This window comes from Anopheles coluzzii, chromosome 3 (genome assembly GCF_943734685.1).
Source record: "Anopheles coluzzii chromosome 3, AcolN3, whole genome shotgun sequence".
In the NCBI taxonomy this organism is placed as follows: Eukaryota; Metazoa; Arthropoda; class Insecta; order Diptera; family Culicidae; genus Anopheles; species Anopheles coluzzii.
Genome location: NC_064671.1, coordinates 82445710 through 82589888, shown reverse-complemented (window position 1 = coordinate 82589888; position 144179 = coordinate 82445710). Strand labels below are relative to the sequence as shown.

The 144179-nt window shown below is 42.4% G+C and overlaps 2 long non-coding RNA genes across 2 annotated transcripts; one reads left to right on the top strand and one right to left on the bottom strand.

Moving 5' to 3' along the window:
* Window positions 1-74304: 74304 nt before the first annotated feature.
* Window positions 74305-134406, bottom strand: LOC120958986 (uncharacterized). Its single transcript, XR_005752113.2, has 3 exons — window positions 133275-134406; window positions 83835-83980; window positions 74305-74651 (listed from the first exon to the last, which is right to left on the bottom strand). It is a non-coding gene; the product is annotated as an uncharacterized LOC120958986 (long non-coding RNA).
* Window positions 75332-78654, top strand: LOC125907374 (uncharacterized). The gene is made up of 3 exons (XR_007452594.1): window positions 75332-76819; window positions 77445-77554; window positions 77727-78654. It is a non-coding gene; the product is annotated as an uncharacterized LOC125907374 (long non-coding RNA).
* Window positions 134407-144179: the final 9773 nt, after the last annotated feature.

Here is a 144179-nt window from a genome sequence, read left to right as displayed (position 1 = left end):
TGGTTCTCTGTTTTTCAGACCCATCTACCAGCTCCATTGTTTAGAGTACCTTTACCGTACCCCCGTCCACAAAGTCAACGGGCATATGGAGTTGTTTTTGTTTTCCCGTTCCCTTTATTTATCTTACAATTTGGAAAGGTTTCGCCATCATCACCAGAAAAAAAAGAAAAGCAAAACGTAAGTCCGGCCGGCTCCAATGTTTCGATGTGCGCCCAACCCGCGCTCCGTTCAAATGTATGCACACAAAGCCGCGCCCGGGTACGATGGCTAAACATTTACCAAACGCTGGCAGTTAGTGCGTGTGTATTTGCATCGGCGCGGTCGATGTGTTTACTACCCTCCCCTCCTATCCACAAAGTAAGATCCTAGTAAGTTCCGAATGCACGCAATATTTGAAGAAGGTTTTTTGTAGGTTTTCGCTTTGTTGTGAAACGGGGAAATACTATTTGTGGTATGAAATATTTATTTTTTGGTTTCTTCGTCTTCATACATCGCTGCTTGCCAGAGAGACTCCGAATGTCTAAATGGGTTCTTATTTTGCCAACTACTGACACTCGTCCCCTTATCATAATTCGCCATGGCGTTGCTATGGCTCAACGAAAGCGAAGATGCAGCTATGCGCTATAATCAAACTGCCAGAACATGCAACCAAGCAGCAATAATTGCACAAAGACGACAGCCACTTCAAAGAAGAGAGAACAGCAATAACAACAAAAAACCCAAGAAAAGGATCACGCAACGAAGACTTCGATTGCCAAGCCTCTCCTGGAGCGTCATCGCGTTCACCGCGTTGATAGGGGTTTTGTACTTTTCTCTTCACACACGCGTTATGTGTTCGTGTTCCTATGGGCCGAGCCGAGAGAAAAACCCATCCAGCGCCTGTCATCTTTACGCTTCTTCGCTTGATGATGCTTGATTTTCGCATCTACATTTACTGCGAGGTACGCTTCTTTGCTTCATGCCTTCTTCTGCATGCGTTCCCCCGAATGTGTTTTGTTTTGTTTTTATGCTGGCTGTGTGTCCAATTGTCCAAAAATACGAAACGAATCTTCTTCTGGTTGCTTGCAGTTTGCCGGTGACATCCTCATGACATGTGACACGAAGATTTCGCATCACTTGCTTTCCTATTCTTGGGTCGCTTTTTTTTGCAGAAACAGCAAGAAAGCAATCCGTTTCATTTGAAGATGAAATCAAGATTCAAAGAGCGAAAGCGACCGGCAACCGGAGGGGAGAAAAGAAGATGACTCGCACACACTGAACTCGAAGTGGGAATTGTTTCTAAAAGGCGAAGAAAAAACACACCCTCCAATGCTGCTGGTATTAGAGCGCGCTGGCTGTGCTGGTGGGTCCTACTCCCCCTTCCCGTATTGCTCAACATTCTGGTCAGGGAGTGTGTGTGTGGATTGTAAATTTTATGCGCTTGCCATCGTCATGTCAACCAGAAGCTGCTGGTAGCTGGTAACGGATTGACGCCTGGTGTTGTGTGTTTCAGCTTGGTTGTTGTTTTTGTTTTTAGAATACTTTTTTTTATGTCCACAACGCTTTGATCGCAGCCATCGTAGATCGAATAGAAGAAGAAAAAAAATCATAAGACCAGCATGGGCTGCGTAATGGAAGTGCGTTTTGTTGTGAGCATGCAAGAAACTAAAACAAACAAACGCTTACGGCGAATCATACAAAACGCGTTGATGATGAGGTGATGGAAACAGAAGGATGGCGGAGAGGTTTCGTAAGAATTGTAAACATAAGGACGGCTCGTTTTACTTTACCACATAGCGCATAGCGTCGAACGTTCTCGATGGGTGCACGTAGCGATTGGATTTCTTCACAAAATATTCAATGATGGGTGGTGTAAGACATACAATTTGTACAATATAATATTTGAACAATTATTATTTTTGTTTTTATGATGTATGATCGAAATAAATATAAACATAAAGTAAAAACGTTACCCGCATTTGAAGTAAATAAAGCCAATATAAAACATAAAATAAGCTATGAAATCAGGAAGACATCAGACAATCAAAAACATAAAAATGGAAACAAAACACTGTTATACACCATGTAAAATTGAAAAAAGGCATTTGAAAAGGAAAAAAGGATATATCCCATAACAAAAGAAAACCCATCACGAGGTAGACAAATGGGTAGATAAAACAAATAAAAACTAAAAAATAATCATTCAGGATAAGAACGGCTTAACAAAGATGTCTCAAAATAAAAGATAAAAAAAACAAACACTGTTAAATTAACATTTAAAATATATAAATCATTTTAAAGCAATTTTAGTATAGATACTAGAGCACCTTAGTCGAATGTTGAGCAAAACAATTCCGAAACAGGAAAATCATAACGTGCAAACATTAAAAAGAGCGAAAGAAAGCAACCAGATAAAATCTGCTATATCTGCTTAAATAAAAGAAAGAACATAAAAAGGTAAAAAAGTAAAACAAAAACGATTCAAGACCTCCACCAGAACGTCCAAACGCACGGATATATGGATAAACACTGGAAAAATCGAAACAGAAAAGAAGCAAAAGACAAGGCAACACACTCTTTCTCGATGAGTCCTCGCTTTTGCCACCACTCTGCAGTGCACGAAGTGTTCTCCTACAACGAGCCTGGGCGCGATATCAGGTTGGTGCTGGGTAGTGGAAACCCTCCTCCACCCACCCTGCCCTCTCCAGCTCACCCGCTCCATTACATACACCCGCAGCAGCGCATACGAAACATAGAGGAGAGCATATAAACGCACACACAAACACGAGTGAAGATAAAAAACAGGTTTTTGCAGCATAAGGGCTCCCCCTTTTGCCTCCCGTTTTGCCGTGCGGCCGTGCTTTGGGAGCAGCCCGTTGTTGGACCCGTTGTGCTCAGCTGTGCTTCAACCTTTCCTTTCCTACCTCACCGGACCTCTTCCTAACCTAAACCGAAAACAGATCTCCTTTCGTCACACCTTCAAAGCCAAAACCTCCACCACCAAAAGCGGTGGTGGTGGTTTGAGGAAGCGTGCGGGTGCTTGGGTCACTCGTGCTTTGATTGCAACGTCTCGAGAATAATAATCAGATGTGCGAGAAGCGTGAGTGGATAAACATAAACGGAAAAATGATATATCCCTCACCCCGTCCGGACCCACCGGGGATGGCAACCGCCCCACCATCAACACGCAGCCTCAGATTTCTCGGCTTTGCTTTGCCCTGCGGCTACGGACTGGCAGGCAGCAGAGGGTGGAAACCCCGGCTGGTTGGGGCATTGAAAAGAAAGTGAGGACACGAGATCGTGGAATCGAAATCGCTTAACGATTCTTTTTTTTTTCTTGTGTGTGTTTGTGTGTAAAAGATGGGCTTGCTCGCTGCACCAAGCCTGAAGACACGGGGGGAAGAGTGTGTCTTTTGCACTGTGAAAAAGGGCCTACGGCCACGTACGGACCGACCGAGGGCGGATTCAATGGTGCTGGGGAGGCTGAAACTGAGGCTTTGGAACTGGTTCTGGTATACATCGTTTCGGAAAGAGCACCCAAACGCGACTGGTGTGTGCTGTGGCTTTGGTGGACTCGCTGTCGCCCCCTGCGCTCGGTTACATCTCGCCCTCACTTGACAGCTCGGCCCCATCTAAGGCACTCGGACCCGTGGACACGTACGGTCACGTAGGCACACGCTTCTTGAGGGGCAGCAAACGGCTGATCTTGCCGGTTTCGCCCCGGCAGCAAAACGGGGGCTCGACTTGCGCGAACACGCTTTCCTTCCTGCGCGCACTTATGATGAGGTGCTCGTGATTTCCCGGGAAGCTGTGCGGTAGCGGTTCGATTCGAGCCCAAACAGCCATCGCACAGGGAGTAGGTACACAACTTGATCCTCTGGTGCGGACACGTGTTCTAAAGATGTTTGCGAATTGATAATTTTACGTGCGCAGCCACGGTACGTGAGGATGCGATGGGAGGGCGCTCATTTGATTTTTATTGTATTATTGCAAGCAGAAAATGGGGGATACAATGCTAATGCTTTATGGAAGTTGCGGTTTACAAATATCGTATAAAAAATACTGGAACCGTCTACAGAAAACGTTAATACCAGCCCATACTGAATTGACGAAGCTTCTTGGAATTGACGGATACAGAGGCTGATACTGTAGCTGAAGCTACTGAATTGAAGAACTGAAACAAACATGAAATTTTATATTTTGATTCCACTTTTTGAACTATTATTTTTAGGAATTGGATTTACAAAAGTTCTTTGATAGTTATAATTTCACATTTATCAATAAAACCTTTTTTATCCATAGCTAAGCGTCATTTCTATTGTGTGCATGTATTTGCTTCTTTTATTTAGAAAAATAAATTTAACTTTTTTATGTGTGTTGTTTACTTTTCAAGTGCGTAGTAAAATCAAATGTTAGATTAGATTAAATTATATTAGGTATTGTTTTTTTTAATTAAATGATGTTTCAAAAGATATAAATGTCATAAATTGATTCATTATACTTTATCTTCATTTTCTTTTTGCTAATAAGTTACGACTATCTTTAATATGGTTTTACTGTTGTATTATCTTTGCTTGATTTTTGTTTTTCATATTTGTTTTCATTTATGTTTTTTCATTTATTTGTCTTCTGATGAATGTAATGCTTTTGTTATTATTTTTTGTTACTTTTTGAGGTTCTGTGATATTTATCAGCCCGTTATTCTTTCTTTTATTTTTATGTGAATTATGCTGCGCTTCTCAGTTGATGCTTTTGCAGTCATTTTTGGCTATGAATTATTTCATTCAATTGTTCCGAATTATTCTTAAAACCCCCTTCGGTACTTAGACCAAAAAGCAGACATTTTAAGCCTGTCAGTGGAACAGTATTCATCATCCGGGTTGTTTCCATGAGATAGTAAAGGTCCGCCATATTGAATTTCAGCAATTGTGTACCAACAATGATGCGTTTTAAACCTTTTTTCCTTTTTAATTTTAACCCTTTCTTAACACAACAATGAGCCTTATGCAAAAAAAACATTAGTGAGCTAACCTGATCGCGCCTACGAAGTACGAGTGGTTATTTTTTCATATCTTTCAGGCTAAAATAATGTAGACTGAAAATCTGACGCTAGCTTTGCATGTGGTTTTGTATGGAATGCTAACCAAGTTTCAAACTCCATATAAAACAGCTGACTTACATCATAAAAGCCTCCATTATTAGACAAATTTCTAATTGAAAAATTTTTGGTGTCCTTACACTCTTACTTCATTTTCCTTGTGCCTACACGTTACGATTCTCTTTAGTTTGTTTTAACTTTTGTTGATAAGAATTTGTTTTCGGAAATTTTTGAAATATTTCATTCAAGCAAAAAATCGAAACATCTCCAAAGAAATGGGTTTGGAAATAAGGCTTTAGTTTGTTTGGCAAAGCACATGAAATATTTTCCAAAATGCGATAGAAAACATGCATATTTTTAACGATGTTAACCATTGAATAAATTAAGCATCCAAATCGTTGATTATAGAGTTGCAAAAATTTAAACTATCTTAGTTTCATCGTTAGATATTGGCTTAACAAAAAAAGTTTTGTTTTTAATTCTATTACTGACTTGACACAAAGATTTTTTAAAATTATTTTTAAGGCTCTATCATAGAAAATACCTGCTGCTCACTATAAAGACTAAAAAACTATAATTATACAATTGAAAACAATAAATAAAGAAAAAGCGTCATCCAAAAATTATACATTTATAGTTTGAATCCATCCTTCTGAACCAATGGCGTAAATATAGATATTAAAGATATATTTACGCATATACCAAAATTATTAAAATATTTTAGATTGCATGATACAACATTATTATTACCAGGCTTCTTTTATTTGAGTTTCGTAACGTTTTTTTTAAATAATTCACACACTATCCCCCAAAAACCTATTGCCAATCATATGGACAAGATTTTCTGATCCTCATCTTTCAACCTCACCAGCACACAAATACACTCCCCAAGCACATCGCGCTATCGACTAGGTGAAAATGCTAAAAAGAAACCTTTCGCTTCGTAAATTAGCGCCCGCTACGAGTTCATTCAACAAAATTTCAGTTGACATGTTGACTGGGGCTAAAATTAATTCATCCCAGGATCGCCACCATACTCCCACTACGTTCACCCTGCCAAAACCCGCTTGATCGTACGCCAAACGTACCCAACCCGGGTTTGGCCGGTAGTGTCACTCACCTGTGTTGGTGAGAATGTGTTTGGTTTTTATATTCCCTCACACACCTCTCTCTCTCTCTTGCAGCCGATGAATTAGGTCGGTGATAAAATTAACCTCGGAGAAAGAGAGAAAAAGCAAAACACCCCAAAGATGCAGATTTGTGCATGCAGGAAGCCAGTTGCAACGTGTGTCAATTACATCCTGCCCCATATGTCAGTACTGTCGGTGAGAACATCAACTTTTTTTTGTTTTCGTTGTTGCTTGGTAATGTGAGTTAGAGAAATAAAGATCCCATTTCATAACAGGATGCAACGTGCCCGGTTGATTGCTTCACGGTGTAACATTTTACGGTTGATTTTATTTTTTTTTTTTCGTTGCCTTTCGAAAACTGTTTGCTACTGAGCGGATTTTATTGGAACACTTCCAAGTCACAGATTATCCACAGCCGCGCGTAGTGGCACGTAGACCATTGGCCATTGGTGTAGCATCGGGCACCACCGGCAAAGCCCTCGCACATCCCGGGGGAAGATCGCAATCGAACAAGACGGATCGTCGTCGTGCCGGATCACCGGATGGCGAGCTCTTCGCTGCGCGGATGTTTATTTTGATAATTCTCCTCTATTGAATCGGGCGCGCTGGAAACATCGCGCACTGATCCCCGATGGTCGGCGTTGGTGGAGTGGAGCTGAGCGAAGCATCATCTTACAGCACACACTTCAACGCGTTCGAGGATGTTTGGACGACGTCACCTTAGTAGAGCTCGTGGTCCCGGGGGTGTATCGGGTGTGCAGGGAAGGCCCAGTATACGGATATCAACAAACTGTGAACCGGTTTGCCAAGCAATACACTCTTTTTCTCCTTGTTTTTTTTCCACCGAGAGAAGAAGGCAACCGTCCTGCGTCTTCCCGCAGGAGAATTGGCTTGGTACCGAGCGTGCAGATGGAAGCGATCGTCGTTTAATTGCCATTTTATCGTCTACTTTGGATAAACAAGCAGCGCGCGAGGCAGCAGCAGCAGCAACGGCCGCGGGCTGTAAGATCGCGATCGCCGAGATCATAAAACGGGAGAACACATACATCCAACAACGACACGGGTGAAATTGTGAAAAGAAAGGCAGGGGAAAAAGACACACACACACACACACACACACACACACACACACACACACACACACACACACACACACACACACACAAAAATAACAAACAATTCCCCCGATGCCCGTCGTTCTGGACTGAACGGCAAACGGCAGCGGAAAACCACATCAGAAGGTCTCTCCTCAGAAGGGAGAAGCGGGCCAGAAATGGCCAAAGCAGATGATGAAAAAAAAAGACGATGGCAACGCTCTTCCTGTTTGCTATAAAACTGATCTTAAAACGCCTCTGGCTGCTAATAATTTATTCTACGCTCTTACAAAATAAACAATTGCCTTTTTTTTCTCTCGGTTGCGTTTTTGTTTTCTTGCTGCGCTTCTGCTGCGCAGTGCAAGAAGCAACGATGGGTGATGAAACTAATGATTGTAATGTACAACCAATCCAACAAACCGTTCAAATCGGTTGCAATCAACGAGAAATTAAAACAAAAACCGTACACATTCGCATGCATTCGCCCCCCCCCCCCCCCACACCCGAATGCGGGGTTATATTTTGTGTGCTCTTTCCTATTTTGCACGTGATCGGCCTTGACATCATACCAACATTATTGTCCACGATTTATTACAATCTCGCACGGTTTTGTGGCGCTCAGCACGTTGCCCGCGTTGCGGGGCATCGAGGGCGTGCTAAAATTGAGAAGTCGGCGGTACGGAGATGTGATTTTTTTTTTTCCTGTGCGTCATGATTGTAATGCACGAATCGCTTTCGTGCGTATGCGCGAAGTGATCGCAACACTGATCGTTTTGTTATACTTTTTTTTGCCAGGAGTTGATGAATTTTCACGGCCAACAAGCGAGCGAACGAATCTGGGGAAGATCGTGCGATTTTGCGTACGGAAGGTGTTTGTGTAAGTTTCGGTTATTTTTACTTACTTATTGTTACATTTGTTAACGACATCACAAGTTAAAATATGATTCGAGTAATAACCTTATTTTGAGGTGGTGTCAAGTTATTAAACTCTTCCGAAAATAATAAATAAAAACATTAATGTTTCGATGATTAAGGTTTTTCACAGTACGATAATTTACCAATTGATCCACTCTTCAGGGAACAGGCAACGGATTGCATGTATATGAGATGAATAAAACCTTAATAGGGTAAATGTACCAATAGTGGTGCAATTTGTAGTGGTACCGATGTGTTTTAATGGATATAAAGTGTGAGGAAGGATAATTTCTGAATATTTTAACACATAGCAATTGGAATATGTTTTATCTACGCAATCACAACCATTTTTACCATGAAATACATCAAATTTACGAAAAAATACATATTTTTGTGACTGCTTCGTTGTACCTATAATGGTGGTATGGTTCCTATAGTCGTTTTATTGTGTTCCTATAGTGGTGGTAAACAAAGATGCATCAAAAACGGTGTATAATATCAATGAAACTTAGTTTAGAAGCTGTTTTCGTATGAATAGCAAGAATTACTGCCATAATATTGGTTTCTTCCGTAATTTGATCATAAAAAAATGTATAAATTTGATCGATGTAACTATTGACTAAAGTACTGCATCACACCTGTCGTCAACCTACACCCGGAAGAGTGTGCTTGATTTGAAGTCAATTTTTCTTTCAACCATATAAGCGAATTTTGGCCTGTTTTTGGTAAATTAGCTAAATAAAACTCATTTCTGTTGCTTATTTTTAGTGAAAACAGTACGACATGTCAAAAATATCCTCGAAAAAATCTAAAACGACCTGTTTTCATTGATTTTATAACTATAACCACTATAGGAACATGCCTGTTTTGTGTACCTATAATGGCACTATGGTAAAAAACACTTAAAAATGCATAAATATAGTCAAAAGGCAAGTAATTTTAGTAAAACAATAACATTTCACAACAATCATGTTCAAAAACTAGTAATTGCGTGGGTATGTGATCAGTTAGAACGTTAACAGAAATATGAGTTTCGTTATGAAATCCTAAGGATTTTGGAAAAATGTTGACAAATTGCACAAAATAAAAGATTTTTCGGTCATTAAGTAACGGAATGGCCCCATTTAAGTTTTAAACTCTTTGTAAAAGGCTAAAGAACATTTCACACTAACGTAAATGGCTTAATTAATTTTAATTTGCCCTATGAACCGCATTTTAGTGCAATACCACCACTATTGGTACTACCACCACTATAGGTACATTTACCCTATGTGTGCAATGTGTGTCTAGTATGCATATTGATTTATTTAAAATTATTTTTTTTATTTTAGGAAGATGAGCTAACAATGGCGCAAAATACGTTTTTTTAAATTTATTCAAAAATCGAATTGTTGCAATCCAAGAACTCAAAATTCTATTATTGCATTATCTATTCTATTATTGATCCAATCGCAGTTGATACTCCTGTTTAATTCGTTTTCTATCTCATTTACGATCTGTGTTTGGTCTAGTGTTTCTTCCTGCCCTTTCTATTTCGTTTTACTAGGTTTTTCATGTTGATGCTTTATTTATTCTTTTTATATCTTTTTGATTATTCCTTCATTGTATTTCTTCCGATTATTCCTACTATTCTATTCAATAATTATTTTTATTATATATTCATGTTTTATATTCTGAATTTTGTTTGCTTATCTTTCTTCTCTATTCTATTTCTGTTTTACTATATTTGTGTTATGGAAAAATCAATCATTGTTTTGTTTCATAACATGCCAATCTACTTCTTTTTTTTTCAATTTCACAGTAAAAAGCGTAATTATTTTATTTCATATGTAAATATCAATAATAATGACAATATTTTTTAACTTTTTAAATAGCCATCATATTCTTTAAAACAACTTATACTTACATCATGCCTTATAAATGATAGATTGATCAATATTTATTTCCTGTAACGTTACACTTAAATGTATATCGATTTAGTTAATTGGTTATTGATTTTAGGAAAAGTTTTAATACAACAAGCTTAGCATTGTTTAAACACTTTTCCTTAGGAACATACATTTCGGAAGCGGAAAAGGACCGCCAAGCAACCATCCTGTTTGATAAATAGCCAATTTTGAACTCATCCCAACAAACAATAGCTAAACTTTTTGTCCAACCTTGCCGAGGTTCTGTTTTGCTCTTCTTGTTATTCATGCTGTTTGCAGTAAGCACGATCGAGAATGTGATCTTTGACCACGACGCCTCGGAAAACCGAACCACCCCACAGCCCACACCATCCCCGGCGACTCAAGCAGCAAAACAATTAATTGCATCTCACTTTGCGTACTCCTATGTTTCCTCCCATAGCCCCCCATTCTTAGCACAACCTTTAATGAGTTTATTTTCACCTCAAACAACAAGCGCAAATCGCACCACCGCACAAACACACACACACACCGTCACCCATTCGATCGTGAACCGTGCACGAAGAGGTGAGTGCAATTTTAAGGTATGAATAAAAAAAATAGGAAAATACACCCGCGACCCTTGCCACACAAGCTCCCATCCACACACAAATACACACACAATTAACGTGCTGTGCGCGAGCCCCCCCCCCTCCCGAAGCAAAGGAAAAACAAATCTCGGGCCAACGGCCAACAAATGGCCGGTTTTTTTTTGCGCCGAGCGGTGACAGGGAAGTCAAACCGAGCAGAGAGAGAGAGAGAGGGCGGAAATAAATAGAAGACATTTGTGAGCAGCAGAGCAAGAACAACAAAAAAAACAACAACAACAAGAAACAAACTTCACGATCGCGTCCGGCACGGGCGTCATTCGTGAAAATGTCAAAAACAAATGTGAAACGTGTCAACAACCGGCCACTCCTCTCCCCTCTCTCGGTCACTCTTACCATCAATCGCGGGGGTATTTTATTTTTCCTTTTTGCAAAAACCAAACACTGCCACACGCGGGCTGGCGGCTGTTGTTGTTTTCCACGGGGAAGAGTTTTTTTTTATATTTTCAGACCAGCGAGCGTCCCAAAATAAAAAAAAGAAAGACAAAAGTAACCCCCAAAAAAAACCGTACAAACACTCATACACTACCAGCCGGTCGGTAAAAGGTGAACGGCTCAAACAGGAAAACTGTTTGTGCCTCCGTCACCTTTGCCCCACACTTCGATAAGGTTCGCACGCTTTTAAATGCCGTTCGTGTTCGATTTCTGTACACAGAGTGTGTGCATTCTTCAATTTTTTGTTTTTTTTTTTTATTTTTGCAACACAGCTCACGGAAGAAAAATTGAAATTTTAACAACCAAACGAATGACGTCAATTGGGAGCTGGGTGAAAAACCTGGTGGGGAAAAACCCGGACAATCCCACCAGCGGAGTGCAAAATTATCACAAAACGGCGGTACAAGAAACCAACAAAACAAAAAAAACGGAGTGAATCCTCTTACGGCGGGCGGGTTTTCCCGGTGATTTTCCCCCAAACGTGAGCAAGGGAGCACAACTCACAGGCTCGTGCTTTGAGGTGGTCCACGCTGTGCGCTGAGTCGGCAATCGGCATCAGGTTACCACCACTCGGCTATAATTATGCACAGCTGAGGGGAAAAACCCTCCCTCCTCCGCCTGCAATTACGGATTGGACAGTGGGAGTCGTCTAGAGTGGGAGAGTGATTAAATATAAACGATTGAAGTTGGAAAATTCCCTTTCCCTTTTCTTTTGGGCTCAAAGTTTGTAACGCCACTCGGGGGCAAAGGAGCGACCGGACCGGTTACAGCTGAACGCTAGCGTAAGTACGGCCAGCGCAAGGACGAATTCCACCGGAAATGACCTTCAAAAGGGTGGTGCGTATTTCCCTTTTCTTTTGCATTTGCTGTACCTTCCCCTGCGATACAACCGCTCCTTCTTCTTCGCCCCCAAACCCATTAACCATTTCCGCCGGCCATACTTCACGGGGGCGCTCGCACGCACACACACACACACACAGCCATCCGGTACGGTGCTTCGCATTGATTTTCCCTCACTTTGGCGTTTTTTTTTTTTGTATTTGCCGCCCCATTTCACCCCGTGTTTTATTCCTATTCTTCATCCTGTGCTGTCCTTATTATTTATTCGAAACTATGAAATGACCGACACGTATTAATGCCGACCTCCCCACACTTCCCCCTCTTTTCGGCATCTCGGAATGATCGATCGATCGCTGCAGGAGCTCGAGAACAAACGGGGACACACACACACACACCACTCGTGGTTCTTAATTACTCGCAAACTACACGCCACACGGGGTTGCATTAGCATTAAAGAAGGGGCAGAGCGAAGGGAAAAAGAAACTATTGCCAACCCCAGACAGGAGGTTGGAGAAGTAGTTACACTCTTTCTTTTTTTTTTTGGGCATACTCGCTCCTTTTGTCCTTAAACCCTTGAAGGACTCTTGCGATTCCTTTGTGCCAGTAGTAGCGCACCTTAAGCTGTGACAAAAGGAATAAGGTTAAATCGCAATCGTATAAAAAAACACACACACATTCGCGTACGATGATGACGTTGAATAACTGTGGGGGGTTTGAGTATTGAGAATGAGCTGTTGAGAGGTGCGAGAGATCGTTACAAAAAGGTGAGCAAGAGCTTCAATGGGAACTGGTCACATGAAGAGTCAAATAAAAACAGTTTTTTTATTGGCTTGTTCCATTTACAATATTTCCCAGAAAAAAAACCATTATACTCCAGCTGTTTGCAAAAAAAATCATTATCAAATAAAACGGAGAATAACTCTCAACTGCATTAGTTTTTTTTTATTTTAACAAAGAAAGTATTGTTCTGTAAAAAATCATATCTACAAAGTAAAGAACAATGAAAGACTTTGAAATTAAGAATAAGAGAAAGAATAATAAAAGAAATGCATTGTTCTATAAGCAAAAAATGCATACATATTATTGAAAATATAACTTAAAGGATTTTCAAAAATCATCACAAAATATAACAAAAAAATAATAAAAACAACAACAAATTTGAAAAAAAAAAACACAATTGAGCAAAACTATATGTTTTTGAACATTCTGAATCGGTAGATGGGTTCTACGACAAGACTGAGGACTTTCTTTTTATCTCTATTTTCAATTGTGTTGAATGTTGCTTTTTGAATGTTCTTGACATATTTTATTAGTTTTGTTTATGTGTTTTGTTCCAAGATCTTATACGTTTAATCACATTTTTTTTCATTTTTTCTGTATTGTTTGTCTCATATTTGCGTTGAGTTATTGTGATAGCTATTTTACTGTATTTTGTATTATATTTTATTTATTTATTTTTCATACAATAACGACTTTTTTAGTCTGAGAGCATTTTACATAAAAATGACAAAACTAGTATCAGAAAAAACTGAGAGCATACTTAATCTAGGAGTAATAATGGACTCTAAACTAGATTTAACGCAACAATTTGAAGAAAAGATTGGACGCACAAATAGAGCCTAAGGATTACAATTTTAAAAGACTAGGGACTTTGACGATCCAATGTGCATTAACATCTTGTTCTGTAGCCTTGTGAGACCTGTGGTAGAATATTGTTGACACATGACATGACCCGTGGGTTATTAGAATTGAAGCAGTCCAGAGAAAAATTTCAAGGGACTCCATTCGACGACTACACTGCAGAGATTGAAATAATTTACGATCTTACTCGTCATTCGGTTTACTACTAGGCCTCGAGGAGTTGGAAGTCAAGCGTAGAAATGCTCAGTCTAGTTTCATTGCACCATGAACTATTGAAATTCTTAGTTTCTTCGTACCACGCCAATCATCAAGTCAAATCTTGTCGCAAATCTTATACCAACGCCGGCACAACACACTATATAGTACCAAGACACCTTTACCGTCATGGTCATGGTACGACAACTTAAAGCGTTTTCGAAGTTCTTTGATTTCAACGCTAGTCTCAACTCATACAAGCAAAGTCCAACAAGGGTCCAGCTAATCACGGAGGAAATAAAATAATTTGTGTTGTTGTGTTTATATTTTTTTGTAATTCTCTCTAACACTATTATTGAGGTTACTATAGTATCAGATGTGTATTAAGTTTTCAAAGCAGCCCGTTAAGCCCGCACGGTGGACGAGTGTAAATAATAAAATATAATGTTTCTTCTGAAAACCCCAGTACTGTGTCCTTGCTGTGGTATGGAAATTGCAGCACCATGTGCGTGTTACGTTCCTACGCTTCGTAACTCGCAGCTGTGTGTGCTTAAATTATGATTAATTCTTTACGATACTTGTCCCCTTCCTTTCACATCCGCATCGCGCTAGCAGCTAACGCTTAGTGTTACGTTGCTAACGTAATTGAAAGCACATTAAGTAGATTGGTTATTGCTGATGATGCTGCTTCCCGTTTTACCGCGTCGTGTTGCTGCTAGCGATACGGAGGACACTATACCTAGGACTTCTTTGTAAAGATGTGTAGCTAGATGTATGTGTGTGGAGAAGCGGGGTAATAATCATAATATCTACTCATAACATCCCCTGCCTTTAAAGGCCAGTGGAAAGGAAGAGCCTTGCACAGGACGAAAGCTCCCAAGTGGAACCCAAAACTCCCTTCCTAGCTAGTAGTAGCTAACACACCGTACCGATACTGTACGGACCGTTGGCACACCGAAAAGGATCCCCCTCCCGGCACACTAATTGCAGCACACACTACCGTAGGAGGTGATAATGAGCAGTTTTATGTCACTGCTGCGCATCACTATGGTCGGCGGACACCGAGCGTGCAATAAAAGTTGCAATTGTGTACCTCCACATGGACACTCCCTCGGTGTGCGCACTTCGATTAGCCGCGTCATATTTACTTTTATTACGCGTTGCACGTACGAAAGATGAACCATGTCATAAAACCCATAGTCATAAACGCCCCTGTGACGGTGGGCCCACACTGTGTGTGCATGTGTGTGTGGGAGATTTGAGGCAGGGAAGAGCTGGAAAGACACAGGACCTGGTGGTGGTGGTGAAGTTGTGAAACCAAGAAAGCCTGATCTCATTCTCCCGAGTGGTACGGGTGTACGGGGTGGTGCAATAAAACCAACGCGTCCATGAACTTTCGCCCATCCAGCCACGGATGGGCGATGGTCCATGGGAATGAATTGGCAAGAAGTGCAGCACGTACGGCTGCAGTGGCAATGACAGCAATGACCATCTAATTGAATCCTCTTGCCGCAACCCCCGTTTCCCCAGTTCGTTCTGCTCAGCAGCAAAACGGCTGCGTATTGCAAGCGATTCCTTTTCCAGCTGACTGCGTGACGCTTTTATGATGTGTGAAATATTGCAAATTTATCGTTCGCTGCCCGTTTGTCACCTCGTAATGTCTGACGAACGTACGTACGCGTACACACGTTCAGCGCTGTACGTTGTGGTCGTGGTTGTTTACTTTCCGCAAACAGAGTGCTGGCATTTTTCGCTCATATCAGCAGAAGAAAGAACAAGGGGAACACGAAACCTTTATCCCTCCCAGGGAGGGATAAGCAGTGAGCCACAAACCGGGGCCCGAATCGATATAATATTCGGGCTGTGTCACCTGGGATGCTTCCCGGAGCCCTGCCGGGCAAAAGCTGACACAGCTGACGGGCCAAAGGCAACAAAGGCGTATCGGTACCCATGAACATTGCGCAACTGCAACGGATACCGTTTTTTGTTTTGTTTTGTTCGGTGCATATTCCTTGGCTGCGAATTTTTATGACATTCAGATGGGTCCCCGGTCGGGTTCGGATAGGCTGAAATCGTTCCTCTGGAGCGTTAGTTGTTAACCACTGCAAGGGTGATGAAATGGACACTACCATAGCCATTCGCCGCAATATAGTGCCATTCGCCATAGGCCATTCGCGGTGATGTCTCATTTGGGCTACATTAACCAATGGCGTTTGAATGTGTTACGGTGGGAAAAATAAAACATGCAAGGTTTTGTTTACTTCTTAACTGACACAATAATGAAGAGTAAATATGAGTTTCATATAAACATCATATCAGAGCTGCTTGTACTCTTTGTATTGCACGCTTTCTCGAGAAAACTGCTAAAATCCAATTTTAGGCAATGTTCTATTGCCCTATTCTTACTGGAAGTACTTGGAGAAGATATGGTTTCTTGCTCTGACTTATATGAATTTCCACTGTTTGATTTATTATTTGCAACATTCTATCTTGCATCAACATTGCACATTTATGTCCAAAGCTTTGATTAAACTAATTATTTTTGCCAGGTTTCAAGAGTGCGTAACGGTATTTTACTGATTCCCTTCTCTCCGAAGGTTACGCCTAAATTAATGGTTCATGGGTTATTGATCAGTTCAAGGACCAATATGGGTTCTTGATAGACTCTAGGACCGCTATGGGTACATGATAGGTTCCAGGGCAGGTATAGGTCTATGATCATTTCCAGAACCGATATGGGTTCATGATCGCTACCGGATCCTATAATCCTATAAAGAAGCTATGAGGACCTCACCTAAGATGAGAGTATCGAACTTGACGTCAGAATTGTTCAAATCTCACAGGGGTCACAGGGGGAGCTAGACAACTACATCCGTGGCACGATCCTCTACCGGTCTCTCCAATTTCTTGACTTCGCGGATTACATCGACATCATCGGCAGGACAACAGCGAAGATGTGTGAGGCGTACAAACGACTCAAACGCTAAGCAGCAAGAATTGCATAGAGAATCAGTGCGACGAATATGAAGTACCTGTTTGCCGGAGACTCAGACCAGTATTAGTTGACGGTGCCAACCTCAAGGTAGTAAAGGAGTTCTGCTATCTTGGGACGGTCGTTACCGTTGGACAACGACATCAGCAGCGAAAGCTGGAGACGCATTATGCAGTGTAATCGTGCATACTATGGGTTTCAACGGCTGCTGATATCCAGAAGACTTCAAGCCCGCACGAAACGTCAGCTATATCGCATGTTGATTCGCCCGGTGGTCCTCTACGGATACTGTTCTGGAGTGAGTTCTGGATCATCCGAGCGGAGGATGCAAATGCTTTGGGCGTGTTTGAGCGACGCATCCTCCGGATCCTATTTGGTGGTGTGTTCGAAGATCCTGGAGAATTGTTGTTGACCGGGCCATGTCACATCGAAGTGCTCTATCGTGAGCAGGCCAACAAGAGAGAGAGAGAGAGAGAGAGAAAGAGAGAGAGAGAGAAAGAGAGAGAGAGAGAGAGAGAAAGAGAGAGAGAAAGAGAGATAAAGTGAGCGAGAAAGAGAGAGAGAGAGAAAAAAAAGAGAGATAAAGTGAGCGAGAGAGAGAGAGAGAGAGATAGAGAGAGAGAGAAAGAACCTATAACGGACCCATACCTGTACTGGAGCTGATCATGAGTCCATACAGGTCCTGTAGCCTATCATGAACCCATATCGGTCCTGGAGCTGATCATGCATAGCTCCAGAAATGAATAAGAAAAAATAATTTCCAAGAAAAGTACCTGGAACTGTGCCGGATTCGGAACTTAGTCCAGGCGAACCATATCCGGTATTAATTGTGTGGCGTGTGAATTATTCGTAGGAATTAGCGTAGAAAATAGCGTTAACATGCAGTAGACTTTGTATACTGGTTAATAATTATAATTCAAGAAGAACTAAACAATCTTTCTTTGATTTTATATTTTTCCTCCTTCACTCTTTGTTGATTTTTACATGATGCTATCCATACGACGGATTAGAGAAAGATTTGTTTATAAAATATTTGTTGATTTGAAGCTTTAATTTGTTTTGTTAAAAATCATGCTCTAATAAGCCTGCTAGCAAAAGCGATACAATCACTGACTTATAACTAAGCTATTCTAAGCTTTCGTAACGAACTGCAAACATTATATCGCCGACAACCGCCGAAACACCAACCAAGCCTCATAAAAAAATGTATCGTTTTAATTAGAGCTGTCAGTGAGCGAAACGCGCATTATATTCGGTAAAGAAAGGCACTCCATATCGCCAGCCAACGGCACCAAAACTCAGCCTGAACCTGACAAGCGTGTTGACAGTTGCGATAATTTTCCAGCAGTGTGAAGCAGCGTGTTTTTGTTTTATATTTTCCCGTCACCCACGGTGCATGGTGAAATGCTGTCAACGGGCCCGAGCGGGCGCTGTCTTAAAATGTAAATGTTTAGGAAACTAGAAACGAATGTTTCGGTGCTCACACAGGCAAGGAACAACACGAAATTATTGTATCCACCAGCTACCGATATAGGGTCATTTGGGTAGGTTAATGTTTTGCCTTTTATGCTTCTTTTTTGTCGTTTGTGAGGGTCGCTCGCTGTTGGTTTAATTATTCCCGCTGGAAAAAACCGTTTTTTCCCCGTTATAACTTTCTATTTTGTGTGTTTTGAAATCAACTGCCCTCAGAACAAATGAGGCAGTCGATAAAAATGCTAAAAAGCAGAAACAATGAAACTATCACTCATCGTATCGTAGCCGTGTGTATGTGTGTGTGTGTTTTTTTTTTTTTTTAGAGGGACCAAATTTTCCTTCTAAATGGTGTGTTGAAACATTCGATGCCATGTGGGAGTCATCAACGGGCATGAAGTACTCGCAAGAAGGAACTATTCTGTCATCTCCCAAAACACTCGATCATTTTATCAATGTCTCGAATCCCACATCGGAGGGTTTCGGGCGCCCTCATGTTTACCTTCCTCCTGCATCCGGGCGATGTTTCCTGTTTCTTTGCTCCGTTGCCACCGCACACCATGGTGCGGTGATAGGTAAAATGAAGGTAATTAAACGTTCCGAAAAATAAAACACCCCCAGCACTAACGACCAAGCCGATGGCGAATATAAACTACCAAATAGCTGCTGCTGGTGCTGGGTATGTGTGTGTGCCGACCTGTGCTAGTTTGTTTGCTTCAGTTGCACCGGGAAGTGTTTCGCTCGCGGACCCGGAATGTCCTCCGTAAACCGGGAGGAAATCAACAAAGTAATTAAACGTCGGCACCGTGGCACGGTAGATCACACACATTTGGGGCTACCTTTGCCAATGGAGAGTGGTGTTTTAATGTGCTTCGGTGGGAAAAATAAAACATCAAATTAGGTGCTGGAAGGAGGAGGCTACAGGCATGGGTATAAAGTATGCAATGAACACTCAATTTCGGCTTTGAAATGGAAGGAAGTTTGCTATTTCGGCACAGTATAAGCGGGGACTGGTGCTGTGTAAAGGTACGTTTTCAGTTAACATATACAAAAACCGAAGCAAATTAGAGATATTTTTGAAATTATTGAATTTCAAATATATTTTATTATGTTTGAAAATCTAAAACTACGTTAAGCTTGACTAAAAAAGCAGGTTAAAATAAAGAACCACTGTTATTAATATTTCTGTATGACGTCACAAACATTTATCCAATCGAAATTAAAAAGAAGGTTAAAGTTAAATTCTTATAAATATCCAGAACATAAAAGAAGAAGGAGAAGAGAGAAATGAATGAAAAAACCCACATGAATTAAATAATAATCAAAAACATAACACAACTATCATATTCATTGAATTAGATTGAAAATAATAATGGAAATTATTACAAAAAAAAATGTTATCAACATTAAACAAATGATCAATGCTACAATAAGTAAACAAGAAAAACTACAAAATAAAGCACAGAAAAGAGTACAATGATCAAACAAATGCGTAAAACAGAATAGTTCAAAGGATGAACAAAATAAAAAAAATGGTTAAAGAAAAAAAGAAAAAATAAATAAAATGCAATTGCTTTAGCAAAAAAACAACAAATTAAAAAGAGTTTTAACAATCTTTTCACGGCACTATTCATGCCAAATGCAGGCATAAAATACACGTTAACACCGGTCACCCTCTGTACGCGCTCACCTGGGAGTAGCACTCCATAAAATTTCCACATTTTTCACCTACCTTTCACGGGATCAAGCTTTGCACACTGAAAACCGGCCCAGTAACGCCACTTCAGCTCGTCCCGGCCCGACCGCCAATAAAACCTATCGAAAAATCAACCCACTAAACGCCACCATCCAACGGACCCACGCACACACAAAAAAGAGCCCATAACTCCCAACGGGCAAACCCATTAAACGAAGTGTTTTATGCCTTATTTTGCGCTCGGCCAAAAAGGGGGAAGAGGAATAACAGTGAGCCACCATAAAAAATGTGAGTATATTTCACCTAATAACATTTGCACCGCTCGCTTACACACTTTGCGCCGTTGATGGTACGCGTGATGAGGTATGCTTTGTGCGTGCGCGACCGATGTGTTTACGGAGAGGTAATTAAAGTATCCTGCCGAACGTATCAACTCCCTGGCCAGTGTCCTTCTGGTCGCCAGGCGGTAGCCTTGATAACGATGTAACAGAACGGACTGATTGCGAATAGAAAGCGGGGAAACAGATAGGAACAGGAATAATTTCTCCTCCCCAAAAAGGAAATTAACTTCTCCACACACGGAAGTAATTCCATTGCGGCTGAAGTACACCGTGCCCCGGGTTCCGGTAGCGCACAAAATCTGTCACACAAACCGGCGCTGGACACAAACGCTGGGCCGAGTGAGAGTTATGCGAGCGTGTGCTCCGGGGCTGCGCTCGCACGAGCTCATTAATTATTTGCCAGCGTTAAAAGGATTTCAATTGAGCATAAATCTTGCCACGGTTCATTGGTTCAAGCGAGAGCGCGAGCGTGTCAAGCACGTCTTAGAGCGTTTTGCAGAGAGTTCAGCAGAATCTATTTCCTTCCCGTAAAGTGCCCTTCCCGGCCTTGTTCCCTGGATTTGTGTGCAAGCAATACCCATTAACAAATGAGTTCTGTCAAAACATCATTTCGACAGCTCGGAAGGAGAAATAAGGGAAAAACCTTGATGGATCCTTTCGGTTTTCGTCCTGCCGGATCAAGACGGAACTCAGTTAGCATTCGTAGTGTTATTCTTAACGGCTGCCTTTATTTTGACAAAAATCACTATGTACTCCATCACAGTATATTTGGAGAACGTTGACGTTGATGAAATGAATGAATATCGATTGCTTGCTGCATAGTATTTCAGGATTCAGAAAGAGTTGTCCATTAGCAGCATTAATGACTTCTCCAGCACGCCCTTAAGTAAAAGCTTGGCTGAGAGTTCTAGAAATAACATTTACTTCTCCGTATTTCGATGACTTAGTGAGCTACTAGCACACTCTTTGCGATTCACCATTTCCTACAGAATACTGATCAAGATGTATCTGTTTCTAGCTCCAGCTAATACCAACCCAATACTCAACAATCTTCAATAATATCTGCTAATTTAGTCCCCAGAATCGAGCAAATGATTTTTATTGGGAATTGAATCGGAAAACAATTCCCGCGAAGTCATCACACAGCCAGAACACAATCGAAAGAAAACGCAGGCGAGAAACAGACACCACTCCTCAGGTGCCTGAACAAACAACTCCCACCGCATCTTGTTTACTGCGCATCGAAATTCTCGCAAATAGAAGGTGCAAAAATATGATTTTCTATAAACACCTCCGACCTTCCCTGCACGTAAAAAAAACCATACCGATGGCTTTCTTCATTTCAAGGGAAATTTGCTCGGCTTTTTTTTGTTATTTCAAGCTTTGCCCATTCTTTTCCCATCGGTGCTTCACAAGAAAGCTTCAAAAGCTGTGTGTTTTTCTTGCTCCCCCCCCGCGTACATTTCCACGAAAATGGCCCAACTGTGAGCAGCAGCAGCAGGGTCTGCAGCAAACAACCTGACCATCCTTGAACGGATGCATGTGGAATCGTTTCCTTCCCGAAGATGAGGGGCGGGATTTTCCTATTATTCCTTTGAATCTAGCTTTAGTGCAAGGGGGGGGGGGGGGCGTTTGTGCTGGAGAACGTTTTATAAGGGATGTATTTCGATGATTGAGTGAAAAGCAAACAAAATGTGTGTGCTACTTCGCACGAAGAAAGGTTCCTTGGTGGTGGTGGATGGTGGTGCAAAATCAATCACCTGCCAAGAATGTGTGTTTGTGTGTATGGCATCCATCTTTTGCTTACTTTTTCCTACGCTGCCGAGTTGACGTCCAAGACGACGTCGTACACCAATGGGGAAAGGTCTGGTTCTGATGGCAATTTTGGAACCTCGAGCGCCCGTGGCAAATTTCCATTTGCTAACTTGTTTAGGGGAAGTGTTTGTCTGTTGGTTGCTGTTGCTTGTGCTTCTGCATAGCTCGGTTGTATAGGCAAATATGGGGATTGGTTCACGTGCTTCGGCTGTCGGATCAATGTTTTGCACGTGCAGGAGTGTTTCCAGAGGGGGAAGGCCAACGGTAGGTTTTGCTGGTGCTGGATGTTGTGCTCTATCAATGGGTGTACTCTTTTTAGACCATTTCGGATGCAGATGTATTCGTTTTGGATTTGAGTGCTGGAAATTCTATGAGAGAACAGATCCTGAACCAGAACTGTTTCACAATCATTTCCTGACTTGGAACATGATTGCCGTCAGCTCCAAAACTGGTATTAGTTTGGGTTGCGTACCAGCATCGCGAAAGGATCGACATCTGTTTCCAGAACAGGTTAGGTTCCAGAACCTGAATAGGTTAAAAATCTGTGTCGGGACAGGGATAAGGTGCCTGATTAGTTCCTGGGTTGAAAAAACATCAAGAGCCAAGATCAAGGATCAATATAGGCTAGCACTCAGTACCAGTACTGGGAATGATTCGGTGCTAGTTTCAGATCCAGACTCATTCTTAGTCTCTATCATCAAAATCGATGACGATCGATGAGGATATAATTGATATAATACACATCAGAATAGTTTGAGGTACAAATGTGATTCTACAAAACTCCCGAATTAGTTCTTGAAATTAGTTTAATAAATACCTTGGACAAGGACAGTACCAGAAAGTGTAATAAGAGTTTCGATTCAATTATAACTTCCTTATCTTTTAATATAAAAGAAAATTAAAACGACGCAAACGTAAAACTGTACTAGTTTCGAAGAGATATTCGGTATATTTTTAAGCTGTAATCACATACACTTATAGGAAACTCACTGTCTTTTATGAACTTCTTTTACTTCCAATAGCCAACTTGTGCAAATCATGGAGCTTCTCTTCATCGCTCAATTTACCAACCGACCCTCAGTGCCTTAATGTGCACCCAGCTCCCTTCAGCACCCCCCCGTCACCACATTTTTGCACAAACTTGCACAACAAAAAATGACATTCGCAAATCGCGGTGACACATCATCAATAAAGATATGCTGAAGCAAGCTGCTCCAGCTTCACATCTGTAAGTGTGCTCTCTCACACACAAGCTTAAGTAATGCCGTGAGCCCACCTTCTGGGTTCCATCTGACGCTGCCGAAATTGTATCTAGCAGACAGTGGCGGGCAGGGCACCAAATTCAGTAAGCTGCCGGGCAATAAATATTCAAACGCGCGCGCTCGTTCCACCTTTGGAGCCCGGGCCATCGCACCATCGTTGCGTAATGCGAAGCGCGTCGATATTTTTCGGTCTGTCATCTGCAGCAACGGATCTCACGGCAGCTCTTGCTGCTTATCCGTTACAGCCAGCTTATGACGCTTATGTGACGCCTTAAGCGCAATGGGTGAAGAAAGTACCTACCGGGGTACTTTCCTCCATCGTCCTTTTTTAGGCTTTCACCAGGGCCAGGCGAGGCAACAGTCTTGTTGTGTGTACGTGTCCTTGCAAAGGACACGGACGGCTCTTTTTTTCCTCTTCTCTCGTCTTCGTTTCAACAGCAAGTTCCGTTTCCGTGGCATGATGAGAACACCATATGACTCCTGGGAGCACAGCGACATGAAAGCGACGGCGGAAACAACAGCCTATAACGGAGGAGTGTATGTGTGTATTGAAGCGAGCAAAAAGCGTACTCGGCGACAGGATCCAGAACAGCCGAGGAAAATACTCAAAGCGCGGGAAAAGAATAGAAAAAATACCGAAGCTTAATCGAACCAAAGTAGGCCATGTGCAAGCGGAAGGAAATATTGCGCAATAGATCACGTGGCACCGGGGACGACAGGGCGGCAAACAAGTAAACGAGAGGAGATGGAGGCACACACATCGAACTTCGCGGCATGTTTCAATTTCGACGGCACGGACGGCACACGTTTGTCTTCCTTCTTTTTTTGCACTAGGCGACAAGGGAATGAAAAACCGGACGGCCGGTTCCTTGTTCCAGGAACCGAGGAATCTATCGGTTCCGCCTTTCCGGTACGTCTTCCGGTAATTGAAACAGATGCCACTCATTTCGCTGATGCCCCGAACAAATGGTGCGCCCCCACAAGCCGTGTGCGTAAGAAGATGCACACCAGCAGTTCGCGAATGCGTTTAGAAAGTTCCTGGTTCCACAGCGTACAGTGCGAAGAAGATCCTGTTCATATGGCCCTGTTTTTTATGTTCTTTCTATTTTGTGTTTGTGTGTTTTTTCCCCCTGGTGCTCTCTTGCATAGGCCCGGTTTGCCAAAGGTTAAGAGAGCGCTCCGTCCGTTAGAAGTGCGTCCAAAAGTCGATAACGGCGCGTATTCCTATTCGGTCCTTCACTGAGTGATTGAGCCGTTGATTGATGAAACGGAGCCTTCGACAGGGGTACTGGCGCAGGACAGGAGAAACGCGTGGTAGTGAACGCTGTACGATTATATCGATCGTTCTCAGTCTCTACCGTTAGCTCACACCCTCTATCCAAGGGCTGCAGGACCCACAACTGCCAGCCAGGAACGTGCACACCGGGTGGTTGGTTGCATTCTATTTCAACTATTTCCCTCACATCCCGAAACGAACTGTTTGTGTTCGGTCTCTTTTTTTTTTTTGCTGGTCTGTTTTCTGGGTACCGTTTTTCAATTTGCCATTTTGTCGCTGCCCGAGCGCCGGTTCGATGGGAAGTTGTGTTTCCTTTCCCGTGTTTTGCTGTTTGCTAAACTGATGCTTTCGGCGTTGCTGTTTGTTCGTATTGTATCGTGAAGCGAAGAAAAAAAAGATACACAGATCGATTGCAAACCGGAAGTAGACAGCATGTTTAGATGGCTGACGGCTGTTTAGATGCCACCAAAAACGAGCCGTTCCGTTAATGATCCACTCTAATTCGTTTGACGGGTGTTGAGCGTATGTTGTTTGTTGAGTTTAGCTTCATTCTTTTATTTTTTTCGTTTTATTTACGTTTCGTGTTTTTTTCCTGCTTTTTACTACAGTATTATTAGCTTATTACATAATTGATACTGTTGGTGGTTCTTTTCTGTAGATTAAGTGTTTGTTAGTTTTCACACTTTTGCTTTTTACGTTTGAACTTGTTTTTTACTATTATATTATATTATCTTTTCATTTCTATCTATACAACTTTTTGTTTATAAATATAAAAGAATAATATTAGTTTTTAATAAAGGTTAGAGTAATGAGACAATTATATCTTTAATTTATTAATGTAATACGAATAATTTATAAAACCAATAGTTGAATAAATGTAATAAATTATCATTAAATTAATCATCAAATAAGAATCTATAATTAACTAAGAAAAGAACAACTATACTTATAGAAACAAGCTAGCAACTGTGTTCTAAAATGTAATTAAAGATTATTGGTGCCAATGCCCTAATGAAAAACCTTTACTCTTTTCTCCTGTTAATAATGCCTTGGCAGTGCCATGTGCAATAATTCCATATTTTACTTTACTTGCAAGTACCAAATTCGACCAAAACAGATGAACATATCGCACAAAATTGAAAAAGACTGATTCAGGCAAAGATGTAATATTGATAATTAACGTAATTCATTTAAACTTCTATGGCATTTGTTAACTTCATTCAAACTAAAGCGAGTGTAGACCAATAGTTGTGTTTGAACTGGTATATACTAAAAACAAGTGATCATAACACTTATCAACCAGAAATCAATGTTTTGATGCACTCTGTTGAACTCCTCATTTAATTGCCTTTCCCTTTTTTCCTTCTTACATCTGTTATCATTGTGTTGGATCACTTGAAATGCTTTCTGCTTGTTGAGCTCTTTTCTATTAATCAACTGCAAACTAACTGCAATGCCATTGATTGATTCACATCCAAGAAATATCCTCTCAGGCATTTTCTATAAATAGTAAGACATCTTATTTCTCTCCTCAAGTGTTTCTCTATCTCCATCAGCAATAATTTTCCTACCCTGCCAGCAGTTCTTTTATCTTCTGCTCAGGATTTTGCGAGGAACTACCGATACGATTGCTACATTTCCATAAAAACAAAGCACCTACCAAAAGGATAGGCTTTTTCCTGGGCACAGTACACCCGGCTGCCTAGCCACAGCTGATTTGTTGCTGACTTTGTTCTTCTCCATTGTACCACCCAACAATGGCAGTCTTACGATTGTGTGTGGTACAATCATAACCACAGGAATCGGCTTTGCACATTGTCACCAAGTGTGCCAATCGTTACAATTTATGGGCGGACAGGATTGCAAGTAGATTTTTTGCTTTCTTGCCTCTGTACCAAGCGGTTGCCTTATTTGCAGTTGCAGTGCTTATCGTATGGCATCGTCCCAAACCATCAAGTTAGTCACCGTGCGGATCTTTATCAGGTACTCGAGTCATCGAGCATTGGCCAAAAAAAGAGGTTCCCGTGAACCATTTGAGCAAGCAGCAGATTCCACATACAACAGCCGTTTCCATACAGTTCGTTGCGGTTGCGGATCGATTACACAGGGACTCGGCGCTAGCCTGCGGAAAAGGACATTATTGGCAATTTTGCTTCTCCCTCTCCATTTGTTCTCCAGTTTGTTTGCTGTGCATATCCTTTCTCCTGGTCATTCTTTACGGGGAAATCGTTTTAATCAGCAATTCGACAACCCCTCTTCGAACTGCTCCGTGCAGCGTGCAGGTTTGACATTTGACAGCGCAGCAGAACGAACTACTACTACTTGAACCGAGCCGAGCAGCAGCAGAAAGTGCTGAAATTACACCCGTAACGGAGCCAGATTGTAGCTTCGCATGCTCTACCATGCTGCCGTGATGTGTGCAAATGAACCGTAACGAAATTGACAACTATCGAGCTGCTCCGTCACTGCACGGAACGCTCCCTGCCGTTTGCAACCCAACCGTTCACCGACAAGGGAGAGCGAAAGGATTCTATTAAGTGGGGTGGGAAGGGAGTTTTGCAAACTTCGCAACAATATCGCTTGACGTACTACGTACGCGAGCAGGATGCATAAAAATGGAAATGTGTGTGTTGTCCCCTTTGTGTGCATTCCCGGGTTTCGCCGTGGGCAAGGGCAAACGAAGGGAACCCCTTAAACCGAAATCATTGAAACAAACAAAAGAAGCATAAATCCACCATCCCCGAAAACCACCCCGGGACGGGCAACAAAGGCGTACAAGAGAAAAGCAACAAGAGTAGCAACAAAAAAAGGGAAGCAAAAGAGTATGATTGTATCAAACTTTGGGTAATTGTTTTGTTTTGTCGTCAAAACTAACCAAAATATGCGTACATTTGCAGAAAAATAGTCAACCGGGATTTGTCGGGGAAACAAAGAGGGGGAAAGAATTCCCTTCGATCTTTTCGTGTTTTTTTTTTTTTTCGTTGGTTTGCTATTTTCCTCCGTATTCCTGTGGCGAGAAGGGTCGACAAGGTTGGCAAGGACACAGGCACGAATAAGGATGTCAACGGGCCGGCAAACGGGGCGATATTGTCCTTCAAAGGTTCGCTCTGTCGATGGGATATAATTTGGATTCGATACCATACAGTGAGGGACATAATTTAAGCAACACTGACGACTAGCAAAACGAGAAAATGAAGAAAAAAATTAAGAAATAATAAAAGTATGTTATTTATTGCATAATATAACACATGCTAGTCAGTAGTGTTGTCTAAATTGAAAGAAAGTAACAAATCTATTTATTTATTGTTCAGTAGCGACGGCCCGGCCACATAGCTAAAGTAAAACATCTAAAATGAAATCAAAAATTAAAGATGATAAAACAATTATACAACAGTAACTAAACAGTAAGTAACACGCTCAAGGTAGCATAATTTACCCATTAAAGAAATAAAATAAAACATTTTTGCAATGATAAGTAATGCTTTTGGACATCCGTTTTAGCAAAAAAGTAGTTCTATTTCTAAAAATGTCTCAATAAAACAATGACTACACGTAAAAGAGATAAAAAAAGAACCATTGAACCAAATTGTAAAAACTAAGAAATAATGTACAGATTTCTCAAACTAACTCGATTACTAAAAGTTACATTAAATGATTTTTTATTAATACTTCAAGAAAAGATTCCTTCTTGGTTGGCTTAACTCAATAAAACCTTTTGATTGTTTTTTTTTTGTTTGTAATTGACTGTGAATTTCGCTGACTGTAAATAATTAAAAGAAATGTTGTTATCCATAAAACTGAAATGCTAGCTTGTGTTAGTAGAAATTACTTTAAATTTTGTTTCAGATTTTTTTGACAAAACTCATCAGGTTCAGCAGAAACGTACTAGCTAGTTCCTGTACTAGCTTGATCGTGCATGTACTCAAGTGGCATTTAAATAAATTTTTTAACCTAAATACAGGATTGTCGTTTAGTTATTACATAAATTTAGGCAAATGTCAATCGCCCTTTTAAAACTATAATGGAACTTACAAATAACGAAAAACAAAAAAAGGCTATGCTATACTTTTTTCTGTCCATAACTGTAGATAACGCCCCGTACCCAAAATGCTCTTTCATCCTTGCAAATACCGTTTTTAGAGTTGCGTATCCTATTTTGCGAAAACGCCAGTACACACTCAACAAATGAGCGCATGCTGCGTTTCAAGCAATGGAGGAACCAAGCAAGCAAGCATGTAACAACAAAAAAATCTAATAAAGAAACATGCTACACAAAAGGATAAATCGAGCAAGGCAACGAAACGGGCGGAACGAAGCCAGCAGCAGCAGCAGTAATAATCCTGCATACCGATCGCACTCGTTATCTGATGGTGTTTCTGGCTCAACGCCGCGTGCTGTGTTCAATTTTCACCGCGCGACCATGCTTCAACGGCAGTCCGTTCCGAAAATACCAACAAAAAAAGAAACATGAAACTAGAAACACATTCCATTCGCCGTTACGGTGGTGCGGACAACAACAGCACCACCAGCACACCACCAGTTTGTCCTGTGTGTTGAATGCTGCCAAGGATAATAGGCGTCCCTATTGCCTGATGATAATCATTATCCTTTTGCCAAGGGCCCCGAAAGGCTGCTTGTAATTAAAAACTTAACTCAAAAACCCGTCGAAACGGTGCTACACGCGCGAGCACGTACGGTAATCGCACACCACACACTAACACTCGCGTGCGCTTTGTAGCAGAACTGCATCTGCAGCGGTTTTGCAGTTCCGTTTTCCTTTTTTTGTGGCTGTGTGTGTGTGTTGCTGCTGCTCTTGTTTTGTTGCCATTCGTTTCAAGGTTATACAAGGCGGCACATATCCTTTGCTACTGGCAGCCTTGCCAACCAGCGGAACAAAAGAGTGTAAAGGAAGCGCGCGTGCTGGTGCCGAACCGGTTCGCATTTTTTTCGCTTTTTGCTCTCGAAACATGCAGCTCAGTTACAGAGTTGTTTTGCGTGCTTTTCCTCGCTTCCTTGCCACCGATCGGCATTTTTCACCGTTTTCACCATTTGCTTTGCACCGCTTCGTAGGCCTGCGCAGGGATAAAAGGGTTGAAGCGATAGTGCAATTTGAATAAATTTCGGTGATAAATGTAGTTTTAGAAGCAGCCTGCCGTTTGTGCAGGATCCGCTTTCAGAGCGGTGGCCTCTGGTCTGCTGGCGGCAGGCAGCACAGTTGCAGCTGATCAGCTGGTTTGCCAAACGGTGCGAGGATGATGGTGATGATTCGCATTCTTCTTCCACCGAAGCAAGCTGAAAGGGGCAGCTGTTTGATGGAAGTCAGACCATCAGGTTTTAGGAGTGTGGTGCCGATTGCTATCGGCAAATAGAATGCGATCAAGATGGCTGCTCCGTTTTTTTTTGGGGCAAAATATAAAATAAAATACATTTGAAATAGAACGAGTTACTCCTCTATCTCATCCTTGTCTTACATGTTTGGCTTGTTCTAGTCTTAAGATTGCATTGAAAAAAAAATTACTGAAATTAGTAGGTGTCAGAGATTATACAAAATCTACTCTTTTAAGTTTGGAATAAAATGTTCGTGAAATACTTCAAATCTGCCAATTTACAAGGTTTTCCAAATCACTTTCTTATGTGTACATAATGATTCGCCGTATCCAAGATGTTTTTCAACAGCTGTCAAATAGTTCATTTGCTTCAAAATGAAATTTCAGTATTAACTCATGAATTTCAACACATCACAAGGAAATGTCATACTCAATCCAGCATGAGTCGTGTTGAAAATCATGCTAAAGGAATTAGAAATTATCGTGTTGGAAATGAAAAGTCAGTTTGATGTGGATTCACATCTTGCACAACATGTTCATTAAAACAACTGTTATCACGGCAATGAAAAAAATTACTATGAAAGAAGAAAAGAGCTTCAGAAATACTTATTAGCTAAAAAGTTATTCTTACAATCAAGATCTGATACGATACTTTACGTTACATGATTGTGGTTTATAATAAAAATGTATAAGGAATAACGAAACCTCGTATGAATCTAAAAGTTGGAATTTACCAATAAATCTCATGTTTTTGTTACCGCTGGAAAGGATTCCAAAACTGCAAATGTACTGGTTTTTAATCATAACTTCTGTATTGGAATCAATTTACTCGAATTTGATTTTGGATGTTGTACTGTATTTTGGACCGAATTTCTTGATTTTTGTTTTTTCTTGCTATACTGTTACTAAAGGAAAAGGACACAACCTTGTTCATATCGTGGTTAAAGTAAATAATAAGCAAAATCAGTGAATTTGGGAAAAAAACAGAATATTTTTTAATTTTTTTTTTTTACATAAATAAGTCATGAAAAAAAAAGGATTGATCAAACAAAGTCTGAGATTCGCACAAAGGCCCTGTTTAAGTGAAAATTGACTTCCAATCAAGAACATCCTTCGAGGACTAGGTTGACTACTCTCGTTATACAGTACTACATTCAATATTTTCATCATTGAAACAAATGCATATCTGACATTTGAATGACTCAAAATCTCAATATTATGACAGTTATCCAAATATTTGAAACGTTCTAGGGAAATCATAATACACGATGTAAAAAAAAAAAGATGTTTTTGACGAAAAATTCAACAGTAACGAATAAATGAAAAATCTTAAAGAAACATTATGCAAAAATATTAAAGAAAATTGATAGGATTGATTATGCACCAAACGAAGACATACCTGCTCGAACATAAAGCCTGGGCGAACCTGCAAAATTGACATTGAAAGAGTAATATCAATCGTCAGTTAAGTATGTTTATTCAAGAATATAACTAAACATAGCTGAAACATGATAAACCATCCAAGGATAAGTTAGTAAATCTACTGCTACTCGTATTTTAAGCTGTCAATGTAAAAACACGTTTAAAAACAACAAACTGTGCATCTTCACGGTAAGGGCACTAAAACTCAACTATACTCATTGACTTTAAAGCATGAACTTCAAGCAACAATTACCTACGACAAACTACCCAAGCACTTCCCGGAAAGCAGGCAAAATCACACCACTCGGGGGTGGAATCGATTCCACGGAATTAAAAATAGCACCCACCATCAAACGCTTGCGGCCCGAATCTGACCCGGAAAAAGCAAAACTCGTCCACAAATAACAAAGCTCATGAATATTTGTGGAATGTGAAATTTCCATTTTCGTGCGAAAGAGGTCCTTCCCCATTCGCCCCGATGGAATGCTCTCCCCGCTCCACATCATGAAACTACCGAGAATGGTTTGTGATTTAGCATGACGGGCACAACGGAAAACGAGCCCATGAAAGGAAAAAACGGAGCCTTTCGAAGCATGGTGGTGGGGTGTGGGTACTGGTTGGAATTTTCCAATTCCGTCACCGTTTGCTGCGTACGCAGCAAAAAAAAAAAAAACATGTAAAGGAGCATGGAAAAGCAAAAGCAAGAACAATCATCAATCAAAGTGCTCCAGATCCGTTTACTTTAGCCAAGTGCGGTGTATGCACATGTGTGTGTGTGTGGCTGTTTGCGTACGGCCCAATGGCACAAAGTAATCTCATTTGGTCAACCAACCTTTCCACATCAACAACTTTCCAGTGTGCTTGATGGAGAGAGAAAAAACGGGGGAAAAGAACGCCAAACTCTGGTGCTGCTATAAAAAAAAATCTCCCTCGAAACATATTCGGCACCATTTTCTCCCCTTTTTAACGCCATCAGTTTGATCATTATAAGATTAAAGGACCTTCCCGGAGGCACATACACATAGAAGCTCTATAGGAACGGGGAATGCAAATGAGTGTGTGCGCGCGATTTATGTAATCAACTTGTTGGACCGAACTGCCACCATACGAGAACATAGCGAATGCACAACTACAACGAACACACTGTCCATTACACGCAAGCAGAACCCTCGTCATTGATGCGTTACTATTACGTAAGACTGCCAGCGGGCTAAATGTGTATGTGTGTATGCATTTATGTAATAATTCGTATAGAATTATACTAACCCCTAAACAATAAGAGACGTTTCGCAGGGATGAGTTTCGCAACCCCTTTAATGCTTATTTTGGTCGACGTGTAGATTATTATCGTGTATTCATTTCTTTAAAAATACGCTAAAAAAGCAAGCAATAGAAACTATTGTACGTTAGCAGGATTTGGAGAAAATACAATTCAAACTGTATCTGGATTCGTTGCTGTGCAGTTTTCTCACGTTATCGTTCAATTTCAGCGTAATGTTTTTGTATCATATGCGAATAGTTTGATAGCATTGATGACCTTGACAAATGTAGCAAAAGTTACACAAGAAACATGACAAAGAATAACAATGAGAAAAAAAAAGATGAGAAAAACCGTAAAGTCAAACGATTAAAGTGACAGAAGAAAGTAATAATTTAATATTAAGAATGAGAAAAAAAGGAAAATATAATAAGTGTTAAAAAAAATACAATGAAAAACACTTTAAAAACACAATGATCTTTAAAATGGAAACCAATGCTGACAAAAGTATAAACTTTTTCAAAAGAAGTTCGTATCAAATGAAGAAACTGTGACAAATCTGTTTCTGATCTTTTCCTGTCTATTAGAGTCGTTGCCGCTAAATGTTCACTCTAACTAACCTGTTTTTGTCTCTAAGGCCCCAATTTTTCACAGCGTGCCACAATTTTTGTCGCTAATGCATCTTTTTTTACTTGCTTTCTTTACAAAATTTAACGTTATGTCTGAAAATGTGGGTTTCAAAATTATTGAATTAAAGTAAAGTAGTTAGTAATTTCATTGATATAATTTAAAATAAAACAATTGTTATGCAAATTTTGAAGGTTTTAATGGGATGACACTAGATGACATGTATTTTCAGGTGTAAACAACAGCTTTAGAATTTAAGATATTCCATTATTTTTTCCCCAAAGCAATGAAATAACTATTATTATTTAGGAGATGATAAAAAACATTTATCATAAATCTGCTCAAATACCTTGTAAAATCATCATAATTCCTACAAGAGTCAAAAATTTGTAACCTACAGACAAAAATAGGCATATTAGTGTCAAAAATGTATGACTCACAGAAAAACTGATGAGTATTATCAAAAATGGATGTCTTCGAGCCATAACTTGTAGGCCACTACTTCGTCTTAGTATGTTCTAAATAGTTTGGCAAACAATCTTATACGATCAGAAATTTAAAGGAAATACTACTTTCAATTGATGATGTACGCATTATTACGATATAATATATAATACATTTCCTGGAATATCATCAGTTTTGTGCGCTTGTTATTATGAAAAAGACATGCTTTCCATCCTGTTGCGCGCTAACTTCCTGACAGCTCATCATAGCAAAGATTCAGATTGTATCCACTATAAATCCTCTCACATGCGAGCCACATGAGTGGTGTATTGGATTGAAAGCGCTGAAACGCATTTTGAGCTAGCAAAAGATCTGCTCGAGACATCATAACACCTTTTCACTCTAATAATAATAATGCCCCATCTTCTCATCGTGGCAGAAAAATTGGCCTAATGCGTTGAGCTGGCAAACAAAATTACGCCCGAACAGAAAACTCCATCTTCTCATGATTATAGCCAAAGCCTTCTCGAAATGAACTCCAGCTTGCTTCCGCTACTGGTTTTACTTGCGTTTCTTAATAATAAATTCGCATCAACATATTTCATCTACCAAACACCAACTACACACACACACACACGTCAACGTCAGGCTTTCCGGCTTTAATAATATCTTTCTCCCTATCGTTCGGCCCGGTTTAATCAAACCAAACCCCGGTGGTCTCACCGGGCTTGACACATGCTTAAGGTTTAATGTGAATCCGCTTCCTCGTGTTTGCCACGCTGGCAGTATGAGCCCGGGTCGGCGCCAAAAATTCAATTGCTTGCACTTTCTCCTGCCCCCGCTCAACCGCTGGCCGGTCGGCACAGGTCGATCGATGACGATAATAAGACCTTTACCCGGTGCGACACAGCTGTTACTTAACGACCGAAAAGCCGGGCAGCAAGCAAGCAGCACGGGAGATATTTATCGAACGAATATTTCCGTCAGCGATTATTGCAAACGTACTAGGCAAAGGGACATTTTCGACGGGCGCGCTCAGGACACAACGGAACGGTGCGTGGAGGGCACAGGAAAATCCCAAAGTAGGAACGCATGAGCATAAACATACGATAAACGATAACGGTGCCAACATGACACTCTCCGGATGGGGTTTCTCTTTCATTTTCGGGTGTGTGCGTGTGTGTGTGCGTGTGTCAGTACTTTGGTTATTCGTTTTTCCCTACCAAATCTTAACATAGCATTCACATATATTCACACACTTACACACAACAGGATGGAGCGGATGTTGGTAGCAAGCACAGTATGGCACAGGCACAGACCATCAGGCCCGATCAGGGGAAAACAGGGCATTTTCCTCAAGCCAGCGCCATTCGGCAGCGAAGAAATGCTTGAGTAAGCATAAATAAACAACCGGCACTGGATTTTGGTTCGTTTCGTTAGCTCCTGCTTCAGTAGGCATGAGAAACCGGGTGGAAAATCCAAAACAGGTCCAATGTGGAATGTGGTGCACAAATGTAAGGAAAAACTCCTTTTTTCGGCGTAAGTGCTAAAATAATATAAAACATTTTTCTTCTTACATTTCCAGACCATTTTCAATGTCAGCACTTTAAGCGAGCAACAAAACCAGGAGAATGTGTTGATATTGACTATTTTAGAATACTAACTAATGTTTCTTCATCCATAAACGTCATATCGTATAACATTTCGTTCCGTTGGATTGGTAGATAAAAAACAGATGGGAAGGATTGATGTGTGCAAGATTTGATACCAGAATGTACTCAAATGATCGAACATGATATTAAGTTTAATTACTCACACGCCCTGTATTTGTTGTAAAACATTAATTCTGAAGGTACTAGCACAACTAGTCGAATGATCGTTTATTTTTCAAGAAATAATTAGTTACTCCTCCGTTTTCTTCAAATTGATACGACTGCAAATAGTGTTGTGATTCATGAATCTTTCGTTGTGATTCATTCATATGAAACTTCAGCGATTACTGATTCGAATCTCGAATCGAATCTCCAAAGACTTATATACTTCTCTTATATATTTGTTCACGAATCTATAAAGATTCATGCATCCTCAAAACTTCATGCATCTATAAAAAATCCTGAATCCATAAAGTTTCAGAAATTTCAGAAACAAAAAATATTCGTTATAGGTTCAAGCCTCGCATTGACCGTCTACCCATAGAACGGGTACTAGAAGAAGACTCGAAAACTTGTATAGGCTGGCATGAGCACGATACGCAAAGAATAAAATTTAAAAGAAGCTCATACGCTATGAAAATTTCGTAATCTTTCGTGATTCTTTTTTGAATGAATCCATACATCTTTGGATGGATCATTCGAAATTCATGATTCATTCACGATTCAAGAATCTAAATCTTTTCAACAGAAATTTAGATGAGTGAATCATTTCAAAGATTCATTCAAATACGTGAATCAGATTAACTCAATTTATCTAATTCATCAACAAGTGAATACGCACCTCAAAATTTTGTCATGTTACATTAAACTTGGAAAAGATTGACAAGAAATTCGGCAATTGGGAAATACTTTCTAACTAAAATAAAGTTTTCTGCGACTTCAGACTTCATTCAACTTTCTGCGACATTATCGACAAAGATGATTTCGATCTACAAAACTGTAAAATTTTATTTTTTTTACAACATTTACAAAATAAATTTAATCCAATCAAAACGGGAAAATATTACAAGAATGACTGCAGGCCTACCACCACCACAACCACAACGGTTCCTTTTGATATCTTACTGCAGAGTGAGAGAGTGTGTGTTGACTGAGAAGGGAAATAAATTTCCCATTCCGCAAGAAGTATCGCATAATCACGCTGATAACCACAAAACCAGAACATGCAACTCTGGATAAGGATTAAGCGCACAGGACAGGACGTGAACGCTGGAAGGCAGGCAGGACCGATTGGAGCTCCCAATGCTCAAATTATTCGCCTTCAGCGAGGCCGTTATCGAAAAAGGGAAGTGGTGTGTGCCGCTTCCCTCTCCCCCCCTTTCTCTCTGGGTAAACCGAACCGCCCCGCAAAGATGTGAAGGAAGATTGTGGTTTGGCTTTTCAGGTTGGAGCCTTTCACCCTACTCCCAGCCGCGGCTTTACCGCACACGGCGGCCTCCAAGCCCTTTGGACCGTGCGCCGCAACCGGGGAGAGTACATTAAATAAATGAGTTGTGTTTTAAGCCAATAAATCACGTTTCCTATTATGGCGACGACAAAAACATGCATGGAAAATGTAGGCCTGACGGTGCCATTTGCCACACGCGGAGGCTACCCCGCCACGGTCCCGAGTGTGTATTTATGTGGATGTATGCCTCCGTGTGTGTGTGTGTCTGTGCGAGTTGAGTTAACGCTTACTCCATAAAGCACCATTTAGAACACGGACGGAAATTGGTTATCGAAGAGTTAGTACGTGCTGCTCAGGGCAAGCAGCACACCACAGCAGGAAACGCGTGTGCAGTTTTTCCTGTGCGGGCCCGGTGAAGAACATCTACCAATACCGGTGGCACAGGCAAAGGCAACGGAAAAGGTTAGCGCTCTTGTGAGTTTTCCAGATCCCCCCTCCTTTCAGTTTTTTTTCTGTTTGCTGTGCCAGAAGATTCCGAGAAATAAATCGCCCCGAAGAAAGTATATCAAAATAAATAAGTGCTAACTTGCAAGCGATTTTTCGGGAATTTTTGCCTCCAACTCCGTTCCCTCCCGGGAGGGCCAAGTAAGCAAAAACCCACTGCCACTGGAATTGTGGCAGCACACCACACTGGCACGCAGTTTCACGGGCGGATAAACTGCGAAATATGGGATTCGTAACGTGTTTTTTCTCTCTCCTTCTGCTTCGCCTGCCTTCAATGCTTCACGATGTGCGGGGAATAATAAGGATTTAAGGACCGCTGGGCGAAACGGGTTCCAAAATCCAAAAAAAAAGCCAGGTTGCTCCATATCCGGGGAATCGATAGCCCAGCTGGTATGGCTCGGGAACCCCCGACCCCGTGTTGGGTTGTTTATAGGCGGCGGGTGGAAAAAAAAAGGTTGTTATTTTGGAATGTATTTTTAAGCCATGCGGAAGTGGTTTGGATCTGATCGAAATCTTAAACCGGGAGAAGAATGTTTGCACTGATCCCTGAATAACGGTGGAAGTTGAAGTTGAAGGCGGTGGTTGGTAGTAGGGAAGCTTCGGAGCTCAATAAATTTATAATGCATCGAAATATTTCATGGAATTTAATCAATGCGCCAGAGGAACTCCAGATGGGTCAGGTAATTATCTACGTCGGATGGTATTTTTTCAGTATTGCCAAGAAAATGTAAATAGTTTACGTTAGTGGGTTAGGAGTTCTCAAAAAGACTTTGCTAAATTTCATTTTACTTCAATGATTTTCTATTTTACGGGAAAGGCATGGGAATTTCCAGATTTTGAATTATTGATTAATTGGTATCAATTTGAGTTTTAGTAGGCTCAGTTGATATTTCTCACAAAATTAGTAATGTTTTATGACAGCAAAACATTTCATGCTTCTACAAGAATAATTTCATTTTTATAAACAATAGCCCTATTACAACGATCAGATTTTATAAACAAATAACATGTTTAACATCTTGAGATGTCATATGAACAATGTGTCCTTACTCAAGAAAAGCTGGACTTAATTTTTCAACCAGTTGGTACGTATGTAGTAGCCCAACAAAGTCTGTGGAAAGTTGATTGTGCTAAAATTATTCAATTAAATAGTGCACATGTGTCCCCTAACCTTAGCCCTCATTATCTAATTCACCTAACTCATACGAAATCCAGTATAGACATTAAGAATTAAGATGTGTGTCTGATCAGACACCTAGAAGATAGGCATGGACATTTCAGTCTAGTTTAAGTATAGACATTTAAGCAAATTCATAACAGACAGCAAATGACCTGCAAATGGTCCGGATTCGAACCAAATAACGCATTATGTACATCATATTTTAGGAAAGGGAATTAATCTAGAAATATTAGCTTTGATATTCCCGCAAAACTACATCAAATCGCTCTCTGTGTACTGAAAAGTCAAAATTATTTGAATAAAGAGTATAACTAAAAACTTAATCTAACAAGGGTAAAAATTCATTGTTTTCAACATGAAGTAATTTTTTACATACTTTCGGTAGAAAGTATAAACTCTTCAGATCTCTGAACAACACCTTTTTCATGCGCTGAAACCTCAGATTATGATTAATGTTCATGTTTAATCAAAGATTAAATTATCTTGGATAAATTGTACAGGGGTTTGAGTGGCAATTTCCAATGTAAACAACATATTGGATTGCTTGCGAGATGATTTTCAACAGAAATCAAATGTCACGGATTGCATAACACAAATTATTCAGTTCTTTCATATGCTTTCAACACATCACAAGCTGGATAGAGTATGACAGTTATTTGTGGTGTGTTGAAAATCATGTGGAAGAATTGAAATTTTATTGTGATGCCTATACAATATTTGACAGCTGTTTAAAATCATCTCGGAAGCTATGAAACATATTGTTTACATTGGAAATAGATATGGAAAACTTTGTAACTATACAGGATAAGTTCACGGTTAATAAGTTCATAAGCCACGCTCATGCTCTTTACCTGAGTAAGCACAGGCTCCTAAGAAAGTAATGTTGGAATCATCAATTTTTAATCAAGTATTGCATTCTTGGAAACCAACTTTCTATCAAGATAGTATTATGAATAGAACACCAGCCTGATGATGACACACTTCAGAAAATCTCTGAATTGATCTTTAGTTCATTTGTGACATGTTGACCAGATACAAACATCCTGGCAATATAAATAGATGACTCAACCTTTAGTATCATTAAATTATCCGGCTCACGGGCCTGTGCGCACGAGGAACAAGAGCATATCATTACGAGAGTTGCCATCACCGCATCACGTGGACACTTCCGGCGTTGTCGTATTATAGTTTGCACTCACTTCCGACAGAAGCTGACACGGCAGGAGCGGTCCGGAAACCGGAAAAGCCACAACCACTCTACGCAACATGCAACTGACGTGCAAATCAGGCCGAGGATGCAACCACTCGTACAGCCGCTATCGATGGATCCAGTTGAATAGGAGCCGGAGGGGACGGTAGGCCACATCCCCAACAGTATGCACAGTATGTCACTGGTTTCGGTACATCCACCCGGTCGGTGGTTTAAATTGGCAAACAATGTGCCATCAATTGACACATGATCAGTGCAAATTGTGGGTTTTGCGCTTCCGGTTTACGGTGCGTTGCGTTCGCTCGTGCGAATGCGAAACCGGAAGATGTTCGACGAGAATGGTCGGTATTTGCTTCATAATTGGCTGGCACACTACCATCACAGGGCTAGAGCATCGCTAGGCAGTACCGAGACGTGCCGGATGAGAACGGGCTGGATTAAAGCAAAGGATTAAAGGTAAGCTCTGAAAGGAGCGGGAATAGTTTCGTATTAGAAAATAGAACTGGATCACTCACTCAGGGTCCGGGCCTGGCACAGCAAGCAGCCAAGTACACCATTAAAGAACCTCCCCGCAAAGAACTCGGGCGGACAGGATTACCGGGCAGACAGTTTTCAAACAATCAGGCACGCTAAAGAAGTGCTATGCCCGTGCTTATTGAAGTTACCCGGACCTCTCGAACCGCTCCCACGATGCCCTGTCGGGTGAGTGATCTGCGGACGACCACAAAAGCTTGTTCCACATAAAGCACCAAACCCACCCTTTTCTGCTATGCACGGTGCACCAGAAAAGTCTGACAGGGCAGCCAATCATTCCCATCATTGTGCAGCAGCCATCATGTGGGACGCCGTGCGCGGACGACGGTCGGAGACCGGATCCGGAGAGTTCGGGCGGCCAAAGGAAGGCTTTAGGCCCCGAATGGACGCGGCAGTACTTTGCGGTGGTGGAAAATGTTCCATTCTTCGGACCGCTTTGCCTGCGATGCTCTACGTGAAGAGGGTTCGCATTCATGCCAGTGCATCATCATCCATCCGTCCGTCCGTCCATCACTTTCACTGTTTACGCGAGCAGCTTTGTGTGTGTGTGACTTTGGAAGCGCGACAAATAGCAGCAGCGGGATCGGCTTTTATCTCCTTTTATTTTCATTCAAGCTCAAAATCCATCAACCGTTCTTCGAATGGGTTATGTTGTTTTCAAAGTTCAAAGCACATGAAAGGTGTAGAAGGTAGTGGTAACGAAAGAAATAAAAAAAGGGATGGCAACTTGCTATTGTGCACGGGTTCGAAACGAGGGGTTTTTCGGAAGGATTTTGAAAGGGTGTCGGTAGGTGTCGGTTTTGATGAATGGAAGGTAATCAATATTGTTTAAACACATTCTGTTGGGCAAAAGATGCATATGGAATTTGAGGTGTATTGAAACTTTTTTTAAATTTTCATACTTCTGATAGTAAATGGATGTTTTGGACGGCTTCAAGAAGCGACAGACATTGAATAGTACCAAAACAATTGATATAAAAATGCAATTCATCACAGTTTTCAATCAAACTATACAAGAACATCATTTCATAGTAGTACACACATGCCAGAAGTTTGAATTACAGTCTTTTTAAAGTCCGCCAACCACTGTCACATCTAAAATCGATTTCAAACAGTCAAACCTTCAACCCAAAACCATCGAACCACATTGTCATGTATTTGTGGTTCAATGTTTTTTTTTTTGCCATCACTTTAACGTTTCTCGATTTTTTCCTTCCATTTGTCCCGTCCGGTTCCCTAAATGTATTGAACATCACAACAGTGCACACATAGCACAGTGGCAAGGACGACACAGGCAGAGAACACACCGCGTAAGGCAGGACCAGAGAGGCCGGCATGAAACTGCCAGCTCAAAGTGAAGCCACAAATAAACTCAAAATCCTTCCCAACGGTCAATGTTCGGTGGTGTGGCCCGCAACCCACACGCGCAGCACACCAAACCAAGTTTGGCAAACAGTGAACCTCCCAAAAAATGTGATGCCACCTTTTTGCCACCCCTTTGGTGGTGGTTACTCTTCTAATTCAAATTCACCGTTGCACCTGGCGGCTGGCAGGACCGAAGGAAGGAAAACAAAACAAAAATCCCATCGAAATCCTTTCACGTGCGTCCCGAACTGTGGATTCCTTTTTATGCTCCCATTTTGTTTTTTACTTCGCAAGGGGAAACAGTCGCCCGTAACGAAACAAATCCAACCCACGTCGGTACAATATGGTCGGGGATTTGTGCGCGATGAGAAAACACAACCTGGCGATGTTGATGGCGATGGTCGTGCAACAGCAACCCGGCCTCGGTTCGTAGAGGTTAAAGTTGGAAATAGCAAAACGTTGTTCCCTGGCGCAAACCACAGTGTGGGTCATAACCGGGAGAATGCACTAACTCGCCGGGGCTTGCCGGTTGTGTTCGCTGTTTCACAGAACAGGCCCAGAGAACGATGCTAGAGGTATTTAGTCGATGATGAAATGCGGCTCCCGCGTCGTACTAGGAGAAAGTTTTGCACAGCCAGCCGTAAAGTAGTTTTACAACTACAATAGATGCTAATTTGCTGGTAATTGAAAATCATTCGACAAGTTAAAAATCCATTTGCTTGCGAGGATGGCGGGCAAAATAAATTGCAGGGAGCTCTCAACTGTAGTGTTTTTGAAAGTTTTGAATGAAAAAGAAGAAATTTCATTTCAAAACCTTCAATTATGCACACAGGATATTCCCTGAATTTTGGGTTATTGAAATTAAGGCAATCAATTTAATTCTTCTCTTAGAAGTGTTTACAAATCTTCCGTAAGTCTTTCAAATATAACAATAAGTAGTATGAAAACATAGACGAAGACATTTACTTTATTTACAGGTCTCTTTCACTTTTCTCAAGCTAAAGGAAATACAACAAGAATGCTAAATCCCAACCATACTTTCAACATTTTCCTATCCGTAGTATGGTTTCCTGGTAATGCTGAACTGAACTTATCAAAAGCCAAAAGCCTGGAAACAAGTTTTCTAAAGTATATTCCTTTTAAATTTGATACCAAACGACTCGTGCATGAAAGTGAAACAAAACCATCTTTCGTGAATAGTTCCAGGAAACCGGTTCATCAAAAGTATGCACAGGCATCCGCCACGCACCCTTGGCTGAGGGTCATGTTTTGCATTGATTTAATCTACATTTCCAAATATCAACATATTTCTAGTCCTTCCTTCACATCTCTGGAGCAATAACCCTACTTCCAGGAAGAAAATCCCGTACACGATCAAAGCGGGGGCCTCTCAGTTTGTTTGCGTTCAAAGTTGGATGGATTTTTGCTGTATTATGACATCGGTTTCATCTCTTGCTGATGGAACACAACAACAACAACAAAAAGCTCCATTTCCAGAAATCGTAATTCAGCACAATCCGGTAGGATGTTTCGTGAAGGCAAAAGTGGGAATTTTGTGTCACTTTGTGTCGCTTTGATTTTCAAAGTTCACTACCACCCTTTATAGAGCTCTTTTTGCATCGTGTCCGGGTTGGAAGTATTCACTCGTCGTTTTGCAAGTAGACACTTCTTTTCATTGCATAGCATTCGTGAGGTGCGATGTACGATAAAAAAAATCTGTCCAGTTAATTCTACGAAGGTAAAGAGTCAAACGGAGTACAGAAGGGCGCGAATAAACGCAGAACTGTCTACAAAGTGAGCAGCAAAGGGACCCTATCGCAAGGAATGCAAACAAGTAAGCCCAGTCCTTTAATACGAACCACTGGCTTTCATGTTAGCAGTAACGGGTACGTTTGCCACACAAAATAACCCCTGACAAACACAAAAGAAAGTGCAGAATAGGACGAAAATGACATCAGGGAGTAACTTACTGTTCTTTGGAATATAAATGGGCTCATATCGACTTATCGCGAAAGTAATAAAACGAAAGTAGTGCAAGATGTGCATTCTGGTTTGTTGGCTTTGGCTGCGACACGTAGCGACCATCCGACTATACTCTCCCTTTCCGCTCTTGTACGTGAGAATACATGTGTGACAGTTCAACGGCGATAACCTGTGAGTTTATGTATTCTGTGACCCTGAATGTAACCTGAATGAAACGGACAGGGACATGCACAAAATCGAACCAACCCCATGACAATAAACTAACGTGCTATGGTTTTTATCTCCGATGCTGTTGCTAGCTTTTTTTTCAACAAACTAAAGAAGTTCTCGGCAATATTTGTGATCGAAACGAAATCATCACGAGAAACGAAGTCAAAAATGTACTGAAAAATGTTCAATAATATGATGAACTTTAACTAACTGATGATTTACCCCAATTCCCAATTATTAATCAGTACTAAACTAAGACCAAAAGTAAAAGAATGTAAAACAAGTGACAATAAAAAGACCAATATAGCAAATTAAACAAGAAATGTGCTTTTTGACAGTAGCAAAGAACACAATTTCATTAAACGAAACAAAAATGGTGTTCAAACGAAATATTTTCTAAACGATTGTTTTTATTCAAATTTATTTATGCCTAGGCCTTTTGATATTGTTTTAAGTTTAACAAAAACATAGTAATCTGTATACTTTTGGGTATTCTTCTAGTTATAATCTTCTTCACTGTACGTAAAGCTCAAGTAGATCGAAACTGATAAAACTCCAAATCTTTTTCCATTAAAAAACCTCTTTTATTCTCTTCACACTCCAAACGTACAAAGAAGTCACACAAGAAAGGAAAAAAACGGTGGGACACATTGCCAAGGAAGTGTTATAGCGTCATATTGTTCAACTATTCTACTGATTCTTTCCTAACATAGGGTGCAATAATTTGCTGATATCAATGCGACAAACTATTCACATAAAAACGGTCATTTCGGGGGATTCAAATGTCATCTTCACCTACATCCACGTACACATACACGCACTTCTACCACAAAAAAGAAGGAAACTGCTGAGGTGTGCAGTAGCAATACAGTAAAATAGGAATAGCCATCCTTAACAGATTCTTCTCTACTAAAGTGTCTCTTTTGTACACTTTGGGATGCTTGTATGCAAAGTGATGTAGCAGCCCTTTCTCATTTTTTTGTGTGTGCTGAATGAATCTATTCTCCTTCACCACCATTCTCACATGACATGTTTACTCAGCACTTGTGAAAAAGAAAAGACCGGAATAAAGCTGCCATGCAGCACTTCCGCCTATCGGTCGAAGATGCTTTACACTTTATGACACTGACGCCTTGGAGAGTGGCCGTTTTCTATCCTGGAATAAAAAATAAGATATATCCTAGAACAAAAGCCCCTTATATATCCCTTTGCCTGGTGCTGAAAAGGAATGGGAAGAAGGTTTATTCGCTTAAACCAAAAATGTATGTGCACCAAATACAGCCTTCCCGAAAGGCTTTTTACTCCCAACACGAAGCAATGGCTCATAAATCGCACAACAGGCTTTCAAAGTACACGCAGGCACAAACTATCGGGGAAAAACTATCCCATAGTACTACCGTGGGCCAAACCGTGGCTTGCAGTGTGTTTGGTTATTATCGTAAAGTTTGTTTCCTATTTTTCTATATCCCAGCTTTTACTGCTTTCCTTTATAACTCACATGCACAGATAAGCGGTAATGTGGGCAGCTTTTCGGGTGCTTTTGCTGCTTCTTTGTACCCCCCCCCCCCCCCCCACCAAAAGTGCTTTTGAGACTTGTTTTATGTGCTTGTTGTTGTGTGCTGGAAAAAAGTGAAAGATGTTATGAGACATAGTTCGATCGCCTTTTAAGTGTGGCACAAAAAAAGCTTAGTATTATTTTATCCGATACTGCTACTATCGTTCATAATTTTGCTGCGCATACCTTTTCGGTTCGGTTGCTGATAGGAAAATTATTCGAACAGCAAATGATAAATTTGGATTCATTTTTCTTGCAAGCTCCGGGGCAAATCATTTCATCCCCTGGCAGCAAACAACGTGTTTGAAATATTCGTTGCTTTTTTATCACATAAGAAAATGCTTGTTATCTTTCTTTGGTTTTTTTTCTCTCCTCGTTTTATCAGTCAGCATTTCCATAACAATAGATTCTCGATGGATCTCTTTTTTCTCACCCCACCCCCTGCCAAACCTTCCCCGAACGGGTGAATTTATCGCGCTCGGACCCCGTTGTTTGTAAGTATGATTGAGGTGTGTTAAGCGCTCTAGCGTTGGGAAGAAAAAGGAGAACCGAAATGCTTTTGCTTTGAGCACCAGCAACGGTGCGCGAAAACAACAACAAAAAACACCCTCCCCGGAAGGTAAAGGAAAACAAATGACGAAATTCCATTCCGTCCGATTCGAGTGGAGATCCGATTGATCTTTGGGCGATTTATTTTGTAGGTTTCAGAGCTAAACGCCAGGCACCAAAATGCCAGCTCCGTGAAGTTGCTCCCGCATCCCCTTCTTCGGAGCGCATGAGGTTGAATTAATTTTTACTTCAACACCTCTGTAAGCCCCCTCTCCCAATCGCACCAGCTCACAAGTTTTTTGGGCTTTTCACGGTAAAAAGCCCCAAAATTCCGGCAAAAAGCAGAGCGAACGATGCGAGCGTTGCGATTTCCTGTTCAAGGACCCACGCTATCTCGTGCCGGGAGTAGAATGTGTGCCGGCTATTTCCGGCGCTTTCTTATCCTGCGTTCGGGGGTTTCCATTTATTCATCCACCCGTAGTGCTGCACGCACGCACGCACGCACACCGCTGGATGTTTTATTCATGCTCATCACATACACGCCACTAGCTCGCTAGCAGCAGCCAACACTCGGGACTTTCACAGTGGGAAGATTGATAGGAATTGATTGGATTATGAGTGTGCCAGACACATTCACACATACACACAGAGGGCATTTGCAGGGCAGCAAAGGCCGGAAAAGGAATGCTCGTGCAAAAATGTGTGATGCGTTGGAAGAGAGATGTCCTTGAACGCACGAAGGTTTCCCTCTGGCCGGTGCGGGGATTTATTTTTGCGAGGATTTATAAACCTCTATCGTTCTTATTTTTTTCTGTTTTTTGTCGGGAAGTGTTTGTTTATCTAGCCACTCGAGCAAATTGCAACGAATCGCTAATGCCCAAAGGAACTGCTCTGGGTGAATGGAATATTATTTCCCGGTTTTAGCGAATGATAACAGATAAAGCAAATACATTCTTGTGAAAATTGGTAATTGCTGTTGGATATTTAACATTCTATATTTGAGCTGCTTATATAACGGGTATACTCATTGAAAAGACACTCTTTCAGTGTTAGATTGAAGTCATTTAAAGTATTTTGCATTCGACTTTCGATTTTCGACTTCGACCCATTTTAAGAAAAACTCCATCAACATACCCAGTTGGAGTATTAAATCATATTTGATTTTTGGAAGTAATTTTAGCTTTAAAAAATTGACCTCAAAAATCGCTCGCCATAAAATATGAAGAAAAAAAGCCAAATATTTTACGATTTCCATTTCTGTTTACTTACATCAAGAGCATATCATCATGGGATCGGATCACCTGCAGCTGGATTGTACTGCTCTACGCAAGCCAAAATCAATCAGCTTATTTTTGATAGATTTTTCACCACACGACACCCTTGCAGCGATTCCAGCAGCAAACGAAGTTTGACGCCACGTTGCAAATCCATAAATAGAAAAGCCTCCTGCTGCCAATTTACGGTTCCACCAAAAAATTGGACCACCAAAAAGTGGCAAAGTGCTGCAAGTGCCGCTGCCGCTGCTGTAAATAGCATTCTGTTCGATTGAATTCGCTTCCGCGTTGAATTGAATTTGGTGGTATTCTGCGACCAAGGTTCGTACCGTTGCAACATTGTTACGGCGCTTTTTGATGATAGTTACGGATGAATTCATCCACTCATTGCCCATCGCAAAGCTGAGCCTTATTGGAAAACTAGCGATGGCGAAAGACGGGGCTGATTTATGGTGCAAATTTTTGAGCGAAACGCCCTTTTTACGGAGGTTCAGGCTGTGCCCGAAGGCAGGAGTGGTATATCAAAGGCAAACGATTCGGGTGGAAATGATTTTATAAAGAGTTGATAAGCATTATCTGGAATGAATTGACTGAATTGACTGCATGGCGAAAGGGATTCATTCGGGATTACCGTGAAATGAACGTTCAATTTAATCAAACTATTTTTGTATCGAAGAATTTATCTGATTCATGCAAAATACATTCTGATAGCTTCGAATTTACTGCAAACCAGAAATGTATACGATGTATAAGTCGAATTTCAAAAATCAATTTTCCGACTATAATCCAAAAAAGACTGGGCGCCTCCATTGATATCAATTCATGTGAAAATTTCAATAACTATCAAACGACATACATGTTTTTGTTCAGTTTGAAGGCTTACATTTATAATCATTTATTTTGTACCTTTGTATCGCATACTGAAATGTACCATTTTTTTTTTTTTCAAAAACATCATACAGAACCATTTGCTTGCTGTGTATTCAATACAAAACAAAGCATGCAAAATGGGGTTACACTTCCCCTACCATGCACCATTTCTCACACCCTTGTTCCTTACACACACACACACACACACATGCACACGCACTAAAACAACACATTTGTGCACATAGTTTCCACACCTGCCTTGCTGGGAACCCATAACTGGCACATTTGCCCATAAAAAGCCCGGAGGGCAAAATTTATGTGTTTTAATTTCGTTACCAAAATCGATACTCGATACCGAGGGGGGAGGCGGCTTTTCCGCGCAAAAACGGTAAAACGATTCTTTACGACCCCATTGCCGGGCCCGCGGAATGTGTGATATTGTTTAATGCGAAAATGTGTGCCCACACTTCCCATTTTCCTGGAATAGCGCTGTATGTGTGTGTGTGTGAGTGTGTTTGTGGTGAGCAAGAGGAGCCTTGAAACCCCAACCGAAGCTCTTCCTAAAAACGTCAATATTCATACAACAAGCTAACAGTGGATCCCGGCACGAGAAGCGACAAGTGACGGGATGAAATGTCATGACGGTAAAAGGGTAGGTTTTGCGTTTCGATTAATTGAATAAAATTAGTAAATCTCTCCGTTTCGCTTCGGCAGTATTTTGTGTGCCAAACAAAGACATGGGATCTCAGCAACGGTACGGTAAATAAGTTTTGCCTCGGGTTAGGAAGTCAGGGGCGCCAAAACCGCATCCTGAGTTATGGCGCACCTATTCCGGGGACGGATGCTACACATTGGATGTGCTCCCGGCTGGCGCCCGAAATTAATGCCATTACTCCATCTGCAAAAACCCTTTCTCAGACGACGTTAAAATGGGGAAACGTTCCGGTTTTCCAAGAAGAACGACAGAGACAGTTTAAAATGTGGCGGGCGGGGCTGAATGTGCCAATCGGCCAACACACAAACCGAAAGCGAAAGGATCCATTCTTCATTCTGCCGAGAATGGGATGGCAAAAGTTGGGTGATTTTGTTGCGGTTTGCTGCACCAAAGAAAATGGGCTCGGTCTTGGGCGCGCAAGCAGCACCAAGATGATCCACGGCAAAGAAAGTGTCGATACGCGTGCCTTTGTTTTGATTCAGTGTAATTTTAGCAAACCAAGGGGTTTGAACGGGATGATTCCTCACACAAAAACTACAACGATTAGGGTAAGAATTTATTCACAGTATCCCTTTAATCAAGTCGCCGTAGAGACACCTTTTCGCAGGAATCAAATTTTCTATACATATCCTACAGGCGTTGACACTTGCTTTTATAACATAGGGATGGAGACAAAAAGGCTTTTAAATCGAGTTAACGTGCCAGCTGATACGTTCATCAATCAGAAAACCCAACTGTTAATGTGACAGAAGAAACAGATGGTTGCCATTAGTTGGTCGGGCTGTGCAAGAGATTACAAAGTTTCTAAACGACCGTTTCTTTTTTTTCTAGTCGTTTCTACACCTACTCGTAAACAATCAAGAGCAGTATGTATTAGTTTAAAGGGGTGTTGAAGCTATATAAAAAGCAAAAGACTGATTCAAATAGATACTTTTGATAGGATTAAACTCAAAACACAATGCTGCAAAATGTCATGAGCATCACGAGATATTCACCACCGAAAACAATGAACATATCCGTGGTAGCTTGATGTTGATATTGCTGATACTCAATGAAACTGCGTCATGACATGCCATCATGACATGCAGTCATAATCATGACTTTTTTCTGACAGTGAACAGTGCTGCCAAATGCCACGGTTTCAGTCACCAACACTCATGACTGTAACGAAGCTCAAATCAGCTCACGTACACAACTGAGATGGTCATAGGGAAGATTCAAACAGTTGATGGACCAATCACATGCTTGGTGACATTTTATTTAGTACACAGCATTTTATTTAGCAGCATCACTCACTTGGTCACGACATTTTGTGTCGGTGATAATCACGATATTCTTGTAATTCATTTGGAGTGTGGTCCAAAGCAGCAAAATGAGCATGCTTTGCATATCTCCCGTGACTATCGTGATGATCATCGACAGAAAATGTCGCGATAAAGTGACTGACCAAGAGTTGATTGCACACAATGTCACCAAACATGTGATGGTCACACCAACTGTTTGAAGCTCACCTCTGATCATCACAGTAGAGCTCGTGACGCAGACATTATTTTGTTTCAGCCAGAATTTGTCTAGACTATGTCAGTGACATTTTGCAAAACTGATCACAGTGAAAAAAGTCATGAAATAATGACTGACCAAGCGTTGGTCGTAAAAATGTCACGAAGCATGCATTGATCACTCCAATTGTTTTGAGTAACACCTCTGATTATCACATTTGAGTACGTGACGCTGACAGGGATTTTGTTTCAGTCAGATTCTTTTATTGACAGACATTGACAGTGACATTTTGCAGCACTGCTCATACCTAAACACTTCTTCTTCTTCTTCTTCTTCTTTATGGCTCAACAACCGTTGTCGGTCAAGGCCTGCCTGTACCACTTGTGGGCTTGGCTTTCAGTGACTTATAAATCACCCCCCCCATAGCAGGATAGTCAGTCCTACGTATGGCGGCACGGTCTATTTGGGGCTTGAACCCATGACGGGCATGTTGTTAAGTCGTACGAGTTGACGACTGTACCACAAGACCGGCCTAAACACATAACAATTTATATGGCCCAAAATCAATGAAATTTTAATGAACATTTTAACATTTCAAGAACATGTTTATACCTCCTGCGCAAATGTCAGGAAATACACTTAAACGAGCTATTTATTTAACACACAAACGCAAACGCAGTCCAAGTACAGAGCGTTGTTTATCACTGGCAATGTTTATCGTCTTCTTCCACCACCAACACTGGCCACATAAATATCTAACGGCAAACGAAGCACAAATATTGATTAATAAAGAGTTTGCCCAGCTAGCACAACATCTCGTCGCAAAGGTAAAATGAAATTGATTGAAAGGTAGCAGCACTTCATTACATTCAAGTAAATGGTAGCGCAGGAAAAATAACTAGAAATGGAAGAAAAACACGGCACTATTGGGAATGAATTCATAACAAGCGGCATGGAAGCGGTTTTGTGTGGTCGGGCAGAAATAAATTAAGTAAACAAATTGCCAACCGATCCTGCGCTAAAGTTGCTCCCTACACAAAGAACACACAGAACGGTAATGGAAGAGGAAAAAAAAGAAGCATTTTTGCCACTCGCCATAAGGAACCATAATGAACCATTCGCTACCCAAGCGAACCGCACGCCCTGTGGTAAGAAAATTTGCGCTGTGATCAATTTGCTTTCAAAACGGAACCTCTCCCCATCAATACAATCCCTTGTGCGCTTCCCTTTTTCATTGCATAATCAAATTCCGGTAGTGCGAGCGCAAACTGCACGATGCCATTTTTCCATCTGCATCCGGTTTATTAATAATAGAATGGAAATGGGAAAGATATACCCGGACCGGCAAGGTGCTGTAACAATCCTTTTTTTACTGTATTCCATTTCCATTCCACTTGCAACTCGCGAAGCCACGTGCCCGCAGGCACCAAAACCGATCTGGTACCATTGTGCATTTTATCTGTTTCCAATTCCGGTTTATTTTATGCCTTCTGGCCTTCTTTCCAGTGAAATCATTCGTATTGTTACGTCCGTCAGCAGCGGCGGCCAGTAGCTGACGCTTTTCTGTATGTGTGTGTGTGTGAGAGAGAGAGAGAGATAGTAAAACACCCACACTTTGAATGGTTGGAAAATTGGAAAATATATCCCAGGCTTCGTTAATTAAAATAACGAAGGCGCAATTTCCCGTTCGAACCAATGCAAATGGAATTTATCGGAACATATTAATTGGTGGGCGTTGAGGAGGGGGATGGGGGGGCAGATATTTAAATGTGTCCCTCTTTCTTTCCAACCGTGATGCAAAAGTTACCGGGAGCTTTTTTTGTTCATTTCAATAAAACAAAGTTTTAATGAATACATGCTGGAATGACGAACAATATTTTAGGTTTTTATAGTTTAAAGTTTAATATGAACATTAATATAAAAAGTTCAAAGGCCAAGAAAGCAAACGTGCAAAAACAACATAAAACTGATCAATTAAAACAGAAAAAAAATAACAAAAAGATTAAAAAATAATAAAAAAAACTATCATAAACTCATCAACATTGCTACGAAAACAAATAAATTATCAATAATTTGTAATAAAAAATGGAAATATGGTCGCTAAATGCACACAATAGATAACAAAATCAAATAAAACAGTTACAGTGAATGTGCAACCTTACAATACCCCAGCACTGTTCGCAGTTCAATTGTATTTTTTTGCTGAGGGAGTTTTTCTCTACCAACACTCCCTTTTCCCAGCGGCAAACGATTTTCGATTTCCAATTCTCAATTTCACGTTTTCCTGCAACTATAGCAACGAGCAAATAGAAACGGCTCAAACAGAATAACATGATGGGGAAAGTGAAGCGTAAGAATAGCAACAAAAAACACTGTACACCAAATGTGGAAGGAGGAAGGAAAAAAATCTGATTCCAGTAACGTGCTATTGAGGATTTTTTAGTTCGAAAATATAAAATGCCATTTCAATATGCTTCTAGACGGTGTTGTAAAGAGCCGGGAATCACCAAGCAGTGCAGATTCGCTGTCCAATATCGATAAAATTTGCAAAATTTTGTTCATTTTTTTTATTTTACTTCAACAAAAAATAGAAAAAGATTCGTTTTCTATAAAGCAATTCGCTCGACCGGATTGAGAGAACAAAAAAAAATGACCCAAGAGTTTCAGCTGCAGGCTCCGGAAATTAACTACTCGTGTCTCGTGCTGCTCTCTGTGCACGCCCCAAAAGGCACCCTATCCAGTCTCTTCCCAGTAAAACCTTCTGAATCTTTGGCTTTGTTTACTGCTCACACGGGGCAGATGGGTGTTGGTTGGCAGCAGATTCTTAATTGAAACTGAATCGAACTGCGGGTAGAAGATAAACAAATAACAAACGCTCATACACACACTCATACACACACAAATAGACAAAGCATTTATCTCGCTGGCAAGGCTGTACGTACGATGGAGAGACTGTGAGATGATCTTCAAACGAAGCAGTACCAGTATAAACTGTTAATTCAACCTCGATCGTATCAGGGAGCATGCAAAACCACTGCGACTGCTGCTGCTGCTGCTACTGCTGCTGTGCAGGCCATTTCTATCGACCGTGTTTGTTAACGATTATTGAGACCGATTTGGTTCTGTGCCTTAAACACACATATATACACATAAAATTTGGTATGGGGTGTCTGGCCATGTGGCTGCCCGGGTGATTGCTCCGTTGCATCACAGCAGATTAAGAAGCAATTTTTATCACTCATAAACATTCACCGGGTAAGAAAAATGAAGCTGTTAACAGACACACACGCACACACATTTGTGCCTCATCTGGTTTCGTATATGGAGGGAGTTTGAAACGCGTTTGATCTACTTAATGGACACAAAAAAAAACTCGATTTACTTCGTTCCCGTTCTTCTAACAACCGAAAAAAAAGCATTTCAAATAAAAACTGACCCACTGGCAAAGTACTGTAGCGAAAAACACCTACCCACCGTACAACCTAATCACTTTGATCAACCTTTTCAAGCGAAGCGAAATTGCAATAAGGGGAAGGGATGACAGACCGAACTCCCTCCTGCTCGCATTGCTGCTATCTGCCGCAGTGTTACGGGAAGGAAGCGCAAGGAAAAAGGGTCGTTTGCTGGATGACGCTTGGGTAAATAAACAGACAGCATGCGGCCAATTTCATTTCCGTGTTTTCGGAGATGCTTCTGCATGAGTGTGTGTGTGTGGGGTTTTTTTTTTTATTTGTACTCTTCCCTGGAGAAGCATCCGATAAGAAAACTACGCGCATGGTGTTATATGTACCATCTTCAACGTTCGTTATCAGATGTTATCGACCATCACTAGCATCATCCTCCGCAAACCATTCAGTAGAGCAGACAGCCAAGAGTTTCATTTCAGCAAAACACTTCCTAGAGCTATCTATACTTTTGAAGGCACTGTTACGGAAAGGCACTCTCTATCACTCGTCGGATGTCATCATCGCCTAACAGGTTCGTACCCGGGTTTCGCTGCCAATGATGAAACATAGTGGAACTCTGGAACTCTCACTCCCAACACCGCAACATATACGCCTGGTAGGATCCTGTAAATCCTGTGCAGAAAATTAATTAGTTAACGTAGTATTGACCGGTTGCTGGCCGCTGGACATATGAGCCGGGCAGAATCCGGACTTCAACTTCCCCATACAAACATGGGTAATTGATTTTGTGCACACAGCCGAAGTATAGGACGCCCTCGGGCGTCCAGTAAGTCTAGTGTGTCTAACGATTTCGGTGCTGCCTGGACGGTATGTAATTGGAGAAAACTTCTTGCTCTCGAATCGAACGAACGCGCTCGTGTGTGTGTGTGTGCCTCTTACAAGATACGCAAACTTTGCCAGCTAATCCATTTGACTTTGGCATTGGGTTTAGTACATTCGACCACCGAAAACTGGCATGGCGTGGCAAACTTCCTTCCGCTGCCAGGGTAAGCTGCATCATCGCATCGACCGCCACAGATAGATTAGATTAACCTTCAATCTCGGCTATCGAGCCCGGTGGTGTACACTCCGTTTCGTTCTCGCACTCTTCTGGGGTGCACACAAACAGGAGTTTGTGTTCATGCTCACCCAATGTCAGCTCCGTACTTTTAATTCTATCAACGCAAGCCATGGAGCTCCCGTTGCTCTCATTCACTATCTTCCTGTTGCCCACTCACTCCCCCCCCCAAAAACCAATCGATCCCCAATGACAGGCACCAGTGAGAAGGGGAACACATTCTTCCGCTAGCCCTCTGCGGGGCTACCAACCCTACCAAAGTCCAAACAAGATAAACATTTCGTGAAACCAATTACTTCTGCTGCCTCTGGTACGTTTGCGCCACCGTCAACGGCCATCGTCGCCGTATTGCTTGCGGTTCGTTAGGTTCAACTTGAAAATTAAATAAAACGCTAAGCTGCTGCTGCTGCTGCGGCGGCGGCGTCGACTCCAAGAGTGCCTGAAAGCCCATTCTTACACCGAGTGGAGCACTGTTTTCGCTAGAGAATCCTTCACCGCCAGCCCTAGAGCGGTACGTAAAGTTAATTAATGATCTAATTGAAAAAGACTACTTGTCGAACGCATCGGAGACTCGTGTCTCGGGTCGTGGTTTTCAGCTGCAGGATGGTAGCTTGAATCTCTGCAGGGCACTCTAGGCGATTGAGGAGGACAGGGTGGCACTGGGTGAGATGAGTAAAAGATGTGTAGTCATTAAAGTTAATTAAATTTTACACGTCAAATGATTTTCCAGCACAAAAAAGGGGTCTCATTTAATCCTTTCCAGAAGGTGAGATGAGTAGAACATTAGTCACGATTTTGATATTATTTTTCTAAAGTTTGGATCAAAATATCGGCATACGATAACTTGGAATTGGATGGATCCCAATTTGAATTTGTTCACTGCTTTAGCCCACCCAATACTGGAGCTTTGTGGGGTTGTGTCCAGCATCCAGCGTTGTAATAAATAGCCCAACTTTTCCACACCAATAAAACGGGACCAACCCAATCAGGCAAAATGACCCCAGCTCGGAGGTGGCCAAAACTTTTCCCCTGTGGAGATTCATCCCAGAAAACTGGACGACTTCGGGGTGCAAATTAGACCACCAACTGGATAAAAACGGTTAGAACACCGTCGATGCCTTTCAACATCTGAGGCACTCTGGGTACTATCTGACGGGACAGGAGATCCCAGAACTTCAATGTCTCAGATATTCTGAGGACTGTGTGGTTTGATTAGACCTTTGGGATACTGCCACCGGTAGTGGTCCGGTGAGATATTAATGAAAAATGATGCTTCCATTATTCACCCCAGAACAAAGGCCCGTCAGGCTCTAACTTCAAAACTAAAGAAACTTGGTGGTGGCAAAAAAACGCACCCAAATTGATGAAGTTTTCTTCCAATGAGGATTTAACGAGTTGCTCTACGGTCAGAATTTCGCTCCCAACACCCAAGAAGATGGCACCGTCCCTTCCTTTTGCCTATATTTCCTATCCCATGACTTACGTTCCTTATCGATCCGAAAGGGTTTCAAATTTATGCCTACAGGAAATTGGCTTTTCCTTGACCACGAGCGATATATTATCGATTATTACGACCGCCGAGGGTGGTGACCGCCCGGGACCGGAGTTAGAGCCTACCTTCCGGCTTCCCAAACGCCCGGTCCCTTATCGTACCGTATCCCTGTGCAGTGCAAACTGAGAACCCTACGCGACTGGGCAGCATCCGGATGATCCCTGCGCCGAACGCCCGGGAACATCTTTCCGTGTCCGTGGTGAAATCGTCCGTAAAATCCTTATCCACCATTGTCATGGTGACGCCTAGTGCCTGTGCCGAACAACCCACAAGATCTCATCTGAGCAAGATACGGGTGCGAGCAGTTGGAATTTATTTCCCCTTTGACCAGAGCTCTCAGCTACGGGGACAGGGCTTTGCCGGCTTTCGTCAACTGTCACGTGAGACCACCAGGTTCCACCCTTTCTTCCGGACAAGTCCGGGACAAGAAAGCAATGACCCAAACAAAAAAAAGAGCTGTAAAAGGGGTACCCAAATATCTGGACAGTTTTACTTTTACGACTCTCGGAAGTGATTGCACGTTTGGGTATCGTGCACGTGCTGCTGCTGCTGCTGCTGCGCCAACCCATTATCTTCCCTGCGAGACACAAAACTTCACACCACCGGTCGATCGAAGGCAACCGTAATGTCGGCAGCTCTGGGAAAAGGGGTTTGGAAAATGACTTGGTTTCAGAAATTTGCTACACCACCCATGATACGGTTTTACAATAAAAGTAATCCCTTTCCCTTTTTTTCCCTTTCGTTCAGTGAAAGGAAATCAAACGCAGAGGAAGAAATATTTTAGGCAAAAGTTAAGGTAATTCCGAGCTCCGTAACAATGCAAAGATGTGGATTAACCAACTTCAAGGAGGAACGGGGACTGGCAAGACAGGCAAGAGATCATCATAAAACATGTTTTATACGTACTCTAGAGTGATGACCATTTCAACGGAAACAGCTTACGATATAAAAAAAACACGACCCATTTGCTATCATCATCCGTTCGGTTGCTATCATTTTCCGATGGTGAGCGCTATGGGTGTGTGTGTGTTTTGATCTATTTATCGTTCCTTAAAAAATCACCCCCGAGTACCCACATGGGTGTGCTTAATATCGGAGAAGATAATCAGCAGAACGGTTGTTGTTTATTCTTCCTCCCCTGCAGCGGGCGCGCGTTTTATCGGTCGTTATTTTGTCGATGTACCATTGCTTTGTGTTGCTGTTGGCAAACCGCTGAGTAGGTACCTCTCATGGAAATGGCCACCAAAAACGCATCGATCACTAATAAAGTAAACTCTCGCTCGCTATGTAGTATACTTTCCTTGTTTAGTGTACATTGAAACGCGTTCTAAACAAATGCTTCTGCAGAAAGTCGTTTCAGGATAACGATACGTTTTTTACAACGACTCATACCTTGGAACGGTATTACATACTGCATCGCAAAAACTTAGGATGGATGAAAAATCTGTGGATGATAATAATCAGAGCACTAACAAAAATAATGAAATTTGATTAGTTACAATTATTTCCTCTTTTTCTATTTGGCATAGCATCCTACGCGGACATGCTGGTCTATACAGGCTTTCGAGAGACGGTTCCCATTCTAGGTTTGAACCAATGACGGGCATGTCATAGAATCGTTCGAGTTGAAGACAGTACCATTGGTCCGCCCAAATAAGTTACAATTAGTAATTAGTAACAATATTTCAAAGGGTAGTTTCACGTGTTATGCTGTACCGAAAGAAGTTTCAAAGGACGAAGTCACTATGTAATACGTTGTAAAACAAAGCCTGAACACACTCGTTGTCCCAAAATTTGCCTTTAAGTGACCAGTTTTTGTCTCTAGGGTATCAACTTTTGACAACGTCCCTCAATTTTTGCCTCCAAAGCATAACATATGTCTTTCTAATCATTCGGCATGTTCAAAACATGTTGTTGCTATGAAATTAGGTTATAAAACATACAATTTAATCATCCAGATCAAAGCTAGGATTAGTAGAACCAATCTTTTTTTTTTAATGTCATGCCAATATCATGCTCATTTACCTCCAAACATCATATGATTATTCGATCAAAATTTAGGGAACAAATTCCTGATATTTAAACGAGAATTAAATACTAGTTAGCTTTTTGTTTCGTTACACCACAACAATGCACTTTTTTAATCATTGCAATATTCTATTCACAGTATCAATACCAGAGGGGAATCACATGAAACACCCTTGGCTCGAAGCTACTTTCCTTTAAACGCTTGCGTTAAATTTTTCAACCCCATCAAGCCAGCCCTTTCTACCACAGTAAAATTACTTCCCTTGCTTCCCTTTCAAGCATCCGGGGAACTCTGCCAGCCCTCCACTGCTCTGCTTCTCAGCCGCTTCTGGACAGGAGAAAGTAATCAAATAAAAGAAGATAAACGATTCTGCTCTCGGCAAAGCCCTCATGACGTGCGCGTCGTTTTCGGTCCTCCAGGCGCGCTGAAAGGCAAATCGCACATGGGTGCCCTACGTGATCCACTTCGTGCGGGCTCCTCTCACTTCACCATACACCATCCAATCCTATTACCATAAGCAGGAGCCAGCACCGTCCGTCCGACCGGGCCAACCCGGTTTTATATCCCCGGCATGAAATACTGACACGGACACGCAGAAAACCCCCGGCAAAGGCGCAATATTGGATGGAAGATAAATTAAAGATATGTAATTCGTGTACGGGCTGAAACCGTACGCGCCATTGTTCCGTTCAGGCGGAGAAGAGATTCTCCGTTCCGAATCTAGGCTCGCTCTCCACACTTTTCGGGCTCCCGCTAAATCTCTTGCCAAACCTGCACCAGCTCTGTACGCCAGCTGAAGGTCGTCTTGCAAGGTTTCCACCGTGTTTGCCTCCAAAGAGACAGCACCCACCCGTTGCCACTCATTATAACCCGCTCGTATCTCGTACCCAAGGGCCCCGAGGAAATGAGGGGAAAAGTTGCAAAAGTTGTATGCGTACTTATTCCCGGGAAAACGGTTTCGTAGTATCAACCATTAATTTGTTCAATCCTTTTAATACGACTTGTTTTCCACTTCTGCTGCCACACAGCGTGAAGGAATTTAATTTTTCCACTCTCGCGTTGTCGCTTGTTCTTTGCTTGCTATACTTGTCCTGCTTGCGTTTGGGTTGGAGTTGGGATCCGGCTCCCCTGGGCAGAATGTAAGAAGTATGGGGCAATGGTTTTTATCACGTTTATTTGTAACGGTACGAGACATAACCCTGCTGTGTCCGTATGAGGTTTCTTCGGAACAGTTTATTTGGAGAGCATTTTAGTAATGGTTTATTTGAGGGATAAGGGAGAAAAGGAGAACAAACCCATACCAACATTACAATCGTTATTTGTTGCATGTCTTCCATCAAGTGTTTATCCTCTGTTTGGGGATTTTTTTTTAACAGCAATTCAACGCCAAAAACAGGTAGCCTAAAAACCAACGAAACGAACCTTAACTGTAAGCAGAGGTAACATTTAATTGCATTCTTATTTTAATGGATTTGTAAGAGGTAAAAAGGAAATTGCTTCATAACAATCAACGTACAGCAGAATTCTGTTCTTCTCGCACAGCACGAGTGTAAAGGACTGGAAAAGATGTCGTTTAATTGACTTTTTTGTCGGATTCTGTGTGTTACAAGTTAAAATGCTTTTATAGATTTTAAAGTAATGACTACGAAGCTAGCAATTATTTTAATCACTGTCATTATTGTAGCAAATCATTTGGAATGTCAAATACAGAGCAGTTGATGAACAGCTTTTTTTCAATCATGGAAGATATTTTGTTTCCCTGACAAGATTCTTGTCACACCTCCGCAAAAAAATAGCAAATTATATGAACAAAAAAACTCATTAAGGTTGAACTTAATGTAAACAATTGAAAGATAACATGAAACCTAAAATTAAAAACATACAAATATTAAGGAAAATCATAGATGAACGAACAAACAAATAGCATGAAAATTAAACATTAAAACGACTATCGATTGGAGAAGAACAAAAAAGCTAGTAATAAAATCACTTTACTTTCATGCAATTTTGAAAAAGTGTAAACCATCAAACCATTGACATCAAATATTTTTTTAATTAATGGTATTTTCATGTTCCGCAAAAAAGAGAATCAAGCAATTAAAAATAAAAACTATAATAATATAAACAACTACATGCGCACAGAAAAGTTATTACATTCATGGCGTAGCAAATTTTCACACAAAATCAAAAACAAAAGCGAACAGAAAGAAAAAAAGAAACCAAATAAAAAACAAGCAAACATGACACACTAAAACACGACACAAAGACACCGCACCACGTGCGCATCACAGAGAACAAGCAAAGTTTCATTTACTTTCAATTAATTTATCGCCATCGGGGTCCTCTTATAGGAGCGCTGGTGTGCTACGTTTTTTGTCCTCGTATCTGCTCCCCGCACGCATCGAAAGCAGCAGCGGCAGAGTGAAAATACACTTTCATGCAACGCTCTCTTACTAGCTCCCACTAACTCTTCCTCTCTCTCTCTCTCTCTCTCTCTCTCCCTCTCTCTCTCTCTCTCTCTCTCTATCTCTTTGTCTGCCAAAAAAGAGCAATTTGATTTTTAGCACTGGACATGGTCGCAATATTGGAACCGATGTTGCGCTTTGTAGACCAGGGCAACCAGGGCAAAAGTTTCCGGCCCGCAATGCTTTTTAACGAAGCATACGGACGCGCCCGGATGCACCTTGAAAACGATGGGCACCGACCGTTCTTCGCAGCAGATTGCCCGGAATTGATACACCGCCATCCTAAAAGTGTGTCCCTCGGCGACGGTGACCATTTTCGTGGAAACGACCACTCGGGGTGAAAATTAATACACGGCACAAAACGGAAGGAAAACTGTCGGTGATCCAAAAGCAAGCAAAAACAAAACACACACCCCGCGTGCAAAGTTGTCCGCGAGATAAAGTCTTCATCAAAAAAAAAAAGATCGTTCCTTCCTTCCTGGAACGTTGTGTCCGTGGCATAACGGCAAAAAGGAATATAATCCTGCAAACCCCCCGGACCCAGGTATCCAAGTGATACACATTTTCATTAGATGCGCAAGCGGTACCGTACCGCCCTTTGGAAGTCCTTTTTTGTTTTTGTATCGTAGTGAGCCCGATCCCCAACCGCGTGACATCAGGGATAGGACACTGGTGAGTTTATATTGGATGCAGCAACAACAACAGCAATAGCAGCAGCAACAAGCACAGGTAACCCTAAAGGATAGTGCCTGTAAATGAAGTACACAGAGGCTCGTAACATCACTTTCTGCTAACAGCCCGATGCTACCGTTGCTTATGTATTAAGCAGGGAGATATCCTTCCACCACGGTTCGATGCTTTTAAAGACTGGACATACATTCTGTAGCAATGGACAGTGTTTCTAGCTAACCAGGAGGATGGTATCTATTTCGAGCAAGATATTGATATGCATAGATCTTCTAACGAGTTTGCTCTTGTTTGGTAATACCGGAGGATTACTAATGGCTACAAATAGAGGGAAACCCCCTATGGAATGCATTGGAATTGGGAAATATTGGAAAACAAAGGAATGGTAGGAATGAATTTCAAAATATAGGAAGATGTCCTAGTCGAAACTATAAAATGGTAATTCAGATAAAATTTATCCTTGTTGGGTTATTTGCTACAATGCATCCCATGCGGAAGCAATCACTAACATTTTTGCATTACAAGTTTAAAATTAAACATAATTTAATTGATCTTAAACTTGGACTTGTGGGCATGGACGATACATTTGGTGAGATTTTAAGTTAAACCCCTTTGTAGTTTCAACTATTACAAGATTACACATTAAGAATTAATTAATGCCTATGTCTAATTAATTTGAATGAAAACATATACAAATTACAACCAAAGAGGAACTATTGAACGCTTGCCCAAAAGATTTTGAAACAGAGTGGATAGTTCTAAGAAATTTTAATGCACTACAAAAATGAATGACCATTAATAGTTTTATTGAGAATGGTGTATTGAAAAACTGAAAAACACGTAGTAAGTTGTAGAGCCTGAAAATATGTAAATACTTTTCCAGGCTTCTAAAAACTTCAGAATCACAAGGTGTCTATCCTAAGATTGTTAGATTCTTGAAGCTAACTTGATACCAGTAAGATCTTGAATCTATACTACACCAAGATCTGATCAGAATCTTGTTGTGACACAGTCACTAACTTGATTAAAAACTGATTCTATCCCCATACAGGTTCAGAACATATGGCAGGAATAAAAACTCAGCCTGTATGTACCCTGAAGCTAAACATGAACTTTTTCGAAAATCATCCCAGTTCTATCAAAACGGTCCAGAAACACATACTAAACCTATCGCACACTTGATAATCATATCAAAACCTATACCAAAACCAAAAATTAGTTTTTGTTCTAGGAACTGATACATTCTAGTCGTATACTCGATCATTTCCAAACGTCTATAAGTGATGGAGCTCTGTCTGTCGTCCTACAAAACTGTGCTCCAAACGTCTTTCGTCCCGAAGACTAATTCATCCGTAGTCTTAGTAAGTCTATCCTAACTCCAGAACTCTTAAGACTGTTCAGATTGCTCAAACTATTCAATTGTTCACTCCGAATGAAGCATAATATTGGATGCATTTGAAAATCATATCCTTTCCTAGTACACATCACTGATATATTGAACCCAAACTAATACTATGCTAACAAGAAAATGCTCCCATCCTCCAGTTTAGATCCAATTTCGGTTAATTTTCTACACTCCCAACTAATTGTACGCCTACATGTGTTTGTTGCTAGCGTACAGGGAACAAGATTACTTCACGCCTAAACGGAACCATCCCGGAAACGCACGGGACAACACATTCCGAAACGCCTGTCTTAGGGAAGATAATCGAAACACAGCGGCACAAGAGGGCCGGCGGCCGGGGGTTTTGGGGGCATTTTTAAATCGATTAAATTTACATATGCTAAACCCCTGTCTTTCCCTCTGCATGTGAGCAGTGGCAAGAAAAGATTGTAGAAAAATCGCCCGAAAAAAGGGGTACGCTCACACAAATGCAGGCAACCGATAACGTGAAATCCTTCCACGCTTCATGCCAGCTTCAGCAGCTCCCGCATGCTTGTTTAGCTGGCAGCGAGGCATTAATGTTTCACCAGTTTCAGGCATGCAAATTGCGGCAAACCTTCTCACCCGACCTTCCCATCCTGCCGGACTAACGTGTTAATTTTATTCCCATTCCCGCAGCTTCGAAGCTTTTTAACGAGAAGTGTTACATTTAGATTAAAACAAGGTGGAACACATTGAACCCCTTTTTTCTCGAAAAAAAATAATAACAAGGATACAGCAAATCCACCTGTTTAACCAGGCCCCAGGCCCGCTTTACAAATTCATATCCAAATTCCAATTTGCCTTCACGCGGCAGGAAGGCAAGGAATTGCGAGGGCACACACGGGTGTGTCATTTTCCACATCATTACACATTTATTGCTGTAAGTTTAATCGAATGAAAATCCCTGTTCAATGGAGGATACACACACACACACACGGACAGAAGCAACGTTATCACGTACGTGAAGTTAAAAATTTACCTCTTCCGAGAGTGGTTTTAAAGTTTGAGAAAAGAATTGCTCATAAAATTCAGACATTCCATGTGAACGCAGGCATGTGTACTAACCCACAGTGTTTTTATTTTTTTTTGTGGCATGCTTCACGTATAAAAACGCACTCCCACTCGACTATACGACCGATAAACACTGGCCAAAACGGCTTCATCGTGCCCGGTGTCAAATAAAATCACGCCCATCACAAGGTTGAAAGATTATCAGCATACATGTACATGGTGTGTGTGAGTGTACTGCGTACTCTTTATTTTGCTTTTATTATCCCCCCGAAACAGACCTTCTCCGGAAGGTTTTTCTGTGTGAGAGCCGCATTAAGTTCTCGGTTGAAAAATCGGACATCTTTTACAAATCATCAAAAAAACGAAACGTAAGAGTATCCCTGGAAACGGAAAAGAAGCGGCAGGAGAAAGTAAATCTTCACTCAACAACAACAACAACAAAAACCAACATCACCCTCACAAGCTGCTGCGAGAGCGTACTTGCATCGATTGCTTGCCATTTTTCCCCGAAACACTTTTGCCCATACGAACTCCGCGGGCAGCCGGGCATCGTCGTCGAGAAACCCGGCTCCAAATAGAACAAGGAAGTATCCCGACCCATTCCGGCGTCAAGCACCGGAGCAGTCAATCTTCAGTTAACTCGTCGAATGCACCACATCGCCGATCGTACCGAAAGTGTGTAGAGTGCTGAAGATTGCTGGAGCATAAAAACTTTATATGCCATCCAGCCGCCCATACATCCTGGGGCAAGGGGGCACGCGAAATGTTGAAGATTCGTTCGCTTCGTGCAGGCAGCAGCTACAATGAACTAAACTTTCCCTTTTTTCCTCACATTCGACCTTCCCTTTGCTCTCTTTCTCTGTCTCTGTGTATGAACTCTTTATAGCGAAAGCTATGAAACTTCTGATAAGTCCATTCCCGGGGTTCGTTCCGGTTTTGGGGGAAAAAGTTGTGCAATTTGGTTCCTTAGCGATACCGGGTTAGCTTGAAATGGAAAAAGAGGCGAGCGAAAAAGAATGAACAGTTTTATGGTGGAATCAGATTTCTTTTCAAAATTATTAATGCCAGGGCAATTCCTTTCTTCATTCTTGCACGGTGCAATGTGGCTGTGTTTCCATACTGTTAGATCATCTGTTTCTGCCTGATGAGCAGGGAGTTGTGGATCGACTAGAATGCAAATAATGTTGGCTGACTGGACCAGATTGTAATCGGTGGGACGGTTAGATTTTATGTGACGTCAGTTATTTCGATTAGCTGCAGTCACACAGTTGCATTATCACATAGGAAAGACAAAACAGGCAAAATTAGAACCTAAAGTTATGCCATGAAGAGATATTGAAACATTATTATTAATCAATAAAAGTAATTTGTACGAGACGTAGTTAGTAAATGAGATATATTTAGCAGACTTTAGCTATAACGTATTAAAAAAAGTGGTACAAATAGTAGTTAACTGAAAAAATACTAGGAGATAACGAAAGAAAACAAATAACAATGAACAACAAAAATGAAAAAAGAGCAGCATTTTGAATTGCAGACTAGATACAACATTTGGTAACTTTAGAGAATACAATAAGTTAATTCAAATAATAAGGTCTTTCATGATGACAAAAGGACTGAAGCAAAAACAAAAACAAGAAACATAGAAACATAGAAAATAACTAAGATAAGTATAAGTAATAAGTTTTAAGTAATTAAGTGAAAAGAACAAAATAAAGAAAAGGACCAAAGAAAAAGATTAAGGAAACAAGGGTATAAGAATAACCTAAGAATAACTAAAAACAAAAACAAAATAGGAAACGGTATTGAAAGCGAAAGAAGATAAAATGAAGTTCAAAGATAAATAAGTAACCTGAATCATACCAATTAACAGTAACAAGCGCACTCCTTAAACCATTATCTATAGAAAAATGGAAACAAATTAAACATAACATGACAAGAAAAACATCTTAAGCACACAACAACCTTAAACAATCTGCCCAGTTGTAACCTCACTTTTGCCCTCTGTAACCGAATCCTTGAGTTGAGATAGACTTTTTCAGGCTTCCCGCGCCCGTCTCGAAACAATTCTCGGCTGTATCTTTCCACGCTATAGCCCGCATGAAACTCTCAACCAAATATCCCTTTTCTCGATTCCAGGAAAACCTTTATACCTATTTGTATATGTGTGGATGTATGCGTTATAGGTGTGTTTAAATGTGCTTTCCAATGGTTCCATAATTTAGCCACTGAAGTATGTAAAAACGAGATAAACTTCTTCCACACATACGACGGACTCTGACAGGCGAACACATGGTGGAGGTGGAAGACGCAAGCCATTCTTGACAAAGATTGTAGACTTCACTGGAACGTGCACCGGTTGGCCTACCAGCCAGAAGCACCCGCACCAAGCCCACCAGTGTTTGTGTGTATGTGTGTGGACCGGCCATGTGAAACGCCAACTCCACGCCCAACCAGTGCGATAGATGATCCCACGTCGGCACGCAGGATTAAACCACCTTTATGCTGCGTACCTTCACCAGCGGAGCCCCAAAACTCGGGCTGTGAAAAGTGAAAGAAAGGCTCGCCTGCCCCTTACTTTCGAACGATGGACGGGAAGGGGAGGTTGGCGCCACGCGCGCTATCGCGCTTACACAGTTGGATACTTCCTTGATGTAAATGTAAATCAGCCACCATTACCCGTTTACGAGCGTTTAAGATTTTATGGCACTGGAAATTTATGTCCTTCTTCGCCCTTTAACACACACACACGGTCGCCGGCTCACAGTGACATCCTGCTCCTGGCGTGCAGGAAGGATTATGCGTTCCGTTCCGTTCGCCGCACCTCGCAATGTGGGCCAATATCGTGCTCCCGTGTGTGCCAAACGGGCCTGAGCTCATTCGTTCGCTTTCCAACGAACCAACAAAAAAAAAGGGTAAAATGGATGGCCCGGCCATGGATTTTCATTTCCGGATTGACCCTTCTGCAACCCTTCCACCCTTTTCTCAGGGGTTTGTGGCTTCCGGCAGTAAGGCAAAAGCCTTACCCAACGACAAACTGGGCAGTAGTGGGGGAAAAGGACACACACAAAAGAGTGCGAGAGAGACAGAGATTGGCAGGATGAAAAAAGGGCCCAAAACAAGGCGAATAAAAATCGCACACGCTTACGCCGCACGCATTTGAATGTAATTGAGATTTGTGCGCTTCCGGTACGGTTGGATGGATTTTACAGTCACCACACTGGGGTGTGTGTGTGTGTGGCTCTGTGTGTTTGTGTGTGTGTAAAGGACTTTTTACAACTCTTTTTGGTCGTAGGCTTTCGCTGGTTTGTTTTCCCCTTTCGCTGTAACTAACTGGGGATGGAACACCCCCACCGAATCGGTACCGTTTTCTATCGTTTCCGGACGTTTGGTGCAAAAGTGCAAGCAACAGGGCGGACGACAGACACACACACACACACATCGAAGTACTAGTGGCAGGATCGAAGGGCTTAGGCTTTATGGTGGGATTTCCAGCCCCCATTGGTTAGTGGCAGAAGCAATCAATGGGTGCTTAAGCCGTTCGCTTTATAGGACCGCACCCAGACACATCTGAGGCCCGGTATCTAGATACAGCCAGTACATCTGTATGTATTTTCCGACGTTTTTTTTTCCTCGGGTGACACAAATTAGCATAGATTTGCCATCAGTGTGGTGGAAAGTTTGCTGGCGCGATTAAGTTGCCATATTCGGTGCAGAGGGAAAGCAAAGGGTGCGTTTTAAAATGTCCGCCCGTCGGCGTTAGCGAGAAGTTCATTAAATCGTGCCTTAGCCGCAGTTAAATGTGATGGATGAGCATTGAACCGGTAGTGCGCGGACCGGAGAAGTAAGTAATGGATTTAAAAGCAGGATTTAGAAAATCCCTCTCCCGGGAAGCGTTTGCTTTCACGTGTTTAAAATCAACCGTAAAACCAGTTGCAAAGATTTAATTTAATCAAGAAAGTAAATACGGTTTAAATATTTAAACAGTTCTGGAACTGTCGCCGCTTACAGCTTCGAGTGTTTAAGTACCTCCTATAAACGGTCTTAGTGTATCCTTAATATCCCAGCTAATGTCACTCGGCGAAGGTATGGAAGTATTCCCGTGCTGCCGTCTGTACTTTCTATTGATTGCCTCTACACACACACAGCAAAAGGAAAGAGAGTGTCCTCGTCTTCGTCCCGTCAATATTTACACATCTCTCGACGGTGCCATAAAAAAATTATCCCATTATCACACTTAAAAACCTCTGTCCCGTGCAAGAGTTCCGAGGCACGAGTGTGACGTCCTAGATGAGTGGCCTCAGTGGCAGAAGATTAGACGACGCTGTTCGCTGTTACCACTTCATTAGATGGGCCAGGGAGAGACACGCAGGTGGGGAAAACGCTCTTCAGAAAAGCGATTCTTCACAATTGCTGCTTCCACGTCGCAGCTGCCTCTCCGATTGCTGCACAATTGCCATTACCATCACCCCAGCCGTACGCACTTATGATCTTCTCACTCTCCCTTTTCCCCAATTGCGCAAGTTTTTCGCGAGCGCTTCGCTTTCACTTTTAATTAAGTTAATGGTACTAATGAAATTAAATTTAATTAATCGTCCATTTCGCTCCCGGACGCGTTTCACAGGATGCAGTTTCGTCGACGCACGGCGACAACGATGAGTGGTAGTAGTTGACAATGGAACAACCAGCAAGGAAGACCAACCAGCCTGCACGAGCCGTAGGACATAAATTATGTCTTTCTTTTGCCGAACGCCTCGTTCCGGAATGGTTCTCTTCTTCAATCGCTTTAACGATCACCCACGTTAGTGAATTGCAATAAAATCAATCAAACGTTCCTCAAGTAAAGGTGGCCGTTTTTTTTCCTTTAGGAAAGTCCCCAGCTAGAGAGAGAGAGAGTAAGATAAAGAGGAGGAATGACATTTGTTACGGGTCGGTTAAGCTCTCTCGGGTAGGTAGGGAAAGTGCTTCCCGATAGAATTGATTGCACATCGTGCAATCGATCCATCCAACCAGCGATCCCATTGATTGCTTCTCGGCAGCGGGGGTTTTGCTCGGCTTGAATTATACGCTACTTCCAATACGCTATTTTCCGGGAAAATATGCGCCCCTGAAACTCCCGGTACGAGGATATCGAACAGCGAATAAAGGCGTCCCCTACCCAAGCTTTCTTCATCTAACCAAGATCGATCGACTGGCTTTAATTAACTGCCGCGCTCGGTGGTAAGGATATGCGTTTCTTCTGCCTACCCGACAGCCGATGTGTCATTTCACGTTAATGACACTTTCAGCGTGTCACTTTGGGGAAAGCGTCCGCTCGGTGTGGCTGGGAAACGGTTTTCCCCCAGAGTGTCACTTCCCGGAAGATGGCTAGCTCGAGCAAAATCATCTCCGCTCAATTCGATGCTCCGCTAGGTATTCCAGGAAGTGTTCTATTTTTGATCGAATTTCCTGGTGAAGCTGAAATGAATTTACGATCCCGATTACGATTGAACGCATGTGTGTGGTACGTGCGAGGTCTTCAAGCTGCCGGAAATGGGTTGCAGTAATTCGCCTGCCTAAGCAGTCGGATCGCAGATTGTGGTGCCTAGAAATTGGTCTTCTGCGTCAGCGAATGATTAATATGCTCCCTTTTCACTAGGAAGCAATCTACCAAATTACGCTCAAATCTTTCCAAGAACTCAAAACCCATTTTTTTCACGTTTCATTCGTGTTTTTTCCAGTAAAAGAGTAGAAAAGATGAGGCAAAAGCAAACTCCTGAAGTGTGGTTGAGCATCAGAACCAAAACCTTCCAGAAATTGAAGAACCTAGTTCCACACTTTTTTGCACACTTTCCATCACTTTCTTCCTCTTCTTCCTGTAGCTCTTCATGGTTCTGTTTCGCACAAATCCTTAAGCCTTGAAGAGTACGAGGAAATCGATCTCAAGCACTGCGGTATGGTCAGTTCCATCATCTGCTGGGAGGAAAGAAAATCCCCGACCCGAGGAAAACCCATCGACCCAAAAACTCACCCATCAGGGCACACAAACACTACTAGATGGATAATAAATGGGAAGCAAATCTGAATCACCTTCTCACTTCCCTCCGCTTTGAGCATTGAGCACAACTCTTGGGAGGAAAAAATCGATTCCCTTCCCTCGGAATGGTAGCGCCGTTTCCTGGAAGGGACTCGATGACCCGTGTGTTTAATATACAGTCACAATGAAACTCCACACAGGGCCGGTCGAAATGATGGTCAGGAAATGGACAGATATATCCTGCCCAGCGTCAATCAGCTATCCTGCGGTGTGATGGAGATCCTGATGCTGCTGATGTGTCCCCGTCTCATTCGTAGCAACGAAACTTCCTCCCTCCGTGCTGTGGTGGTGCGTACGGCAGCGGGTGTGTATGTATGTGTGCGCCTAAATCGAGAGGGTGAAGTTGTTATTGCGTATCAGGACGACAGGCCTACGAGCTGGGGTGGAACAGCAAATGGAAAGCGATGGAAATGAAATGATGTAACCCGGCACAAATCGATGAAGGGTGCCACAGAATACAGCGTAGAGGCAGGCGCAAACATTTTGAAGCGTATATTCCGATCCCATCAAACGCATGCGGCGAGTTTGCTGCTCTTAAAGTATTATTCAGAACTCGTAGTAATTCCGGAAATGCTATCCCAGACTGCAAAAATAGAAACGACTTTTTCTACCCAGAACATTCCAGCCATGCTTGATATCGGCTACAGCTTAGTAGGATGCTATTTCGGAGAAAATTGTGAGTTTTCGTCGGAGCCTTGTTAGTCAAGTTTTCCGAAACCCCTTCGGAAACCAATTTCCATGCATAATTTATCCTTCCAACCGAGTGCACTTTTGAGCCGCCCTTTGCTTACCTCGTCCTGTGACACCATGCCAACACGAAAAAGGGGTATAATGGTATGCTGCATTCTTCAAACTTGGCTAAATCTTGTTTGCCCCATGTTTTGGAGTACGCTCGACTACCAAGAATTCATTGTACAAGATATTTAATGTAACATTAAACACAATTTTCAAACAACAATGTGTGTCTTAGTAGGCTCTACCGAGAGTAGAGAGAAACAATACCAATGCCCGTTACTGGCCTGAAGAGTATTCAACTCCAACTCCAAACTTTTGATGAAACCTGTCCCAGATTGCAAGGTTTCCGGTGGGTGTTGCTTTGTCCTGGACTATGGTTCTAATCCTGGGGCGTAAATGCAAAACACACGACGCAATTGATTCTCGCTCTCCTATCTCTCTTCCCTAGAGATGACTTCGAGGGGGATGAGCGAGCGCTAGGTTGCCGGTACAAAGTACCGCTAGTTGATGCTGTGTAAGCTTGCGAGGGTGAACCACTACGGGAACCAGATCCCAAATGTTACGCACACTCCCAAACGCACCAACTGCTCACCAATACAAGCGAAAGACGGGCAGAGCAACAGGATACAGGATTTAGTCCGGCCGCGGTGGGGGAAGTATGTTGCTGCCAGATATCCCTTTTTTACGAACCTTCATATCCCATGCCAACTCCTGGCCAAAAGCCGGGAGTGATAGAGGAAAAACCTCCACACCGCGTGCGAGAGGTGCGTTTTATGCGTTGCGCGTTCCTTCAGGACGCCAGCAGAGGGAGCGTACACACAATAGCGCCGACTTGCCGAAATCGCTCAAAAACACTCACACACACACACAGCCATACACTCCTTAGCTGCCAGCCACTCCTCGTTTGTCCCCTTGACAAAAGCAGTGACGAAAACCCTGCAGCCCGGGTGTAATCAAATCGCATCAAAAATTTCATAATAATAAAAATAAAACGCAATACACCGTAATAATGGAGTGGAGGCCGTTTTGCCGTGCCTCCTCGGTGCCGCGCTGGCCTCCTAAATATATCTACCCGTGCAGTGTGCGAGTGTCACTGTGAGTTGTGTTTTGTACGCTCGCAGTTGGTGATGGAGGCAGGACTCCTCGGGAGAGCGGTGGTTTTTTTTTGCTTTTTTGGGGCGTTTTCTCTTTGTGTCCCGTAACTACGTCATCCTTTTGGTTACTGACGACGCAATAAACCGTACACGACGATACCGTACCAGGGAAAGGATGGTTTTAAACTTTCCGGTTGCAATCACCTTCCTTATTCGGGGGAGGGCAGGAAGGCATTCGCTTTTTCAGGATGACATCAAGTGTGTGTGTGTGTGTTGGAGGGTGTGTATCTGCAGTGAATGTACAAGATGAGATTCACTTTTCACCGTTCAATCGGATGGAAAAATTACGATAAGATACTTTTTCTTCGTCTCTTTTTTTTATTTTTGGCGCACACATACACGCTCTCTTCCTTTGTCTCTGTAGTTGAAACAACGCAACAACTTCCCGATACAGCAGATAATCGGAGCAGCGAACTAAGGGCCATCATGCCATCATGCAGGCAACGGGTGGTAGTAAAATAAGGAAAGTTTTCCCATTACCTGGTGCGATTCTTTCCTTCCGTGTTCGGGATGCATGGGGACTTTGGTTCGATTCACCGGTTGGTTGCGTTTAACGATTGAATTAGGGTGGAGAGCGAAGCACAGGGACATCTCCTGCAAGAAGGAGATTTTTTACGATGTTGAACAGCGCCGAAATTGGTCGATATGTTAGTATATCCTGAACAAAATTCACATATACTTGAAAGGAGTAGGTACAGGACTCAAGCAAGCTAAATAATTTACATTTAAAAATAAATACTGCAAATTCATAAAATAAATCTTGTTCAGTGTAAGTTGATCAAAATGATACAATCTCATTCTATTATTGCAGCTAGCTTAGTAAAATATGATGTCTAGAATATGAACAAACTTATTAGTGGATTGTTAGACGCCTCGTTATTTTTTGGTAAATTGAACGTTCAGGTCCGCAGCGGGGTGTTAAGACCCAGCACACTATTCAACATAGAATTCAGATCGGCTAATATTGGATCCAATTATCTCTGATTAAATATGATAAGTAATTAGGGTAAATGTACCAATAGTGGTGCAATTTGTAGTGGTACCGATGTGTTTTAATGGATTTAAAGTGTCAGAAAGGACAATTTCTGAATATTTTAACACATAGCAATTGTAATATATTTTATCTTCGCAATCACAACCATTTTTATCATGAAATACATCAAATTTTCGAAAAAATACAAATTTTTGTGACTGCTTCGTTGTACCTATAATGGTGGTATGGTTCCTATAGTCGTCTTATTGTGTTCCTATAGTGGTGGTAAACAAAGATGCATCAAAAACGGTGTATAATATCAATGAAACTTAGTTTATAAGCTGTTTTCGTATGAATAGCAAGGATTACTGCCATAATATTGGTTTCTTCCGTAATTTGATCGTAAAAAAATGTATAATGTTAATCGATGAAACTATTGACGAAAGTACTGCATCACACCTGTCGTCAACCTACACCTAGAAGAGTGTGCTTGATTTGAAGTCAAATTTTCATTCAGCCATATAAGTGAATTTTGGCCTGTTTTTGGTAAATTACCTACATAAAACTCATTTCTGTTGCTTATTTTAGTAAAAACAGTACGACATGTCGAAAATATCCTCGAGTAAACAGAAAACGACCTGTTTTTATTGATTTTATAACTATAACCACTATAGGAACATGCCTGTTTTGTGTACCTATAATGGCACTATGGTAAAAAACACTTAAAAATGCATAAATATGGTCAAAAGGCAAATAATTTTAGTAAAACAATAACATTTCATAACAGTTATGTTGAAAAACTAGTAATTGCGTGGTTATATGGTCATTTAGAACGTTAACAGAAAAATGAGTTTCGTTATGAAATCCTAAGGATTTTGGAAAAATGTTGACACATTTCACAAAATAATGGATTTTTCGGTCACAAAGTAACGGAATGGCCCCATTTATCTTTTAAACCCTTTGTAAAAGGCTAAAGAACATTTCACACTAACGTAAATAACTTAATTGCTTTTAATTTGCCGTATGAACCGCATTTTAGTGCAATACCACCACTATTGCTACTACCACCACTATAGGTACATTTACCCTATAACTCGCTAGAAAACAATGTCGACTTGAACTTAAATTTAAACACGTTACGGACTTTTTAACATAGGTTAGCATGACGCATCCACAGTTCATGCTGATTATTTATTTAGTTATATTGACGGTTAAACTAGCTATGTCTATTGATACATTTTTGTATTTGAGATTTTTTTTGCAATGTTCTGTAGCATTTGAAAAATAAATATGTTATGTAAGCTTACACCAGCTGGATAACTTTCGGATTAAATATAACAACAATAATATAATAATCTTCTGGAATTCACCATTATGTAGTTTTTAAATTTTTTGTGATATGTATGATACCATCTTCTCCGTACTTTAAAGCGTGATTTTATTAAGTAAATGTGTTAATTACAGCTCAGCGAGGTGCATTTACTAAAATCTAGTTTAGATCGTTTTTTATTCGTCCAATTTCTATAAATCTATAATCTAAAATTTTAAGATTCAAAGAATAACAGAATTCTGTATATTGGGAATTTCTACTAAGCTGTACGTTTCAAACCTTTACCACAAAACAAAAACCATTCACTCTGCTGCGACAAGGAAAGGTGACCTGCAATAAGATAAGATATTTATTATTGTGTGTTGCGGAGGCTACAAAACATAGAGAAGCCATGTCCATAGAGACTTGAGCCTCGCTGAGAACAAACAAAACGAGCCATACATCCAATGTCTGAATCTCTATTGGTGGTAACCTTTCTGGTACGTGTTGAAGGAAAAGATAATGAAAAAGCGTTTCAACGTTTAGGCTTGATCTTGTAGAATGGTAAGAATTATACGTTGCCTATCTGATTAATCAAAATGTAAATCACAGCAAGACTGAAACTTTGAACTTTGACACTTTGAACTTTGAAGACAATAACTTTGAAGCTGAATATCTCTAGCGCAGGTATCAGAGAGTCACTACATGCGGGATATTACCTAAAGCTAAAAATCCGTCTTCATACAAAACGAACAGGATATACAACAGAAAGAATCACATGAATGTAATGGTATTCAATATGAACAATAGATAACCTTGTCGACTCTAAATGATGACCAATATTCTAAACAGGTGATGTGATATAAAATAGCTCAATTTGCGTTATGATATATATCAAACAGAAAGAAAGTCTCAATCAAATCCAATGTCTGAAGAGTCTACTCTTCTTTATTATCTCTCTTACTTCATCTATCGACAAAAAGTCCATTTTTATAGCTTCCTGAATGCGAGAATAAACAGAAAAATAACAAATGAGCACATGATTTAAAGACAATCACGACATCCACGTTTAATCAAAAGTACGCAAAAACATCGCACACCGTAAACGCTGTTTGTGCTGCTGCTAGCTTTATCGCCCGATAACCTTTTGTTTACTTCCTGCATCATTAACAAAACACCGTGCAAATTTGGCCGCGATGATAAGAAACCTCTGCTCTGCACGTTCCTGGTCTCGTTTTGAAATACAATCTGGACAGAGCGAAAACAACGAAATTCGTTGAAGAATGAGCCTGCAGAAAAAAAAAATCCAGCGGGCAGATTTAAATGCACATATACCGGACGGTAATCGTTCAATAATCATTTCCTGTGTTGAAAACGCAGCAAACAATGTACGAGAGCGCTCTGTACCGTCGTGTGTTTGAGACACTCGGACGGATTTTCGCTTCCTGAGAGAAAAAAAACAGAGAAGAAGCAATACACACACGTGAGCGACGAGATTAAGATGAAGCACTTTGGAACACTTGCAGGCTTGCTTTCTTCGTCATCATCGTCCAACAAAATCCACCTTTATCGGTGCGAACGCGAAGGCAGGCAGAACCAGTGATAGTGACACACGGCCCTCTGTTAATGGGCGTTTGGGAAGGCGTTTGGAGTACGCGCTTCCCGTCTTATCTGCTTCGGCGTACGGGCTCGTACCCAAAAACATCTTGCTTTGCAGCAAGACCGAAGCACCGAAACAGTGGTCTAAAAATAAGCAAACAAATCTCCACGCAAACCGGCCGGTGGGCCACATCAAGCGTTGGACAAAGTTTGTTTGTTTGTTTGATGTTTTCCTTATCAGCGTACAGTCCCTCCGCCACTACGCTCCAAGGACGTACACTTTCGGCGAATTCGGTATCAGGAAACACGCACACACACGTGGTGGTAAAGGTTCAAATCGAGGGATGTCGTTCAGGGTCAATTCATGAAACTGGTTAGATGGTTTATGGTTTGATGAAAGGTGTCTTATCGCTTCACTTTCGAACAAACAGCGCATCCTGCGTTACACGTCGGCTGATGTCTAGCTAGAATTAGCCTCTGAGTTCAGGCGTGAGGGCAACAAAAAAAGCCAAGAAACAAACACCCAGACCATAGGAATGATCAAGAAATTGCGTCTCATTTTAATCGTGCGACGCCCAGTAAAGATCCAGCAGCAGCAGCAGTGGTTTCAGGTTTCGGACCTCGGATTGAGTGTCTCTTCGAAGGAAACTAATTTCTTCGCCGACTCCTCCGGGCCCGGCAGGCACCGCTGGGGAAGTTCTCGTGAACGTGAAGATACATATCTCGTAACCAATTTACGAACGAGGTGCTGCTGCTGCTGCTGCTGCTGCTGCCAACTTTTCCAGGTCACCTTAACCTCCTCTGAAAACTACCTCCAACCTACCTAAACCTACCACCCCGCCCAGCACTTGCCACACAGATCGGTTCGGACCGACGCGGGGCACTCGCGTTCGCAACCAAAACCGTCCACCGTCGCGCAGGTATAAAACGAATAATAAAAAGTCGTAAACGTGATCGAGGCATAACATAAATTAGAGGCGAGAAGGAACACAAAAAAGCAACACACACACACACACAACCTCCTTCTTCAGGCTTCCTTCTCCAGAGCGATGGGAAGGGGCGAAAATGGCTTTTGCCTACTGCCACCACCACGGAACACGCCACGGAAAAGGGTTTCTTCGCGCTACGGCAACCGCACTATGACAGCGCACGATCTTTATGGTCGGGGGAACGCAAAGGGGTAGGGCTGGGATACGCGATCAGCGCTTCCAGCATCAGGGCAAAACACAAAACGACAATAACATACATCAGGTACTGCTGCTCCTCTCTACACTACCAACGATATGGGGCCGCCTGATGGAAACAGAAAGCCCAAAGAGCACGGCGAGAAGTAAACGATAAACAGAAGCCAGCACACGAACGCGAGCAAGGGCCGGCCTCCCTTTCGGATGGGTGAGTGTGGATGGAAGGAATGAAAGCCAGCAACAACAGCAACACATGCAACTAACATTAGAGAGACCCTGCGGGTCTGACAGAAGAAACAAAAAACAACACTCATGGTATACACAACACTTTTAACCGGTTTTTTTTTTCTTTCTTCTTCAGGTACGGGTGAAGCAGAAGACAACGGAAAAAATGGACCACAGCATCGCGAATGGAAGGGCAAACTGTACACACACACAAAGAAAAAAAGAAAAAGACCAGGAAAACTACGGGTACGAAAACTAATTTCAAAACATAAATCAGCTGATTTAATTGTGCCCCCGGAACTCGCATCGGAGCCGAATCGAGCTCGAGCTGCTATATTCTTGCGTTTTCCACACGCTTTACACACACGTACGTCTTTCAGATCTTGCCTCCATTCCTTTGGCTTCGTTTTCATTTCAGTAACTGCCTGCTAGATGTAGATTGGTAGATAGTCTGGAAGGGAAAGGCAGTATTACTGTGGAGGGCGTAATGCGTGGAGTGGGTGATCGCTCTTTTTTTACGAAATGGCTGATCGCACGTGATTCGGACGGCGAGGATCGTGATCGTGTTCAACGCTGGGCTGGCCGCCACTTTTTACAGCACCACTAAGCGAGACCCCGAGGGCACCCGGTCCGTTGTAGGTGCTATTTGCAAACTACTGCTTCAAATCCGTACCAACTAGCTACCGGTTCTGGTTCAAAGATGCTGCTAACATACAACGAGGTTAGATTGTGGCTTGCGAGGTGGGGAGGAGGTCCCTCTGTAAGGAGGCTGAATCACGCAGATCACATGACTCAACCCGGGACGCACCGGAGAAACAGTAGCTGACTTTTATTAGCCTGTCTGCCGGGAAAGCATGTGCACCGGGGGAGGTATTAAGCGGCAAAAGATCGTGCCCGCTAAATGACAAACTTCTCACATGGGGCATGTTTTCATACGCCGGTTGTCTTTTATTTTTGTAGCAGGTTAGTCACAGGGACACAGCTTTTAGGGGCGGAATTGATGCACTGGGAGGCAAAAATGATAGGAGCAAGTTTTAATTGCAGCCACCGGATGCTGTGACGTTCATCACACGATGAGGAGTGTGTTTCAAGGATGTATGAGCTACACTTCCGCCGCTCGGAGATAGTATGATACGGGACTAGCAGTGGAAAAAGTTAAATGTATGTTTCACACTATCTTTGCACGGTGTGCAGAGCAATTAAGCTAAATACACAACGCATTATAACAAAAAGTGAAAGATTTTCCTCTAACATCAGTATCAAATCAATAAACATATAGAGTAGAATCTGAAAAAAGATAGTAATAACGTATTAAAACAACTGTTTTAATGTTATTTAAAAAAGAATACAAAAAACACAGCAAAATAGATAAAAAAATCCAATTTACACTAGAATATTCAAATAATCAACAAAAAAAGGATAAGCGAATAAAAATGTCATAGAAAAAAAAACCGTAAAGATAGTAATAAGACAAAAAATCTGAAAATGAACTAAAGGACATGATAAAGCAACAATATTACAAAATGAATGCAACTATCATGATTATTCCCAAGCAAACAACACAACTGCTAACACTATATCAAAAATCAAAAAATCTTTAAAGACTGTAAAAATAAATAACATGAAATGACCGGAACTACAATATGATTACTAAAATAAGAAAAGTTTATGTCACATGAAATTTTAAAAAAACTTAAAAGTGGGGTATAAGAGAAAGAGAAAGAGAGAGAAAAAAGAAGAAAAAACTTTAATCAAACAATTGAAGCATGCAAGAAAACAGGAATAAGATAAAGAGAGAAAGTCAGAAAAAGAAAACCTAAAACAAACAATAGAACTGTAAAACAAAAGACAGAAATTGTTTAAAAAAATCCATTGTGATAAATAAAACAATAAAAAGAGTCACATAATAAGAAAAAAGGAGAAACTACACCAACATCGAAAATTCAAAAGCTACACAGCATCCATGTGCCAATATTTACAAAAGCATTTAATTAGAACATAGTCAAAACTGAATCAACACTCATCCTCAGAAGATCACCAATTAAACAGTGCAAGAGCGCATATAGATTAACAAAAGACAGTAATTTAATGGCATGTTTACTTGAAGAAACTAAAACTTCGGGCTACACATATGCCATTCCAACCGTGCGAGTTCATTGCGTCCCTTCGCTTGCGTTCACACTTTCTTCAAACAGAGTGGGATGTTAAATTTGATGAAAGTTTGCCTGTCTCTAGCTTCAATCACTTGCCAGGGACCATCTTCATCATGTGCTGCAGCAAGATCCCATACATCAAACTCTTAAATACTCTTTGTGTGTGTGTGTGTGTGTGTGTGTTTGTGTGTCAGTATGTGCCTGAATAGTGCGAGTTAGTTATTAGTTTGCTTAGCAAACATTATGAACAAGCATACACGGTTCGCGTACTTTTTGGAAATGGCATGTTTTTTTTTCGCTTTCGTTTCTTTCTGTTTTGAGCAAAGGAAGGAAACCTCTGTTTGAGTTCTTCCCGAGTGAAGACGACGTCTTTATACTTGTGTCTGCCAGTCTGAAAAGGCAATCCCAGCGTCTTTCGACCAACCGAAAATGGCAAGCTACTTTTCTTAACCCCAAGAGCTGCAAGAAATGCTGCTGCGTTCCAGGCGGCAGAGAAAGCAACGAATTGATGATCCTTGCGACAACACACTACAGACTTTCGTAAGTTTTTCCTCATTTCCTTTTCGTTTCCCCCCCCCCCCCCTCTCCCGTCTCCTTCCCGTGCACTCGCGTGCCCTCTTTAAGGACGGCAGGATGCACGCGTTGCCTTGGAATTGGATTTGATAGAAAAAGTCATTAATTATAGCGTTTGTGTTGGCTGTGGAAGGATTGAACGGTTTCAGATTGTCTTCGGCCCTTCTCCGGGTGTGTGTATGTGTGTGTGTGTGCATGTTTCCTTGCCCAGCGGTGTGTAACGAGTGCAACGAGTGATTCGTTTACCAGATCGGAGGATTGATGGAGTAGTCGTCTAATGATTCTGTGCCCGGCACTGGACGTCCGATGGCCGTATCCTGACGATGAAAAATGATGCCCGGCACACAACAAGAAAAAAACCTCGGAACTCCCCGGGTTAGCACCAGGACCAGGCTGATCATTTGCCTCTACGATGACACGAACGCACGGCACGCAGGCACGCACACATACTGTGCGGCACCTTTTCCTGGGGCACCGAAAACCTGCCCACTCACTCTCACTCTCATTACACAGGAAGGCAGGGTGTGGAGGATTGGCATGTCCGAAAGGTTTTAATTGTTTGCTCTGAGAAATTGACAGATGTGAAGCACGGGGCGCTGCGCCGCTTTGACAGCTGATCGTTTGCTAAAATAAATGTTTTGATGACCAGGCGCACCACATACGCAGATAGATGCAGGAAAGAAAAAAGGGGCAAACAAGGTTTTGGCACCATACTAAATTAACTGTGTGGTTCGAGAGAGTGTGTGTGTGTGTGATTGCTGAAGCTCTTGGTACCACAAACAGCTGTGAGTGGTTTGAATCTTCTATCGGAAATAAGGTTTTCATGTCGTGTTCATTTCTTTTTCTCCGTCTTTTTTTCGCAACATGAGAAACGGAAGATTAATGAACGAAAGTTCAATTTCCGATACGAACTGAAAACACACGCCACTCGTCTAGAGCGTCGGAGGATGGGACGTGTTTGCAGAACATGGAAGCGTCTCCACTTATACTGCTCAGCGATGGGGAAAATGAAGTTTTCGTCGGAATCGATTCCGGCTAGATCCGAAGTTTTCTAGAATCGATTCGTGATAGTGGGTCCAGAATCGAACGAAATCAGCTCCGCAAAAGGTTCCAGAATCAAATTTGGTTCTGGAATCGGAATCGGTTCTGGAGTCCTGGAGAATTGGGTCCAGAGCCGAATTTGACTTCATCATCAGAATCGGCATTGAAATCGGAGTCAGGTTAGGTATCTCCGTAAGAAGAGTCAGTCTAAGGAGTCAGTTTAAGATCTCCGTGTTTGGGTTCATAGATCTTCTACTTGGCATAAACGTCCTTTGGGGACATGCCGACCTGTACAGGCTTTCAAGATATTATTCAGTACCACGCAGCCAGATAGTCAGTCCTTGCTACGGGGGGATGGTTCTTATGAGGCTTAAACCCATGAAGAACATTATGTGAAGTCGTACGAGTTGACGACTGTCCAATGGGACCATCCCTGTACAATGGGTCCAATGATACTACGTATTGAAAGCAACAAAGAATCCAAATTCATTTAAAAACGAATCATTCTTATGAAGATTCCCAGACTGATGTCGCTTTTGAAACTTCTTAATTCAAGTCTGATTCTCATTCCGGAGCTAATTCCAATTCTGGAGTCAACTCTGATTCCGTTTCTGGAGAAAATTGCCATTCCCAGGTCAATTCCAATTCCGAAGCCTGCTCCAATTCCGCATTCAACTCCGGATTCGGAGTTGACTCGGAATTCGGCTCCGGAGTCAACTTCACAGTCGGCTTCGGAATCGTCTCCGGAATTGATACCGAACACAGAATCGGAATCGAGTAGGTCCGATTCCAAGCTCCCACCACTAGCACACAACAAAGGAGTAAGCACCAAACCCGTTCAGAGTTGTAAGCAGCCGAAAGAAATGGTATTCCGTTTTGGATTTTGGTTACGGTCGTTGGGTTGGTCAAATTGCAGCAGTTCCCCTGAGTTGCCGTGACGTATGTCATCAAGTAGTAATTTTTGGTTATATCTTTACCCACAGACGCACACACACAGAAGTAAACAACATGAAGAAACTTTGTTACATCAACGACCAGTTTTAGTGGCTGTGCTTTAGCTTTCAGCGCACAATTTCTCTTTGGCACGCAAATTTTATATCCTCCTTCTTTGTTCATCCTTTAAAGCGTTCTTTGGCGTTCCATTTCCCTTGTGTAGACAATAACGAGCAATATTCCTCAGCTTTTTTTTCTTTTCTCTCTTTTGCTTCCTAATGGTGGAAAGAAGTCAGCTGTGAAATATTTTCCGATTGCAAAGTTGTTTTCAGCTTGCTCCCCGTTTGCTGGCTACAGTGCCAGGTCAAAGGTCAAAGCCGAGTGCGAGGACGGCGGCTGTGGTCGGGTGTGGCATGCAATGCCGGGTCCGAGCACAACGAGCTCATTGCTGGAGAAAGTTTTCCCTCCAAAGCGAACGACGCGGAAAAACTTTTCCACTAAAGAAAGAACCGTTGCGACCATTTTTCCCACCCAAAACCTTGGATTCTTGGAAACTAGGCACGGTACAGTAAAAACACTGCCAACTTCGATAGTTCGAACTCTGGCGAGTGGTTGGAGTAACCGGGTTGTTGCGGGTGTAGTACAAGAGGTCCGAAAAAGGGGGAAAATAAATTTTAATGTCACGGTCATAATGTGAGAATTCGCTCATCTGTTTCGGCGGTTAGAAGGTTTCTTTCCCCTCTCCTGTGACACGGAACATAGAATCGATCGAAAGGGTCTGTTGGGAAGAAGTTTTGCTGCCTCGACGCTGAGCTATGCCTTGAAGTTAAGGGGACAAAACAGTTCACCAAGTTACAGCACTGAGTGAGCGTCCTTTCACTACCCAACATGGTTTTGTTCCTCCAATGGAATCGTCCCGTACACCATCGTTCTGACAGGTCTGGTTCGCCTCAAAGACAGTCCCGTTCACTTGGTGTCACTCTCCGTCACCATGTGGAACAACCAACACAACAGAGAGCAATACCAGCAGCAGCAGCAGCAGCAGCAGCGACGTTGAGGAAAACAGCTTTTCATAATTCAAAAATGAAAAATGAGATAATAAATTCAATTTGTACGCCATTTTCGTACGCCTTGTACTTCTCTATCGCTTTCGGGGTTTCCTTCTTTGCGCTTTCCCAACTTTTCCTTCCTTTTCCATCGCTTGACACACAAACACACACACATACACACACACACATAGCGACTTCATTATTCACCGAAAAAGCCGACAGGCGTGCGCGTGCACCAGAAGGAACTAAAATACACGCATCTAAGAGAAGAGCGAACAGCGGCGCCCTCTGCCGGGTTTGTAACGACAGGAACAGGTGCACGGAATCGCTCCGAATATGTCATACCGATTTTCAAAAGGGAGAGGGGGGAGGAGACGAAGAAAATTCACAATCTCACATTACTTGCCCTCATCCTGGCGGGCTGGCACAGGAAGGCTGGCCGAGGGGGAAAACGGGAAAGAGAATGACGTTATAAATCAAACAAACAGTGGAAATGAACCAAACGCAGGGCGAGGGTGCGGCTGGGTGAATCGGACTGGCGGTTTTTAACGATCACTCGTATTAAGCGCCGAGTGTCACCAGTTTACTCCCAATAAATCCATCGAAACAACATTAATCTTCTCACCCGGGAGTTCTTTATACGTGAGTGCTTATGATGGTGTATATGTGAGTGCGAGAGTGTGCTCATTCAATTCTTAACATACCGAGCGTACGTTCTGGCATTTTAATGATGACTTTCTTGCTTGACGGGAAAACTGGGAAAAATATTTTAATTACCTTCATATTTTCGTGCACCGGCTGGCTCTTTAGGGTAGGTTGGGGAAGGCTAGTGCAAGCACGCACAGTGTTAATGAAGCTGAAATCCTTCCGTTGGGAAGAACCAATTTCCTTGCCGTTTCAGCGGCTGTAGCAGGAAATTTGATCTGGAGAAAGTAAGTGAAAAATTAATTCCAAATAAAAGATCTTTCAGTTAAATAGGTTCAGTTACATATGCTACATGAAATGGATAGGAATTTAACCAGCATGTGAACGGGTCTGATCCGATTCTGGCTAGAGTGAGTTTGGTTTCGACTCCAATGGAATGGATTCGCTAATCATTTGATATTTGAATTCTCTTTGGAGTTGAAATCGAAAAATCTTTCTTGTTGAATTTGCCATTTGGATTCCAAACGCACCTATTCAACATACAAATCGACGATTTCGGACGGATTTGATTGCTCCAATAATTTGGAAGCTGGCTCCAAAAATGTTTTGTATCACCCGAAACCAACTTCACTCTTTCTAACATTTTAGCAATCATTAATGCCTCAACGTCCGTTCCTAGAACTTCCTAGTTTTTTGGACTTAAGTTTGTCGAAAATAATGAGCATGCCAGTCAATTAGGCCGTATTTTCATTTTTTGTACGATATATTCCAGCTGAAATGATATCAACACTTCATACACAACCAAAAGCCGATCTGAGAAATGCAAAAAGCTTCAACTTTTCTAGTTAGATTTTTTTGAACGTGAAAATATGTAACAAATATCAGTTTCGTCCGAGGTCGTCCGGAATCGTCCGGACTCTGAGTCATCCGCATTCGAAGTCATATGAATTCCGCGTCGTCCGGAGTCGCCAAGATTGGGCCAGTGTTAGGTGTTTTATTTATTTTTTTTAATTCTGATTCTGATTATTCGACTTCAGACGACTCCGACTGCAGATAACTCCAACTGAGGATGACTCCGACTCCATATGACTCCGACTGCGAATTACTCCAACTCTCACTCCGACTCCGACTCCGGACAGAAATAGTGGTTACAATGATAAATATTAAACTGTGTCCAGTGCGGAAACGGAAGCGAAAGTATAAACAAACAAATTCAACTGTTGTGTTCGTTGAATTGGTGATTTTTTTGAAATTAAAATAGAAATAACAACAAAAATGTTGAAAGGGATAACACCAAATTGCTTCTCGGACGGGAAAAATAAAACATCTCCCGCCACCATTTTCATGAAGCATCCCAATCCTTCCTCCAAACAAATTGTCTCTCTTTCCACCATTTTCCCAAAATAAAACTCTCCTAACGAGAAACGCCTCCATTTGCACTCGAATCTATCCGCCGTCTTATGAACAGCTGATGTGCTGCGAGCATCATCCTTAGGCAAAAAATTGTAAAAAAAAAACGAAAACCCATCCCGCATTGAATAAGCAGAATCGATTACCATTACCCGTCGCGAGGATCCCTGTTTTCCGCTTATCACGTGAAGGGCACAAGGACATGTGATGTTTTTTTTTCTCTCTTTCTCTCTCGCTCTATCTCTGCTTACTCCTCACGAAGCAGTGCGCTATCAAAATTTGACAATCAGCACTGAGGCGAGCATACGGACGGCGGGTGGGAAAAACGCTTTTCAATCTTTCTCGTGTCGCTTCGTTTTTTTTTGGGTACGCTCTTCTCTCGTTACCGAATAAAAGCCCCCATCCAAACGATGGATTGCATATATTTCCATGACAGACTCTTTCGCGCGTGTGTCACAATCGCTCAATTTTGGGCCGAAAACGTTTCCCCTTCACATGGGTGGTCGGTCGAGTCTAATCTTCATCGCTCGTGCAACGCAGGGCTATTCTTTCATATCATCTAACTCGTTTTTTTGGTTGCTTTTTTTGGCACACATACAAGGGACATTGAAGAGGAAATTGAGACGCACGCAATACACACACAAACACACACACGCATGAACATGAAGGAATATAAAACCGATTTGCAAACAACGCTGATTGCCAGCGGAAAGAAAAGCCATGGCGAGCGGACGCAGCTTATTGCAAACGTATTAGATCATCGCTTATCTGCTTATGTGAGTTTTCCTCGAAAATCGTTGGACGCCAACTGGCACAGAAACGACTTTTAAAATGTGTATGACACATACACACTCGGTGAGTTTAGCGGCAACGGGCAAAGCTAACATGTTGCCTCATACAGCCGACAAAAATTAAATTTTCTTTAAGCTATCGCAAAGCATTAAGGCTCCCACACAGATTCTCAGTGCGGGATAGCAAGCAGACAAGTTTTAACACCTTCACCCTGCTCTTTAAAGACAACAGCCCTACCAGGCACACTCTTCGCGCAGATCATTTTTCATTCCGGGATTTTGTGGCTTCCAGTGCGTTTCGGAAAAATCCAATTCCGTGGTTTAAAAAAAAAAAGGAAGAGGAAAATACATAAAAACACCAACACACAGTAGGAAGGTAGGAGGCGCACAGAAACAATCCATCATTTCCTCATCGCACATCGCGCGGAGACATATCGCGCGCGCGATGGAAGGCTGTCAAATATTTCAATCCGAAATGATTGAAGCCCTCACCAAGGTTTGGGGTGGAGTGAGTGCGCTTTTTTCCCTTCCCGCTTTCGCTTCAATGGCTTGCTGTTGCTATTATTTATTTCACCTTAAATACAGGCGGGAGTACACCCAAACCGGCGGCTTACGTTTACTTGATGAATGAAAAATCCATTACTTTCCAGTGTGTTTGCTTCCTGAACACAGAAAAGCCATGCAGCAGCAAGGGTTCCTTCCTTCTCAAAAGACGATACCGGTGCGGTGGTGTGAGTGTTTGGGTTGACAGTCGGGTGGAGAATAGAACCTTGAAATACTGACTGTACTGTTCCGCCATTATGTGAAATAGAAATGGAAAGCTTTCTGCAAGATTCTGGAGACCCTTTTCCCGGCTGGAGCAAAACTCAAGTACGGATCCTCCAGCCAAGCCGGTCGCACAAAAACAACAAGCAAGAAACTAAATGTTGCAGCGAACAGTGTTGGTTCATATGAAGGAAAAAAGGAGTAAAACGGGGACGTGAAAAACAGTCTTGTATAATATTACTACCACCGTAAGATGACAGAATGTGTATGGTTTGAGGGATGGCCGTATGGCATGGGAATTCTTTTCAGTTTCACCACGCCATACAAACCGGCCGTCTTGATCCCTTTCCTTTTTTTGCGAACAAAATTCGAAGAGCCCTTACAGTGGAGTGGGCATCCTCTTGAAATTTTTTGCAACATTTGCTGGTTTTTAATTTTAGCTCTCCGTGGAGGGTTTGCATTGAAACGGGTTTCATATCTATCCTCGATCACTCAACCAAAAATACTTATGAATGAGTGCGAATAGTGTCTACGCTTTTGGTGGGCGATTTGTCACTTGCTCGATGGCGGTGTGCAGCTTAAGTCGCCGCCAGCCTTCACACCACCAGAACAGAAGAACGCCTTATCTGTAACGTTAATCAACTGCTTTTCGGAAAACGGTGAGTTTTGCATCAATTATTAAGCAACAATTATCTTACCCGGCTTACGCTGACACGTACGCAGCGAAAACGTGCATTATTTAGCGTGCGGGACTATCGCGTCTTATAATCCGGTGCTCAATTTTGTGCCAAGTTTTTCTACCCTGGAGCTTCTCGTAGCATATTTTAAATCACCCAAGCTTATGATCGGATGGATTGACGAGGAAACGTCGAGGCTTCCTCTCTTATGTTATGTCAAATTCATTCGCATGAACTAACGGGTGCTTCCCGGGGTTGATGAATACAAAATGAGATTTAATAATACAAAAAGAAGGAGATGAAATACGGAGCATGATTTCGAAGTACAAGTCACACCTCCACGGGACTCATCTTGCGCTCATGCAATACCGAAGTTTTTTTTACAGAAGATCTTATCTTATTTACAAAAGTTGACATACTGTACTGATTCTGAAAAGATGTTAAGACTCTCGCCAAAATATAAACTTTGCCGGATCAATCAGATTACAGATGATTAAACTAAGAATTTAACGAAAAAATTAGAAAAAGCTAGCTTAAATGATAAAAAAGAGGCAAAATATTAGAATGTATAACATACCAACTCAATTATATCAATGGTATTTGTTTAAAATGAAAGATCCTTTATAATTTATATTCAGATTTAGTTTCACATGTACTATCAGGTAATATAATTTTAAGTAATGTAAATGTCAACCAAAGAATCATGAAAAAATTTCCAATTCCAATCAATTTCCTTGGGTTAAGACTCACTTCAGAAAGTACCTCATAAACAGTGCTTATTATCCTAATACGAAACCAGTAATTCACGTACATTCAAGTCCATTAGATACATATGACTGATCACAACAACGCCTACGATTGTTAAATCAAATAAGAAAAAAAGATAATTTATCAATATCTATCAAACCCTGTGATAAAGCTATGCCAATAACGATGCGTAATAGAGCACTCTGCATCTACTAAGAATTTTGTGTCGGTTCAAGAATTGTATGCAGCGATGTAAACGCACTATTTTCGCCTTTACACTCGAGCCCCATTATCGTTCTCTCTTTAGCCAACCATCAAATATGAAGTGCTGTGCTAAGTGCAAAGTAACAGCTTTCGTTGCAAAACGCAAGCACCAACGATGTGCCAACATGACATGATGGGACATCGCTTTGCAGTTTAATGTCAACAAAACTAAACTGTCAATTAAGGTGACATTTAGTAATAGCTCTCATTATCATTAATTTCCGCTGCAGTACCGTTCAACAACTATAATGATGGAGTGTGTTTCCCTCTCTTTATCTCATCTCTCTCTCTCTTTCTCTAGTTTCTATGTCGCTGGCAGAATATAATTTCCCAGTTTATAAAATGTAAGGAGAAGATCCGATTGTCCTCCGGGGGGAGGTCAGAAAGCCCAAGCGGAGAACGGTTCTATACCAAGACTGCACATGGCAAAATATTGACGACTCGTTTAGATCATAAATGTTGCACAGCAAAATATGACTACGTGCACAAACGGTCGGCCGGTCGGTCTTGCCGTACGGAGCCGTGCTGCAGTCGTATGCACTTACCGCTTCGTTAGTGCACGATAGTGCATAAATCATCACCCTCGTTCGGTTGGCAGCGGGCAGCTCATCTATCTCCACCCTGGTACAACGCTGGTAGAGGTTAGGAGTACACTCACATCGCCCCATCCCGATAAGCTGATAATCAAGATTATGTAACAGCGGTCGAAAACTGCAGTTGATAAACATCACCACACCAGGGTCTGGCCGCCGTCCCAGTGGACGGCGGATGTTTGCTGGAGGGTTTCGGGTGGATCGAAACCGAGCGATGCACACCTTTCCGACGGAGCAGTCGAGAGCATTAAATAATAAGCTCATCGGTGCGTGCTCCTACACACATGTATCGTATTCGCTATTCCGTTGCACATCTTCCAAGCTCGCTCCAAGCTCCACATCCTCAGTACACTGCTCGGGTGGAAACTATTTTTCCACCTTATAAAACACACACACACATGGACGGGCGGAGAAGCGAGAAGAAGGGTCTTTCGCGTCACGGCTAAAACCTGAGCTCCCGTTGGCTCTCCATTGTTGCACTTGATATCTCGACTCGACATGACTAGACAAAGTGTCTACATAAATCTATTATATTCCACATCATGCCTGACATATTCTATTCATATCTTCCTCGAGCTCCGCTCCTTCCACGCTGCACCATCAGCCCTCGTATCATCGTGTCATTTTGAAAACTGTCCTGTCCTGGCTCTACGCGCAAACGATGACTCTCCCCCCCCCCCCCCCCCCCCCATCATCTTCTTCTGCGCCCTCACAAGTTTCGTTTTACCGGGGCACCAAGCCATGAAGTGAATAAGATCTCGGTGTCTTTCCGACTGACAGGTTCTCGCCATCTCGCTCTCTCTATCTCTGTCTCTCGTTCGCTCAGGTCAATTTCCTATCCCACTGAAAGATCCAAAGGAACCAAAAAGGGTCTTTAAAACCTTAGCAACTTGGACGAAGAGAGAGAGAGAGAGAACGAGAGCTGTTTGGTGTAGAGGAAGCCTTGGACTATGCGAGGCCATGAAAAGGTTTCTTTTTCGCTCTTCCGCCATGGAGCTCCCCACCAGCACCCCTCCCCTCCACCCCTATCCCCAACAACCCGCTCCTCGTCGTAGGTTCTTTTCATGCCCTGCAAAGCGAGAAAGCAAAGCCTCGCCTACAAGAAGCTGAACCTGATCCGCCTGCTGGTTCGGGCCCTGCTTGCTGTTGCTAACCGTACCACTCGCTCGGGCCGATGCTGCTGCGGACAAGCTGCTCGAAAGGGCAGGAGGCGTTTGTTAGACACACCTCTAGTGCACAGCACTAGAGCGACGGAGGTGTGCACAACGTCGTGCGGGAGAGTGCTGCGCTGGGGATGGGATGGGATGCAAACGATGAACGATGGAAAACGATGCCGAGAATTATAACCAAAGTGATCTCGCGTCGTGCAAGCGAAAGCACACGGCTAGCAACATACACACACACGCGCTAAAGGTGTCGCTGTTGAAATGAAAACATCTCCAGTGCCTTCGCGTGTTCGCCCTCTTCACTTGGCAGGCGAACAACTACCCCTCCAACGGCAGTACACATTGGAGGCTTAATGCACATACAGCAGCAGTTTTTTTTTTTGGTTGGAGCATGCATACGAACAAAAAAAAAGAATTTATCCGTCTATCTGGTAAACATACACACTCACACACATCCGAATCTCTGGTACTATGTTTGCAGAGTCAACCGTGTGTAAGAGAGTACGTACACAACACACATACGTGATGGTTTTTGATGAAAATGAGCATATCTCATCGTCGGGGGCCGATTCAGCGTACGGCGAAGGATCAAAATCATACATCATGTGTCGCCGCTGGTATGGGGAAGGGGGGTGTGTTTTGCATTTTTCCTCTTTTTTGGTAGCCGCCAGTTTTGTGCACCTCCTCCATCGAGTCTTTCGGTTTTATAAACCTACCAGAAGAGCGGACGGCTTTGCAGGACAGGACACTAACCGCGACAGGACGGAAAGCATCGCTGACGGACAGGCTCCACCACTGCGAGGGATAAGGAGCGTGAAGGAGAGCAAGAGTTTTGGCATTCGCATATTGTTTTTTTTCTCCCATTGCATAACGCCTATCACTTCACGTTCAAATTCTTGCTCTGCACAATGGTTTACTGCAAGGATTTAATTCCTTTTAACTAGATGTAAATTTTTTAAAAATAACTTTAAAAAAACGTAAGAGACTTAAGTTTGTTGGAAATATAAGCAGCAAATTGTAATAATTGTAACTGCAAACTGTATTTTTGAATAATTAAACATAGCTATAAATAACCAGATATTATAGTTGTTAGTTATAATCGAATGACAACTTAACATCCAACACATTTACTTATTCTATTCGGTTTTTCAGTTCAGTTTTTCTTATTTGCTCCTGTGTGATTTAATTTTTCTTTTTCTTTCTGTTTTTGTTTTTTGTTTTTACTTTTTGTTTTTTCCTTTTTTCCTTTTTCATTTATTTGTTGTTCTTTTTCACTTTGTTTTATTTCTTAATACGTTCCATTCAACAGATATGGTGTAAAGCATGTTTTATTTATTTGAAAGTTTAATGTTTTATTTAATTTTATTTATTTATTTTTTTTTTTTTGTTCTTCCACAAATTATTCATTTGGTGAACATTTATCACTTCCGTTCAGTGGGATGTTTGCTCTTCTATTTAATTTTTTTTCATTCCTATTTCTTTACAGTATGATGATGGTGCTATTTTTCTTTCAATTGTAGAGTAGTATTTCTATTATTATTATTGTAAAGCAGTTTTTTTTTGTAAAACTTTAGTTTTGTTAGCACGTGCAAATTTACGGAAAGTATTTTTTATATTATTTTATTATATTCGTATAAAAGTTCTTGTTGCTTCCATCCAGTGTGTGAACAATAAAAACCCCTAAGTTCCTCCATTCAGTCACACATTATGGTTTCACTTTCAAATTTGTCCTCACTTCCAGCCCCACCGCGAGCTTCATCCATCCAGGTTTAAAACACTGTACCGTCATGTAATTCTGTACCAAGTAAAAGCAAAACCACATACCCAAAAAATACTTCACCACCGTTCCCCCCCTTCTTCCCTCAAGAAGCCAGCAATTGAAGCAGGGAGTGTGTAATAGTACTTTTTGCAGTGTGTGTTAACTACTTCTTGTGCCCTTCGTCTCGTTGCCTACCATCGTCGACCGAGTGGGTAGGTGGAGGTTGCATACACATTTTTCGACACTGATGGACGGGATGATGGCGAGTGACGCAACACACCGAGGCCCGCGTATGATGAAATGGATCCAACCCGATGGCGATGGCTCTGTTGCTATGCAGCATCACACACCGCACCGAGTTGCTGTGTATATCAAGCTCAGCCTATACATAGCGCGATTGGGATGGTTCCTGTACATGGAATCTCGTTGGCAACACACACACATACACACCCTGGACACAACCTGGAAAGTGACCAGCCGTTGGAGCGGGAGCGAACCTGATGCGGCAGCCACAGTCCGCCAGCACCCTTTTTACCGATACCGACGTTGCTTTTAAGGGTTCCTGGTCCATCAACTCCGCGTGTATGCGTGTACTTGTATGTGTGCCATAAAAGCCGCAAAAGGATCGGGAATGGATTTCATCCCGTAGGGTGGCGTGCCGATGTAAAGCCGATACCGGCGTATGATGTCTCGTTTGTGTTGGTGATCTTTCGTCCTGCCGGACCAAATCCCGACGCTGACAGGCTTGCGGACAGACACACGCGCATACACGGTGGCACATGCTCATGGGCAGGAGGGACGTCCGGAGAATGTGTAATTAAAAGTATTTAATGTCAGATTTCAGATAGCTTTCAATTATGCGCTTAATGGAAGTGCATCGTGTGTATGTGTGTGCATTAGGCAGTAGGGAGTGCCGCGCTTGCATCGTCCGGTCGAATATGCTAAAATTTATGCGAAAATAAACCATAGGGGGAGACAGCACCAAAAAAAACACACACAGCAATCCTGAAGTAGAACACACACACACACAGGATGTGTGGCCTTCAAAATGCAAGCCGTTGTGTGCAAGGGTGTATGGGTGAACTTGAAATTTTTCGAAACGATCCGAGTGCGTCAGCACAGCAGAAGGGTGAATCAGGGTCGCGTTTTTGTTAATAAAACTCTAGCGGACAGCGGAAGCTGACAGGTGGGGTAGGGGCACCGGTTGACAGCTGGAACGCCCGGGTTAGAAGGTGGAAGCCCCCTTCTAGATGGCAAACGTCTAAATGTGACCACTTTAATGATGATGAGTGTTTTCAACTGTCAGCGGGACAAATCGTTCGCAATCGCCGCAATCGAAAAGCCCGCCCCGAATGGAGTGGAGAAAAACGTGCCGAAAAACTTGGCCAAAAACCAGCGCGGCAAGCGGGAATGTAAATTGTGAACATGTGTGCCGGCCGCACCATTTGTTCAAATGGTTGCCATAGAAAGCGAACGAAAACACTCTCGCAACACTCGCACCCGGTAAGGACCCGTCGCACAGTACGCGTACGTCAGTTCCCAAGGCACCGTCAGCTACCTTTTGGCTCTGATTGAAGGGCCCCGGTTCTAATGTAATGACAAAAACCAGTCCCACATTACAAAGTAAGCGTTCCCGGTTTGGTCCCCCCTGTTTGTAGCGACACAATGTAGCGCTGCCCTGCCTGCTGAGCGTTGCTCGAGTGCTGGCGAAAGAATTTAAATTAAACCGATGGCTTTATGTGACACCTTCCAATTAAACCTAAGTGTGTAGCCGTTAGGCCGAGCAGGCGGATGGTAAGGAACCACCCACCCGGAACTTTATGTGTGTCGCAAAAACCGCTTCACTGCACCATGTATGCCACTAACACTAGCAGTACGTTCGGTATCTCTGAAGCTTTTGGGAAGGAAGGAATGTTTGCCTACTTACAACGCCCGTTGGCGCTGGCAAAAGGAATGCTAACAACATGGATGGATTATCCTGCGAACAGAAGTCAATCACATAATTAGCTCCTGATGTCGCTGAATGCTGTGGTGTTGTGCTATTTCAAAAGGTGAAAGGAAGCCTCTTGTGGAATCATCTGTTAACCAGAAGAGCGAAACTAGTGTAGGTGAGCTAGTTTCAGGATTCACTCTCTGTGATGAGCTACGTTTTCTGGAAAGTTTCAAAGGAATGTAGATTTCAAAGGGAGTGAAATTTTAATTATCATACAACCCTCTTAGCGTCTTATAGAATCAAGAACCAAATTAGTATGCTACTCATATACAACACCTGAATGTATAAACGTGACAGAATAAGTGGACATAGACTAAGGAACGTTAATTATTTACCTAGAATCAAAGCAAATGAGTTTTGGACAATGAATAACTTAATGAATAAGATTCTAGTAACAGATTCTAGCGATTCAGAGCGAATAAATCATTTCTGGTATTTGTTTTTCTTCTCTGATGCCTAATGACAATACCAACATTGAAATAAGATTTTAAGAGTAAGATTCATAATAATTCATCCTGTGAGTTCAAACATAGTTTGAATGTGTCCAAAACATTTTAATTCATTTATTTGACAATTTTATAACAGTTCTCACAATCGTCCCAAATTTATTTACTTTTGAGAGTTATTACAGAGGTTTCCAAATCACTGTCGAATGTGCACATCATTATTCACCACCTCCAAGATGTTTTTCAACAGCTGTCAAATGGTTATTTGCATCATAATAAAATTCCAGTTCTAGTAACACAACATAAAGAACTGTCAAACTCAATCCAGCTTGAAATGTGTTGAACATTATGTGGAAGAGCTGAAAAATGTTTGTGATGCAAACGCAACATTTGACGGCTGTCGAAAAATATCTCGCAGGCAATGATAAGTGTTATAGACATTGTAAATTGACTGCGGAAAACCCTGTAGTTCGTAATGAATTTCGGGCTACAATTGGAACTTTGAAAGATAAATCACAAAAAAAAATTGATGGAAACAATAAAAACAAACTTCAAACGATGGGAAGGACGATTAACGAAGAACTTACAAGTTGTACTTAGATTTGCATTCTTAATTGTACATCTTTATTATGTTGTATAACATTTCCTAAACATGAGCAAAGCACAATTAATTAATTAAAGCCTTTAAAATGAAATCATAATTAAATGTAAACAACGCTATTGTTGAATCTTATGTCAAATCTTGCTATGGTTTTGACACCTGTCAAACAGTGCGGATACGCTTGTTGTGAAAAACCAACAGCAGGGACCGAATAATTGTGATGCTACATCTATTACTTTCATGAAAAAAAAAATGCGTCAACCCCTTCAACTATCAACTAGAACGTCCAAAAACGCAAACGCTTAACCTCAAAAGTCCTCCCTATTTCTGGTAACTTCAAAACCCCCGGTCAGATAATTTTTGACGTGACGTGTGGCAATCCTCCCACCCCTCCCCCAATGTCTCAGTGATTCAGTTTTAATTAGAACTCGTCGCTTTCCAGCGCGTATTCATCCTTCCGAATGCGTCAGGGGCGAACAACATGGCATCCGCCATACTTAGCTAATTATAATCTCACCTCCACTCACGCTCTCTGTCTTCTTTCTTTTTCTCACTTTTTCTCCCATTTTAGCAGCGTAGGATAAAATCCGGTTTGCCTGTTATGAAACAGCACATCCTGCCGCCGTATGATGGATCCCGTGTATGACGTGCGCCCATCGTTTCGACGAACCCCGTGATGCATGAAAAGGATCTTATCCCCTGCAGCAGCAGCAGCAGCACGAGCCCATCCCACGTACCCAGTCCAAAAATCTCGTCAATCCCCTGGGTACGCACTTCATCGCAGCGCCGCGGTCTTGACAAGCATCACGAGCATCACCCCTAGAATGCATCACCCCACCGTCAACCATTTCGGCTTATAATTAGAATTCCTTTCCACCATGCCTCCTACACAAGGGGCTCCTGGTCGCCTGGTCCTTTCCTGCAACGGTTACACACCGTTCTCCGTTCTCAGCATGGATTTTCCACCGCTCGATTAAACGGGCGGGTTTTCGGTGAGGGTGCGAAAAGGCAGGGATGTAAAATTTAACTTTGACCTTGAAAACTCTCTACCGAACTGCTGCTGCAGTCGTCACTTTCCACACTGCACAGGGGGTTGAGGACTCGTGTGTATATGTGTGTGTGTGTGTTTCTTTCTTTTTTCACTGCATGGTGCAGCCACTTCATGCGCTCGCTCTGTTTCATCGCTCCCTCCCTTCGCTTAATGCACAAAAACGCACCTTTCGCGCATTCGTTTTTGAATGTCAAACGCAGCGGCAGCAGCGTGCTCGCACGCATACAACCACGCACTCGCGGCACAAACTCGCGACAGTGCTCTGTGCGGCTTCCACCATCGGTTCCTTTTTTGTTTCAGCTTCTATTGCAGCACCCTTCAAAGCCCTTCAAACGTTTTACGCCCGGTTCGCGATTGTTCTAGAGTGCTCGCTCTAGGCTCGCCGTGAGCTGCAGTACACGCACACGCACGCGGTTGGGGGAATTGCAATTGCACACACACTCAAGGGCACACAAGCACACGAAACGCGTCCACAAACGGCCACGGGTGCCGAGACACGGTGACAGCTGACGGAAAGGTGCAGCAGTGCGTTCGCGAGAGGGCTTTGCTGCCCATCGCTACGATCGTGTGCGTGTGTGCCCGGCACACATTTCGATTTGGTTCTGCATTTAGGCGGAAAATTGCTAAATTTGTTACATTGTTGAGGTGAACTGGTGCCGTGGTGTAGGGGTTGGGGAGAAGGGGGATGTATGCTTTGCATGCCTGTAACAACTGGCAGTGCATTCTGAAGAGCCCGTACATAATTACATTCCTTGCTACATGCATTCCAATTTCAAATCGAGCAATGGGAATACGAGCGCGTATGTGCAGTTCATCCCGAAGGGTGGTTTGGAATTCAGCAATAGTACACTAACTCAATGTTTTAAAGTCATTAAGCTTAATACCTAAGACTGTAAAGCAAAGTCATCGTACTTTGATGTAATTTATTTCAAGTTTCATTGTAAAACAAACAGACTAATATCAATCAAATAGCGTAATAGGTAATCGCAATCTTATTCTACTAATTTATATCATCTAACGCGAATTATACATCGTTCTTTGCCAGATCTGCCAAAAAAATTAAACAAAATTTCATTCATATTGGATATTCATCCACCTCACCAGTTATTTAGACACACAAACAGCATGAAGAAAAATTCTGAATTAAAACCAGGATTAGTTCCGGATGAATATCTATCTCACTAATTACAAACTCGGAATGGCTCGAAAGGCTAAACACAACGTATATAGCTCCTAATAAAGTAACAAAACCAACCACAACCCAATGGAAAAATGAATTAGAAAAAGTACAAAGATCTAAATCTCAGGATCATTTAAATCCTCTATGATATAGATGCTATGAAGTGCTGGGTGAAGCATCAAGACAAGATCTATATCCTTAGACGACCATACATAAGTGAAATTTGAGTTGAGATTCATTTGAGATTCCAGCAGACTTTCAAAAATGTGACATAGAAGATGACAAATCAAAATAAAGACGCAAAATAAACCACACAAGTTCTGCGAAAGCCAAAACAAGACTAAGCACCTAACGTTATAGTCAAGAATTTAATTTCCAATAATGAAAAACACCATGAAAAGACTACCAAAAGAGTATCGCAATGCATACTACACAGCGTGTTGCCATTTTTAACCACAATTTTCTCAATTCTTCATCCAAAGTGCCAAAGCAATCACCACTTCAGTTGACATTTGCTGTACTTCTATAACGCTCTACGCTCTGCCAATCTATCTCTAAACAGTAACCTTTAATTTTGCACCAACAATCGCAATCCCAGTTTTCCCCCCTTAGAACGAGCTCGAGCAAATTGAACCGGCGCAAAGGATTGACATTTGTTGGACAAACCGACTGTCCAAATGTGTAGCAAAACTGCCCGGGGCAAAAACGCACAACTAAAACAACGTGCTGTAATATATCATTCGTCCAAATCTGTCCTGTCTTGCTCGGGTGGATGCCACCACTGTCCTCGACACCAGGACTGTTGGGTGGCATTTGGCAGCAGGCGTTCAGTGCCTATCAGTAAACTTTTCTTTCGATCGTTTGGTGCGGTTTTTTTTCTTTTCAGTTCTGGAAGTTAACGTGACTACTGCAGTTAGGGGCCTGTCCGGGCTGGGCAGTTTGCGGTTGAAACTCAACATTTCCAATGTTTCCAAGCGAGCAGCAAGCGTTACATATAGTTGGGGTTGTTTTGTATGAAAAACTGAGACTGAAAGAACAACCCAGTACCTAGTAGAACTGCGTCAGAGCACGTCCAATGCGTAAAAGTGAAAGCGCCTGTGTTCTGTAGTTCAACGCTAACGAAAGCCACCGTCATCCAACCCAGGCAGGGAGTGCAAAGTGCGTCTGTTATTATTTTCAACATGATAATGCCAGGACAGACTGTTTCCTTTATTCGCAACTAGCAGTTCCAGTTATCGCTCGCCCGGTCCAAAAGGAGCGTAACCCATACTCTACATGCGGCGCACGGGCGCACCGAAACGCAACCAATGAGTGGGATTTATTACATAATATTATAATAGGAAAGAGTTCCATCCGGTAGCCGGCTTTCCACTGGCCTCTGCCATTGCTGTCGGGTGTTCCGTCCGCTGGCCTGATTTTATGCTGCCATTGTCCTTTGGCAGGCGACCACAAACACCGACCGAGACAGTGGACAGGACACCCGGGATCGATCCGGGTTTTGCTCCAAAGCGTTTGCTACGTACATGCCACGCCAGTGCAAAAAGGGATATGTGGATGACCGAAAAACCTCTCGCATCCTTGCGTCAGCCAACATGTGCCAACACAGACATGTGTATATGTGTGTGTGTGTCCATCAGCCTGCGTTTGTGAAAAGGACAGCCGGTACGATGTGGAGGCAAGCATTTGTCAGGACGGAGCGCTCCATCCATTATATTCCGAGCCGGCGAGGAGTATAAATTAATTTAGCGTGAATACATTTATTATCACTGTTTTGTTGCGAAGCATTCGAGCCTGTCGTTTCCACCCTCGTACCACGGTTTGGTGCTGTGTGTGTGTGTGTGTGTGTGTGTGGCTGTATGTAAAGCCAGTATGTGGAAAAGGACACAAAACAGTGCTGGAGCTGATGGGCGGAAAAGAAGTATACATTGAAGGTGGTGGAGTTTCGTTAACTGTCCGAAGGGTGACCTTTTCTTTACATTTGGTGGCTTGTTATTTTTTACGACCAAAGTTGCTTACAATATTCCGGTGCAGTGCAACGAGATGGTCTCACTTCTTGTTGTATGTAGCTGTTTTGTAACGGTTAAATCGATGTTCAGTTTATTTAGGTTTTATTTTCATTGAAATGTTATGAAACAACAGTCCAGAGTAGTGGTGTGCTCTCTGGAGCCTAGTTGGAGTCGGAATCGTCCAGAATTGGATACGTGCGAAGTTTTACTGAGTTGTCCGGAGTTGTCCAGAGTTGTCCGGAGTTGTCCAGAGTTGTCCGGAGTTGTCCAGAGTTGTCCGGAGTTGTCCGGAGTCGTCCGGAGTTGTTCAAAGTCGCCCGAAGACGGCTGGAGTCGGCCAGAGTCCAGAGCCGGAGTTGGCTTGAGACGACCAGAGTCGAAGTCGCCCGGGAGTTGGAGTTGTCCGTCGTCGAAATCGCTCGAGTCGGCCAAAAATGACAAGGGTCGGAGTCGCCAGGAGTTGGCCGAAGACGATCGGTGCAAAGTGTTTGTTATGAGATGTTTCATTACCTCTTTTTCCACATTCATTTTGATCGTGCACTTCTAACACAGGCCTTTCTTTCTATGAATTAAGGTTTGAGTCCACCGAAGTCAGTAGGAATCGGAGTCGGAGATGAAATGCATCAGGACGGCCCAGTTCCAATCAACTCCGGCCGACTCCGGACGACTCCGGACGTGTCTGCCCTACTCCGGACGACTTTGAATGACTGAGGATGACTTCTGGAGTCAGTTCCAAAATGTTCGATGTCGGATCGGAGTCAACTCTGGATATTTGACAACATCACAACCCATCACTACTCCAGAAGAAATTAAATCCCTAAGCCTAGTACGTATTAATCTCAAAGTTCAGTTCTATGTACAAAGTCACGTTCACGATTCTCACTAAATCTCGATAAGAATTGGTTCCTTCTGTATGCTTCCAGTAATTCCAAAGGTTTGCAAACAATCAATAGATACGATGAATGATAGAAATAATTCCCTTTACTTTCTGCTACCTATATAACGCCTACGTCTACATTTTAGTAAGACAATTGTCTGAACATTTGCTTTCCAATGCAAAACCTTGAGCCCTCTAATCCATCGCACTAACGCGCTTCATTCATTTAAAGTTTGTGATGATAATGATGGCTAATGAGCATCAAGATAACAAGCGGCACTTGCCAAACAAACTTGCGTAAATTTTCATCAGCACAAACAGGGCAGTGGTCGCGGCGGCCGCGAGTGCTAAGCCTGATTTCGATTTGATGCTCCAATCGCCGAAACTGAGCAGGACTTTCAAACTGTACTGTCCTACAAATCAACCCATCCCTTTCCATATCCTGCTCCTGCTGCACGTAACGAGCGACCGATTGCGAGAGGGAAAGAGAAATCCAACGCCAAAGGTCACCTCAGCAAAAGGGCACAACGGAAACCTATAAATCATCGTCAACAGCTCGCCACCACGCTTCGCACCGCCCGTTTCGGTTTAAGCTTCGCGTTTCCATTGCTCAAGCAAAACCGGTTCCAACGGAGGAGAGGCACAAAGAAAACTGGACGAGCGGAAGGGGTGTACCAGTGTTGAAGCGTAAGCGAAGTAATCAAGCAGCCGCTGGCAAGCACAGAGGAAACCCTTTAATTGTGTCAAAGATAAGCCATTTCAGTTCGATCAGTTCCGGCCCTCAGCCCCTGGAAAGGGGTGCAGGAGCGAGTCGTCAGCGTCAGAGGTAAAATTTTGCGATTAATTCAGAGAGGTAGGAGTGAGTGGAGGAGTGAAAGTTAAAAATGAACTTTTCCGGCAGGATTTTCTTACGCGAGGGATTTTTACACCGCCTGCCGCTGTTATCGCACTAAGGTGGGTGGGAATAAATTTAATACACCACAAAATGCTCGACATTGTGATAGCTTTGCCCAGGGGGGGGAAGTGGTGACGGAGAGCTGCGGTAAAGATAAAGGTTAGCTTTTCAATCCACACACAAACACACACACAGAGGCACACAATGAATGAACGGAGATTAATGAGCGAAATCTTTTACTTTAATTGATGAAACCTCTCTGGCGTACCAGAGTCTTCCGAATGTTCCTTTGCTGAAAGCTGGAGGGTTTATCGCCGGAGCAGCAAACCGACAGGTGGAAGCGTTTCTTTAAGGCAGCTCTAAAGCAGCTTATCGCTTATCTTTCACCACGATACAGCAGAGAAGTCGAAACTAAAAATATTCCAACTGATTTTGGGAAGAAAAATGGTCTTTTCCAACCAGATAAGAGCTCGATTTTCTCTCACCCCCCAACACCTTGCGGGGGGGGGGGGGGGGGGTTTCTGTTCTGCCCTGAAAAGGAAGAAAATGCACCACTGGGACACACTTTCAATGCTCAATTTACATCCGCAAATCCGATATCGCTCGAAGCACAAAACCCCTTCTTCTTTTTTTAAAGGCACGCTAATAAATTGTCCTGACGTCGATAGAAATAGCACGTGAATTGGAGGTGGAAAGGAAGAAAGGATTGTTCCCCTCCCACCACTAAAGATAAATAGTGCTACACACATACAGAGGCACAGCTGCAGCACCGCCAGCCAGCGCCAGCCAGGGTAGATTGGATTAGATTGATAAGGTACGGATCCGAAATTTGGTGGATGTTTTATTACACCAGCACGGACGATGTCGATGTTATTTTCTCGTTTCCTGAAAAACTATTCAGCTGCCATCCGAGGGGAAAGAGAGCTAAAAAAAAGGTTATAAAAATCGTTTCGGTTTCGGTTTACAACATACTCTCTCTCTCTCTCGTCTGCTGGCTGTTTTCTAGCAATAAACTACAAACCACAAACGGAGAACATGAGAGGCGAGAGCTTATCGATGCTTTCAATCGATCGGTGGTGCATAAATTGTCCGGGACCCAATCTTACGCGATTGAACGTTTTTTTCTCCCCGTAAACACTGAACCCGATCGATTGGGTCCTGCCCCGGGTGCTCCCATCCCTTTGGCAAATCCGGCTGCACCTATTGGCCAGCACACATTGGGCGATTTAGCCCTTTTGCTAGTGGACAGAGTGTAAGTGCTTTGTTTGGTTCCCTTTGCCCTGTGGAGAGAATCAAAACGCTTTTTCCATTTTTTTTGTATTTCGTACCGCACTCTTTTAAACAAGCTAATGCAGCAATAGCAGGGCTATAGAGCAAAGGGTTTGGGCAGTTTTGCATGAAATTTGTCTTACTCTTGCAATGCCGATTTCAAAACACCGTCATCGTCATCGGTCAGCTCTCTGCTGTGCGGTGGAAAGTTTCAGTACCATTCGGTGACAATGTTTCACGCCACTGCTCAATTTATTGAACTAGTGCTTGCAGGTTTTTGGAGTGTGCACTTACAACAATATAGTGTAAGTGTGTGTAACGTAAACGGGGGCACTTTTTACGAGGTGGGTACAACAGGTGTAGGAGCGGTGGGCGATTGAGCACACACACACACACACCCCGTCATACGCACAAATCGTAGGGATGATAAACGATCGAACGCATGAATCTTGTCTCAGCTGTAAACGTCTGTAATTGAGTAACGGTGCCAGGGTAGCAGTGGTGAAGGAGGAGGAAAGAGTGGTGGATACGGGTGTAGGGGTGGTACTGGAGGCGACTATGGTACACTACCCCTGTGTGCTACCTTTCATCAGCAACGGTGCGTACAGTGGATACCGAGATGCCGAGCATGGTGTGTTGAAAAGTTCCCCAGAAATGACGTAAATTGAAGACTTAACAAAAGTTATCAAATTGTTCTATTAATTTGATCCTGATAAAATGTGAAAGATATCGAATAATCTTACTTTTCAAGAAAATAAGACAATAGATAACAAAAACAATTAACGAAAACTGTGTTTGAAAGTAAAAACCATGAAAACATAGACATAAACCATATTAGAGAAATATAATAAAACATGCATGATTTGCAAAAGAACATGAATGACCGACAAAGCAACAAATAAAACACATATATACACTCTTGGAAGAAGCAATTGTTAATAATAAAAGAAAAACGAGGAAAAACAATTGAATTAATGAACGTAGATCAGAAGGTAAGACAGTAACGACAGTAAATTTTTCAAATTATTAGAATGATAAAACTGACAGCTCGCGTGATAAAGCAAATTAAAACAAAGAAAGTAGAAAAAATATGTGTGCTATGCCAACAATATATTACGAACGAAAAAAAACCAACATAAGGAAACAAACATCCATCATCGATAGAACAAAAAATTAATAATAGTAGAAAGAATCAAAAGAAACAGCTAAAACAATCAAAAATCAGACGGCAAAAAAACTGGAAATACAAAAAAACAACAGATAATTAAATTATTAGAATGATAAAATTAACATCTTGCATGATAAGGCAAATGGTGACCAGGTAATTTACAAAACCTTACTTAAAGAGTAAAAAGATATCAAATAAGAGATGAACAAAATGTACTCTAAAGTGTACATTTAACAAAACAAAATAAATTTGTCGAAACGAATAAATTACAATAAAAACAATAAAAAATAAAGATGAACATAACAAACCGAATAGGTAGGAAAAATATACCAAAAAATAAAAAAAATGACACTACAAAAAATACAGATGTGCAATACGTAACAAACCGAATAGGAAGGAATAAAATAAAAAAAAAACGAAATAATGACACAGTAATATAAAGGAAGAAAAATGATTCTCCGATAGAACAGAGAGCAAGAGCTTCGAAGGTTATGTTTTTCCCCGTAAGTAACTATTCGAGCAACCCTCCAACCATAGGAAACCAGACCGCCTGTACCGAGGTGGATGAACGGTGACTCGATAGAATCGATAATCGATTCTTTTACACTGCCAGCCAGCTACACCAGTAGCAGCAAGCAGCACTAGAGTGCTGCAGCTTTTTTTCCTCTCTACTTCCCTTATCTTATTCTCAGTTCATTATAACGATTGTTCCGGGAGGGGCGATTGGCGTACATGTGTGTGTGTGTGCCTTTTGGAAGCAAACCAGCCTCCAAACCCTCAGCGCATTAGTGTAAAAGGTCCAAGACAAAAAGCCAAAGTAAATGCTGCGCTCAGCAACATCACTAACAGCAGCAGCAGCACCAGCAGCAGTAGCACCACACGATCGCTTTCCTAAGCAAACAGCTGAGATTGCAAAGAGCTACCAATGTACTGGCTGTGGCAGCGCAGGAGAAGGAGAAGCAGTGCCTGCGGTGCGGCTTCGAATGCGTGTCTAAATTTAATTGGAAGAAACGTGCTCCAACCGAGATGCCTGTGCTGATCATGATGCTGTCGATAGCGATGATGATGATGATAATGATGATGACGATGACGGTGGAAGAAGCAAAGGGCCGATGGAGGAAAAAGGTCTTTACATCGCTTCCAAACCAGCTCGGCAGGCAGGCAGGCTCGCATGGATGGAGGGTACGGGAGTGCAAGTGCGCGATATGCGTGCTCCAGAAGCTGTGAAACATCAATCAAATTTAATGAAATTATCGAAAACAAAAATTATCTTCCACGCAGCGGTTTTTCCTCCAGTCAGTGTTCGCCTTTTGTCAGTCAGGAGGGCCGCTTCCTTTGCGGGCATAGGTACAGGCAGCGTAAGATGAGTTTCGGCTTTTTTTCTGGAGCAACGCACCAGCTCAACCATTTGCATATCGCAATATCGCAAGATCATTAAGATCTGTCTGCCATTCCCACACCCTTTGCGAACGATGCCCGAAGCATGTGGTGGTGGAGTGTTTGAGTGGAAATGGACTAATTCACTTCCTTTGCCATTAGAGTGTCTGAGGTGTGTTCTGGGCGAGTGGGAAAAAAAATTACCTCCAAATCAATCACTCACGGGATGGGCAACGCATCGCACGCAACCACCACGGGAGGGGACGAGCCGGCGCACGGATGTACTGACCTGGATAATCAGCCCGCTACTAACTTCATTAATCCGGTTCGGGCAGCGGCTCTCTGTCGGAAATCTGTCGCCAAAGCTGACCCAACCTGTCCGGCCAGTTTCTGTGCGACGTTTGTCGCGCCATTCGCACCCGGGTGTAATGAGAGGTGTCTTGCGTGCCTGCAAAAACAGTGTACGTTGTACGTTGAGAGGCGTTTATCCGGTTCGTGTTACAAGAATAGAGCTATCGACCGATGATGAGCGGAGTGGGTACTGGCGGATGCCGTGTAGCCCGGCCTCAGCCGAGAGGTGTGACCTCGTTACCGAGCTGGCAAAACAGCTGTTTTGTGAGACGATTTCCATATGGGCACGGTTCGTGCGAGCAGGTGATGCGCGAGGCGTTCGTTTATCCGGGACGGGAACTGGATCGTTAGTTAGGAAAGTGGTAGAAAATTGAACATGGTTTCATGCTGTTCGACGATTCGGGTACAGAGATAAAGAAAGTAAAATAACGCTTTCCTTTCAGAATTTCACAAATCATACACCAAATATTGAACTGTGAGTTATAACTGATTATCAACCTCTTTCAAGGTTTGATGGTCGAGCGCCTAAGTTAACCGTCCAGTGCACCTAGCTTAGAAACTAATCATAAATTATTTGGCTCAGTCTTTAGGATCAGTTTGCTCAAAAACGTATGTCAAAGCAGGACTAGTTATGAGTAAAGTTGGACAAAAACTGGAGTCATCTCCGATCCGACTCCCAAAATTTCGGAACCGTCCCTAGAAAAGAGGTCCAATCAGCATTATCCGGAACCGATTGAAATCTTCCGGAGCCGTCCAGAATCTTCCGGAGTCGAAGTTATTCGGAGTTGTAGTCATCCAGAGTCGGTAAAAATCGAAATCGATCAGAGTCTGAGTCAGCTGGGGTCGGCCTGGACGAGAGCATTGCTGTCGTCGCTAAGCAAAGCAAAAGACCAAAAAAAACTAACCGAAATGCACACCGTTCGAATTCAGTCAACTCCGACTTCGGCCTACAATGACTCCGGATGACTCGCTCTCCTATCTCTGGATGACTCCGACTCCAGAATGAAACTAGTAATTCCGATTTGGTCTGATTTGGTATCCGACTAACAATAACCTGAGTTGGATCTAAGTCGTGGGTAAACTCCAGAGAGCACATCTCTATTCAGAACAACTCTCATTGCCAGATACGACCATAACTTATTGTAAAAATTCAGCAACGTTATAAACTAAACTTGATGTGCAACGAACTAAAGCTGCTATGAACGCTTCTTTGCCAATCTACAAATTCGATTACAGATGTACACAAAGACTTGACACATACACTGGTGGACATAAAAATAGGAACTTTTTTCTGTGACTTCTTTTTATTTAGTTTATTTAGTTTATTTAGTTTATTCTTTAGTTCTTGTCAGAAATATTTGGTAGCCCTGAAAAGGACTGTTTAAGTGGTTGTTGGGAGGAGGTGTTGCGGTGTTCCACAGAGCGAAAACACATTCTAACGGTCAATGTGGTGACCGTTAATCGCTATCACTTCCTGACAGCGTTTGGCCATATCGCCGATGAGCTTACGGCATTCGCTTCTGGGTATGCGTTTCCACATAACCTTGCAGCGTGTCCATAGATCATCGGCTGAACGTGCAGGCTGGTTCTTTAGCTGATGCTTGCGAGTTGACCACAGATTTTCAATCGGGTTGAGGTCAGGACTCAACGCAGGCCACGGTAGAACTTGCACATCCTTTATTCCACATCCAAAATTTTTTTCCTATTTTTATGTCCACCAGTGTACATAGTTTTCGTAGTAAGAGAATGAAAACATAAGCACCCAAAGAGATATGCTAAGCTATACCGTGCTTACTGGCTGTTACTGAACAACTCATGAAGTGTAATTGAAATCAATTTCCCCTAACAATTAAAGAGCCTTAACCATAAACATCAAGAAAAGAATCAACATGCATAACCTTTAATTCAACAAAATTACTTTATGTTTTCAGATCGTAGGCTAAATTGATCTTCGATTGTAATTGTTTATAACAGTTGTTTAGAACAATATTGCGCTAATGTGTATTTAAGAATATCGGAGAGTTCTTTGGAGAACAGGAGCCTTGATGTAATTTAAGATAAATTGAATACAATAGCTCCAAAGACATCAAGAATGAGGGCTAACGAGACAGATTCTAGTGAGCTTCTGTTATTTTATAACTTCCAAAAGTTGTACAAAATAGGAAGACGACCTACTTTTTTAGGAAATTACACAATCTTTAAACAGTTACCTTTGATACTGTGAACACCGAAATGAATTACAATGGCAGTTGACGTTGGTAAAGCTTATTAAGGAAGCTCAATGATAGTGTCTAACAAGTAATGAATATCACCCAAAATTAAACAAAGCTACTCCACACACCACAGCATTTCAAAATAATATTAATTTTTTTATAACATTCCGGGTAAAAGGTACCATTTCTCAATCGTTAGATGCCTCCAGTAGCCTGAAGTCACGTTAATTGATATTTTAGGAAAAGCTTCTCGCTCAACCCAAATTCCCGATAACGCAAGCACTCAGCAGCAGCAGGCAGCCCTTTGGCCCATGAAAAATTATGCTACTTCTTTACAAAATATTACCCATTCATTTTCTAACGTCTTAATTTCAACATACGCACACAAACAAAATGCGACGAAACGGGCCGTAAAGCGGAGTATCGGGCTACGAAACCTATCATAACAATAAACCATTCCCTCCGGCCGTTATCGCTGCAGCCCGGGTCCGGGCCCCGTTCGAGGTCATATTTTTCACCCAAGATAAAGTCCAACCAGCAGAACCGAACTAATGCGTTCGATTATGTTGTGCGCGTCCGCGCCTGGTGGATCGACGAACCCGATCGACACGCGCGTTGCATCTCGTCTCGCGCGGCTTGCAAGCGGGCAGCAGTAGCGCGCTCGGTCTCCCGATCGTTTAGCTTTCTTTTCACCCGCCGGCCATACGGTGCACACAATCGCGATAAATTATCGCGATTAGAGCCTTAGCTAAGCGGGGCGCGACACACTGCAGTCGCTCGAAAGCCGTGTTGTCGCCGTTACGAAGTCGCCAGAGTGTGTTGATTAGCCTGAGCTGACGACTGGTTGCGTCTGTGGTGCCAAAGAAGAAAGCTAGTCTTTTGTTGAAACAGGCACCGGCAAAGTGATGCTAGCCAGACGGAGGGGCACTTTCTTCGCTTACTTTATTCGTGAGCGTGTCGCACACGTGAGGCTGAGCAGCCGCTGCCAGTCTAATGACCTGACCATCCAGGAAGCTAGCGTAGCGTACCCCACTTTTGCGACGCTGCCCGTCGTTGCATTTTGCGTTAATTCCAACTGCCGCCGGGGGCGAGTTCGATGATGGAAATGGAACACGCAATGGGGTGTCATTCGGTAATGGTTTCGAAGGCGGTTTCGACCCGGCCAAGGTGGGCACGATCAGGCCCCCCGGGTGATAGGGTAAGCGGAAGGGGAGATAGGCCTTTATTAACCGAGTGGGGTTTACTGCACGCCTCCTTCGGTTAGTGTGCAGGGAGTTGGAGGCTATAATACGGTTTATTGATAATCACGGACACTGCCGAGGACTTGCAGTTGCTGCTACTGTTTAGTATGGGTGTAAAACCACACTGAAGGTATCGTTTTGTTGCTGCAATCTAATTCATTTACCCAAAGAGCAACTACAGTAACGAAACTACTAAGCCGTAAGCAACGAAAACAATCTAATAGAAGTGTAGAATGAATAATTATAAATAAATTGTGCGATAACTCATTGACGATCGATGTTTGCATCCACTTGTAGAGAAAATTCAGTACTTTTTGACGCAATGTATACATATCTCATGAAATAGGCCACAAAATTTAATATAAAACATAAAAAAATCAATAAAAATAAATAAAACGTATCGTTTTTGATAAGCATGCAAAAAAAACATGTAAAATAAAAGAAAACACAAACATTCACAAAAAGATGCATCTTACATAATCAAAAATAAAATAGATTTTTTAAAAAGATAAAAAAACGACAGAAATTGAGCCCACATAATGAAAAGTCAAATATATTTTTAAATAACATCGTGTAATAAATGAAAATTAAACACATAGAAGTCATGCATGAAAGTGACATAAAATGATAACAAGCGGAAAACACTAGCATTTATATCGTTCATTAATAAGTAAAGACAAGAATATTTCAAAAAGACAAACAGAAGTATGAAACATGAAAAAGTTACAAGACTACTACTAGAATTAAGTGTAAGTATACATTATAATGAAAAAGATAGTAAAATAAAAATAAAAATATAAATAGAAAACATACAGCCAAGATTCTTTAAGAACAAAAAAAAAGATAATGAATATATCATGATAAAGAAATAAAGATAAACACTATAATGAAAGAAATACAAAATATTAAAGTAATAAAGAAAACAAAAATAGAATGGAATTGAACATCATGAACGTTTGGAAATGAGAAGATAAGGACGTGAAATTTGAAGATGAAAACAAAACAAATCATCGTATAATAAATATCTAAATCAAAAGTACTCGAGTCATTACAAACATGAAAAAAAACCCCACAAATAAAATATTTACTATGCAAAGCGCGAAATGCAATCTAGAACAATCTAGCAGCAATCCACCAATAAGCATATAACAACTGTAATAAAATTCGTTCTTAATTTCGTCCCCAACTGTTTTCGTTTCGCGTACAGCTCGTCCTGAATCATGGCAAACGCCAAAAACACAAAAAATATGTTCAGTTTATTAAAAACAACAATCACCCCTAGCTCGCAAAAAAATCTCGATTAATATTCAGCTCTCGGCCGAAACGCCCAAGCCCGGGGGCCCCCGGACCACGAGAACGGCCGTCAGCGGTTCGGTTTCGATCGTTTATGATTATTTTCGGTTATGTTTGCTTTCCAGTGCCCAAAACCTCACCGTTCCGTTCCACGCACCCACCCACCCCATTCCCGAAAATGCAATGACCTGCACGCGTGAAAGCTGCTGCCGATGCGCTCTTCAGATCGTCCGAAGCAGAAACCCAAAAGCAAAACAAAAACCACACCAACATTTACATTTCAAATTTACTTTTCCGAAATTTGAATTTACAGAAAACTTACACCCTTTTGCCCGCGAGGGTGTATTGAAAGGGGTGGATGAGGGTTGTGGGAAGGGGTGGTGGAGGTGGTGATGGGAGAGATGACCACCCTACTCTGAAGAAAAAGATGCCCCAAAGGAAGTTGGAAAGTCGAGTTGCCCACTGTTGACACTGCCAATCGTCGTATGTCGCTGCGTTACAGTCGTGCTGGAGATGATTTTTTTCTCTCTCTTCACTTTTTCCTTATTCGCTCCCTCCAACCCCACAGGTCCCGTGGTCGTGTGTTGGGTACCTCCCTCACTTTTTTCGTAACGAGTCTCGTCCCGCAACGCAACGGCCTCAGTTGCTGCTACTTTAGCCCCAAACACAACAACAACAGCATGAAAGGGGTAAACCATACACACACACACACCCATCTTCTCTAGGTTTCACTCCTCCCTTGACCCTTTGTGCCTGGTGGGACGGGCAAAACTTTCTTTCTAAGCGCGCCCGCACCTTTCGAGCGGACCCAAAACGCTCGGCGCATATTAACCCAAAATCGCGTCGGCCCAGCAGGCAGGCAAAACAAAAACAAAAACCGTTCGAGCCCTCGGGGCCTGTTTTCTTTGCGCCATCAGCTGAAGTTTCCTCCTGCTTCTCTCCCATCCCTTCCAGCGCCAACACTACCACCACCACCACGGGACCAGCACACGGGGGAAGGTGATTGAACCTTGTGCAATCGGCTGTTCCGCTGACAGGCTGGAGTTGTGTGGAAATGGAGTCAACTTGTTTCGGTTCGCTCTCCATATTCATCTTTATGCCGCACGTTTGCTCAAGCTGTCCCCTGTGCACTGGGCCCCACAATAAGCGAAAGAAGCACGCACGGGGGTTGTAACAATAATAGCAATAAAAACCAACGCGCATCTACCCCCAAAATGACATGCATGAAGTCGCCCCCAAAGTCTCCCCCAGCTGAGCTGAGCAACGGAGTGACAAAGTGGCAAAGACACACACACAGACATACACATCAAATCAATATCTTGAACCACTCATTTGTGTTTATTTACCATCTGGAAAGCCATTGGGGGGTTGGTGTGTGAAAGTGAAGATCAAAGGAGGACGGGGGTGTGGTCCATCCTTTGTTTGGGTTTATTATATTTTTAATTTATTTCACCTACGCGCAGCACATCGGCTGGCTTGGCTTCGGCAACAAATGCGTGCGGGTGGTGGTGGTTTGCAGATTTGCATGTAAATTGCCTTGTCATACGTTGCTGTACACAGCACACGCGTACCCACACCCAAAGGCATGAAAGTTGACCATTGAACCGTTGCAGCTGATGATGATGATGATTGGACAAACCGGGCCCAGCAGCTGATGACGATGATGGATGTGATTTCGGCCCGGTCGTCGACCGGCAAACGTCACTTGCATCCTGGTCACGTCACCAGCGAGGAGAAAATTAACTGCAGGTCAAATGGATGGTCAAAATCACATATTTAGCCGAAAAGCTGTACGTAAATTTCACATCTAACGAACCTCAATGCACCATGAGCTGCTGTCACAGCAATTTAAAACTAAAATGAGCCAACAGATAAGCGACTTGTGGGGAGTTAGGCTTTTTGGGAAGGATTTGCGACTGTTTAGTCCTGTGATTGAGATGTTCTAGTTTTCTACTTTCTATGCCATGCTATGAGATGAATAAAAAGGAATTGATCCCGGGAATGGTATTGATAGATTCAATCAAACCAATTGTTGGTTTCAAAAGATTGCTGTTGGAAATTGGCTAATCGCCCAACCTATTCCCACCCTTTCCTGGTTGCAGAAAGAATTTCAGCATCACTATACAAATTGAACTAAAATTCCTACTCCACATGTTACAGTACGCTATAGCATGATATGGTTTCTCGACCAGCACAATCAATTACTCGAACGAAACTGAGGCCCAACCAAATTTCGTTTTGAATCAGAAATAAGTCCAAGTACAGTTCCAGGAACGCAAAAAAATCGGGAGCTATTTTAGGACCGGTATGACTTCAGGATCAGTTCCAGGACCGTTTTGGTTTTATGCCAAGTGCTAGCAAAGATCCAGGATCGGTTTGAGTTCATGATCAATTCCAAAACTGGTATAGGTTCATGAACAGTTCTAGGACAGGCATGGCTTCTAGGATCAGTTTCACGATCGGTATGGTTTCATGCTTAGTTCTAGGATGGATATTTGTATATTTGTATATTTATTAAATGATCGACGGACCTCATAAGCCCTCTCGATATATGTAAGGGTACTGTAGGAATATAACATAAATAATCACACACTTTACAATAACACAATAATAACAACAATAACAATTACAAGGACGCTAAAGATTCTGGCGAGAGGCGCGAAGTAAATTAATGGGACTCGACACATTTGCCATCGTCATGCCGGGCTCATACGCACCAGATTCCGCATTCAGAGCAAGACATATACGCAAAAACGGGTCTCGGGAGGCGAAGGCGGTCCTTGTCTCTGGGATGGCCAGCATCGCCCGAGGGCGGAGAGTTCTTGCAGGCACGTACAGCTGTATCGACGAGAGCAAAACCGGACAATCGATGCTACCATTGAGAAGCCCAACGATAAAATGGGTTCTTGATCAGTGCAATGACCGGTAGGGGTTCCTGATGACTTCCAGGACTGGTATGGGTTTATGATCAGCTCCAGGACCACTAAGGGTCCATGATTGATTCCAGTATTGGTATTGGTGCATGTTCGGTTCCAGGATCGGTATGAGTTCATGATCGGTTTCAGAATCGGTATGGGTTCCAGATAGCCTCCAGGGCAGGTATGGATTCATGATTGGTTCCAGGACCAGTATGGGCTCATGAACAGTATCAGGACAGGATACTGTGAGTTCAGTATCAGTTCCAAGACCAATCTGGGTTTATGATCGGTTCCAGAGGTGCTAAGGATTCATGATCGATTCCAGTACTGGTATGAGTTGATGAGTATGACCGGATCTATGACCAGTACCTTTGTATCGGATTCAGGACCGTTACGCGTTTGGTTTTGGATATCTTACACATTTATTTCAGGGTATAACATCCTGGTAGATCATTCGTTCTAGGCATAGTCAACAAGCGAAAGGAGTTGAGAGTTTCGTTTATTCCTATTTGAACGAGTTTTCATTCTACTAAATCAGCTAATCCGATTAAGCTGAAATGTCTTTATTTCCGGGAATTTTTGTTTATCCCCCACAATTACAAACCCGCCCAACCACTTGTTTTCCACCAGCAAAGTGCGACATTACGCTTTCCATTAGTCTAATAAATCCGTTCGATCCGACCAAATAAACAAACCAAAATCCCCCAGAGCCATCACCATCTGCCCACACAATGGATGCAGCCCCGGGAACATCCCCGGTCACGGTTTTCATTTACCCCTACTACACGGGTTTCCTTAAAAAAAGGATTGAGCTGATTGTTTTTTCTTTTCCTATCCAACGACTCCCCCCCCCCTCCCTGCTCCATCACCCTCCCAGGGGAGCTCTTTCTTTTGTTTCGGCGCGTGGAAACCTCAGCACTCAAACCAATACAATCAATGTCAATTAATCAAGGGGATGTGACCGCTGCGAGTTGCAACCAGCAGGGAAAAAGGGTATGTTGTTTTTTACGATTGTTTCAATCCGCGCTCCATTAACCGCCCCAGCCCGGACAAGCAGGACTGTCTCAGCCCGAGCTGGATAACAGGAGTGAGAAAAAGGGACGAAATTCGGGCGCTGGAACGAAGGAAATAAATTCAATTCCTACTACTACAACAATCTCCAATCATCCCGATTGCGTTCAAATAAAAATCGCAACTGGTAAACCTTGTTTGGGAGGAGAAACCCTTTTCTCCCTTGCTCCCGAGGAAGCGGACCCTGGCACGACTCCAAGGATCAAGCAAATGGGCGACCGGTTCATTCACTTTCCGGACGTGCGCGTCTTGTGTAAGTGTAATCAGTTCGGTGCTTCTCGGTGTGGATGAAAGCGAAGGTTTTAGCAGCGACACAGCCAAACAAAAAAAAACAGCATCAACACGAGAAGGTTAGTTTACTTCCGCTTTGCCGTCGCTCACACCTTTCCCAGGCCCCACCGAGGAAGTCGGATAAAGCACGGAAACAAAGGACAATTTAATTTTCTACACTTGCCACATTTAAAGTTTTCTTGCTGCAGGGCAGTCGGAAGTCGGGGGTTCTTTGCTGTTTTCTTCGAGCATCTAGGACGAAATCTCCAACGGAAGGTGATGCAGCTAGAAGAATTTAGATTCGCTTGTGCTTTCTATTTGGTTGTCTTTTCCGTTTTTTCCTTTTTTGTTGGGTTATCTTTGTTTTACACAAAACACAAAGAAGCAGGGAGTGTTTCTCTTTCATTTTTACGAGATGATTTCACTTCGGTAGTTGTGTGGCGCTTTGTTTTAGACTAGGTTTTATTTCGTACAGACTTCTTCCCTATGTATTTTGTATTTATTTGGTTGTTTGTGTGTTTTTTTGTTTTTGCTTCGTTCCCAAGACCCAACCAAAACCGGACAACTTCACGCTGGGCGAGGGAAATCGTTTCTTTCGTCCTTAACTTCTTCCCATCTTGATCTCCTCCCTTTAACAGGCTGCTGGGCTTGATAGCCCAATGGTCCATTATGGGCCCGTAGGCCGTTGAAAGACATTTTAATATCGAATCGTTCGAAGGTGAGACACGGTGAGAGCCAGCAAAGGGGGACGCAATATGGACAGCGTGCGTAAACAAAACCCCTAACCGATTGTCCTCGGTGATGGTGATTTCAAAAAGGACGTGCCCACACTATGGCTTCCACACTACGCAGCAGCAGCAACGGCGTCCGTTTCAAAGCCCAAGGTCCTGGGCCAATGGGATGGGCAATGGCAAACAGGAAAGAAAAAAAAACTCGAACCGGTTAAGATGGTTAAAAACGTAAAGGTTTCGGCGGACTGCAGACAAAAAAGCAAGAAAATCTTTCTCAAACCTAACCACTTAACTACAGGGACACAAAGTTTGATGAGTTCTTAAGGCTTTCCCAATAAAAAAAACGGGAAGAAGATCCTTTTCCTTTCTGACTGCCTTTAGTTTTGTTGAATTTTGAGGGAAGGCAAATGATCTTGTTGAAGTCTGCCCAGTGGACGATAGCCTAGCCAAACTAGTCGAAAAAAACCTACTTGATGTTCCACAAATTGAAGAATAAAGAAGAACGCGTATTTTTGACAGCACAAACAAGAAGACAATGAAACCCCAGGGGAGAGGGAGGGGTTGAGAGAAGAATTACGAGGGGAACACCTTCTTCCACGCGGAAAAGGTACGAAAGTGAAGATATCAATTAATTTTGCTTCCAAACCATCCCAGAAGCCCAACGCGATAGACACACACACTTTCAAATCCTTGTGAGTTTTTGTCTGTTATCCTTCGCTTACGGTTTGTGTCCCAAGGTGTCCCAGAAGTTTTTTTTTTTACGTTCTATCTAATTCCTACTGCTATTTCAGCCTAGATATGATCTCCACACCGATGTGCGAGAAGGTTTACTTTAAGGTATGGACAGCAACAACAAAAAACCAAACCTGCCAAAAAAGGATGTTCGTTGATAACAGCTCATTTGTCACGGCTTCGGGACACACAGGGCACACGATAGGACACGACAAAATTGGGACGATTTTATTCTACTTCACTCTGGTCTCTTCCATTACGCGCTAGCTACCTGCGTCCTAGAGACCGGAGAGTCCCTTGGCCTAATGAAATTTATACGCGTCTGTGTTTGTACCGGAGGGACAAACAAAACAAAAAAACATTGAAGTACAGCAGCCCGCCCCACGGTAAGAACCGGTAGATGATTTATTGAGTTATCGAAGGTTCTGGGTTGCGTTGCTGTTGCTGTGGAAGAAAAACTGCAAATTTTCCTCTCCGAAGGTCTAAAATTTATCAAACCATTATCGCACAAACAAACAAGCCAACGGAATCTTCACTGGGAAGTCAATTGTGTGCATCGTAATGCAATTAGACAGTGACAGTGATTATTAAAAGCTCAGCAAATGCTTTAAGAGGTAAATAGACGGATACATGAACACTGCTTGAGATGTTCATAGCTCATGGAAGATAAATGACATCTATTGTAGAAAAAAGAGTGTAGAAAAATAATTTGAATGGTACAATCGTTACGTATAGTTTGTGTTATGAAAGTTTAGCAAACACAAATCATTTATGTGAATTCTTTTCGTCACACCTTACGTTACAGATCTCATTACAGAAGATAGAGAAGAAAACGTTCGAGTTCGATAACGTGTTGCCCCTAGTGTCTTTTATCAAAATAACCACAAGAATCATATTTTTTTTACGGAAGCCACATATCATCAAGAGCTAAAGACCCTAGTGATGGGTAAAGTTCGCAAAAATTCTGACTCCGATCCGACTCCAGAATCCGGAATTTTCGGAACCGACTCCAGAAGGTAGGCCTGACCCGCATTATCTGGAGCGGTCCAGAATCGTCCGGAACCGTCAGAGTCGCCCTGAGTCGTTTAAAGTCACGATCGGAATTACCCGGAGTCACAGATGGCCGAGATCGGTCAATGTCGGGGATATTCCAAGTGCAAGTGACGTTCAGAAGACGAAGATACTGTCACTGTCGAATCATTGATGTCATTGAAGCGCTATTCTTAGAAGCAAACCCCTGCTTAGGAAGTGCACTCGCAAAGAAATAGACGGAATATTTAGATCCTTCGTAGATTATGATGTGCCCTACAAAAATCGGCTGCGGGCAACTCCGACATCAGTTTGATGCTGATTACGGCCGACTCTGGTCGACTCCAGACAACTTCTTCTTCGGATGATTCTAACTACGGACGACTCCAATTCCAAATATCTCAGAAGCCAGCGGACTCTAACTCCGGACAGCTCTGAACCCGGATGACTTCAACTCCAGACAACTCCGACTCCGACTTCGGATGAATCCGACACCAGTTGGCTCATACTAATAATAACCGGAGTCAGATAGGAGTCGTGGATGTGCTTCAGGGAGCACATCACTAGACACATCACTAGAGTCTGACACACACACACTCTTTAAGACAGCACATCGCTACAAACAACAACACACGATCCGAATGTTCAACTCCTTTTGGGCAAATCGTTTCACCATTTCTTTCACGCTTCCGGTTTGCAAGCTGCCCGATAAGCCGATCGTGTCCCCCGAAACCACCCCGGATCGAGTAAAACTAGTGTGCTGGAAGAATCGTACCCGAAAGGCCTTTCGGGATGGTAAAGCTTTTTCGCCGTTTTCTTTTCCGTTTCACAGGTCGGATTTTCCTGCTGCCCGGGACTTTGCTCGATGGAGTGAAACGAAAATCGAAACGAAAACCCATCCGGGCCAAAGTTTCCGTTCCACCGTGGTTTTTCTCCGCCACACCGTTTGATCCCTAAACATGTTTTTCGTGTTTTCTATTTGATTGTTTTGATATGTCACTGTGCCCGAGAAAGTGGAGCTAGCCTGCCTTCCTTTTCGGTTTTATTTTTCTTTCTCGTCCCTTTATGTTGGAGCTCACCAAGAGTCGAAGGGAACGAAAGGGGGAGACGCTTACTGTTTCTTTACCATTTGACCCGCACGGTACCTTTAACCGGAAAACCATTCCGTGGAAAAAAAGTAACTTCACCCAGCAGTAGCACCACCATCGGTTCCGGATATGAAACAGTCGTCCTTTCCCGGACCCGGACCGAAACGCTTGTCGTCCTCGGAGCGCTGGAGGTTTTTCCCTTCCATTACATGAAATAACGCTTAACGTCGGCCGGTTGGGCAGGGCAAAATGGTAGCCGGCGGTATAAACAGGTATATTGTTAAACTTTTATCTACCCAACACGCCACACGCCACCCGAGCGCGCGCACACACACACATATAAACACACCACGGCTGAATTGAGATTGAGCAACGGAAAGAAAAACAGATCGCTTGAGGTTGCCCTTGTACTTTCTAAAGCCCGAGTTTTCCACCAATCAAACCATGGGAAGCCAAACGGGTGACAGGACAAGGACACGCACCCTTACCAACACACACACACACACACATGCCATGCCTTGGCGTTAAAGGTAAACGATCGGAAAAGTCGTTCCGGTGCAGAGAGAGATACAGCAAAAGAAGAAGAAAAAAGTATAGTAGAAGAGATAATCGTGCGTGTTTGCGAGCGACTTCGAGATAACACGAACTGGGTACAATGTGTGTACAGCAACCATCCTCACCGGCACCAGGGTCGGAAAGACTAAAGGCAGAAAATGAAGAAAACACACACAAACACCATCACGCGCCAGGGAAAAACTTCAAATCGATTCCGGCAAACTTCTCGCACGAGCCAGGTACCGTGCAGGAAGTTGTTGGAATCCGAAATAAACTCTCCTAAAGCGCCCGTCCCTATGCGTACCTGTGCGCTTGGGGGAGGGGATCGTGGGCCGGAAGTGGATATTCGCGTACGCTGCGCATTATCCGCTCGGATGCGGCGTGATTCCGAGATGAGCGACAGAATACAAGGGAAAGGACAGAGAGCAACAACGACAAAAAAAGCAAACTGGATCCAAAGGCGCCGGATGGGATGGGGAGCGACAACAAGCAACAAGGAGGGAAACACGAAAGAAAAACAAACGAAACTTCTAAATTGATTTTCCGTTCTTTACAAACATGGTTAAAGTTTTTCGGGTGCTGAATTTTTACCGCGAGTATTCCCGGAAAATGGACGGTGTTGCTGCTGCCATGGCCGTTCGGTACAGGACGGTAAATATACTCGGAGCTGGCGGTAAAACGTTTTTAGATAATCTTGCGAGCAGTGCAAAACTTCAGGCAAAGTTTCTGATAAGAATTGCGTGCGCTAGAAACTAAACCATTTTGGCAGTAAATAGATTTTGGCAACATTTGTTTACAATCTAGGCATTAAAATGCTTTGTTTCTCTGATGGGATTGAATATTCAGTACCTTAGTGAATTTGTTATTGAACCGGAAACGTTTTATTGCGCTTTTTGCTTGCTCTTTTGTTATTTTTCTGTTTTATTTGTTTAAAGCGATTTCCTTCTTTGCTTTATTTTCTGTGTACTTCTTATAGTTCATTTTGATTTTATCTTAATATATTTTTTCTTCTTCTATTGGTATATTCTTCGTTTACAGTGATACGTATTTAATTGTTTACGTATAGGTTTCTTCTTCTTCTTCTTCTTCTTCTTCTTTGGCTCAACAACCGTTGTCGGTCAAGGCCTGCCTGTACCCACTTGTGGGCTTGGCTTTCAGTGACTAATTGATTCCCACCCATAGTAGGATAGTCAGTCCTACGTATGGCGGCGCGGTCTATTTGGGGACTGAACCCATGACGGGCATGTTGTTAAGTCGTATGAGTTGACGACTGTACTACGAGACCGGCTCAAATGTATAGGTTTACGTATTTTTAATGACATCTTATCGTTTATCTTATAGGTCCATAGCAAATTTCACTTTGCATTCTCTTATTTATTTTTAGTACTTTTTTCGTTTGAATTATTTAGCTTTTGTTCGGTGAAACCAGTTTCAATTTTTATATTGATTAATTTATCACTCTAATTTATTTATTCATTAGTTTTTCTTTCTGTTATTCTTGTTTTGCTTTAGATGTTAAAGTTTTTGCATATTGTGACTTGTTTTCGTTGTTTTGTTTCATAATTTTAAGCTTGATTTATTTGAGATTTTCCAATTTCTTGTTATAATTTGTTTCCTTACTTTGGTTGTTAGATTGTATGTGTCACTTACAAACTTATATTCCAGTATTACCATATTTCTAAAAAAAAGTCTCTTAATGTTAATATAATATAAAAACAGTTTGACTACGATCTATATAGGTAAATTCATACGTGAAATGACGTTTTATGTAGGTCACATGTCAAGTTGTACTAAAATCTGATTCCCCACACCTTTCACATCTGTGACCAAATCAATTGGCTTTCTTAGAAAATCAGACTTATTTATTCAACTGTCCATTGAACCCGTTTAGCAGCCCACGTGCCTGGAATATAACATTATTTCTTCCAGCACACCTCCACCCTCCCAACTACCAGTCAATCATTCGGCGAAAGGAAGGGAGAATGGAGGCACCCGAAATAAAACACCAAAAACACTACTATGCTGTGACCGGAAAGGAATACGAAAGAGAGAAAAAACACAACATTGCAGTGGATATTAATTTTCGATATCCAACCCCCCCATAACTATCCTCGCCACCACCACCCAACCCACCAGCACACTAGGGTAGGCTTTGTTTTGCTAGGCCAGGCGCGAGCAAATAATCACCTTCTTTCGGATCCACCACCACCACCATCGGGCAGCATGGCAAATGGCAGTTAAAAAGCGATGCCCCAAGCCCAATCGACCGACCTTATCACACTCACTTGGGGGAAAGGGATTTTTCGGGGCTTGCCCCGCCGCATTGCCCGCGGCAGAAATAATGACTCACTTGTGCAGCTAGCTGCGGCCCGGGGAATTAAATCGTTTTCTCACGTGCACCCACAGGACACAGGACCTCACAGGTTTTGTGGGCTATGGAATGAATGCTTCCTAGACCGTGGGCCAACGTGACTGTTAGTGTGTATTTTGACTACCGTTACTGTGTCTTCTAGGACTCACCGAATCCCGGTGGGGTGGTAGGGAAACACAACAACCGGCAATAACGCGGATAGACGATGAATAGTGTTCTGTCATGAAAGCGCCATCGCCTGTCAGGAAAGGACCTCGGCAAAGGATTGAGGACTATCATCAAATGTTCATTTCCCCCTTCCCCTCCCCACCCGCCGCTCCCACCGTTCGAACGCTTTTGCCGAAAGTGAAAATATTGAACGCGGAAGCGGAAAAGACAAAATAGAGAAATCAACCGAGCACCGGCAGCGCGCGCGCGTGGCCTGACTCTCTTCTAGCGTTCCGTCCCGAAGCCTCGGCTTTCTCGGAAGTAATAAATATATTATGCCGTGTAGGTCAATGCGTGACCGGTTCCTGTTTCCTCGTTCGCTTTCGCTCAACCCCATCACACAGAATATCCTCGAAAGGGTAGTTTCGTCAATAATTTGGAAACTGCTACAGTGAACCCTTTTTTACTCCTGCGGGCAGTGAGCAGGCCCGTGAACGCAACTGGTGTACCGGGACGGGGTACGGCGCTGCTTCAACCCCATTTCATGGCTCATTGGGTACGCGAGGGAGTTTTGCTATCAACACACACACACACACACCGAAGCCTTCCAGCAGCAAATGACCTCCGGGCGAAAGCTTCGAGCAATTTGTAGCCTGTTTCTATGTCCTTCCATTTTATCATCGTAAGTCATAACACTTGCTTGTCTCTGTGTTTTTTTTTTTCTTTCAATTTCCTCTTTTACCGAATGGATGGAGCCCAACGGCACAGCGGAAGAGAATCAATCGAAGTTATGACAGGACAGTCGGTTCAATTCCCAGGTGAGCTTTCGTACGGGGGGTTCCTTCGCAACGGGCGTTGAGCATTATGTTTTGAATTATTTTCTATTTTATTCCAATGAAAGAGACTGTAATGGGAAAGCTTTTATTTTTTTCCACGACCCGCTGTAATATCTTCGTAATCGTAATCATCATCATCATTATTTTTACTATTAGTTTTAGCTATAAACAAATGAGATACTAAATTGACAACAAAAGGCGCTCGCCGCGCTTATTTCCAGGTATTCTTTTGTTGTTTTTGCTCCATTCAGCAGGGTAATAAGGAAAGAAGTAAGGGAAATGCGTACTCAATTTAATAACTTTTCTTTTCAATGATTGACACCTGGCACGCATTTTTGGAAAAAGAGATAATTTGAGGAAAATTTCACCAGAATCATACTTTTGTTTATTTTCCCATTTTTCTTCCATTTATGAATTTTCTTTAGGACTATGATACTTTTAACTTTTGCATATTTTATTTGAATAGTAATGCCAATGATATTATTGCAACCTACATTCATTCTTGACATTACGATTCATTATTCAGAGTGGAAAAGTATTTTTTAAACTTTAATTTTTACAATGTCCTATTTTCTTTTTCTCTTTCACCCTTTTTCTTAGTTTTTTTAAGTTTTTTATATGTTCTATTATTATTGGTTTAAAAATCTATCAAGATATTAGTACAGTATTCTTCTTAAATGTTTTTCATGGGAGTTTTTTATTTTCTTCATTAGTTGCATGTTTTTCATTTTAGTTCTTAAAACTGATTGAGGCTTGTTTATCATATTGTGTTAGTTTATTCTGTTTATTTTATTTTTCACTGGTTTAATTTGTTTTAAAACTGTTTGCACATCTTTCATCTTCTTTTGTACTCTCATTTTATATTTTAAATATTATTCAGCTACTGTTTTACTAACATTTTCTTTTAACGAATTTAACCTTTTCAATGAACTTTTTTATCAAAAAATGACTTCGCAAAGGACCCTTAAATCCTATACCAACTCTATACATTTCGAACCCATTCCTCGCATACAATTACTTCTTCATCCATCTAAGCTCGAAGGGGAACCAGATCCGCTTTCATCCACTGATGAATAAAACCGTTTTATGTTATCGCCCACAGTGAAATGAAACGAGCAGCAAAGCCAACGACAGCCCAAAAAAAAAGCAACAACTAATGGTACGAAAAACGTAAAACACACACTACCGGGGGATTGACAACCAAACGGTCTGGCCATAAGAGATAATAACCGAAAAAAAACCCTTTTTTGAAACATTTTCGGCAAAAACAGCGCACACAGAAACGCACATTCCCAACTTCAAACCGTTACCGTACAGCCGGTCCGCGTCCTAAAGCTGCACTGCGATGGCACCGGAGGACAAGGGGGAAGCAAGATACCTAATTGACTGCGCCTCGATAATACCAAACGACCGCAGCAGGGCATAAATCAACCGTCCGCACACCGCCCCGTCGAGCGGCGTACCCCCGGAGGAAGCGCTCACGGAGGGAGGATGGTTTTATTAATCCCTTCCAGCGAACACAATATCCACAAGGACACACGCACCGACACATGCAAACCTTTTAACCCCTTTTTCGTTCCGCGTTCCTGTCCGCTTCCGGTCTTCGGTGGCGGCACATTGCACTGGCGGAACTGGAATGGCCGCCAGCCAGGATCGTACCCCGGGGTGGCACAGAAAAATTTGTATCCCGGTGTTGATGATGATCGCACAAATGAAGTTGACTTTTATTGCGTAATCCTTTTTTTATGTTCCGTGGTTTTGTACACCCCTGGTATGGCAGGGGTGTAGATGGAAAGGGAAGTGCTCAACGAATGTAACGCTTGATTGTTATCTGCGCTCGCTGCATTGTGCGGCAATATACGTGTCAGAAACAGCTTTATAAAATGCGGGTACCATTTGAAACAAATTTATGTCGTCTTGTTTAAATTTTTACAAAAATTTTGACAAATTTTGGGTTTTTTTTATTCTACTGTTAGAACTGAGTTACTCTTGTTTGTGATCATTCTTGGATAACTTTTCTTATCTATTTGATAAACTATTCTGTTACTTTTCCCTAAATAATTGCAATTGTTTAGTTTTTCTTATCTTTTTCATTTATCTTTTCATATGTTACTCTTCTACCTTCTCAACTTTTCTGATACTTTTCTTTAAACCGTTCCTATTGCTCAAAATTTGTTGTGTTTCACAAACGTTTGTACTTTTATTTTCTGTTTAATTTTCACCTTAGAAGCTTCTCCTTTTATCTTCTTTATTCACATATCCATTCATCAATTCCATCCAATATTCTTTTGTTATTTTGGATTCACAAGACTTCTTTGAAAATCCTCGCTCATCGAAATTGAAACACCGACAAAACAAAGCGCACCACGACTGATTGATTTCTTTGTTGTGAAGACTATGATTCAACCACCACAATTCAGAACCATTCGGCTCATTAACACGGATTACATTCCTTTCCCTCCAATTTCTAGCGTGCAGCAGAAACGAAATTCTAGCAATAATTATAGCTTCAAAAAGACCAAACTCAACTCACGGAACTTTTGATTAGTCTCGGCAACTTTTTAATTTTCCCAATTCTTCTAGAGGCCGTCTAATAGATGCATACTCCCGATATCTTTGTTCGTCATCGTCTGTTTCGACTTTTAAACTCGTACCAAGACGAAGCTTGCTCCGTCAACTCATCTACCTCATTGAAACATTCAGATCCTTTGCTTTGAAGTACAAAGACGATGTGTTCAAGAAGGCTTGAGAAGTGACATCTCCAATTCAGTGTCTAACCGATCTATGCGCAGAGCAAGAAGTACATTTGAAGATCACAGGAATTCCAGGCAATGTCCGAACCTCTCTCCTCACATTTCTCCACTACAGTCGACTACCCTCCTGGACTACTCGTGTGGGTGTTTTTTATATGCCTTTTTGTAGACACGTTTTTGTTCGTCCAACTTCCGCCCCTACGATTGATGCGGGTGGAAGACCACCTTCAAGAAATGGTTCTCGCCCCCTGGCTGCATCTCCGAATCTCCCCCTCTGCTGTACAGGGCAACGGGATGAATCATGCAGCACGTAGGCAACGCACCTGCGACAAAGTGCAGCCGACAAAGAAGGAAGGAAGTGCTGTGCATCGAACAACCTTATGCCCCGGCCGATAAAGAACGGGTAATAGGGGGCAGGAAGGTAAGCGGGCATATGCACCGTTCCCATATGCCACCCCCCTGTGTACGATTTGATTGAAGCATGTTCCTCACAACATTCTGGCAACAGTGTTCCAACAGCCTTTGTCTGTTCAAAGGTTTCCCAAGAACACAAGAATTGAAAAATAAAACAAAACAACATACACACACACACACATGCGTAACATGCTAATGCCTTTTAGTTACAATCAGAGGCTTCCGAGGCTTTCCGTGCGCTAATGGGCCGCCACAAGAAGTGATTACGAGGCACTACACACCAGACCACCACCACCCGCCAACTGGTTTTAACGCACGTACCCGCGGCTCAAGGTTACTTCCGTTCCACGGCTGACTCCACCAGCATAGCAACTTCCCCTTCGGTGGTTGGCTACGGGGAATCAGAACAAGTAGATTTCTAGGTGAACGGATCGAAGAAGCAGCCCCCGTAAGAAACAATCAGCTGGCACCGCGCTCGACCAGGGAGAGTTGCCAGGCGCGTGGAGGGGAATTGGGAATTGAAATGGAAGCACTAGTTTTTGTTTACTTATTCGTTAAACTTTTTTTTTTTTGCTTCAACATTCGATTGTTTTTTACAGTCCATTCCCTGATTGCAAACCGAAGAAAAACACATGCCGAAAAAAAATAGAAAAAACGAGTTTCCGCTGCAATTATGCCCGCGTGAGTGTGAACAGAAGCAAACAAAAAAACCAAACAACAACGGCAAAAAAAAATCGAAACACACACAACGATTCGAAAAATTGTTGCATTTATCAACAATACTTTTCGAGGAATTTCACCTTCCCTCCACACCTTACACTCATGCATGTTTGTTGGTGGAGGAAATTAAGAACCACCGGCATCCTCAGCACTATTGCGCACTGGAGTGGTTCGATTTGCGCTGGTTGCGCATTTTTTTTTTTTTTTGCGTCACTCCCTCTTTCAAGGTTTTGTTGAGCGCTTTGTTTTGCTGAATATGGAAGAAACTTAAAGTAATAATCATTCTAGGGAAAAGTACACTTTTCTGGGGGTGAAATTAACTACAGACGAGCTCACACGATACCTTACTGGCTAATGTGCAGCTAAGAGCGTACACTTACAGCAATTGTTCCAGCACCGCGAAGAAATTGTTTTCGATCTAAGAAGGAAGGTGAAAAATCAAACTTAATGCGCATTTTTTTTCCCTAAAGCAATATGGTACATTCCCTCTAAAGGAACAATTTCATCGGCTTGCTAGGGGGTTCTTTCTGTAACTCAAGTTGGCCTAAAAGTAAAACATTATAGAGTGATCATGTAACAAACTTGTGCGTGTTTTTAGTGGTGATGTTTAGGACTTTAAAATGTTTTAAGTAAGAAAACTGAAATTTCAGCCTGCATCTGTCAAAGAAGAATCAACAATTGAGGAGTTATCAAACGTGTATTAAAGCAACGTCACTAGACATAACATGACTCAATTACAAACCATCATTAATATTCTAAATTTTGTATCTCACTTACAACTTTAATTCGAATAAAACGTTAAAAAGTACATTAAGCTGTTAAACGGCTAACAGGGTTTTCCAAATAACTTTTGAATGTGCTCATCATTATTCACTTTTGACAACTGTTGAAAAACATCTTTCAAGTATGATAAATGTTGTTGACATTGAACATCTACTTGAAAATCACTGTATGGGTGTAAACAAAACAGGTATAACATAAGGGTAAGCGATAAAAACTTATTTTATTTTAGCAATGTAAAACTAATTTCGACTAAACGACTGATTTATTCTACCATACCTATTTACCTGTAAATGTTTACCCTTATTTTTACACTCCATCTTTTACCTCTCTCATCACGTTTACCTGTTTTTGCTATTTAAATTCATGCGAAGACGGTCGTCAGTGGTTTTGTTTGTCAGTCCAATTTCATCGAATGTAATTTATCCGAGTCTTTCCGCGAGTTAAGCGACACCCGAATGACGCGAATGTGAGTAACGCGAATGTTTAAGTCTGTCAGCTCGTATTTCTAAACGGTTCAATTTTCTTCAACAATCGTCCAATGCAAAATTCGATTTGAAATCAATGAAACGATGAAATAATCAAATTTGTCAAACGAATTGCATTAACTAATTGTCTCAAAAATAACTATTTGTTGACTACTATGTTTTGGATCAAAATGTGATATTCGGGAAATGTTACGCATTAATACGCTATCCTGGATTGCCTTTGTTAAAAGCCTGTCTGCTAAACTGCACCTAATAATTAATAAGAATAATAATTTCTTTGATACTTAATTCTTCATGAAATAATTGAAATCTTTTAAAAATCACTTTTATGTTTTGTTAAATAATTTTGAAACGACCCTTCGAAAAAAAATTCCCACACCTAGTTTCTTGAATACACCTTGGTATTCTCGACACTCAATTGACAGTCGTGATATATCATATTTCGACAATTGAGTGTAAATAACTAAACATTGCAATATCTTTTTTTTAAACTAGTCTATTGACTGCTTATAACATGTAATAGAAAAAATGCTTGTACTTTCGCAGCAAAAAACCATCATCCATACATGCGGCAAAGCCCAGAATGAATCGGAGTATATTAACATTAACTTTGACCAGAAACCCTCACTTTTGCATGGCGCGTAGTGGTGTATGGATTGTTGACATGTTTACAGGCAGCATATGTCAAATTCGTCCAATTTCAAATGTCAATAAAATTGTTAGAATCGTTCGCCAGTATGAGATATGAAAAACATAATCATTTTAAGATTAATATGAAATGCGATTGGTTTTATTTAAGTAGCAACATACCGTCATGACACATGATTGTCAAAATTTATTTTTTAAACTAAAAGAGCAATCCATTGTTTCTGTGTCTAAAGAAGGCTGACTAAAAGAAATAGAAATAGAATAGACTAAAAGAGCAATCTATTGTTTCTGTTTCTTAAGAAGTCCGAGTGACTGGAATTAAATTTGGCTAATTGTATCAATTTTTTAATTTTAAAATTCAAATGGATTAAAATATTAGAGCACTTATTCAAACTTGAACCCCATTCAATTCAAGCCTAAAATGCACACCTTAAACATAAAAAAACCAGGCTAGACGAATGTGTTTCCCCCCGCTCATTACTTACCGTAATCCCAATTCCATTCTCCATTAAAATCACTCGGAAAATGTTTTCTAAATCATTCATTTTTTTCCACATCACAAACGCGGTTCACCAGTGACACATGTGCTACGCATTGGAAATTAGAAAGCGCTCTCACACACACACACATTCCTTGCCGTAAGAATTAGGTGAATAGAATTGTGAACAAATGTTTTCCACAGCGAGCAGCGAGATAAAACGGTAACATTTGTTCCCCATCCGCCGACACGGGTTGTTTTCCCCCACTTGCCTTAGAGGGTTTCGGCTCTTAGACCGACTGTTTCAGTGCCATTCAAGCGTGGGGTTGACGCTGCGAGACACCCTTCTCAGCCTTCCCCCAAGACCCATTAATATTGACGTAATCTAGAGCTGAGAATTTGTACACTTTGTTTCCCACGCGAAAAAGCGCATCCGAATGGGGGGATCCACCAACGACACAAAGAGCCGGTGACACAGAGAAAATAAAAAGAAGAAGACGTAGAAGCAAAAACACTAATCTGACACACTATTAAGCCAGTCAACAAATAGTCAACATCTTTTCTTGCACTCCACAGTGCCGGTGTGTATCCTATTAAATTAAAATGTTTCACACTTTTTGTCTTCTCGTTTGGCCCGAAAGCATCTCTCCCCACCATTTTTCAACGGAGAGCACACGCAATGTGCATGTGACCGAAAACCCACAGGCACAACACTCAGACACACACAGCTGTACCAGCGCGGGGTCCATAAATTAGTAGCTTATGATGGCTATGCGGGAGAGAGGACACACACGCACAACACACCATATGCGCCGAACCGCCGAAGAAAAAGGGAAATGCATTCCTTCAAAGTGAAATTCGTCAGGCTGAGGCAGCAGCAGCGGCAGCAATCCATCCGTTATGCTACTTTCCTGCATTGGAAAGCCGACATATGCGAAGCATTTCTTTCCCCTCCAAAGCCCAGCGGAAGGAAGTTCTAATGAGAACTATACGACGACGGTTGTACACACAAGGCTTTGAAGAAGAAAGCAGCCTTAATGGAAAAAGCGCATCCGCCGTTTCGTCTGCAATCCTGGCCAACTGTTACAACACCAAGCGCGGCGACATCTTTCAATATCCTGGAAAAGGAGGATAAAGGCTTAATGGTGAACCCTCAAGGTACGGGATACCTACCTCTCACCGCTCACGCCAGATGCTGAAAGCTGTGCGGGAAGATTGATGGGAATGTGGGACCCAAAAATCGTTATCGTGTTCTGGTTATTTCACAGATTTGTACCAAATAAGATTACAAAGATTGTTCGGACCCCAGTACCTGTCGTGTGAACTGCAGCGGGATCTTCAGCAACCACGCTGGGCTGCAACCACGTACATATGCCCCCACACTTTGGCGATTTTTGGCAACATTTGTTCCAGTCCATAAATCATCCTCTACCGGGTGTGTGTGTGTGTGTGTGCATGTGAATGTCCGTGACGTGTCTGACGTGACACAGGCGAACGCGTTGAGGATGGTTGGATCATCGGCCCAGAAAGGTCGATAGCCAAACGGTTTTTTTTGCTGGGTTTTGGGAACACAGGGTAACATCCGGATTAGAGCCATATCATTGTGGCCCTGCTTGTTTAACAGGACCTCACAACAGTTCCGCGCATAGTTAAGGCAGCAAACCGTACCAGAGACCTGGAGACATGACCTAGAAAAGAACAACAATACACCTGCTGCAAAAGGTGAGCGTAAACTCGGAAGTGGATGGATGTGTGTCCCCTGCCCGCCTGCCCTATATATTCCACAGGCTTTATTCTTAGGTCACCATGCTCGGCACTTGCCAGAGTCCGTCAATGGTAATGACGCACCATAAATCAAAAACCGGGCAAAAGTTTTACGAACGTACATAGTTTTTTGTTTGTTTGTCGCGAGGTGCTAACTAGGAGACCATCACGGCTCCATGCGGACGAAGAAGTGGAATGGGAAGGGTTGTGTGTGTGTGCGTGTTCCATTCTCCAAACAGGACGTCCTAAAACAACTCCAACAAAACGGCAAAAAGGAAGGGCATTTGTAGCACGTGCAATTTATGGTTTGGCTTCTCCCCGGCTTTGCCGGTGTGGAATCCATTTCCACACTTGTTTTCTATCGGGGCGTCGACGGGTTGCTTCTAGGGGTCAGTTCCTTCCGACATCCCTCTGCCACCGGTCTGCCCGGGGCTTGATCGTCCGGCGGGAAAAGGTCGGATTTTGTGATGCCTTTTTGTGTTTTTTTTTTGCTTGCTACGGAGTAACCTCTCCCCGCTTTAGCCTATTATTCCAATTTCTTATCGACTGTGGCCTGTGTGAATGATCTTGATCCCTTTTTTTTGTTGGCTTTCCATTTCTGTTTCGGGATGTTCTCTCTCAGGTTCCCAGCGCTGCTGCTCAGCTCGTACAAGGGCCTTGACAACGCGAAGGACGTCCTTGCTAGCAGAGAGAAGAGAGTCGATCCCACGGCTTCTCTCCTAGCACTCCGAAAGGAATGCTGTTACCAAGTGCATTCGGAGATAAACAAATAGGCAACAAAACGGCAGAGAACGTACCGTCTCGATGCACTTTTACAGCTGTGGCAGTGAAACATTCCAGTGTGCAGCATCTCCTACCGTGCCAGTACCGGTTAAAGAAGCGAGGAGGAAGAACCTTTACCCCATAAGTTGGGACAGGGAAATGAAGAAGAAAGCGAGACCTCTTACCCCGGGATGGGACACCTCGGGTCCCGTGGAGGTAACCCCTAGGGAAGGGCAAAAGTAATTCATATTGCCTCACCGCAAAGTACCTGCCCATAATTTTATTATTTGTTTATTTTATCTCACTCTTCCCCTTCAGTGTTGCATTCAGGATCTTGCAGCCGAACGCCACAGCGGGATCATTACATCCCGCCGAGAGGATGACAACTCACACACACATAAAGCGAGACTGCGAGAGACATAGGCATAGGCAGGCAATCAGGAACTGTAGATTCCAACTATCAAGGATGCAGACAGTTCTTTACTTAATGTCTCCATGTCCGGCGACGAAGATTTTTCTACTGAGAAAAAAACATTGACGCCACGACACGCCGTGCATCACGTGTTTACTCCGCGCAAGACTCAAGCAACCGATCCGTTCCGTAGGGCAACTGCAATACGATGCCACCGGGAGGAGTCGGGAAATTGGCTACGCTGCATCCGGACCCGATGTGTGGCGGCACAGCAGACCGGCAACTGTCAGGGCCGGTGGTTTATTATTTCAAGCAGCGGTGGCTATTTATGGGTCGCGCTTGAGATGTTGTACACATGTTGCCAGACAATGTCCCTTCAAAGCCAATATAGGAACTTCTCAGTTTCCACAAATCCTGGACAATGTTTGACGCGTTCCAAAAGTAAGTTGCAGTTCTTGCGTTCTACCGCCTTCAACATCTCCAGCTCGATTTCGAACTTTAGTCGAATACCTTTCTAATTAGTCAGCATCATTTCGGAATAACCCCTATATTTCTTACGAATGCCATTCTTACTCATTAATTGCACAAGTGTCGCTCACTTTTCGCACCCGTCATCCAGATAACACCGATTAGATGTGATGCGTGTACGAGAGAAATGAACAAAAAATGGTAATAATTTCATCACCCCGTAAAACTGACCTAAATTCTAAGCTGCATCGAACCATCGCCCATATGGCAGACGGGATAGTAACAGTACAGACAATGTGGTTTCTTGCCGTCTATCACGCATATGATTCACGAGACATACTCACGCCCGGTGGAGGTCGTCCGTTGACGTCGCCTAGCAACAGCGATCTGTGCACGGGTTAGAACACGTTTAATCAGAGTCTGATTTTTCGTAGAACTGCTAGCAGCATCGTTATACGATTGGTGCGGGCACGGGACAAACCAGGCGTTACGGGAACGCGCACAAAAAGATAACATTACGCACAGGAAGAGAACATGTGCTGCGGTCTCGTATCAATTGTTTCATTTTATTAACGTTGATGTAGAGTCATTACTTCTTCAATATGGCTCAAGTCGCCAAATTTTGGCTCTAACGCTCCAATTTTTAAAATTTATTACAGCTTGTGCCTCTAAGACACCAATTTTTACCTCACTGTCTTTGTTTTTTGTCTCTGAAATGTATTTTTTAATGAACATTATTTTACATTATACACATTATTTTACAATGTGCATAAATGTCTCTAATCGCTTTGTTGAAAACAGCATTTTGTTCCAAAGCGATTGAATGAAAGACAAATTAATAAAAATTTCGAAATTTTAAATCATAAAATTACCCTTTTCATGTCTATATTTCAAATTGACGTGAAAAAATTATGTAATTTTATTATATTAAATTACAAACTTATTTAAATGCTTTAACAATGTAACATATCTCATGTAATAAATTTAATAAAATGCATTATAAAGATATCATGATTTCTACTACAGGTAAAAAAAACCCAAACGACCTAAAACATATGAATTTTAGGCAAAAAATAATACAAATTGTCCACAAAAATTGACGCCTTACATCCAAATTTAACGCCTATTACTGTATTCTACCAACAATTCTCATGCCATAGATGCTTCTATCAAGATGAGTAACCACAAGCCACACGTTTAGTGGGTAATTTTTCAACCGAAAATTAGAACACCATTACAATCGAATAATTTAAAACCATTTCTAAGCTGAACTATGAGATCATCGTGAAAAGTGACTTTGTCTCTCTTTCAAATATTGGGGATGACTAACCTTATCACAAACAGAGGAGGGGGAGAGAGAGATGCCACTTTAACGGCCATATTAGGGTATAAGTGTAGGCTTTGTTTTTGAAGTCGTTATCACCATCATCATCGACATCATCATGCTAACACGCTGGAACGGAATTTAATTGGGCCGATAAAAGAGAGCGAAGGAAATAAGTAAAAGGAACATTTCCTTTTCCCGGTCTTTTTTTGTCTAGCTTTGCATATATGTAAAACAGAGCGAAGGGCTGGACTTTCGGGACCTATCTCTTAAGGTTTCAGCTGTCCGATCAGCTGCTTCAACGGTTTCTTCTCGCACAACCGGCCACAATGGTTGCATTTATAGACCACAGGGGGGGGGGGGGGGGGGAACCACCACCACAGCACAGAAAAGCATAGTAGTCCATGTACCGAAACCCCGTTGCCATGCAGTCAAGTCAGCAGAGGCAAAAGCACCATTTACATATCAAATGATGATGCAATCGAAAGTCGGCGGTGCAATAAATTCGGACCTCAGAGAATCCCTCCTACTGGTCGAGGGTAATTAGTGGCGATCGAATTCTTAGGCGTAAGGTTTCACTCATCATTCCAGCTCCTTCACGATGACGAGCTGATACAGACCCAGACAGACGACCCTTCGAATGTGTCGTTGGGGTGAAACAAGTGACCAATGTTGCCTACCTTGTCTTACTCTTACTTCGCATTCCGTCAGCACTGTGCGAAGGTCAGGGAGAGCTGCTACTACGGGCGGAGATGCGTTCGCTCACGTACTCCACCATTTCTTCCACTGTATGGGTGTACCACAATCAACAACAAGGAAACAACAACCAAAAAACACACAGACGTAAAAACCGCACAGAAAACAACAGCCGTTTTGCTGTAAAATCGCGCGCGCACGCTCGATTACTTCTTGCGGGCTGATAATGACTCAAACCTTCCCTCTTCATTACGTTATCGCCGGAGGCACGACACTATCGAAAAACAACACACACACACACTACCACTTACCGGCAGATGTATGCGTGCGTACATTACACCGCGGCGGCGTACGTGCAAAATTACACTGCGACCTACTAATACATAAACGCGCGCTGAACGGCTTTTGCACGCATCATTGCCTACTGTGACTAAGCTGCCGAGTGTGTGTTTTTTTACTGCCTTCTTCAGCTAATCACCTTAGCACCAGGTCGTCTGACGGTTAATGCAGGCATGCCTGTGTGTGTGTGCGTGCGTCCGTGCCTGTGTACGGCGGGTTGTCATTCGACGCGCAACCCTAAACTCGCTTGACATTAAAATCTATTTATAGACGCCTATTTCGCACGTTTGCCGAACTGATTACACGCTGATTTGAGTTCCTGTGCCCGCACGCTTGTGCTTGCTTTTTAATTTCATGCGAATGATATCATACACTATCAGCTAGTTGTAGGAGCCGGTACCTGTATACCCCCCTCTCGCCTGCTGGCTCCTGTTCAAATGGTACTTCAAATCAGGGGTTTTCAAGGTCAGCGCTGAGTCAACGGCAACCGCATGCAGACCACGCGGTGGCACGCGATTCTAGACCGTTCCCGGCACGGCGAACGTAAACCGTGAGGTCTCTCGTTCTCTTTCTCTCTCTCTCTCTCTCTCTCTCTCTCTCTCTCTCTCTCTCTCTCTCTCTCTCTCTCTCTCTCTCGCTCTGTTTCGTGACACAAGGTTACTGCCACCAAAGAAGAAGCAGGCTCCCGGAGCCGCTGCCTTTGCTGGGTTGTGCTCTGTTGCTAGGTGAGGTCACAGCTATTGTGACCACCATCATCACCACGTGGTAATTCCTTCCGCACGAAAAAACGGTTCCCTTAAGTTGCATCAGAAATGTGGCACGGGTCTATGTGAGGTGTAATCACGGGTGAAGAAGTAGAAATACCCACCTAGGAACGAATGATGCAATCTAGAATGGCACTTTCACTGCTGTTCTGATTGGCGATACATTTCCGCCCCAAAACAGAGCAAACAAATAGCAATGTGCTTTGGGGCCTTTGGGGGGGGGGGGGGGGGGGGGTGAAGGGGAGCGTGGGAGGGTATCTTTACATGATGCCAATTAAAAACAGGGGTAGTCCCGCAGCGTGCTGCAGCTGCTCGCGACCGTGCTGCTGATGCAAGTCGTGAAATTCCGGGATGATGAAAGACGGTCGCTTATTTGTGAAAGCTTATCAATAGAGGACAGCTGGGCTGATGAGTGGGCTACATTTTTTGCAACTTTTTAACTCTAACACCTTTAAAGGCTAGAGTAATAAGGTGGGACAGGGATTATCCGTCATGCTCCTGAATGATTAAAAATAAATGATGATAAATCACTAAAGAAACATCAAACTGAATCTAAATGTATTTATGTAATTATTTATTTGTATATTTTAAACCACTTTTCAAACTTTGCATTATTGCTTCTTCTCACATCAGCATCCACCGTATCGAATAATCTTTATTGTTACCTCAACAACTTTCTTTTTTTTTCTTTCTTTTTTCGTCAGATATATTTAGTTTAGCTTCACTTAGTTCATTAGTTTTTTCTGTCAATTTATGTGTTTAAGTTGTAAATGCAAAATAGTTAAAAGAAGTATAATGTACTTTGAAGCAACTTTCATTGATTGTGTTTGAAGGTTTGATATTTTTGAGCTGTAAGACAAATCATTTTCAAATGCAAAATGTTATTAATTAACACACTATACCAATAGCTAACAATTATTATCCAGCAACAAGGAATCTATGCAACTTTTTATTTAACAAACAGCTGTAATTTGAATATAATTTTATAAAAAATATATAAAAAAAAGTTGCCCTCATATAACAAATTCATCTCGGTATTAAAAATGGATTGAGAATCACTGCATTCCTGCAACAAACTACCGACTACTACAGTTTGTTAAGGTATTGGTGCAGCATTTGATAGAAAGACTTGTTTGCTCGCTCACAACTATTCGATCGGGCGAGATTAAAGTAGTTGTTTGTCACGCTATTTTTGTGCTCCAACACGATTGAAGACCTATTTTGACGAGAAATCGTCTTCGTCCTCGCCGTCGTCGTCGTTGGCGTTGGCGTCATTTTCGTTCGTTCGTGGGACCGACTTGTTTGTTTCACGGTTGGCTGTTTGCCTGGCCCGTCGCCGGCTAACGTCACCCCGATCGTCGCCAGATGATGTGCAATGCTGATTTCAACCGATGCTGATAAGCAAACGTACGTTGGACAGAAAATAATGGAGAAAAATAGCAAATTCATAGAAATTTAATGACCCTATTACTACAACAAATACCTGTTTTTGTGCATTCTCTTTAAACGAACGATGGGCAGTTTAAAAGGCTCCTAAAGGCCTCGTTTAATACAACAACCCAACTGGACGTGAAGGGAGGGTAGCAAACACTCTAACACTACAAGACACTGCTGGTTCCTGTTCTGATATGCTTCAGTGCTAAAATCTATTTCCTTCCCGAAACATGTACTCACCAATATAAAGCCCGCCCGGTCGGGAATAAGTAAGTTGTAATAACAATTGCCCTCTCGGTAAAGTAAGAAACTTGCAAGAGATGATTAAGATTCGGTGTCGTTTTCCCAATTCCAACATCCCTCCATTACTCCATCCCCGGAAGCATCCTTCGGGGCGTTCGTTCAGCCTCAGCCGAATGTGAGCGGAAAACGCAAGCTCCCTGCATTGCGTTGCAAGTAACAACTTTAGAGCCTATTAAAGTCATGTCAAATATCTTCCCCTGGGTCGCCTCTCACTCCAGGAAGTTTTCAAGACTGTAAGAAAGAAGAGTCCTGTCGTTGTCATCGGCACCGTTTTCCCTGGGTTTCCTGGGAGGATGACCCAGAGCAGGGGGAGGGGGCACCATTATCGTACACCAGTTTGGCTTCCGCCACAACTCCCGCCTGTCTGCTCTGTACAGGGCTATTCTTCGTCAATCGCCCTCATGAAAAAGCCTCGGAAGCCTCTGATTTCCTCCAAAAACCTTCCCGAGACGGGGACGCTTACAGGGACGCTCGCTCCGTGACCTGTCAAAAACTGAACTCCAACAATCTGACAGCAGCAGCAGCAGCAGCAGCAAGCAGTGCCTGCTGCAGATTACGTCGTCGTTTTTTGGAGAGTTTTTGGCAGTTTTAAAACCTGTCACTGTAAAGAGCCAACAGCCACAGACACGGCCACACTGCTTTGCAGTGCAGCCGCTTTACCAACGTTTGTCCGGACGACGACAAACTTTCCGATTTCTTAGAAGTAAGAAGACCCCCATCTTCTACTAAATGAGGGTAGGGGGATGGGGGAGTCTTCATCCATGGCACCCCGAACCTCCCTTGTGGAGAGTGGGTGTACTGTGTGCTCTCTACTGCTCGCTGTAACTTCAAACCGCCCGCAGAAGAAAAAGAGCACCACGAAGAACCGAAAGCCCTGAGATGAAGTTTAATGTTCAATTGTTTTGCGATGCCACTCTCAATCACCTCACCCCAGCCCCAGCCCGCTTTTACAACCCTACAAAAGCGAAACCGGTTCTTGAATTTCTCCACCGCGTTCGCTTTGCACGTCTCCCAAAACCCTGCCTTGAAAGAAGCCGGCACGATCATCATCATCAGCTGATGATGATGGAACGGATGTATTTCGGTGCGCAAGGGGACTGAAACGAAGGTGGGCGGTGGGGTAGAAACCACGGCTTATGCTGCGATTTGATGCTGCTAAGCCGAGGTAGCATAAAATGTTAGAGAGTAGAGTTCGTCTGCCACCCCTTCTACCCTTGCACCACCCGCTAATGTTGAGTTTGTTGAGATTGTTTAATTTAATTTTCCACTTCTTCTTCATGAAAAACTCAGCCCTCGATTGTATACATTTTGCTGTGGCGGTGCACACAGCGTGGACCTCCTGCTTACACTGCAGCGCTAGCCTACACGGCTCGCTCTTTCTCACACATACAGCGCAATCCAAGCAATAAACCCGTTTGCCGGCCGGTTTGAGAAGAGTTGATCTTAGCAACCATGGCAGGAGGGTTTTTCGAGGTGTAAAGGGACGAGATCTTTGCGGCCTGTGCCCGTTTCGTGCGTTTTCTTTCCCGTAGTTTGCGTTTTCCCGATGTTAACGCAGAGAATAAGAGCGACAGAGAGAGAGAGAGTATGACGGAAGTTTACAAGACAGAAGAAGACAGGGAGAGAAAAAAACATCTACTTCCAACAGCGAAGTAACTTCTTTGCGATCTGCGCGATGGTAATAACGATGATGATGATGATCATCATCACCACCGTCATCTTCATCATAATCTCGTTTTTTTTTCAGTGTGCTCGGTGCCGGTTCTCTGTGCCCTTGGAGTGTGTCCGTGCCACACCCACGACTCTATCGAAGCTTTTGCTGTCCATCTTCAAACTTTACACCTTACTTCTTTCCCGGCTGGCGGATGGTGGATGATCTTTTCTTGATTTTGTTTCCCGAGCAACGAATTTGACTTTCTCAACATCAACTTCATTCGGCGGCGGTATTGAGCGGCCGGGCAGAAGATGATCTTACGAATCGTTTGGAAATAGCACACAAAAAAAACCAAAATTTCTGTTGATTCTGTTCCTCTGATGATGATGATGAGAGAAGAACTTCCTAAGAGGACTGCAGAATGCCCTGATTATGCCTTGGCTGGTCATGGCCACCGGTTTTACGTTCTCCAGAACCGAAGATTCGCTTCGGAACCCGCAGAACATACGGAGTTCCGGTTACGTTTTTTGTTTTTCTTTAGCGCTGCCCTTAATTCCCTTAATTTTGTAGGCTTTTTTGTAATTACTGGAGAAATTTTAAAAACAATGTAAAGCATGAAGTTCCAATGTATCTTTCTTCTACCACCCATATGCCAATGCCATCCAACGCCCATGTTCGGTACCGATTTAATCAACTTGGTGTTGAATTGGTCCTCCCGCTGCGATCCTTTTCCTTTATTTTGTTTGATGGTCAAGGCAAGGATCAGGAATAGGAAACGTAACGTAAAATTTAGGAATTTTCCATAACGGCTTTACATCACAACACACACAACCAAAACCTCGACCGACCATAGCAACACCGACCTTCCCTAACACATAGTTCTCCACTTATTTTCCTTCTTCCCTGTGAGGGTTTTTTCGTTGCTGGAAATTTTCCATCATCCTTCCCTTTTGTGCGCTTTGTGCTTCGTCCTTGTTGCACTCTCTACCCCTGCCAATGCAGCTACGGCAAAGGATAGGCAAAGACCGACCCTGCCATGGTGCGTACGTGCGGTAATGCATGTTCTCTCGCTCGCCTCTACCCGGGCTTCCAACCAAGCCCTCGAACCGGCACATCATCATCGCTCGCTAGCCCGTCAAGCGGTTTGACGTCGGTGTGTGAGTATGTGTGTGCGTATGTGTATGCATGTGCATCGAACGTTAGAACGATCGTTTAACAGCTTGATAGCCGGCTAAGACGGTGTAGCGATCGGTGGTGACGTGCGGGGGTACGTGATTGCACAGAATCATTGCAGTTTAAACTGCACGTCAACAACAGATCACCTCGAACGCCGATGTCTGGTGTGTGTGTGTGTCTGTCTGACTGCTCGTTTTATTGCGTACAGTCATTCAAGCGATCATTAATCTACTAAGATTCTTTCACTTGCACGTCCCCCACTCGGGATGCGGAGACGGTAATTATTGGAAGGTTCTTCAATAAGTGCGTTGAAAGGCATCGACTCCCGAGGCCCCATGCACCCCAACGATTGGAAAAAGCATACTACGGTGTATTGATTTAATGGTAAATGTAGTCCCCGAACCAACCTGCTCCCCTTCGGTGTGTATCGATAGTAAAATAAATGATCTGTGTTAGTATGAAACGGGCTGATGTAACTTGTAATACGGGTTGAAGTAGAAACGAATGATGACAGTTAGGAAGGGAAAACGGGTTAATACCCGTGACTAATTAAAACACTCATTTAATTACATCATGTGTGATAGTTACTGAGTGTTGACTATTGTAGAAATAGGTCTTTATTATCAGAAGGCCCACATATAGCCTTGAAATGACAGTTCTCTTGCGTACATCGATGATTGTTGTTTTCGTTGCAATGTCCTAATGTATCTTTCTTTGTGTCCTTCAGAGGTCCTTCATCAGGTATTCAGTAAGGATTGATGTTTTGATTGTACACGATCCCTTGATGATCTTCATCCTTCTTTCAAGGTCTAATCTCGGCCTTTACCTACGTCTGAAAGAGAGCTTAAGATTCCGACAGCGAGAACGCATTCTTCTAACATAGATTTTGGAGAATACCGTCATCTCTCTTTCTCTGCTATTCGACACCTCATCTCGATCGGTCAAGATCATGTTGATCGCACTGGCTGGAGGATATTAAATATTCTGTTCTATGTGTTGAACATCATGCGATGATGACTTGATGATGATTTTTGAAGACAAGGCAAGTTTTAGTCAAATTATATTTGTAACTTATGTTTATCCAATTCTTCACAAACGAAGTTCCGAATGACACTTTTTGGAGCATTTCAGAGATCATCGCCCCCGCCCTTCTGCTGCACTCAATCAAACATCGTCATTAAACTTATTGCTGCATTAATAACACGTTTTGCTTGCGTCTGCCCGGTTTGCCGCAGTCTCATCAAACTCATCAGACTCCAAATTCCATGGTACGGCCACCAACAAACCTTCCAACCACTGCGAACGATTTCACCCACTCATGCTCGCTACCGCTCATTATGCTCATCTATGGGACGGACCAAGTGAAATGATGAAACTTTTGTTTCCATTTTCCAAAAGCCCCCAGTTTTCCCCCCATAGCCCGCACCGCACACCAGCGACACTGAAATGCAAATAATAGAAAGAGGCAGCAACGAAAAAAAAAACAACAAAACTAAAGCACGTTGGTTAATTTAACGCGTACGCGTTGCAGTTGGAAATAAAAGTATCGCCTTGGTAAGCGTGCATGTGCATGTGTGCGTGTGTGCGTGTATTAACGGGGAAATCATTACCGTTAGAGGTGCATGAATCATACGTGAATCGTCATCAGCATCGTCATCATCATCGTCGTCATGATCGTTGTGAACATCATCCTGTAACAAAGACCTCCGGCCATCGTACCAGGGTGCGCGTCTGGGTGCCCCGGGGGCTGGGTACAGATGAGTAATGAGGCGACCATTACACCGTGTTCATACTGATTGCTGCTGCAATCGTGCAGCAACACTACAATTGGATTAACGTGTGTGTTCGCTAGTGCTATGCGTTTTTGCTTCGCTTTGTGTGTCTTTTTTTTTTGTACGAAACCCGAACCGGGAACGGAAGAGTCTTATAACAGCACCAGTTTACCGTTGACGTTAGTCGCGCTTTAATTGTTCATTCAATTATAAGGAGGACTTTGTTTGCTGGGGGGGGGGGGGGCAACAGCTCGTTTGCCAGGTTTGACGGGGTGCGAAAGAAGACCGAAGGCATTGTCAATGCACAAAGTCAGCCGATTCCGGGGCATTGATGAATCATTACAGGAGTTGCATTGATTGTTGATAAAAAATATTTGGTGTAATCAAATGATCGTTATGCCCTAAATCTTAAAATGTATTCGAGTATTCCTCTTTCCGGAGTTAACTTTACTCTACGCCGCATAATGCTGTAAATAATAAAAAATATTTGCATGGCCTTCACAGTGGCCTAAGCAACTTATACCAACAATCTTAACATTATGTGCTTAACGGTCTAACATTAATTGGGGTCAAGAATGTTAAACAAAGCTAATAGGTGATTTGTATACGTATCGATCGAAATATTATAGTCAAATTGTGGATTGAGTCTAAGATTGCATTACAGATTGATATGTAACAAAGATTGAGCAAATACCAAGTCGCTACGTCAGCTCAGAGTAAATTTTTGGTATTTTACTTTACGTTTGGCTATTTGAAGCTTTGTATTCCAGAAAATCAATGATTTATAAATAAACTGATGAATACATAAACACAATATACAAGAACTTTGGAAGAAATTATTTGTAGTCGCAATAGAATAAATATCTAAGAATCGTCATTGACTTCGATAGTCGTATAACACATGTTCATCTGTAGGTTTAGTAGAATTGCCACTGTCCTACATTTGCACACTGTTTTAACGCTTCATTCCTACAAAAATCCCCACATGATTCCAATATTGAGACAAAAGTTGTGTCTTTTAATAAGCAATATTTAAGTTTGGATTAGTTAAAATAGACAAAATTTTCATTATTAACAAATCTTCTATAATTAAATTAGTAGGTCTTAGCGGGACGCATTACAGGCACTAGTTTCAAAAAGTTCAATGAGAATGGGGAGACATTGATCAATTAATATCTCTAGCTAAAATTGGGGCTTTTTAGCTGCAACTAACTAAAAAAGTTCATCAAATTCATTTCAAAACTTCCCATTCACGATGCAATTGAATCTCTACAACTTAATAAATTGAGAAGATCAATTGTAGTAACATACCTTATTTAGGATTTTTGGAGAAATTTGGAGGATGTTTTTTTGGAAGAAATTTGGAGGATGGACAAGAAAATGATTGCATTACAAATGTAAAAACATTTTTATTCTATATGTTATGTTATTTGATGAAGGCATTAACGTATCCTTTTATGTTGAAGAGAGTATAAAGGGTGTTAAAATTGCATTGCACAGTCTAATAGACTCTGTAGAGCCCAATTCCACTTTAAAGCATAGTAATCATACAGCTCGTTGAAGACCTTTCTGCCCATTATTCTTGGTCCATGGTTACGGGACATAATTTTGACATATTGCAACTTGTTATTGGACCCACAACTAGAAGTTATCCAAGTCGTGCTGTGCACGGTTCCTCTAACCACCCCAGTGTCCGTCAAACCGCTAAAAGGTAGAAGAAAAGCAGCAACCTCGCCACTTACTGCCATTTGTGCCCCGTTTTCCCGAGCAACTCACTCACCTCACGTCGCGACCTGTGTCATCGGCGATGCTGCGGCGATGTTGCTCACGCAATTTCTCTGCTCCCAGCAGCGAAGTTTGCCGATGCCGTCCGTTAATCATGTCTTCGACTTGCCATTTTATCGTCGTTATCGTATCGTCTTTTGCCCTGCACGCACACGCATACAATGTGCTGGGGGCTGGGTGCTTTGTTTCGCATGCTCTCTCCACCCACATGTTCCCCAGCATTGTATGCGTGCGTGTGCGTATGTGTGTTCTCTCGATGTTCCCTTGGCCATCAGCCGGGCCGATGTTTGCCGCGGTCGCGCCGAGGGAAGCGGCCCCGGGGACGGGATGGATCGAATTACTGAAAATCATATTTGCCTCCGCTTTAAAAGTGTAAGGTTTTTAGTTTAAGTTTCGCTGGCTTTTGTCTGTCCTTTTTTCGCTCGTGGTGCTGTTTTCTTTTCCATCTCCGTGCTTCACTCACACGCACACGCACCGAGCCTCGTTCGGGGTCTGGTGGTGTTACTTGTTTTCTCTTCTTTTCTTTTCGCTCGGCTCTTTGCCGTTTATTTCAGCTTTATACTTTTTTTTCCTTTCTTCTTCTACTGCTTCCCATTTTATGTGTTTCGTTATGTTTTGCCTTCTCTCTTGTGTATGTTTGTATGCAGGCGTTTTTTTTTATCGTGCTTCCATCGATCGATACCATGCTTTTTTATGCTGCTTGCTTATGCTTCACTGGAGGAGTTTTTCTTTCTGTTTGATTCCTTTACATACTTCTCCGCTAACTTCTTCTCAATTTTCGGCTCAGATTTTGGTTTAGTACGGTTGCTAAGTTTCGTTTTGCTTCCTCCCTACCAAATGCTTCCCGAAGTCCGCTTCCAAAACGATGCTCCGAGAAACCGATGATGTTGATGATGATGATGATGGGTTTTTTTTAATTCTGTTTTCTCCTTTTTTGCGCTCTGCCCCATCCATTTGCGTTCGCTTTTGGTTTGATTCTTCTACCAGCTTTTTGGGGCATGTACTTTGCCCCCCACCCATCAGCTGGGGGTAGAGGAAATCGAAGACGTCGATTTTAGGGAAGACACCGTATCGCCTCCCTCTTAGGACCGATGTAATGTGACCACATCACGTCACGATCGGCTGCTCGGTGTGATTTCGCTACGGCGATCCAACGTTTACGGGAAGGGCGACACGAAAAGCGAAAACGACGAACGATCTCCCTACAAGGGAGACAGTCTTGTTTTGGGGCGCGAGGACCAGTTTGTCGACGTCCAGTTTCCCTTGCCCTTGCCCTAATGGGTGAAAACCATCAACCAAACTAGCAGGCGGAAGGAGCAATGAAAAAGAAAACGTACAAACGGAAAACTAAATGCTCAGAATGCGCATCCTGCTTCTTCTTTTTTGTGCTGCTGCGCGAACTGCTAATTGATGCAATTTTGTGCGGAGCAAAAGCGCACTCCTGAAGGAACTTGTTCTGTTGACGCGTTTCGTATCGCGTTTGGTTCCAGTTTCCCCCGTAACACACACACGCTCACTCCCGCAGGTAGCCACAGGAAGCAGCCGTACAAATGCATCCGCCAGCGAACATCAATCGGTTGTGGTGAGGAGAGTTAAAACAACAACCAGAAAAAGAAAGCCAAAAAAAGTGGCACAGGTTGCTCACAGGATGAAGCGAAGTAA